The sequence below is a fragment of the Equus przewalskii genome, chromosome 27 (assembly GCF_037783145.1).
Source record: "Equus przewalskii isolate Varuska chromosome 27, EquPr2, whole genome shotgun sequence".
NCBI lineage: Eukaryota > Metazoa > Chordata > Mammalia > Perissodactyla > Equidae > Equus > Equus przewalskii.
Genome location: NC_091857.1, coordinates 30,537,276 through 30,681,454, shown reverse-complemented (window position 1 = coordinate 30,681,454; position 144,179 = coordinate 30,537,276). Strand labels below are relative to the sequence as shown.

Genomic DNA, 144,179 nt, shown 5'->3' with positions numbered 1-144,179 from the left:
AAGATCTTAGCTCTGGGCTAATCTTATTCAAGCAAAAAAAGAGGAAGATTGGCAATAGAGGTTAGCTCAGGGCAAATCTTCCTCACCAAATAAAAAGAAAAAAAAAGTAAAAAAATCTGTATGTGTGCATATAACATTTCTGGAAAGGTTTATGAGAAGCTGTTAGCAGTGGGGACTTACGGGAACAGGAGGGGGAGGGAAGGCTGACGGGTCAGGACTCTTTTTCTTTCCACTTTACAGCCTTTTGTAGTGTTTTAACTTTTCGTCATGAGTAATAATAATTTTTAAAGGATCTGCTTCCTGACATTTTAGGGCAGGCCCAGGCAGAACAAGAGATACAGGCCACTGAGCCAGGCAAGCGCCCTTGAGCTTGGGGCATTCATTCACACGTCAGGGACTTGCCCACAGAGTGATTTCCACAGTGAAGGTTATCTGAGGGCAGCGCTTCTCAAACTTTTCCACAGAAGTACCCCCATGACAAAACCAAACAAACATGTAACCTCAGGGGATGAAGGAAATTGGCCCAAACCTCTGCCCTAAGCAAACTTTCTTTAGTGTCCAGACTATCTTAAAAATTCAGGCAAAGTTTGAAGTGTACTCCACAATAGAGTCATCTTTGACATAGCGTAAAAAGTAATTTTCTCTTCAAATCTTCTTTGTGGAATTCTGCTGGCTAGATTGGTAAATCCCTCACTCCCACTTTAAACGGATAAAAATTCTAGATAAAGCTTAACAAGAAAAAATTTTTATTCATAGTTAAGCCCTAAGGCAAAAAAAAAAAGCGAAAGGGATGATGGGAAGTCAAGACGAGGGACTTATGGAAAACGAGGAGTTGATATAGGCCTGGAGCTGCAGATTCGATGCCCACATGGAAAAACCAGACTGGACCTGACTCTACTGCATGCAGAGTATAAGCTGATCTAAAACATTGGGCTGGGATTCACAGAACACTGCTCTAGACTTGAAATAAGAGACAAGGATTAGAAACATTGTACCCAACACTCTGAGAGGTGATGTGGAAGCCTGCCATCTACTTAGACTGTGGGGAAGAAAAAGAAAAACACTAGAAATCAGAAATGCAGGCCATCACTGTCAGTGAGTCTAAATTCACACGACCTGCCTGGCACAGTGGCCTCAAGCCACAGCAGCAGTGTCAAAAGTAGCTGATCACGAAAGAAATCCATAAGGTCCCTGGGAAAGGAAAACACAAAACTGTTCTGCAGAGGTGGTCCCCAAACTCAGGGAACTGGGGCTTACCCTAAAAATGTGAGCCACATTGAAGAAAAACAGAAATAATCAACAGCATGAAGAAATGAATGGCCGTGAGAGGAAAATCACAGATGCGATAAATGGGGAAAATTGCAAATGAAGAACCAAAGATAATACGAAAAAGATATTTAACATGTTTAAAAATATAAAGGAAGAAACATAAACTGTAAGAACAGAATGAAAATAGAACGAGGATATTGCCAAAGGACCAAACAGAAGTTTGAGAAAGGAAACATAATCTTTCTATAAGAAAATGCAATTGACATGGTACATTTACGATAGATGAGGAGAGAGTGAACTGGAAAATTAGAGGAAATTACCCAATACATCCCGAAAAAATTAAGAGATGGAAAATATGAGAGAGAAGTTAAGAAATATGAACATTTGAGGCACTGGCCTGGTGACGCAGTGGTTAAGTGCGCACCTTCTGCTTTGGCGGCCTGGGGTTCACTGGTTCGGATCCCAGCTGTGGACATGGCACCACTTGGCAAACCATGCTGTGGTAGGCGTCCCACATATAAAGTAGCGGAAGATGGGCATGGATGTGAGTGCAGGGCCAGTCTTCCTCAGCAAAAAAAAGAGGAGGATTGGCAGCAGATGTTAGCTCAGGGCTAATCTTCCTCAAAAAAAAAAAGAAGAAGAAGAAGAAAGAAACATGAACAACTAAATGGGAAAAACCAACATACATCTAAGAGGAATTTCAATATAGAAAAGAAAGAATTGGGCAATATTCAAAGAGATTATAGTTAAGAATTCTTCAATACTGAAGTAACATATGAATTCTCAGTAAAAGAAGCGTACCAAAACCTGAGAAGCATAATTAAAACAAATGCATACCTAGATACATCCCAGTGAAACTACCAAATACCAAAGACAAAGAGAAAAAGAAGTCTTCAAAGATTTACAGGGCAAGCGGGGAAAAAATTAACAAGCCTAAAGCAGAACTAGATTACATAATAAATAAGAAAAATAGAGAACATCTTCATTTCAAGTGACCACAGAACAAACCTCAAAATTCCCAAAAAACAAAAACAGAACAGAAAACATTCTTTAATGACGATGTAGAAATTAAGGTCAAAAACCCAAAAACAAAAAGCCATTACTAGCTGGAAAATTTTAAACACTCTTTAAAACTACTGTTGAGTCAAAGAAAAAATGCAAGCTGGCATCACAGAACAAGAGAAGGTGGTAATAAGGCAGATACCGCCAACAGTACTTATGGCAATACACTTAAGGCAGTGCTGGATGAAAATGCACAGGCTTATATATTTCTACTAGTAAACAGAAAAAAATAAAAACAAACGAAGGAAGCAACATAATAAATAGGTTAGAAAAAAGTCAAATAAACTGAAGGATAGGATGCTGAAGAAATAAATTAATAAAGATAAAGTTAAAATACAATGATTATGAAACAGAAGACTACAGAACTAATTACTAAATTCAAAAGCTGTCTTCGAAAAACAAAATATCAGTATACTAAACTTATGGCTAATAAAATCAAGAGGAAGGAAGAAAGAGCAAATATATAAAATGAGATTAAATGAATTCAAACACTGAAGAAACCATAGAAATTAAACAAATCATATTAAAAATAGTTTGTCCAATGTAATAAAAATAAATTTTCAAATAGATTTAAAAACATGGACGAAAAGGACAGCGTTCTAGAATGGAGCTCTCCAATACAGCAGCTATTAAGAGCACTTAAAATGTGGCTACTCTAAACTGAGATGTGATATATGTGCAAAATGCACACTGGATTTTGGAGACTTATAGAGCAAAAAAGAATATTTCATTAATAACTTTTTTTTGACATTGTGGAGCCATTTTTTGTTTTGAGGAAGATTGGCCCAAGTTAACATCTGTTGCCAATCTTCTTATTTTTTTTTCTTTTTTTCTCCCCAAAGCCCCAGCACACAGTTGTATATCCTAGTTGTAAGTCCTTCTAGTTCTTCTATGTGGGATGCTGCCACAGCATGGCTTGGTAAGCGGTGTGTAGGTCTGTGCCCAGAATTTGAACCAGTGAACCCCGGGCTGCTAAAGCAGAGAGTGTGAACTTAGCCATATGCCACCAGGCTGGGCCCCTCATTAATAATTTTTGATTGCTTACATGTTCATAATATTGTTAAGGATATTTTAGATATATTTGGTTAAATAAAATATTATTTAAAGTAATTTTGTTACCAAGCCAGCTTTATTTTGCCTGCCACACGATTATGTCAATCACCAAGATGATGAGCTTGCAGCAGAGAAAGAGTTTATTCACAAGGCAGTCAAGTGAGGAGACAGGAGAACAGATCTCAAATCCTCCTCCCTGAAAAATGGGGATTGGGGATATTTATGGGATAAAGGGGTGGGTCAGTTTGAAGTGGGACTAGATGATTGGAGGTGAGGAGAAGTGATGTAATCGATGATATGCACAAGCCTAGTCAAGCTTCATGGCTCTTCATAGGACATGTGTTCACAAAATGGCAGCCTTACCATGATCTGAGGGTGGAGTTTTCAGCTCCTTGACAACAAAGGGTAACCTGCTGATCACCTGAGCAGGCCCAGTTGATGAGTCTGTGGTCTTAACCAACCTGAACTGGACAAGGAGTCAACTCTCAGTTCCCAAAAAACTCAAGCACCATGTTACCATGGTGATCCAAGCATCAGAGATGTTATCTATAGGGTGGGTTTTAGTAATGCATTATTGAACTACTTCTGCAAACAGCAAATAGACAACTAACTGAGTATAGTTAAAGCAAGTTGGCCCCCAGTTTCAATTTTACCTGCTTTTGGTTTTTACTATTTAAATATGGCTACTAGAAAATCTTACATTATGTAAGTGGCTTGTTTTATATTTATATTGAACAGTGCCGTAAAAGAAAATATAATTTGTTAAAACTAACTCCAGGAGAGATAAAAATTTAATAAACTGATACCTGCAGAGGAGCAAAGAAATTTGTCCAAATCCCTGCCACCTTTGCCAATAAAAGCTCCAGACCATGATTATTTTCCATCAAAGAAAGTAATTCCAGTGGTATTTAAACCCTGCCAGAGTATTATAAGAGAAAAATCTTCAAGTGTTCTCCATGAAATAAGCATAATACCAAAATCTAACAAGGACTGCATGCAACAACTCACAAATTAACTTCCCTTATGGATATTAAAGCAACAAGCAAATCACAACAACAACAAACACTAAATAAAAGATTGAGAGACAAGATACTTGGGCTTCCAGGTAGAATACAATAGGTCCTAAGCATCTAGACTCTCCCTGTAACAATAACAACAAATGGATAAATTTGAAATAATCATGTTTTAAAGACAATGGAGAACCATGTAAACAACAAGGACTAGATAAACTAAAATTCCAGAGGAAGAAGAGTTCATCCGAGACGACCAAAAATCACCAACTAGATGTTGGCTAATGTCAGCTTGACTCAAACAGAGGGACTCAACATAATGAGAGAAAAATTTTTTTAAAAAAGATAAAAGCTCTATCATAAATCCTCTATCAAAAAAATGATAATGGTATTAAAAAATAACTAGAATCCATGAGGATAATCAAGTAGACATTCTACAACTGAAAATAAAACAGCTGGAATTAAGAACTTATTAGTTTTCAAAGACTATATGCAGCAGAAGACTGGATCTGTAAACTCAAAAATAGATCAATAGAAAGATCCAAAATAAAGCAGAGAGAAAAATTAATGGAAACAGAATAGAGCATAAGTGACATATGGAGCACAATAAAAAGATCTAAAATATGTAAAATTGGAGTCAAGAAACAGGATAAAGAGATCAAGGCAGAAGCAATATTTGAAGAGATAATAGCCAAGAATTTTCTAACACTCATGAAAGATATCAACTCATTAATCCAGGGTCTCAGTGAACCCCAAGGAAGATAAATAAAAAGGGCATTGGGGCTGGCCTGGTGGTGCAGTGGTTAACTTCACACATTCCGCTTTTTGGTGAGCCGGGGTTCACTGCTTCAGATCCTGGGTGCGGACATGGCACTGCTTGGCACGCCATGCTGTGGTAGGCATCCCACATATAAAGTATAGGAAGATGGACATGGATGTTAGCTCAGGGCCAGTCTTCCTCAGCAAAAAGAGGAGGATTGGCAGTAGTTAGCTCAGAGCTAATCTTCCTCAAAAAAAAAGAAAAAGTGCATCAAGACACATTTGAGTTAAACAGTTAAAGATCAAACACAAAGAAAAAAATCTCAAAGGCATCTAGAAAAAAAACGCACACAACCTTCAATGAAGCAATGGTAAAACTGATCATTGCTTTTTCAACAGAAACCACAAAAGCCAGAAGACAATGGAATGATATATTTAAAGCTCAGAAAGAAAAAAAAAGCTATCAAACTAGAATTCTATATCCAGCAAAAGGTCCTTCAGATAGGAAGGCAAAATAAAATTTTTTCAGGCAAAACAAACAAACAAACCTGAAATAATTCATCCCCAGAGAATGAAATACTAAAGGACATTTTTTTAAGCAAAGGAAAATGCTCCCAGATGGAAGCATAGAACTTCAGGAAGGAACAAAGAGCATCGGACAGAATAAATATGTGGGAAAAGAGAAAAGAAAATTTTCTGTTTGAAGCCCAAATAACAACAACGTCTTCTGAGCTTCATAATGTAGGGAGAGGTAAAATGACACAATAATATATCAGAGTGTAGGATGGAATAAATGGACTTAAACTGTTGCAAGTTTATTGCATTATTGAAGGGGTAAAAGTACCAATTTAAGGTCAAAGGTAACAAGCCAGGGATGGATAATGAACTCTTTAGGGCAATCACACAAAAAAGTCTAACTAAAAAGCTAATAGGTAAGAAAATTGAATGGAAAAATACATGATTAATTCTCAGCTATGATTATTGATTTATTTCTTCCTTTAATTCCTCCTTTAATTTCTATTTTGAAAGGATGTTATGAGGTGCATACAAATTTCAGATTCCTGAGTTTTCTTATTGACTTGACATGTGCTTTTCTCTCCAGTAATACTTCTTGCCTTAAAGTGTAGTTTATCTGATATTAAGATAGCCAACCAGATTTCTTTTTGCTAGGATTGCGTGGTATAACTTTTTCCATCCTTTTACTTTCATCCTAACTTTGTCCTTCTATTTAACGTGTGCTCACTGTAAACAGTATACACTTGGGTCTCAATTCCTTTTATTTAGTCTGACCACTTTATTCTCTTAACTGGAGTGCTTTGTGTTTACATTTCAAGTAATTACTTTTATAGTTGCATTAAATCCTACCATGTTGCTATTTATCTTCTATTTGTTCCATCTGTTCTATTCCTTTGTTCCTTGTTTTCTGCCCTCTTGAGGATTAATTGCGTATTTTTCTGTTCTGTTTGTCTCATCTATTAGCTTTTTAATTGCACTTTTTTTGTGTGCAGATTCTTACATATATACCGCATATATATACATATACATGTATAAACTCATCTACTTGTACACTTTAGAGTACACTTTAGATTCCTGCACTTTGTGTCCACTTAAGTTTTGCACACTCCACTGTCAATAAAAATGTTAATATATTAGCAAACAGAATTCACCAGCAGGTGAAAACACTAATGTAAACCACAACCAAATGGGGCTTATCCCAGGAAAGTAAGAATGATTCAGTACTAGGAAAATCCACTTAATTCTAAGGAGAAAATTATGTAGTCACTTCCATATTTGTCCAAACAGAAGTTGACGAAATTTAACAACTCATTCTTGATTTTTCAAAGCCAATAACATAGGAATAGATAGTTACCTTCAAACTAGACATATATGGTTATTTATATATATATATCTCAACCTCAAAACTAAAAGCATCCTTAATCAAAAAATTCTAGAAGCTTTTATCCTTAAGTCAGGAATGAGACAAGCGTTTGCTCACTAGAATGCTATTATTTAACTTTGTACTAGAGGTGTTAGCCAAATTAATTAGAAAAACGATAGATTTAAAGGCATAAAAACTGAGCAAAAAAGGATAAAACTATCAATATTTGCAAGGGATTTGTTTTATACTTTGAAACCCCAAGAGAAATGAGTGAAAATGACTACAACCAATTACAGAACATGTAAAATTAATATACAGAAATCAATAGCTTTTTTAAATATAAACAGCATCAGGCAATATAACGGAAGGAAATACCTTATTTACAATCAAAATGTAAAATAATTAAAAATAAGTTGAATGAGATATGTGCAAGACCTAAATAACCTATTAAACACTCATAAAAAAAAAACAAAAAAAGAGACAGAAAAAGACTTGAATAAATGAAAAGACATACCATGTTCTCAGATAGGAAGACTTAGCCTTATATCAATTTCTCTTAATATATAAATGCTAACTTATAAATATTATCTCAATAGAAATGCAAAAAGAAATTTTTATCCATATAAGGTGATTCTAACTTTCATGTGGAAAAATAAAGAATAGCCCAGGTAATTCTGATAGAGAAAATAAATGAGGGGCTGGCCCAGTGGCATAGTGATTAAGTTCACACGCTCTGCTTCAGGGGCCTGGGACTCACGGGTTTGGATCCAGGCACTGATCTACACATTGCTCATCAAGCCATGCTGTGGCAGTGTCCCACATACAAAATAGAGGAAGACTGGCATGGATGTTAACTCAGGGACAATCTTCCTCAAACGAAAAGAGGGAGTTTGGCAACAGATTTTAACTTAGGGCCAATCTTCCTCACCAAAAATAAAAAATAAAAGAAGATAAACAAGAAGCAATAGCTATACTATATATTGAAATATACTTAATATCTTCAACAATTAAAACATTGTAATAGTGAAATATGATTTATCAGACTGATATCTGGCACAGAATTGAAAATCCTGAAAAATATCCAAATGCATATAGCAATATTGTTTAAGACAAAGGTGTTATCTCGGGGGTCTGGCCCAGTGGAGCAGTGGTTAAGTTCATACATTCTGGTTCGGCAGCCTGTGGTTCACATGTTTGGATCCTAGGTGTGGACCTACACATTGCTTGTCAAGCCATGCTGTGGTAGGCATCCCACATAGAAAGTAGAGGAAGACGGGCACAGATGTTAGCTCAGAGCCAGTCTTCCTCAACAAAAAGAGTAGGATTGGCAGCAGATGTTAGCTCAGGGCTAATCTTCCTCAAAAACAAAAAAAGGTGTCATCTCAAATACATGGGGGAAAGACGGAGTATTCAATAAGTAGTGTTGATAACGAACATTTTGTATATAGACTTCACCTCTATGGTACAATAAATTTTGACTATATCAAAGATTTAAATATAAAAAGAAAACATAAAAATACAAAAACAAAAATAGAAGATAAGGAAAGTCTTGCTAACTATGACTGAAAATCTAAAAGCCACAAAAATCAATGATTGACAATATCAACTACATAAAATTGAAAACTTCTGCATGACAGAAACCATACAAATTCTAAAAACATACAAATTTTTTGAAAAAGTCTATAAGAAAATGACAAAATCAGAAATGTGTGTAACTCATATCACAAACAAAAGGTTCAGTTCCCCAATATATAAAGAGCTCCTGCAAATTGATAAGACAAAAGACCAACAGGTCAACAGAAAAATGGGTATGGATATAGACAGTTTGCAGGAAACATACTTGGGTCTTAAACATATGAAAATATGCTCAATGTCAATCATAATAAAAACATATACAGGGGCTGGCCGGTGGCATAGCAGTTAAGTTTGAGTCCTCTCCTTTGGTGGCCCAGGGTTCATCAGTTTGGATCCTGGATGTGGGCCTACACACTGCTTATCAAGCCATGCTGTGACAGGCGTTCTACATATAAAATAGAGGAAGATGGGCACGGATGTTAGCTCAGAGCTAATCATCCTCAAAAAAAAAAAAAAGAGAGAGAAAGAATTAAATGACAAATTAAATGACAAATTAAACCATACTAATTTTCTTAAAAAATTATCAGAAATGACAAAACCCCAAAGGTCTGAAACTCTGTGGGTGAGCTCTAGAGACATAAGCCCTCTCTCTCCTACATGGCTACTGGGAGTGTCAATTGGCATACCCCCTGCAGAGGGTAATTTAGCAACATCTGCCCACATTAGAGAGGCATTTACCCTTTGACTCAGCAATTTCACTTGTAAGAATTCACCTTCTGTATTCACATAATTACCTGCTACACAAAGAATTACAAAGCTATCCATGGCAGCATTGTTTGAAAGCAACATTGCAAACAACTTGAACGCCCATCTATAGAGAATTGTTTCTGCACATTTTGTATAGCAGGCCTCAGGAAAGAAGAATGATGACATACTTCATGTACCAGGATGGAAAGATCTCTGAGATACACTGTTAACTGAAAACCACAAGGTACAGAACGCTGTGCTGTGTACTACCAAGCGAGTAGAAAAGACTTAGGAAGGAGAGAATATATATTTAATTTGCCTGCATGTGCAAAAAAAAAAAGGAAAAATTCTCTAGAAAGATAAACAACAAATTAATAACAGTGGCTACCTTTTCGTGGTGAGGCATAAGAACTGAGCAGATAGGAAACGATCTTTCCACCGTGTGATGTTCATAATTGTCAGGTTTTTGAACCATATGATATATTATTTACTCAAAACATTAAATAAACAGAACATTTAGCTACAAGAAGGAAGTATAGGACCACGTCCCCTCTCTCCCTCTCTTGCCAGCAGAGCAGCCTGGCTCCCGCTGACTTGAGCTGAGGAATGAGCACGTGTGGTTGTCTTGGTTTCACAAAGCCTGGGGTGGGCGTAGCTGAGTCCTTGAAGGTTACAGGACTTGCTCAGGCCTGTCCGGGGAGGTCAAGGGCGATTCTAGAGCTGGAAGCTGAGAGCAGGGAAACTGCACAGCGATGAGTCCTGTGACTTCAGAATGGAGCCCCTGGCCCCCAGGCACAGAGGCAGGCGCCTGGCTGGCCTTGTGGGGGGCAAGAAGGGGGCACCATTACTACATTCTAGAGCTGCTGGGAGTTCTGCAGCTGGCCAGTCCTGCAAAGACCTCTGAGGGGCAAGGCACTGCAGGGTTTTCAGAACTGACTTCCATAAACTTCTTTATCCCTGATCATCTTCCTTGAAGCCTCAGACAGGATTAGAAAAACAAGGAGAATCAGAGACCTGGAAAGAAGACTGGCCGGTCAGCAGAATGCAGCTACCCCCTGGCCCTGAGCCCAGGACCCTGGACTGGCCTAGTAAAGACGTGAGGCTGCAGCCTGGGCACCTGGTTCCACTTTGTAATTTCCCCGGGGGGAAACATTCCACCGGGCAACCAGATGGTCATTTACTTCTTCAGTAGGCCTCCTATCACCGAGTGGCTTGTCCGCAGCAGCCCTGCTGGGGGCTGGCAACACTGGCCAGAGTGTGAGTGGCTGCCGGAGAGAAGAGGAGCCTTAATTAGCCACAAAGCTTTCTCTGCTTCTCAGCTTCCGGCACTCCCTCAGTTCACAAGCCATCGCTGAGCATCCACTATGATCCTGGCATAATCCTGGGGTGCCCCCGGGTCCCCAAAGCTCCCCGTTTCCTTCTGGGCCTCTCTGCACAATTTAGCAAGTGTTAGAAAACTGTCTTGTATTGGTCAGTAAATTGCTTTTTGTAGTATATTTTATTCCCCACAATACTGTGGCCTCCTCGAAGCATGGACCCGTGTTATTCAGACGGTCTCCGACTTTTGATAGTTTGACTTACAATTTTTCCAATATTACGATGGCATGAAAGCGAGAAGCATTCAGTAGAAACCATACTTTGAATTTTGAATTTTTGTCTCTTCTCTGGCTAGTCACACGTGGTCTGATTCTCTCTTGTGATGCTGGGCAGCGGGAGCGAGCCACAGCTCCCAGTCAGCCATGTGATCAGGAGGGTAAACAACCGATACACTTAACCATTCTGTTTTTCACTTTCAGTCCAGTATTCAATCAATTACATGAGGTAGTCAACACTTGATTATAAAATAGGCGCTGTGTTAGATGATGTTGCCCAACTGTAGGCTGAGGGAAGTGTTCTGAGCACCTTTAAGGTACTCTAGGCTAAGCTGTGATGTTCAGTAAGTCAGGGGGATTAAATTCATTTTCAACTTACGATATGTTCAACTTACAATGAGTTTATCAAGATGTAACCCCATAAGGCGAGGGAGCTCTGTACTTTCTCGTCCTCTCCAGAACCACCAGCACATGCTGGAACACATACATAACAAGGCTTTCAATAAACTCTTTCCAGCGTCCAAGCTAGCAATGGAGTTGCATTACAGCCAGTTAAGGACCAACGTGGAGCCTCAGCAGTGCCATCCAAAGACTGTCCAGGACACTCACGGGAAGGGCCAGTCCCTACCCTATATCCACCCTCAAGGCCTTACAAGCCCTGCCCCACGCCTGCCCACCCCCTCCAGGGACTGCCTTTTCCTCCAGCATGGAAGGCCACAGGCCCACCTCAGGCCCATCACACTGGCTGACACCCCCGACCTCGTATGTACTTCCCCCAGAAATCCCTGGGGCTCACCCCCTGTCAGCTCAAAGGCGGCCTTGTCAATGGGGCCTTTCCTTCTCACGCACTCAGAGCTGCCGCCATCTCCCACCCACGCCCCTCCCCTTCCTTCCTGCTTTCGTTTTCTCCCTATCACCTAGCGTCACAGTTTTCTGACTTATTTTATCACCTGTCTTTCCCGTTGAGAACGTGAGCTTCCCCAGAGAAGGGACTGCTGTTCGGTGCAGAGAACAGGGCCTGGCACGTGGTGGTGCTCCGTAAATATTACTGAATACGTTAATGCGTGTATGGATTGATTAATTCAGCCGTGGCTGTTTGTCAGTCAATGCAACTAAAAAGACATATATATTGTTTATGCATGCAAATACACTTCCGTGTATTTCTTTACAAACAGTTTCTTAGGCATAATTTCATTTTTAGTCTCAGGAATTGTTATGGTCCTGATTTTACAGAGGTGAAATCTAAGACTCAGAGAGGTTAGGAGTTTTCTGGGACCTTCAGCGGGTCGCTGGCGGAAGTCGGGCATCCGGATTTTCTGTCTCCCTGAGCTCGGCTTGGTTCACGATGGCCCTTCTTCCCTTTGGTCCACAGGTTCTTCTTGAAGCTTCATACACTCTCCTTTAAGAAGAAAAGCCTGTATTTTTCCCTTTCCCGCTCTCCCCCTCCCATAGCTGGGGCCCACCGTCCCCTCCCCCTTTCCAATCCCAGAAGAAGCCATCGTGATTGCCTTTTGGCAGAAGCTCTCTTGGGCAAGGTTGCATTCTAATTTTTGGACTGTGTTCACTAGGTTCTTTCACGTTGCGAGGAACAGAAACAGGCCCAGATCCCCTGAAATAATGGGAATTTATTGCAATAATTCACGTGGAGTTAAGAAAGATAGGGATCTCGTAACCCAGCCCAGCTTCGTGGAAACACTGCGGCCTCCCTTCGGGGGCTGGAACACAGGCTCCCGGCGCCTCCCCCTTCTGTCTGGCTGACTCCTTTCCTTCCCCCGCGGACACGCATCCCCCTCCCCCGCAGTGGCGGACTGCGCAAGATGTCCCTCCGTTGTGGCCCTGGAATTTTCTGCGCGTCTTTGGATCCTAGCCCTGATCCTGTTGCGTTGGTTTGCTTGGTGGCTTAGGTCCCCCTCTGCACCTTCATTATATTTACATCTTTGCTGACTCCTAACCCTTCGCTCTCTAGGACCCACCGGCCTCTTCTGGAAGGGCGCCGTAGTTCCCTGGTGGAAGGATCGAGAAAGGTACCCCTTTCATTCATTCTCCCCACACACATTGAGTTGCAAAGCCCGGGGGCTGACCTTGGGGGACAATTCCAGCCAGGACTTATAGCTTGAGTAGGTAAGGCAGAGGTGGGGACGGTGATTTATAACACACACCAAATCGCAGGGGGAACAATGCCACCATAGGTACCCCCTCCCCCCCAATGGCACAGGCATCGCCAGCTTTTCTTTGATTTGCTGAAAGCTTTTGTCGCAGAGAGTTGGGGAGAACGAGAGAAAACCTAGCTTCTCGCAGGGGGACTGGCGGCAAAAGCACCTAGAAACCGGGCGGTTTGATGGACGCCGCGAGCGGACCCGGCTGGGAATGCGGAGCGCGCGTCGCCGCCAGGGGCCGCCGCCGCCGCCGCCGCCGAGCGCATGGAATTTTCCACCGCCCGGCCGAGCTTGCACAACTGCGTCTCATTGGCCCAGCGGGGGTGTCTGTCCCCGCGTGGGGACGCAGATTAGATTAGCCAGGGAGTCCTCCTCAGTGGTCTTGGCAGGGTTCCGATTAGTCAGGTCATCGGGGCCAGGGAGGGAAGGGGAGGGGCGGGGAGGGGAGGGGAGAGGGGGGAGAGAGGGGGGAGGAGGGGGGAGGGGAGGAGATGGGAGAGGGAGGAGGGAGGGAGTCAGGAGGAGCCCACGTCTGTTTTCAAACCCAGCTCAGCTGCAGCCTTTGGATGTCACCTTTCCGCACAGAAAATGCTCCAGTGAGCTGGGAGCAGTGGAGGGTAGACATCAGAATTTGCCTCATCGTAGTAAAATTCCCCTAGAAACCACTGAAAAATAAGATTTCCAATGCCTGAGTCCTGCCGCCTCCCCCGTCTCTCGCCTGACTTTTAACCCTTTGAGCCTGCCCTGCTATCAACAGATTCTCTTTTGACAGTGACTTTCACAGACTCTGCAATCCAATCAGAACTTCAGAACCAAACTGGTCCCCCCCTTCCCAGGGTCAATCAAGAAAGGCAGACAGTAACAGACAATTAGAAATGGGGAGAGTGGACCTTTGCTGTCTGCTGGATCAGCGTGGACTCCTCACACTGACATTAAACTATGCAGCAAGACAGAGAGAACATCATTGTGCTCACATAGATTGTTGCCTTAATGGAATTTATGTCGGAGCTCATCATGTTGACTTATGATTAAAAATACTCCCCTTGTTTTGTTTTCTCCTGAAGTTTCTGGCATTAGGAAGCTCTTTTTCTGAGAGAGATTGTTAAATCTGCCACAAAGGCTGGCTGTGGCCCTCAGTTGGTGTTTGATGAGTGAATGAATGATGTGCCCTGTGGTCAGGGTCCTTAAAATGGCAGCAGGGTCCTAGTGCTGGCTGCATCATTTTCTAGTCATGTGACCTTGGACAACTCATAATTTCTTTAAGCCTCAGATTCCTTACTTTGAAAATGGTGCTAATAGGTTCCTCGAAAAGTTAAATAGAGAATTACCATATGACCCAGCTATTCCACTCCTAAGTATATAACAAAAGGAATGAAAATACGTGCTCAAAACAGATACTTGTACAGGAATGTTCATAGCAGGAATGTTATTCACAATAGCCAAAAGGTGGAAACAACCCAAGTGTCCATCAATAGAGGGATAAACAAAATGTACAGTCTATACAATGGAGTATTACTCTGCCATAGAAAGGAATGAAGCACTGATATGTCCTATGACACGGGTGAGCCTCAAAAACATTATGCTAAGTGAAAGAAGTCAGACACAACGGGCCACATATTGTATGATTTCATCGGTATGAAATATCCAGCATAGGTCAATCCATTGAGACAGAAAGCAGGTGGTGGTTGCCAGGGGCTGGAGCTTAATGAGTCCAGAGTTTTCTTTGGGGAGTGATGAAAATGTTTTGGAACTAGGTAGAGGGGGTGGTTGCACAACGTTGTGAATGCACTAAATGCCACTGAAATGTTCGCTTTCCAATGGTGAATTTTATGTTGTATGAATTTCACATCAATGAAAAAGCTTTAATGGAGCTAATAATAAAAATACCTGCCTGAGGATTAAATGTGACATCTGCATAGAGATGTTTGAGCAAGTTAAACGTCTGTTCTTTGAATCCCTCACCCTATTCCCTGGGCCGTGTGGATCTGTGCGAACATGGACTTTGTGATGTTGCTCTCAGCTCCAGCACCAGATGCTCCACAGTGGTCTGTCTTGCAGGCAGAAGGGCCTTGAGGGACCATGAAAACCACTGAAAATGCCAAATGGTAGGGTTGGAGTATTTAAAATTTTCCATACAGGCTCCCAGAGGAGACAGTTGCAGAACAGGCGCGTGGCCCGCTGCTCAGACTGGGAACCAGGCTCTACCACGTTCCACGCGTGGGACCTGAGCCCGAGGCTCTTGCTGAGAGTCAGTTCTCTCATCTAAACAGTGGGTTTTATTGAGGTACCTGCAGGATAGGGATGTTGTCAGAATTAAGCTAATGAATGTATGTGCTAGAAAGAGCGTATAGGCTTACCAAATGTTAGCTGGCAAAGGTACGCAACCAAGACTAACAGTGGGTGGTTGGTGCTCTGCTGGGGGCTGGTGGGGTGAGGAAGACAAGGGGCCACTTTGAGCAGTTCAAGCAAAAAGGGGAGGCGCTTTGAAGTTGTTTTGAAGTTGCTTTGAGCAGTGTGCAGCACTACAACGTGGGAGGGGAGAAGGGAAATTGGGGGACAGAGGACAATAATAAGAAGAGAGAGAGACGTAGACCGTCCAAGGGGATATTCTGAACATAAAGGAAGGAGGAGCTGTCGGGTACCCAGAGTGGGTCAGAAACAGTCTCCAAAGGGCGTGGGAGGAGCCTTCTTTTGTTGTAACAGCAAAACGAGGACTGAAATTTTGTCCCCTGAACCAGGGCACTTGCCGAGTCCAGCTCTCAGAGCAGAATCCGCTGTGCCAAGTGACTCCCTCAGAGGAAAGCCACTAATGAACTAAACTCAGTAGAGACTCACCCTGCACACGCCCCTGAACCCTCGTCTCCGTCCCACCTGAGTTCCCACCAGGAGAGTGAATCTTTCTGCAAAGCGGCTTGAGGCCGACAGCCTTCAGCAGCAGAAGGGCTGCTGTGCCGTGCAGACCTGAATGGGAATTAGGACGCTTCATGGTTCCCTATGGTGACTCTGACTCAACTTGGGTAATATCAAGCATCGTCCTAATGGTCCCAATCCCCTCATTGTGACTGGAGCCCCCCACTCCCCAGTGATGTGCCAGTGTGAAAACCCAGGGGCGCCACAAACGAAGCGCTGGTCTGCGATACAGCCCCCTGCATGGTCAGTCTGTGTCCCCAGAGCCGTTCCCACCAGCCGCAGGGCGGGGAGCCAGTGAGCTGGCTCTCCAGAAAGAATAGGTCACGGAGCCCCAGAAGGACAGGACGTTTGTCTTTGTTGGAATGCATTGTCCTCAGCCTGTCTTCAGTCTTTCTTAGAGATAGAGATAAAGATAGAGATAACAAGTGTATCAAATCAGTACATTGTACACCTTAAACTTTACGATGCTACGTGTCCATTATATCTCAATAAAGCTGGAAAAAAGACGTATAGATTTAGACACACACACACTAACTGTTAACACTATATTAATACTGAGATTCTGCAAAAAACTGAATATAAAAAAGCAGAGGTGGCTCCTACTAAAAAAAAATTTGAAACCACAGTTCCACATGACTTTTTTTCTGCCTATGGTACGTCTCCCCCTCCTGCCATCCTGCCACCCCGCCCCTCCCCACTCCCACCTCTGCCCCTCTAACATTAACACAGGTAAAATACTTGCCTTGGGTGGCAGGAAACTCACATTTAAGTGAACTAAGCAATTAAGTGTATTTAGTGATTGGAGCCGTAACTGATTTCAGGTGCATCTTAAGTTTTTCAATACAAGTAATACATGTTTATTGTGGAAATTTTAAAAACACAAGTAAGCAAGAAAAACATTTAAAACATTGAAGCACCCCAATCTTGCCATTCAGAAGTTACTACTATTAAAATTTTAAATTCCAGTGGATACTTGCACGTGTATACGTGTACATGTATGGGGGACCAATTGAGAATGATGAACTTGGGGTCCCCACAAGCTCATCTGGGGCTGGAGAGAGCTGGGAGGTTGATGCTGGATGCACGGAGGCATGGGGTCAGGCAGGCCTGTAGAAATGAGGTCAGCAGGACCACTGGCATGGCCTCTGGTCCCCAGCCTGCCCTTGAGCCACAGTTCAGCCCCATGGAACAGCCCCTGTTCATCTTCCTAGTTCTCTGCAGAAACCAGCATGACCCCACGCAGCACAGGACCAAGGCAAGTGTTTGCAGTAAAGTGAGCATGAGGCAGGCATCTGGGGCAGACCTCTCAGAGGCACCCGCGGCAAGAGCGGGGCTGGGATGGTCCTCACGCACCTCTGCAAGTGATGGAAACCTAGAAGCCAGAGCGAGAATTTGAGGGATCCTGGTCCAAACGGGTGGGAAACACCCTCCAGTCCCTTCAGAGATAGCTGGGGGAGATTGAGGAGGAAGGTGCTACCATTTCTCAAATGACGGCCACCAGCCAAGGGATTTTGAACAATTACAATTCATGTGACTTCATTTTTTTCCAAAAACTGGTGAAGCCTGGGAGAGCTAGTGTTTATATATATTTTTAAATATAAAATTGGATCATACCGTAATGTGATTAGTAAACTGGGTTTTTTTTTGCTTAACAAGATCTCATGAATATTTTTTTCACGTAGGTCAAGAGATCACAACAACAATGTTTTTCTAACTGTTTTCTATTGTTTTACCAAATTCTAGAGACCAATGAAGGCATTTCAGGGCCCCTACAGAAGAGAGTAGATTTTGCAGGTGGAAGGAGAAGATTATGAATTCCTACCCCCAGTTCACCAAGAATAGTCTACTTTTGGGGCCGGCCCAGTGGCATAGTGGTTAAGTTCATGTGCTCTGCTTCGGCCACCAGGGGTTCATGGGTTTGGATCCCAAGCACGAACCTACACACCACTCATCAAGCTGTGCTGTGGCGGCGTCCCACATACAAAATAGAGGAAGATTGGTAACAGACGTTAGCTCAGGGCCAGTCTTTCTTACCAAAAAAAGAGAATAGTCTACTGTTAACAGTTCTATATACTAGGATTCTATGAAAGACTGAATATTAAAAAGAGGAAGTGTCCACTGCTAGAAATAATTTGAAACCACAGTTCTGAGTGATTTTTTTAATGCTGTAAAGCATTTCATTGTGCAGATAAATGATAATGTATTAATCAAGCCTCTGTTTTTGGACATTTAGGTTGCATGTAAGTTAGGAGTTGTGTTCAAATCCAAATGTCACACTCCTGAGACACAATCACTTAAACAAATTAGGGTTTTCTTTTTCTCATATAATGAAAAGTCTGGAAGGAGACAGTGCTGACATCGGGTCAGTGGGTAATGGATCTCCAACATCCCATCAGAGTTCCAGGCAGGATACAGGGGAAGAGGGGGCAGAGGTCATAGGTCAGAAGGGGGCTGGTAACTGAGTTGATTGCCCTCATCAAGTTTTCCTGGAGATGCCTCCCAGTGACCTGTGCTTACACCTCACTGTCCATCCTTTTGCCCAGAGTCCAGAAAAGGTTTTTAGCTAAGCACGCTGCTCCCCGTCTCCCCGCCTCCCCACAAAACTGGGATTCTGTTAGCGAGGAAGATTAGAAAAACAGCTAAACCATTGTCTGAAAATCCTTTTCATTGTATCTTTAAAGCTACATCACACCCTACTTTTTAACTTAAGGTCAAGTCATAGAAATGAAATTATTCCTTTGGCTGAGGATCTTTCCAAGACTTCTCAAACAAGTTGCCTTTTAGAAACCTTGTACTAATTGACCTTCCCACCAGCAGCGTCTAATAAAAAAGTATCTCCTTCACATAAACATTGGTATAATCTTTTTATTTCTACTCTTTGCTACCTTGATAAGCAAAAGTTTTCATGATTTTTTCCTTAATTGTTTAAAAATATTTTGTAAATACAGGCTTGTTTTGATTCATTATCAGTGTGAGGGGAATGCGCTCGAGGAGTACTTTGTAAATTTTACCTGTGCACTAATAACCTGGGATTATTAAAATGCAGATTCTGATGCAAGAGGTCTGGGGGCCCCTGAGAATCTGCCTTTCCGAGAAGCTCCCGGATGCCCGGTGCGGTGCTGCTGGTCCGCAGACCTACTTTGAGGAGTGAGCTCCCAGGTGCCCTCTCAGAGCAATTTCATTCTAAGAGAGAGGACCTCTGTACTGCTGAGTGAGAAGTGCTTTCTGCCCTGAAGAGGAGCTCTGCACACGCAGGAGGGTCAGGCTGGCAAACATGCCCAGGGGAGATTGGGTCTTGAAGCCAAGTCTCTGCGCAGATGCTGCTGCAGAGGGAATAACTTAATCCTGCTCCATTCGACATGAGATTCCTGGGTGAGCTGGGAGCCCCCTGCAAAAAGTGAGGGCCGCCTTCAACGGGGTAAAGTCTGGGGTGGGGGACGATAAGAGAGCCAAGCACCTCTGCAGCTATTGTCCAAAAAGACCAAGAGACTGGAAACGTCCAGGGCAGGAACAATGAGTGCCACTTGTGGGCGCCGGGGAAAACGCCAGGGCATTGTAAGGGTCGATTGTTAAAATACTGATTTGAGTTTGGGTCCCTTTATTCGCCACCCACACCAATTTCCAGTGGGTAGCCAAGCTTCACACTTCTTTGCCTCGGGGATGTGGGCCAGCTGGAAAGAGTCTTCCCTGCTTTTGCAAAAGCCAAGTCCCTAGATGAGATTATGCCAAGGGCCTGGAAGAGGAGAGGAGAAGGGGGAACAAGCGAGGAGAACGGGGAACAAGCGAGAAGGAATACAGAGCAGGGCGGCGCAGGAGGAGCTGCCGGGAGCTGGGGAGGCTGGAAGACCTCAGAGGGCACCCCAGCACCCGCACCCAGATTCCTGTCCCGGCGGATGCAGCTGAACCTCAGGGCATGAAGGACCCCATGCTAAGGCAGTGGCGGCAGGGAGAAGGGGGGAGAAGGGGATGGAAGCGGGTGTTTGGAGGGGTGACTTCTGTCTATCCTCCTTCTCTTGAAGCCCACATTGTCTGATCCTGAGAGAGCCACAGCATCTTTCTCTACTTTGAGTTTGCACAGTTCATCTGTTTCCGTCCTTTTACTTTTAGCCTATCTGTGGCCTTCCAGTCAAGCATCTCTTGTAAACCTTTTTGTCATAATTGGACTGGGTCATGGCCTACAAACAATTAGGGGTGTGGCATTTATAGGGCGTTTATCAAAGTCCCCGAGGGTCATAAGATGAAAGAGTTTGTAACACCAGTGACGTAAATTAAGTACCTTTTTCATCAGTGGGCATACAAGGGAGATACATTCCACAGAGTGGAAAGTGAGGTCGTGGGACTGCAGCTCCCATGGTTGCTGGACACCCTGCAAGCCCAGCCCGGTGACCAGTGTGCAGGCCTTTCAACCTACAAAGAGCGTTTGAGAGAGAGTGTGTGTGTCCACCTACCAGGTGGCCTTAGCACATGGCGATGCCTGTTTCCCTAACAACAGGGCCCGTAAACAGTGAAACTGCCTCCCAGGAGCATGAGCACTCTCCCGTGGCGCTTAACCCACACCTATGAATGTCACAGTGCCACCAGCAGAAAGCCATAGAGACCCAGAAATCTCAGAAAACACAGCCAAGAGAGAGAGCTGTCATTTCTCTGGTTCAGGAGTTCTCGGCCCTGGCTGCCCCTTAGAAGCTCCCATCTGAGGAGCTGTTTTAAGTTCTAATGCGCAGGCCCCATTCTAGGGTGATTCTAATTCATTGATCTGGGGTGGGGCTAGGCATCTGTATTTTTTTTAGGAGAGTTCACTTTGAATTAATATTCGTAAAGGCTACTTTAAATCCAATGTGCGATCAGATCCCTTTGCAGGCTGGAAATATCCCAGCAGGGCACCAGGTAGAAAGCCATCAGTTTTACACAGTCAAGTATATGTTATTCTGTGGCGTTACCAATGGCACTGGGGCTGGCTGCTTCGCAAGGACCACTCTGCTGAGATGGAACGTGACCAAGCGGTGCCAGGACCCATCAAATGCACCGGCCTGCTTGGGAACAGCATCTGATACTGAAGCTCCCTGTGGGAGAGGATCATGGCTACAAAACAGCGCACGGGAGCCCTGCTTGCCCCTCAGCAGATAATGAGGCCTGAACCGCAGTGTTACGTGACATCCATCTCCAAGGTCAATGCTAATGAACAGCTCTCTTTGCTTGGTTCCTTCCCTCATAGCAAATGTTTCAACTGTCTCCATTTCCCCCCTCGATTCAGAGTATGTTGTCCGGCATGTCTGAGCCGCTCCGAAAACAAGCCCATGTGTGGGTTTAGTGGAAATGAAATTATTTCCACGAGAAATGGCATTTCTTGTTCAGCCCCGCTTACAGGAGCTTACCCAACCAGCAGAGAGAAGAGCGGCGCCTTGCAAAGTATGAAGCACCCATTCTCCATCAGAGGGAAGCCGGCAGAAGTCAGGAGCTTCTGGCTTCAGGCAGAACGAGTGAGTCTGAGGCTCATTTTTTAAAGGAAAAATGCTCTTTTCTCTTCTGCTGCTCACAGCAACGCGTTCACGCTGTGAAGCCCCAAACCAGACCTTTTGAAAATGATATTGTTCTATGACAAGGAGGTTGGGAGAGACGGAAGGTTCTCAGTCAAAGGATGACAACTCTTTTCTGTCCCCTTGACCACAATGAACCCCATTCACTTATCCAGTCCAAGGATCCCATCCCTGTAGTCACTGTTCCCAGCTGGGGACTTGCCAAATGCCATTAACTAAAACCAAAGCTCCCTGCTGTCCGGCACCAGGTCCCACCTGCTGTCCCCACTTGGCAGCATTAGTCCCAGCCCTTCCTCCCCGGCCACCCTCCTCGGCCACCAGCTTCTTGGCTGCTGCAGAAGCAGAGGTAGTGTGTTGGGGAGCTGCATATCTCAGGTGGATGCGCAAAGCCCCATCCGTTTTCTGCAGACGTTTCAACACACAAAAGCCTGTGGGAGGCTGGAGAAGGGGGAGTTGGGAGGATTATGCGGGGCTCTTGTGGCCCAGAATATGATGCCTCTCTGCTACTTGGGAACAGCGGTAGAAGGCCACAGCCACCTGCTCCTGAACTTCGGGCCACTTGAGAGGAGCAGTCGAAGATGTTCTGTGCAAACGTTCCCTCACCAGTGTTCCCTTCGTTTTCAGTGGACAGTCGGCTTGCATCTTCAGTGGTTAACAGCCCAGCTCTTGCCCTAGATGGCCAGAGTGGACACCGTGAAGGCGAGAGAGATGGGGGGAGAATGCAATTCCTTCTTAACCCCAAGGCAGGCGTGGCTTCATCAAACAGAAAGCCTTGAAAGTAAAAATAGATGGCATACTCACCTAGGATAGTTGTCCATGGTCTTTTTCTTTTTCTTTTTTGAGGAAGATTAGCCCTGACCTAACATCTGCTGCCAATCCTCCTCTTTTTGCTGAGGAAGACTGGCCTTGAGCTAACATCCCTGCCCATCTTCCTCTACTTTATATGTGGGATGCCTGCCACAGCATGGCTTGATAAGCAGTGTGTAGGTCCACACCTGGGATCTGAACCAGCAAACCCCGGGCCACCAAAGCAGAACGTGTGAACTTAATTGCTGCACCACCCAGCCAACCTGTATAATAGTCTTGATACATTGAATGGCCTTGGAGTTTACACCCGCTCACAAGGATCATGAGACGCCCTCGCTCAGACAGAAATTCTACTAACCAGATATTTGTGTGCGCTCGGCAGCCAGTTGTTTGGAGGGCAACATTACTCTCAAGGATCCTTTCCCTGTGTTCGCTGTCTCCAGGTGGGAACTTAAGAGGTTTGATTACTTCCTTGTGGCATTGTTTCCTGGAGCTGGAACTTACAATATGCAATTCAAAGAATAAACAAATCGCAGAGGCTCCTCTATACACCCAATACTCAGAGGCAGATTTTTCTGCGTGAAGAAGGACTTGGAGATAAATGACTCCTTCAAGTGACCCCGCATTGCTCTCCGTGGCTGCTCTGTGGATGCCTTGGGGAAGCAACACCACATGAGGAATGAGCAGACCTGGATTCCGATCTTAGTCCTGAAGTATGTGTGAAGTGTGGTGTGCACGTGTGCATGCATGTGCATGTGCAGGTGTGTTTCCACATGCACACACTCATGGTCATTTTCCAGGTCTTGTTTTCCCTCACCTGGCAAACAGCAATGATGGTACCTGAGCCAGCGACCTCACAGGGTTGCCTGGTAGAGCACATAAGAAATGGGTGTTTTAGGGTTCTCCAGAGAAACAGAATCATTAGGATAAATAGAGCTACAGATAGACTGAGAAATTTATTATAAGGAACAGGCTCTTGCAATTATGGAGGCTGACAAGTCCTGAGATCTGCAGGGTGAGTTGGCCAGCTAGGGCCCCAGGAGAGCCAAGGGTGTAGTTCCAGTTTAAGTCCAAAGGCCTGAGAATGAGGAGAACCAATGGTGAAGTTCTAGCCTGAAGGTCAGCAGGCTCAGGACCCGAGAAGAGCTGATATTTCAGTTCAAGTCCAAAAGCAGGAAAAATCTGATGTCCCAGCTCAATCAGTCAGGCAAGAGGAGTTATTTCTTAATCAGGGGGGAGTCAGCCTTTTTGTTCTATCCATGCCTTCAACTGATTGGATGAGGCCCCCCCACATCGGGGAGGGCAATCTGCTTTACTCAGTCTACTGATTTAAATGTTAATCTCACAGAAACACCCTCACAGAAACACTCAGAATAATGTTTGACCCACTATCTGGGCACCCCGTGGGCCGTTCAAGTTGACACAAAATGAACCGTCACAGTAGAGTGAAAGGCAGCCTCGAGTACTGGAAAGAATGCCATTTCTGGAGTCCAACAGCCCAGGTCAAGTTCTGACTTTCTTACTTACTAGGTGTGTGATCTGTAGCTTACTCAGTCTCTCTGGGGCTGCCCCCATTACCTCTTTGGTAACTCGAGGATAGCAAAAGAATCAGCATATATACATATGCGACCCATAGCAGGCACCAAAGCCTCTGTGGTTTTGGATGCAGAAAGCACTTTCTTCAAGTTCAATTTGCCCTTTGCATTTAATGTACATTATTATTTTAGGCAAAAGAGACTTTTGCACATAGAAAATATAAGAGGAATAAAAGACGAATTAATATCAAGGAAGAAAAATAACAGACCAGACGATGATACAGACCTTGTTGGCACTTCCCTACTCTTAAATTAGGAGAAGAAAATCTGGGGGTTTGGGGGAGCCATCAGAACTACTGAACTGTGTGCCTCCTCTCCTTTAATGAAACTCCTTTATTTCCCCAGGAGGTCTGTGGGCCCGTATTTACCTTGGAGCCTCATGGCGGGGTGGCTGTGGTCTTTGCAGAGTATGGACATGTTTCACATTATATGCACGGCTGTTGGATGAACGTGAAACCTAATACATTTGGGACCTGATACCATCATCCACCATAAAAGAAAAATATTTTCCCGTCTAGAAATCAAGTTGGAAGACCTCTCGCACAGTTGCTTTGGGTTTTAAAGGTCCCGTAATGACTGCAAAGATGGCCTGTTTATCCAGATAAGACTGGAGCCAACCTGACACCTCATTGCAGTACTGGTTCCTCTTCCAAAGTCCTGTTAAGCATGTGGGTGGTGTTAACAGCGTCCTTCTGGCAGCTAAAATGGACCAAGAGAATGGCATAATGGTTGGAGAAAACCTAGATGGTACAGCAAGAAATGCAGAGGCTGGACTGGCCAGTGGAGACTGCTGGGGGCCAGCGTGACGGCTCTAACAGAGTGTGAGGTATTTGGGGTTTGGCAAACCCTAAGCAACCGGCTGCCAAGCCCTGCTACCCCCTTGTCCCCCTAGTGTATTTCAAAGGAAATTAAATCCACATGTTTCTGATTTGCTGACACTTAAAGCTCATCCAGAGGTGGTTTTGCAAGAGTGGTTTGGACACAAGAAGCCTAGAGAAACTTTCATTATTATTATTTTTTCATTTTGAAATGCAGACCTGTACGCTTACATAATAAATGCCATGCCTAAAAAATCAGAGCCTAGTTTTGCCTTCCCAAAACTTTCTGTCCTGGGCCCACAAGAGACAGATAATTGAAGTCAATTAGAGACGGCAAACAGTGACTTTAATATCCAACCTAGAAATGCATCTTGAAAATGGCACCCTTAATGGCCCCTTTTGATTGGGCTGTACCTAAGAACTGCCAAAGCTAGAGTTCAAAAATATATGCCCAGGATGGATTGAGTCTATAGATTTCATTATTTCCTCAGACTCTGGCCAAGGAGAGAAAAACCTAAATTCAAGATGGTGTCCATGGTAGGTCCTGGGAACCCAGGTCCAAGTATTTGGGCGTGGGGCCTCAAGGACAAGAAGCCATCACAAAGGTGTTCTGTAGAATGTTCTGAAACGTCCTGCCATGTCATTGAATGAAAACTAGATAAGCTGCAACTCAAATTCTGCTTCAGAGAAATAGAATCACATTATACACTTAGAAAGAATTAAAGTTTCTGGATGTGACATGTGACCTCTTCAAGTCCAGTCACATGAAAACTATTGGCCAGAGAGATCAGGGACCGAAGGGTCTTTTTCTTCTGACCACAGGTTAACATTTTTGGTTTCCCCGTTTCCCTCCCATAGCCCATGCATGTAGCTTTTCCTCAAGATTCACCTGAGAGTTGGCTTCCTCCGCTGCTCCGAGTTGTCCTGACAGAATTGGTGGCTCTGTTCTCTCCGTCTGCTCCCATCTCTTTTCCCAGCCCTGGGCCATCAGCTGCTTGATGGGCAGTTTACGTGTTGGTCTCCACCACGGGCATCCCCCAGCCCCTAGCTCGGGGGACAGAACATGGTAAGTGTGCTGTAAACCTTTGATGAATGAGAAGATGAAGGCTGAGAAAAAGAACTGGAAGCTACTATGCCGTCCCCAGCTGCTCTGTTCTTGGATTTCTCTGGGTATGTGTGTACGCTCCTTGCTTCCTCTTGCCCTAGAGCCTTCACACCTGCTCCTTCCACAGCCCATTTTTAAAATCCAGATAACCCTTGCTTATGAGGTCTCAGCTTAGACATCCTTTCCTCTGGGAGACTTTTTTTTTTCCAGCCCAGCTTGGGGTGCCTCCCCCAGGATGTGCTTCGTCGGTCCGTCCTCTGCACACTGAATACATATTCATATTTAACTGATTAAGTACAAGATCATCTTCCTTGCCTCCCCTTCCCACCAGACTGCTGGCTGCTGGAGGCCAGGAACCACATCTGTCTCCTTCACCATCTCTCCAGCGCCTGGTGCTGAGAAATCGGTATTGGTTACTGACCGACTTCTCACAGTAGCCCCGCCGGCAGCCTTGGCCAGCAAGATGGCTCATTTCTGTGAACTGTACAAACCCCAAGAGTAATGAGAGCGTTTTTAGACACTTTGAAACCAGTACCCGCTTGAATTAGTTTGCTCAGGCTTCCATAACAAAATACCACACATGGATGGCTTGAAACAACAGATATGTATCGGCTCACAGTTCTGGAGGCCGGAAGTCCGAGATCAAGGTGTGCGTAGGGTTGGTTCCTTCTGAGGGCTGAGACGAAGGATCTGCTCCAGGCCTCTCCCGGAACTCCTAGCGGTTTGCTGACAGTCTTTGGCACCCCTTGGCTTGTAGAAAGATCACCCAATCTTTGCCTCCCTTGTCACATGGCATTCTCCTTATGTGCACGTCTGTCTCTGTGTCCAAGTTTCTCCATTTTATAAGGACATCAGTCATATTGGGTTAGGCCAGTATTGATGACCTCATCTTAACTTGATCATCTGCAAAGACCCTATTTTCCAAATAAGGTCACTTCCACACGTGCTGAGAATTAAGACTTCAGTGTCTTTTGGGGGAACACAATTCAACCTATGACACCACTCTTCTGGTAAAGAGAGAAGAAAAAGGCAGCTTAAAATTGACGTTGAAATACAGTAACTATTTGATTGATAGTCCAAACCGGGGCATTTTTCTAGACTCAAAGGGGGTGCTATTAATAATTTTCCAGGAACAACAGGCATAAACCAGGGCTGTCCCAGGCAGGCAGTCCGGGACACATATAGCCACTCTGCGTGGCAAGGCTCATTGCCCAGCCTTCCTCATGCAAAGATGCGTTGTACTTTCACGTCAAATCCCCCTTTGTTTGTGTTCCCAGCAAGTCTAGTCTGTTTTATACACAGTCGCAGCGAGACCAAGGGATTAGCTGTCTTCCGGCTGTAGTTAATTCATTGTTTCCAGTTACCAAATGCAAAACCAATCTCAGCAATTAATTTGGCCTGATTCAATCTAACCCTCTTACACCTGTTCCTCTGTTTAATTAGGCTCTAATCTCCCCAGGGGAGGTGGAGGCACGGGGGACCATTACCTAAGTCTTAGATTAAGAGGACAGCGTCGGTCACCCCACCATCGCCATCACGCATCAGCAACATCTCTGCAACAGCCCCAGCCCTTCAGTCTAGAAATTCATACTGACCACTGTGGACCCCAGCACGGCTGGGGAAATGATCCCTTTTTCTGTTATGGACTTTCTTTCATGTCCTCCCAAGGGAAGGAAATGTTCCCAGTGGTCCTTCTTTCTGAGGTAATTGTTGGACAGGAGTCAGCCAGTTAAAGCTGCCCATCTAATTAACAGAGTCTGTTATGATTTATCAGGATAATGAAGTGGGGAACAAAGACATCAATTTTTTTTTCTTTCTTGATATTTTGGCCACTTTTTTTCCTTTTCGAAGATGATCCAACGTTAATGAGAAGCGAGTCACTTATTGTTGGGGTGCAAATAGAGAGATAAATGACATCAGTAATTAAGTCTCAAGCCCTCTTTGGTACGCGGAGCCATTTGTCAGGCAATATTATTCACTTAATTAATTCCATTAGGGCTACCACATTTCTCCAAATCCAGCCATTCAACCGTCAGCAATGATAATTTGTATGGTACAAAAATAGAATGGTTAATAAATGCATAGTGAACCCAAAAAGAAAGTACTTTAGCCACCACAGGAAACCTAACTAGAAGCTTTGATTTGAGAACATGTCAAGTGTCCACGGCCAGCCATGCACCTCTTCCCGTCACGGTCGAACAAACGCCTTGGGTATTCCTGAGGTCAAATGCCTGGGAGGGAAAAAGAGGACATCAGATTGGTCCAGCTCACCTTCTTATGCCATATCATTGGTCATTGTCAAGGCCTCTGGTCAGCTGCCCATGTAGCCAGAGAGGGGACAAGGTGACATGGAATGTGACTATGGGCCAATTCTAAGGGCAGTACAATGGGAGGGACGTTTTCCAGAACAGCAGTTCTTAAACTGTATAGTCAGTTTTTGTCTGCTTTCTTTCCTCCCTTTTGTCAGAAGAGAATTCTGACCCTCCTTCTGACGATCCATCCCTCATTGCTCACAACTCAACTTAATTCTGTCTCTGTTGATGCTCGTGTTAATAAAAAAAACAAACCCACATTGTCTTTAATGCCCTTATCCTTTCCGCTCTCCTTTTCAACTCTTGCCAACTTGTCTCAGAATTCTTTCTCTCTTTCTTAGTGAGAAACGTGCCTTCAGAAAAAGAGAAGGTAACAGTCTAGAACCACATTTAAGAAAACCTAACTACAGGAATTTAGTATCATGACATTCTAAAGAGAAAGGCAAGCCACTCCTTCATAATCTTGACAAATCCCCAATTACCTCTCCATCCGCCTGCAGATCAACCTGTCCTTCCAGCATCAATATTAGCATAAACAAAATACTATCTCTGTGTTTCATTTATTGCTTTATTCTGCTTTGATTGGTGACTAATACTACGGGAGCGCTGTGATCTGCTCTATTTCACTGTGCCGCAGCGCTATTTCAGCTGGATTCAGGATTAAATATGCCTTTGTGTGCTGGCGTGGGAACCTATCTACCATTCCTAGGAAAACAGCTCACATTCCAAACAGCTGACTTCCAAAGTCCAGGACGGAATCTGCTTGTCGGCTGGGTAGCACCTACACAGTTCTAGCCTCTTTTCTCACCCCCCACCCAGTTCACCTAGTAATCTTTTGTTCCCTGAGCCCGTTCTCTGGGCAGGAGTGTGAAATCAACATGGGAGGCCACCAAAGCTCACGAGCCAAGTGAGAAGGAAAAGGCCTCGGACAGTCGTTCTCAAACTTGAGCCAGCATCAGAATCATCTGGAAGGCTTGTCAGAACAGATTGTTGAAGATCCGGGTGGGACCCAAGAATTGGCATTTCTAATCTCCCTCCTAGTACAAAATTTGCCTTTGGAAAAAGATGGTCTCATCCAGGAATCACACTTTGAGATCCACTTGCCTAGATCATACAGGTACAGAGAGGGACAGGCAGGTAACTAGATTCTCAGAATCCCGAGAGTCCAGCCAACAACCTGGCTGACGCAAAGGCCACCTTTCCCCGGGATGGATCAGGACAGAAGCAAAAAAGCCCTCCTTGGGTCTCCTCCTCCTTTACCTTTAGGCATGCCCTAGAGTGAGACCAACAGTTTCCTTGGAATAGGCCAACATCACTTGCAGTTTAATAATTTGTAACAGATTTGGACATAATCTATTACTACTATAGAGTGCAGAAGACTCCCAAGATCGTAGGGTTCTGAATGTTTGTGAAAATGTTCTGTTTTGTTTTGTTTTCTGTTTCTCCTGGATGTCACACATACTCATGGATATTCAACAGGTCTGACGAGGCTTGGGGATCTTCTCCTACTGTTCTTCGTGGAAGACCTAGATACTCATAAACCTGTTATAGCTGGATGGGGATGTGAAGGTTCTAATTCTACACGCTGTGATGCCAGTGGTCATCTAGCCCAGTGTTTGCCAAACTTCTCTTTGAACCCTATTCACAGAGATATACAATCCAACCAACCCCTGAGCAATTCACATTCATGTCTTCATTCTATTGTATCATTTTAGTGTCTCAGTCTGGGTTCCGCGCAGGAAACAGAGCCTGTGACAAGGGTTTCTGTAAAGGAAGGTTATTTTGGAGAATGATCCCAGCAGACAGGAGTCCCTAGACTCCTGGAAGGAGTAAAGTGGGGAAGGAGGCAGTGAAGGTGGCCACGTGATCCATCTCATCTTCTGTGAGGACCTTCTAAGAAGCTGGGTAGAATGCGCATAGAATTTTCAGCCTGAGGGAAGAAAAATGGAAGCATTAGCCCATAGACTCCCATTCCCTTTTGGAGGGTTTCCTCATGGGGTGTTGACTTCCTCACAATTTCCAGGTTGTACACACATATACCAAGATACCATCTCAGAGAAGCCCAGGACCGAAAGGGAGCCCTATGGTGCAGCTGAAATGAGGCACCATCTGGTTACACCTGCAAAAAGCTTGTTGCCCCGGCAATGGGTGGCATCAAAGGTGGGCCAGAAAGTGAGAGTCACGTATAGAAGATGTCCAATAAGGTGTATTATGAAAATATAGAAACTGGGAGTAAAAAATATTTTATATTTTATCCACATGTATTATAAACCTCATATTAGTATAATCTTTAATACTCAATATATTTAAAAATTTAAATGAATGTGAAGATCAACATCAAATTTCAGGAGGGTGTGTTTAAAACCCATAAACCTTACAATGTGCCTACATGCTCTATTTCTAGAAACTTCTACCATTTCTGTACCCAAAAGATCCAGGAAACAGTGAATAAAGAATAAATTTCATGATAACCATTTCAAGGCCACCAGATACAGGGAGGAAGTTAATAAAAGAGTTATTTTGGGTTAGTTGTTTGGTGCTTACATTAAAATATAGGCTGAAAGTAATTAGGAGTTGGGGCATCAAAAATTGCCTTCATGACCTCATGTCTGAAATTCTTATATTTTGTGCTTAAAAAAATCAACTAGCTGCTATTTATAATCACTTCTGTACAATCATTTGTTCTTTATAAATGAAAACCCAAATTAGACATAATTGTCACTGTCTTTTCTTTCTGTAACACTAAGTTTCTGAGGTCCAAGGGCATCATCGGAGGAATAGATTTTGATGAGAAAAAGACCATTTTCAGATAAAGTGAAGACTATCATCAGACAATTTACTGAATTATTAACATGAATTTCAGCATCTGTGTTGCTAATGCTTCTAGTCTTTAACAAATGATCCATTGAGGATATGGACCAAAGAACATATGGCTAAGAATAAAGGCCATTTGAAACTGCCCAATGGCTAGAAGCATTGAGAGTTCACCTCACAGAGTAATTGACTGAGGCCAGCTCAGAGCATGCTCAGTTGGGCTGCCTGCCCTGCCTGCCGCGCAAGCTACATGATACCCACTTGGGGGCTCCGGAATCGTTCTGTGATGAAAGAAGTATTTAAATACCTTCTATAAATTTTCTATCATGGAAATATTCAAAAATAGGCGAAAGTGCAGCAACTAGAATAATGAGCCCTCAGCGTCTTCACCCAGCTCAATTATCATGGCCAATCTTAAATACGTTTTAATTTTTTTCTTTTTTTTAAATTTAAACAGGCGTTTTTGCTCCTAAAGACAGGAAACCCGGGAAGATTTTCATGACCCCCTGAGGGTTTGTGACCTGCTGTTTCTTTGGGTCACTGACCTTGTTCAATCCTCTCTTTATACAAGGGAATGCTATGCTTCTCCCATTCTCTCTGGCTATCTCTCAGCTTGCAGCAAATTAAGTGGACTCTGTCTATGATTTCAGCAATGGTGACATATAATCCCAGTGTTAAAGGATGGAATTTTCCAGTGCAAGAAGCAGCAGAAAGCGAACAGAGGAACGTTGCCATGAGCAGAGGCTCCTCAACACAGTATCTCCAACTGTGCTACAAAGCAATCCAGCGTTTGGATGAAAAGTGAAAAAAAGAAATCTGACAATGGAGGGATTGTTCTCCCTCCACAAGCAATCCTACTATTTCTAACCCCTCGACGGGCTGTGCTGGCAACAGGCAGACATCGCCTGGGTCTTCCCTTCAGTGGCCGGCAAGCCCAAGGGCAAAGGGGAAAAGGACCTGCTGTTTTCCAGGAGATCAAGATCACCCCAGGATTGCAGCCACCAGAACCTTTTTTCACAAAACGAAGATGGGGTGAACGGGGCAGCTACTCACCTTGTCTCATTTGTTCACGAAGAACCCAAAGCCAGCAACATGGATCAGCTTCTTGCTTTTTGTCCAACTACTTGCCTACTACTCTAGAAAAACAACCACAGTCTGCCAAGAATCTGCAATCTCCTAAATCTCAAAATAATGACTAGCCTATCCAGTGTTTCCATCCAAGGAATTGTTGGTTCCTATACAAGAAAACCCTTAGGGGTGAGAGTCAGGAATCCAAGAAAAGCATGTGGTTATTTTTGCCACACTTTGGAAAGAAAGGGAAGTCTATTTTTGACATCAGCTATTCAGCTTTCAAATAACATCAACCCATAAAGCATACCTAATTTAAATGTTGATTCCAAATTTTACTTAACTTTGAGGCTTGCTGGTCTCCTTCGATTCTCTTGCTTCAAGCACATGCACACACATTCACACGTACACTCTATTTCCTTGGCATATTTGAGCTAAAGTTGTGGAATAGGTAAAGGAATTAATGCCCCCATTTGCACATGACAACTTTCATCTTTCTTTAAAAAATAATAAACAGGAGTGATCAAGTGGAGAGTTTTGATTGCTTCATTCATATTACAACACTCCTAAGACTGGTCATGGCACTCAATACAATTAGTCATTAAAGAAGGAACTATGTGCTCATGAGATATAAAGGGAAAGTGAAATGCAGAGGGGAAAGGAGAGAGGAAAGGAATCACACAGTAGTTTTGGAGTATTACAGCGGGTACATGAGTCATTGCACATCAACCCTGAACTGGAGGAGAGCTCAGACATGAAGTTCACTGAGGGCTTGTGAAAACTAATAATGACTGTAAGGTCACTGACAACCTAATCACCGCATTTGCACACAGACACGAAAATGACTTCCCCACGTGGGGGCCCATTGCTTGAAGGGAAAGCCAAGAATATGCGTTGCATTGTTTTGAAGAGAAAAAATATATATATATTTCTAGTAGTCATGAAAGCATTTGAAGTCCAGGGTTCAGCTAGTCTTTTAGTGAAAAAACAGAAAGCCACACCATTTTACCAAAATGATTCCTAACATGAAAGAATGGAGTTGTTTTTGGAGATGTTGTTTCCTATTGCTCATCTAAAGTAAAATAAAATGACAAAAAGCAAGCAGCTTCCCCTGCCCTCTTCACCTCTGCTTTATCAGTCTGCCACTTGCTCTGAACTCCTGGAAATGTCGGCAGATCTTTTCTCTCTAGCTGCTTATGGACAGGACTTCTCACTCCTGGTAGCTACCTTGATCTATCATTGTAGCCCGCCCCTGCCAGTACTTTAGTAGGCACTTAAACAGTATTGTTGAATGACCAAATGCATTTAGTAATTGTAAGATTTTAGTCATATCTATCAAATTACCCTCTTTTTATGAAAATAGGAGACATGGAAGTGAAAGAAAATAAAAGTCACAGGTGTAGGTTTTGTATCAAACTTCTCCAGATATAGAAAGTAATACAAACATTAAACTAAAAGGAAACTGAATTAGAACCCCAATAGAATGACCAGTCATGCTGGTGCACCCATTGGCGCCCATTGGCACCCGTGGGACTTCCCATTTCAGGACTGAAACTCCCACATCCTGGGAAACCCCTCAGTCCTGAGCAAACCTTAAGACTGTTGATCACCCTGCAGGCTATCAAGGACTCTCAGAGACCAAAATCCAAACGTTGACTTAGTTGGAAATCAGCAGGATTTGAGAGGGCTCATTACACATGCACCTTACATCCTATACCCACCTCCCTATAAAGCTCCATCTCAGCCACCTGTTTATTGCCCTCATTGCACTAAAATAGTGTGATTATTTTTGTTTATTAATTTACCTTCTGGTCTTCCTACTCAATGTGAGGTCCATGTGGTCAAGGCAGTCATCCAGCTTGTTTCCCACTGAATCCCTGGAACATTCCTCAGTAAACTGAAGACATTGGAGGAACTTGGCCTTGGGCTAGAACTCTCTCCCAATCACAGAATCCGACAGAATTACTGTATTCTACTAATTCTAAGATGCACAATTTTTTCACAGTTTAACATCTCTGGAATCCGGATGCATCTCAATCAATGGTGCCTTTCAAAAGCCATCAGCCAAGTGGCAGTCCTAACATTGCTGCCATTGCCTTTGCATGTGCATCCACTTGGTCATAGCTGTTCACATTGTCCTCACTTCAATGAGGTATGTGCATCTGTTACATTAACCTGCGAGCTTAACTGCCATTTAGAAATGTCCTCAAAAAAATTCCACTATGATTCAACATCGAAATAACAAGCTATTTTGTACTCAGAAAGGCACAGAAGCCAAGCAGTAGGATGTAAATGCGATATTAGTGAAGAGTATTTGTCACAGAGGAATGATCCTACGTCCACGTTTTCTTGCAAAGGAACAACCAAGTGCCTTAGAAACCTCAGAAGGGAAGATATCCACAAAGTCAGGCAAGCTGTGCTAGTTTCTATTACTGAAATATTTGTTTCATTGCCAAATCCCTCAGAAGAGATGAAGATTAATTTGAAAGGAATCTGATGTGATTGATTCGTATGTCACTCAGGACTGCTGTTAAAGGCACCCATCATGGTCTATTGGCAGTGCTTTTCCTTATTGGTGCAGAAAATAATGGAGGATCTTACAGTGAAGGGTATCTTAGAGTTGATTTAATGAAATAAGTATTCCATAGACCAGTCAGGTCTATGGAACAGCCCTCCCAGGGACCACCAAGGAAATTGCTGGTACATAACAGGGTCAGTAAAGTGTGGCAACTCATTCGGTCCGTACAGCTTTTCCAGAACACTCTGGTGATTGAGTTCTTTATCAGCCCCTACTACTGGCTGAGCATGAGAAGGGCTCTCTGATTCTAATACCACCTTTAGTTGTGAGGTCCCTGTGAATTTCTCATTGGTGCCATCTCATGAAAAGTACGTTGTTGTGATTGCCCAGTTTTGTCCTTCAGCCCAGACACCTTGCTAAGCCTGAACGATGCTCATTTGTACAATCTTATTATTGTCTCAGCACTGTACCTACCAAGCCCTGTCTTACAGGACCTGAGAAATCTCAAAGCCTAATTCCAATGTGTCCTTTTTGGGACAGTTATCTACCGTCTTTGGTGACAACAGCTGCATAATTCTGGAGAAAGGATTTGTGTATTTAATTGTGTCCCCTGTATAGGATGGAAGCAAGAGATGCTCAGAAACACTGCAGGTACCACAGCATAAGTCAACAAGTAGAAAAGTAGAGTTAGGAGAGTCATTAGAGAGAGTCCAGTTCATAATTATCAACAGTGATCATATGTTGGGTTAAACAAAATGTGTCCATTTCTTAAAGTCTTTAGAGTCTCTCAATGCATTGTTATATATTTAAGTCATTTCATAGTGTGTTCATTCATTTATTCATGAAATAATTGAGTGCCTACTACATGTCAGTCCACTCTATTAGGCTCAGGGTATGGAAGGAGAAAGAAAAAAGACACAATTTCTACACAGTATATAGCATAGAATGGATTTTTAACCTGGGCCTCACAGACCCTCTCCCAAAGTGTTTCATGAACTTGGTTGGGAAAAAAATTACAACAATGCCTTCACTGACCTCTCACCCCTGAAAATCATTGATTTGTCTCTGTCACTACAGTTTTATTTTCTCTAGAATTTCATATAAACGAATCATACAATATGCAGAACTTTTGAGATTGGCTTCTCTCACTCAGCATAACGCCTTCGAGATTCATCCAAGTTGTGTGTGTCAATAGTTCATCCCTTTTCATTGCTAAATTGAGTAGCATTCCATAGGGATGTACCACAGTTTATTTAACCATTCACCCACTAAAGGACATTTGGATTGCTTCCAGTCATTGAGGATTATGAATAGAGCTGCTATAAACATTCATGTCCAGGTTTTTGTGTGAACATAAGTTTTCCATTCACTTGGGAAAATACCTGGGAGTGGGATTGCTGGGTCATACGTTAAGTGGGTGTTTAGATTTATAAGAAACAGCCAAGTGGTTTTCCAGAGTGGCTGTGCAATTTGGCATTCCCAACTGGCAATGTATGAGAGTTCCAATTGCTTTGCTTTGTCATAAGCACTTGGTATTTTCGGTATTTTTTATTTTCGCCATTCTATTTCACCATTCTCGGTATGTTGTTATTTCTGATCAGGGTTTAATTTGCATTTCTCTAATGGTCAATGATGTTGAACATCCCTTCATGTGTTTACGTATTGCTGGATATTCGCTGGTCTTTTGTTGAGGATTTTTGTTTCTGTGTTCATGAGGGATATTGTTCTGTCCTTTTCTTTTATTGTACCATCTTTGTCTGGTTTTGGCATCACAGTAATGCTGGCCTCATAAAAAGAGTTGGGAAGTGTTCCCTTCTATTCTGTTTTCTAAAAGAGACTGTGTAGAATTCATTGCATTTCTTCTTTAAATATTTGGTAGAATTTGCTAGTGAAACCGTCTGGGCCCATAGATTTCTTTTACAGAAGATTTTTAAATACAAATTCAACTTTTAAAATAGTTATAGGGCTACTCAACTTATCTATATTTCATCTTGAGTGAGTTTTGGTAGTTTGCGTTTTTTTGCATAATTTGTTCATTTTATCTAAATTGTTGCATTTATGACAGAGTCTATAGTGATAAGCCCTCTTTCGTTCTTGATATTGGTAATTTGTGCTCTCTCTCTCTCTTTCGCTGCTGGTCTCATTAGAGATTTATCCATTTTATTGAACTTCCTAAAAAGTCAAGTTTTGGTTTCATCAATTTTTCTCAATTGTTTTTGAAATGATTTTTAATTTCATTGATTTATACTCTTCTATTACTCCATTTCTTTTGCTTGTTTTGGGTTTATTTTGTTCTTTGTCTAATTTCTTAAGGTAGCAGCTTGGACTATTGGTCTGATACCTTTCTCTCTTCTGAAATGAGCATTTTAATTCTATACATTTCCCTCTAAGCACTGCTTTACCTGCACCCTATAAAGTTTGATGTGTTACACTTTGATATTCGTTCAGTCCAAAATATTTTATAATTTCCCTGAGACTTCCTCTTTGACTCACAGATTATTTAGAAGTGTGTTTAATTTCTAAGGGTTTGGAATTTTTCCAATCCTTCAGTTATTGATTTGTAGTCTAATTCCATTACAGTCAGAGAACATACTTTGTATGATTTCAACTCTTTAAATTTGTTAAAAATTGGTCTTATGAACTAAGATCTGGTTTATCTTGGTGCAGGTTCCACGTACACTTGAGAAGAATGTGAATCCTGCCGTTTTTGGGTGGAGTGTTCTATAAATGTCAGTTAGAACCAGTTGTTTATAGTATTATTCATTTTTCTATACTTTACACTTGCAGGTTTTCTGTCTGCTAGTCCTATTGATTACTGAGAGAGGAACGTCAAAGTCTCCAATTAATATTGTGGATTTGCCTATTTCTTATTTCAGTCCTGTTAGTTTTAACTTTACGTATTTACAAGGTCTTTTATTTGGCACATACTTATTTAGGATTGTATGTCTTCTTGATGAGTTGATCTTTTTATTATTATGTATTGTCCCTTTTTATCCGTGGTAATTTTCTTTGCTCTGAAGTCTGCTTTGCCTGATATTACTCCAGCCACTTCAGCCTGCTTCTGATTAGTGATATATATTTTCCGTCTTTTGCTTCTAGCCTACCTAGATCATTATATTTGCAATGAGTTTCTTGTAAGCAGTATATAACTGAGTCATTTAAAAACCTTGGTTCTGACAACCTGACTTGTAATCAGAGTGTTGAGTCCATTTATATTTAATGTAATTACTGGTATTTAGTCCATTTTGTTATTTGTTTTCTGTTTGTCTCTTTATTTTTAGTTTCTGTATTTTCCCTTTTCTTGCTTTCTTTTAGGTTATTTAAACATTTTTTAGTTTTCTATTCTAATTTAATTATTGCATTTTTACTATATATCTCTTTGTGTAACTTTTAAGTGGTTGTTCTAAGGATTAAAATATACATACTTAACTTTTCATAGTCTATGTAGAATCACTTTTTACCACTGAAAGTGATATATTAACACCATGTAGCTTCCATTACCCTCCCTCCTTTATGTTGTAGTTATTGTATTTGTTACATCAGCATACACTGAAAATCCCACTAGACTACATAGCACTATAAATGTTATAAATTTTGTTTTTAACCATCAACATATGCTATAGAAGTCAAGAGGAGAAGAATAGTCTATTAGATTTACCCATGTATTTACCATTTCTGTCGTTCCTCCTTCATTTTCGATGTTCTAACTTTCCTCCTGTTGTCACTTCTCATTTGTCTGAAGAACTGTCCTTTAGCAGTAGAGCTGGTGACAATGAAGTGTCTCAGTTTTCTTTCACCTGAGAATGTCTTTATTTCATCTTCATTCCTGCAGGATATTTTTTACTGGATATAGAATTGTGGGTTGGCAGTTCTTTTAAAGTATTCTTTAAGAATGTTCCATTTCCTTCTGGAGAAATCTGTGGCTATTTGAATCACATTCCCCCCATAAGTAATGTATTGGTTTCTTCTGGCTGCTTTCAATATTTTTTCCTTTAGTTTTAAGCAGTTTGATAACAATGTGTCTGGGCATGGATCTCTTTGGGGTTATCTTGTTTGAGATTTCCTAGACTTTTTGAGTCTGTAGGTTTATGTCTTCCAGACTTGGCAAGTTTTCAGCCATTGTTTCTTCAAACATTTTCTATGCACCGTATCCTTTCTTTCCAGGACTCCAAGGACAAGATTGTTAAGAATTTTTGGTATATTCCCACAGGTTGATGAAGCTCTGCTCTTTTTTATTTTTAATCTTCCTATTCTGTATTGTTCGGACTTTATAGTTTCTATTGATCTATGTGGAAATTCACAGATTCTTCTATCATCTCCATTTTGCTATTGAGCCCATCCAATGAGATTTTTATTTTGGTTATAGTATTTCTCCATTCTAAAGTTTCCTTTTGGTTCTTCTTTATGTCTTATATTTCTTCTCTGAGACTTTTTATCTTTGCATTCATTTTAAGAATGTTTGCTCTTACATGTTGGAGTATTTTTATAATAGCTGTTTTAAATTCTGTGTTATCTGAGTATTGGCTTCTGTTAATTGTCTTTTCCAATACAAATTGACATTTCTTCAATTCTCCATACGTGCTGAGTAATTTTTAATTGTATCCTTGACATTTTGATGATCATGTTACAAGATCTAGATTTTGTCTAAATCCTATGGAGAATGTTGATTTTTTTTTTTTTAACAGATTCTACCAGGTTGAGTTCAGGTCACAAGTTCCAACCAGTCTTCTATGGGTTGTGGTCCTAATATAAGTTCTGTTTCCCAAGACTTCGGATCTGTCCCTGTGTACACAAACCAGTGGCCAGTCTGAAACCTGGACAATGGTCTACTTTGCAGTTTAGTTCTCAAAGTCTATAATATGCTATTTAGGGTCAGGTCTATTCTTGTGCATCTCAGGGTCGAGCCCAGAAGTTCATAAACAACTTCATGGGGTTGCTTTCCCTAGCTCTTCCCTCTCTCTGGTACTTTCCAGTTCCCAGGGGCTCAACTTTTTGGTCCTCTGGCCAAAAAGCTGGGGCTTTACTTAGCCTGCCCTTCTATTCACTTCCCACAACTGCATCTGTGTCCAGGGACAAGGAGTGGGAAGACTGAAAGAAAAAAAGCATTGAGAGTTAGCCCCACACTCTTGGGACCACAGCTCTTCTGATCAGAGGGAAGATTCTCCTCCTTCAGTTTTAGGATCCTGTCAGCTCTCATGCCCCTGACACCACAGGATTGCTTGGGGGCTGGGGCACAAGAGAATGAAGAAAAGAAAAAACAAAACAAAACAGGGGATTTCTTCACCACTTCTAAGTATTAGGAGACCTCCTTCCTGCTCCCTAGGGCACAACCTGAGGCTCTCTCTATGGGCACCATTGCCCACTTCTGGGTTTCAGGCTGTGCTGAATCCAGGCTGGGTGGTTCCAGAGGGGGAAAAAGGTAACTCACCATCAGTTCAGGGGTACTTCAGATTCTGCCTTCTTCACCAGTCGGCCAGCTACCACTTGCTTTTCAGAGTCTTCAAGTAGCTACTCCATGCCTTCTGGGCTGGTTTTATAGCAGCATTCACTGAGAGACAGTGTGGAATGTGCTTACTCCATTTTGCCCTGAACCAGAACCCAATGTGTTTCATTTCACGCATTTAAAAACATGATTTTGAGATAAGATCCATAGGCCACATCAGCTTCCAAAGAGGTCCACAGCACAGAAAGGACCCTTAGTCCAAAGGGAGAGACAGACATATCAACAATCACTTGCAAATCAGCATTGTACCTGCTCAGGAGGGGCAGCTATGATCTTTGGAAGCCGTTGGAGAGCACCTAGCCTAGTTTGGGATGAGGGAAGTCTTCCTAGTGAGCAGGGGAGGAAGAGTGTTCTCAGCAGATGGAAAGTCACGCTCATGAGCCAGAAAAGAACCAGAGCGTGGAAAGTGTGGGTCATGGCAAGCAGTTCAGAATGGCCAAGACGTGAACTTCTCTTGGCTCCTGAGACCATGCCCAGAAGAGAATCACATTGTTTCCTTAGATAGCACTGGTGGACTATTAAATTCAATGAAACGCTAAGTCCATTGGAAGCTGTCATCTTGATGATATCCATCAAAGAATCCAGTTCCAGATCTCCATCGCAGTTCTATACATAGACTCTGCTATGTAGGCATTTAACATTTGAATAAGGAATCCATTCATTTTGTATGCTTGGCAACAAACCCTGTTGTGGATACATATACCATTGGATAGCTATTTTAAATCGCTGTTTCAGAGATCAAGAATCCAATGAGGAGACTGAAAGCAAAATACAAAGATGAAGAACGCAAAAGAATAAAATAACCAAAGGGAAAAATGTTAATTCCTTCTTTTCATTATTATAAACGAGAAGAACAACCACAGATAACTGACATAATCAGTATAATGCATTTCTTTGTGCTTTCTGACAAATTCAAATTTGTAGGAGCTTGGGGCAGGGCACAGAAATAAATAGGAGGAAACAGAGAAAGTGTGCTAATAAATAAAAAAGGAACTAAATTCCCAAGGCAGGTAAATCCAGCATGCAATAACACAGATTCAGATCTCTGGAGACAAACACACAGGCCTGCCGTGAGAAATCTAGTGGCTTTGCCACAGAGACTATGGGCTGAATCTGACCTCAGGCACAGACCTTATTTCCTCACCAGGCAATAGAGGGATATTTTGAAAAAAAGAAAAAAGAAAGAAAAGACTGTGTATTCACACCACTATAGAGTTTTTTACGTAAAATATGACTGGCTAAGGATAAAATAGACAACAAAGAGATAGTTCATTTAATTTACCTTAAGAAAGCATTTGGTGCCATCCTGTGCAACACAACTTGCTTGAAAATCAAAATGGCAAAAGAGAACAAATTGAAAGACTTTTACTCAGGCGCTCGACTAACCTTCATTGAGCATCTACTATAGACCAAGCCTGCACTAGGGGTGTGTTATGCACTGAATTGTGTCCCCCAAGTTCATATGTTGAAGGCTTAACCTTCAGTATCTCAGAATGTGACTGTATTTGGAGATAGGGCCTTTAAAAAGGTCATTAAGGTTAAATGAAGTCATTAGGGTGGGCCCTAATCCAATGTGACTGGTGTCTTTAAACTAAGAGGAAATTTGGAGACACAAAGAGACGCTAGGAATGTGTGCAGAGGAAGGACCATATGAGCACACAGCAAGAAGGCAGCCATCTGCAGTCCAAGGAGAGAGGCCTCAAAAGAAATCAAACCTGCCAACACCTTGATCTTGGACTTCCGGCTTCCAGAACTGTGGAAAGTAAATTTCTGTTGTTTAAGCCCCCAGGCTGTGGTACTCTGTTACAACAGCCCGAGCTGACTAAATACAAGTGAGAAGGTGAATGGAGCTCACACGCTCAGCAGGAAGCTGACCCAGAGACAAATGGTAACAGTACCCACAACACTGGTGGGGTGATGAGCAAGCCTGCAGGCCTGTAAACAGAGCACAAAGGGAAAAGGAAGTGATTGTGGGAAACATCAAGAGACTCAAAGGATAAACTCAACTTCAAAACCGTCAACATTGCTAGTCCTCTAGAAACTGGATTCATCCTGGGATTGGTCAGACTGAAAATGTCATCGAAAGTCAGCCTCTGAATCTGAAGCTTCCCCCTTACCCAATCAAGGTGTTTGAGATCCTCTTGCCTTCCAGGAACAAACTACCCCCAAGCAATTAGCTGAAAAGTGCAGCATGCTAACAGTTTATATCCATCCCTCAGCCTTGAACTTTCTCATGATGTTACCAGTAAACAAGAGGATCTGAATGATCAATGATATGATTGATCTCAGAGCATAGAGCAAAAATTCAATAAAATGAATGAATTCAGTTCAATTAAAAAAATTCAATTCAATAGAAAATCATCAATAAAATATAAGAGCTAGGGAGTATAGATTCAAGAATATTGCATAGTGGGAGAATATTGGCTGTTGAATATTAGGAGTTGCAGAAAAAGAGAAAAAAACAATATGGAGAAGCAAACTTGAAAAACAAAGAGAAGAAAACACTCTTTAACTGAATAAACACCAATTTTTGGACCAGAATGTAAACTCTAAGTATCGAGCAAGATTAATAATAATAATGTGAAAAGCAACAAAAGAATCACACCTGGACATAATCTGCTGAATGCCCAAACACCAGCTACTAGAGAATGAAAACAAATTCTTGACATAGAGAAGAGAATTCAAATGGCACCAGATTCCTCACTGGAAACCCTTGGAACGCTGAGGCTGTGGAGCCAGGCTTAAGGCTTTTGAGAGATAAGGCTCTGATCCAACATCCCTCTGCTTGGACAATATATCATGCATATGGGAGGCGAGGGAAAGACACTTTGAGATTTGCAAGGACTTAAACAAGCATACTATCCACATTCCATTTTTGAGAAAAGACTTAGGACTCTTCTGGATTAAGGAAAATCAAATCAAAAAAAAAAGATACACGGGTGAACTTCCAATTACCAATGAGGATGGGGACAAGATGAGTAGGAAGAATTTAAGAGAAAAACAAAACTTGATCAGGAAAAATAAGGAAAGTAAAAACTAAAAGGTAAGAAGAAACTGATAAATAGTAAAAGAAGAGACAAGATGAAAAAGTAAGACCAAAGATATCAGACATCTCAATAAATGTGACTAGATTAAATTCCTCCATTGAACAACAAATATTCTGAAACAGAGTTTTACAGCACTATTTGTTATGTGCTATTTATTAGAAGCAGCCAAACGAAATTACGAAGAAAGCTGGAAGAGAAAGAGATGGCAAAATATATCAGGCAAAGGTAAACAAAAGGAGAGTAGAGGGAATGTGAAGACCAGATACAGTGGGAGTTAAGAGCAATAGCTTCAAATGGGACAAAAAGGAATATTTTATAATGATAATAGGTACAACTCTAAAGAGAAGATGAGTCAGGAGCCATTCTATATTCCTTAATGACATTGTTTCCAAATATATAGGGCAAAATTTTTCAAAAACAAAAGAAATGGGTGAAACCACAGTCACCGTAGGATACTTTGAAATTGACAGATCAAGTTATCAAACAAGAAGTGAAGATCTGGAGAAAATGAGTAACAGATAAGCTGAATGTCATAGATCTGTGTACACCTCTAGACTAAACTTAGGAAACAAATTATCTTCAAATACTCATAAACGATTTTACAACAATTGACTGTGATAAGTGTCTTAGTTGAGGCTGCCATAACAGCATACCATACACTGGGCAGCTTAAATAACAAACATTTATTGCTCACAGTTCTGGAGGCTGAAATCCAAGATCAGAGTGCCAGAATGGTCCAGTTCTTGGTGGGGGCCCTGGTCCTGGTTTACAGATGGCCATCTTCTTCTTGTATTCTCATCTGGTAGAGAGAGAGAGGAAGCAAGTGCTTGTGTCTTTTCTTAGAAGGACACTAATCCCATTCATGAGGGCTCTACTCTAATCACCTCCCAAAGGCCCCACCCCCTAATACCATCACATTGGCGGTTAAGGATTAGAGCTTCAATCTATGAATTTGAGGGGGACGCAAACATTCAGTCCATAACAATCAGGCCACAAAAGAAACCGTAAAGATAGAGGCATTCTGGTCAATGTGGAAGACTGGATGATGAGAAAGGATGTCCTGTTCCCAATGAATGGAAATATTGAGTAAAATACAAAAACAGAATATTGTTACATAGCTGAGCTCAAAACCAAACAGAGAGAAACCAGGAAAAAAAGAGGTGACACAAAGCAGTGAGCAGTAGCTAAAATATCAGTAACAGTCAAGGCCTCACAGCATCAAACAATGGTCTGGACATCTGGGCAGAGATTGGGGGAGCATACTGGATGAGGAGCCAGGCTGCTGAGCCAAGGGTGGCTGGAGCTGGAAGGAGCCACGTGATAAAACCAGGAGTTATCAAGGGCAATTTGTCTCCTGAAACCACACTAGAAGAATTCTAGCCGTGGACCCAGGAAGCTTGCCTCAGACCCAGACCAAGCCACAGATGGGGAAAGAACTACCCATGAGTGATTGGAATGAATGAATGAATGAATATATTACAAAGTTTTCTCCTGTTCATGAATCCAGAACCGCCCCCACATTCATTATTGGGATTCAACTGCAAAACTACTTCTGGGTGCCTGAATCTTTTACCTGATTACCAACTAGAAGTGTTACCAGTAAGGACCACAGACAACGGCATGTGTCGGTGCACCCTGCTTCTTCACCTGAAGAAACATTTGTTGGAAAACACAAAACCACACTCTGCAGCTCGTTCTTTTTACCATTCCTCCCACCCTGCTCTGCCAGCCTGAGGTCAAGTGCATCCTGCCAGAGATGGTACACTTCTGGAAATGTCACCATAGTGCCAGCTATGTGGCAGGCATCGCACATTTCAGAAACTGGAAGAAGGTCAGGCTTTGGAGACACGGAAGCTGGGGACTTCAGAAAGTATTGCACTTCTCTTAACCTCAGTTTCCCTGTCTGAAAATGGGAATGATAACTATTTTTGAAGGCTATCATGAGAATCAATGTAGGATAGTAACTATAGTAAACAAATGAGTATTATTATTATTAGGTGTTTAGATATAAATAGTTTCCTTGATTTAAGTAAAAAATTGCCCCAATGATTTATTTTTATTTTTGGTTTAAGCATTTTGCTAGAGTTCTTTTTTACTGCCAAATAATATTCCATTGTATGGATATACTCATTATTTATTCATTCGCCAGTTGATGGACATTTGGGTTCTTTCTACTTTTTGGCTATTATGCATAATGCTGCCATGAACATTTGCGTACAAGTGTTTTGTGTGGACACACGTTCTTCAGTTCTGCTGGGTATATACCCAGCAGGGGGTTGCTGGGTTATATGGGAACCCTGTGGCTAATTTTTTAAGGAGCTACCAGACTGTTTTCCAACGCAGTTGCACCATTTTACATTCCCACCAGCAGTATGTGAGGGATCTGATTTCTCCACATCAGTAAAATGCTTTTTAAAGCAACTGATGAGCAACTGACTACACAAAAATGGGACATTCAGCATCCCCACCGCTTCCCTGGAGAGCATCACAAGTTGGCAAAGTTCCGCTTCAGTTTTATTTGTACAAATTGAAACAGAAGCAATAGGGTTTGATCAAAGTCCTTCTGCTAAATTGTGGGGACTTCAGGCACAGCAAGCACCCTCGCTTGTGATTCCATTTTCCCTCCTAGAAATGAAGACAGAGGCAGAAGCGTCTCATTAAAGTACCTACTTAGTCCAACAAGGTAGAAAACAAGGTAAGACAGCAGTAGAAAACACGGTCAAAAACAGTAAGAAATGTGGATTCAAACCTAAGAATTTAGAACATGTCAAAAAGCTTCACATGAAATACAATGAGATCTTTTGCAAGCCTGCTTGAGCGATTAAGGAACCTCCGTGCTTCCAAGGAGAGAGGTTTTCCTTGTGCTCTTTCCAGGCCTAAGAAAGCAAAGACCAAGGTGATGGAGAAGTGGTTTGGGGAGCCAAGGTGTCTGTAACCAAAGGCTGTACGAAAATGCCTAGAGGTAAGCAATGTTTTCAACTGATTTGAATAGAAAGACAGAAGAGCAAAATGAATAGCATGCTCAAACTTCTCTTCGGAAGCCCAAACCATCGTATTCTGCAGCATATTGCATCCTTGGAGAGAATCATCAACAGTGGATGAAAGACATTGGATGTGATGCATGGGGTGGCCATACTTTGAATCTTATGTCTACCTACATTGAATTGCAAGGGTTCATAAGGAGAGTTCTTTCGAGCGGTCAGAGGCAAAAAATCATCATGGTACAGAATGACTAATAGGATGCTACATCTGTTTTCCACAATCAACTACAGGAGGGAAAAAAACACAACGGAGTATTCTTTTATGCTTCCCCTACGCAATTCAAAGCACAAGGCAGTAGGTAGAGTAATAAAATTAAATATGCTATAATGGAAAAAAACAATTCCACTATAAATAAGCTTTATTACTCCATCTGAGAAAGAAAACAGGCAGCTGGATAGTGTGTGTCTCTTCCCTTTCAAAACCAAACCATAATCAAAAGCAAACAGGTTCAAAAACACAACAGAGATAAAAGCGGAATTTGCAGCTGTGCTAGAGACAACCACGGAGGGAAACAGCCCCCACACAGTGAGTGCACAGAAATGTGCTGGCTTGTTTTATTTGGGTGATGCCTATGAAGGATCAGACCCTTTCAGTGGGGGCCCCAAACACTCTACAGTGGGGACCAGCAGTCAGGGGCCTGCAGCGGCTTGTGGCATCTGAGCCTTGGCCAGGAGCCATATTAGCAGCCCCAGGGTGGGAGGCAGGAGTGGGGTTTGATAATCTGCAGATTGTCATCCAAGAGTGAAATCCAGCCCTGCAGCTCCAAAGGCCTCTGGTGCTGTATGTTGCTGTCTGTTGCTTAAAAGGTGGGTCAGTGCCTCCACAGCTTCCTCATCTGCGGCCTCTTGTGAGACAGAAGAGGCTGTGTTCTGGGAAAGGCCTAGAATGAGGCATCTAAACCATATAGGTTGGCATCTGAGGTTTGCCTGTGTCTCTGTGCCTTCGGGCAGGTCAAGCTGTGACCTTAGTCAGACACTCTGCTAGTTGCATCACCCAAATAATTCTTATGACCTCTCATGGCTGACTTCCTCCATTCATGCCTCTCATCCTGGGAATTGTCGGGCATGGCACAAAATGTTGGCTCCTCTGCTCACCAGGCATCACCAGGTAGGTGGTCCTGTTGCCACCGCCAGGAGTTATCACCGTCAGGGAGGGGTTCAACATCCCCACAGGTGCCTCCTTTGGCTCCTGGCCACTCTCTGCCTTGACTCCTCTACTCCAATGAGCTTTAGCCCCGACTTCTCCCACAATCGCGCCAGCATCTTGATTTCCGCTGAATCCATCCCCCTCTGAAATCTTATTCTCTAACGTGAAATTTTCATCCATCAGGTTCTCATTTCAGAATCCTAATTGTTCTATCACTCAGAATTCCCTCCTTTCCATTCTGGCAGCACTGGTTGGACCCACACCCAATCCTCTCAGCTAGCTGTTAGGGTTGGAAAAAATCCAATTACCTTTTGCTTACCAAGGGGTTGGCTAATCATGGATTACATGAAAACTGACGAATCCTTCCCCTTCAAAGAATAACCATAAAAACATCTCCCCAGATGAGAATCAACGCCATGCTCTTAAAGCTACTGTCCTGATATCACTTCTCCTCCTGCTTGCCAAAAATTTATTTAACTCATTAATGAGCAAATCAGCAGGATAAGAAAGATGGTTCACAATGCATTTGCAGAATTTACTGGCATTTATAAACAAAACAGAATATTAAAATGACTGCTAGGTTAGATACAAAACTAGTTAAAGCCCTACACAGGAATAAAACCATAACCTCTGTGGGTATCTTTTCTAAGGAAGAGAAATTGACAAGTTAACATATAACTTTACCATGTCTGGGCTTATCAACTAGTAAATAGTAAAGTCAAACACAGGTATATTCTCCTCAAGAATTAAATAGTCCTTGGGTAAGTCTGTCAAACCATGCCTCAGTGTGATATCGAGAGGACACACCCCTTTGCCTTATTTCTGAGTTTTGGATCATTTTTCTTAACAATCCCTAAAGAGAGAAAATTTTAAACTAGTTATCCCAAAATATCCACACTTATTTCTTCCTGAACTTAGAAAAGAAAAGAAAAAAAAAAAAAACATAAGCACATCACTCATACTCTGTTGGGCTCTTGATGACCAAAGAATGATTGTCACCAGGTAGAATTTCAGACAGCACGACTCGGCGGTAGGAATGGTAATTTGGCAGCCCTCCCATCGCACAGATGGCCACCAGCTCTGTCAAGACCAGTCCCGGCCAAGAATACAAACACTTCGAGTTCCAGGATAGGTTGTTCAGGAATGGATTCGGTGAGTTTATACTTTCATCGAGACATCAGATTGGAACTTCAAGGAACCTTCTGGAAAGTCTCCCTGGATCTTTTAGGACAGATGGTGTTTCTTATCTTCAGTCCTCCCAGGACTGAGGGAGCCCACTGTCAGCCCTTGCCAGGCTCTCATCAGCCTCCCTGGCAAGGATCTCTTCTTCAAGCTCTCTCTTAATCAATTTAAGGTCATTTCTTCTTCTATCCACAATTGATCAGTCTTCATCTAAAATCTCTTTACTTACTTAAGACAATTTTTAAGCCATAAGTTCTTTTAGGCTAAATAATCCAAGCTGTTATCATCTTCTTAATTCTTTCTTTTTTTTCTTCTTCTTCTTCCCAAAGCCCTCCCAGTACATGGTTGTATATTCTGTGAGTGCCTCTGGTTGTGCTATCTTCTTAATTCTATTTTTAGTTGTGCTTCCCTGAGCCTTCTTGGGTCTCTCATAAGACCACGAAGAGCATAATAAAGCCCCCAGGGACCATGACTTCACAAACCACGTCTACTATCCTCCCCACCATCAGAGCTTTCTCTAAACAAAAGCCTGGCCTCACTCACACATTCGCTGTGATGACCCGTTAGGTTGTTTCTCATGTTTTTTTTGCTCACTCAGTCTTTCTTCATTATTATTGGAAATATTTCTACTATATTCTTCAGCACATAGTCATTGTTTTAAAAAAATAGCAATTATAGTTAACAAGAAGAGGAAAATAAAAAAATACCCATCATCACATTTCTCAGAGACAATTCTGCTCATATGTTGGCGCCTAATATTTCCGGGTTTTTCCTGATTATTTTTTTTTTTAAAGAAGAGATCAGGCTGTATCATACTGCCCTTAAGCTATTTTATTCATCCAATAACAACTGGGGTCCCACACTCTCCTGCTTCCCCGGCTGTTGGGTCACAGCATTAGGCTGTCACCATTGCTGCAACCCAATTCAACACAAAAGCAGCTGCTAGTCTCAGAAGCAGTCCTAGTAGCAGTTCAGATCAGTTTAGGAGGCAAAATAAAATGATTTTTTACTACTACTAACGCTGATTTATTTGGACCTAAGAGAAACAAGCCTAATAGGTGGAAGAATGACACACTGGCAAGCACACAAGAGGTGCTCAGACGGGAAGGCTGGGCTGAGATATTCATTCAAACCAGAACCTCTGCTTTGCTCTGTCTTCTGAGTCCACTCAGGTTTATACCAGGGACCTTCTCCAGGACACTCTGGGCCCCAGTGAGCTGACCAGGCTGCTACGTAAATGCCCTAACATAAGGACCTGCCTACTTTGTCACTGTAGGAGTGGCTGTCATCCTAGGTTGGCTTGCTTAATGCCTACCCAAGTCCTTCCTTGTGGATGACCCTGACGCTGCTTGGTTTTCTTCCAAATTGGTGCGAACCTAATGATGCTTCTGTGCTCAAAATTATGCCAAGATCCAGTCACTGATTTTCTAGTCTATGTTATGGACTCCTGTTCGTATTATACTGACCCTTCTCTATTTTTTACCATCTTTATAAAGCTGGTTCTCTTTTATTGATGCAAATCTGTTTTATTTTCCTATGCAGTTTATGCATCTAAAATACCATCAGGCGTTATTTAAATTTCATTTTATTCCCACTGATACGTCATAAATATTTTCTTATGCTATTATATGTTGATTTCTAATGGTGGCATGGTAAATCCACACATAATTTATTTCAATAGTCTCCTACTGTAGAGCATTTAGGTGATTTTCAACTTTTTGCTTTTATTTAAGAACAATTTGGTGAACATCCTGGTACCTTAACTCTGAGTGCATCATGATTCAAGGTAAATGGCCAAGAGTGGAACTGCTGGGCCCCAGGGCATGGATTTTTTATGGCTTTTCTACCCACTGCCAACTCACCCTTGTTAGTTTGTGATTTTACATCTACAGGTATTTTGCTTTACTTTTTCGTACTAATCTTTATCCAGTTTTTGACCAATCCATTCTCCATGTGAGACGTATGGAAGACAAGGCTGCTGGAGCCAGCTGACAGAGGACGAGAGGTTTCACAGCCCAGGACACTTTCACTTTAAATCTACCATTTTCTCTTGGAAAATTCCTCTTCACTCATCCAACTGCAATGTGTCAGGCACCATCCTAGCCTGAGGATGCATCAATGAACCAGCCAGATAAAATTCATATCCCAAGGGAGCTTACATTCCACCTGGGGGGAGACATACGCTATAGATATAGGTAAATAAAAACCTATATCAGATGGCAAAATAAGTGCAGTGGTGAAAAATTCAGCAGGGTAAGGGAGTGGGGAAAGCAGGGTGTGGGCTGTGATTCTAAGCAGGGTGGTCAGGAAAGGCCCCACTGGGAAGGTGATACTGGACCAAGCCCTGAAGGAGAGGTGGGACCATGCCCCCGTTAAGATCCCGCACTCTGGGCCAGACTGCATCTGATCCAGTAACTAGCTGTGCCACCTTGAGCTAGTCTCTTAACTCCTCTGTACCTGGGTTTCCTCTGCTGCAAAACGAGGAGTGTTAGTACCCACGGCATAGGGTTGTTAAGAGAACCACATGAATTAGTAAGTTAATGTTCATAAATTACTTGGAACTGTGCCTGGTGTATAATAAACATTATGTGTGTGTCTATTAAATATGAAGATGCAAGGAAGCGTTCAGGCAGAAAGTGCTGCTGGAACAAAAGGCATGGGAGCCAGTGTACCTAAAGCAGAGTTGGGGGAAGGAGGTGCAGTGGGAGATAAGGTGGGAGGGAATGAGGAGACCAGATGAATCAGGTTTTATAGGCCATTAGAAGGACTTGTGCCTTTCCTTCCGATGAAATAGGAGCCTGGGGAGAGGGTTTAAGCAGAGGAGTGATTGCTCGAGCTGCTGGGTTGAGGTCAGACCAGAGGGCACCCAGAGTAGAAGCAGGGAGTCCCACAAGGAGGTGGAGTGGGTTGAATATTGTCTTCCAAAATGCCTGTCCACCTGGAGCCTCAGAATGTGGCCTTATTTGGAAATAGCATCTTTGTGGATTTAATCAGTTAAGGATCCGGAGGTGAAATCATCCTGGACTTATGGTGGGCTCTCATCAAAATCTGATATCCTAAGAAGAGGAACAGACACAGACACACACAGGGAGGAAGGCCATGTGAAGACAGAGGCAGAATTGGGGCGATGCTGCCACGAGCGAAGGACCATCTGGAGCTGCTCGAAGCTGGAAGAGGCAAGGAAGCATCCTCCTCTAGAGCCTTTGGAGGGAGTGCACCCTGCTGACAGTTTGATTTCATACTTCCAGGCTCCAGAACTATGCGAGAATAAATTTCTGTTGTTTAAGTCACCCAGTTTGTGGTACTTTGTTACAGCAGCCCCAAGAAACTAATACAGGAGGTTGTTGCAGTCTAGGAGAGAGATGATATGGTTTGGACCCCGATGGTGGCAGTGGAGGTGATGAGAAGTGGTTAGATTCAGGTAAGTTTTGAAGGTGAGAAAACAGGATTTGCCGAGGGGACTGGATTGGGGATGTGAAAGAAAGAGAGGAGCCCAGGATGATTCTAAGACTTTTGACGTAAGCCAATGGACGGTGGGAAAACTCTCTTGAGAGTGGGCTTGGGAGGGAAGCAGGAGCTCAATTTTGAATATGCAAAGTCTGAGATGTCTGTTAGGCTTTCAAGGGAAGACGTGGTGAAGACCACTGGAGATTCCCATGTGGAGCCGAGGAGAGACATCTGTGCTGGAGACAAAAATTGGGGAGTTTTAAGGTCTGTATATATATACTTAAAACCAGAAGAGTGGATGAGATTACCCAGAGAGTGAGAGCAGACAGAGAAGAGGTCGAGGGCTGAGCCTGGAACACTCCAACACTGAAAGTCAGGGAAACGCAGAGGAACCAGCAAAGCAGCCCACGGAGGATTCCAGAGTCAGGAAGAGCAGAGCCTGTGATGCCCTAGAAACTGAGCAAAGAAGGCCTTTCAAGGGGGAGGGTGTGAGCACCTGTGAGCTGCTGATGGGAGTGAACTGAGGACTGAGGGGGCAGTGGATTTACAGACTTCAACACAAGTCGGGTAGAGGCAAAAGCCTCATGTGGGTGAGTTCAAGAGGGAGTGGGGAATGCACTTCAACACAAAAGGTTGGGCTTCTTTTTGTTTCTTCTGCCATTATTTTCATTAAAGAGACTGAGAAGAGAAGAAAGGACGAGCATACATAACTCTCTTGAGAAGTTTTTTCAGAGAGAATTAACAGTGTGTTTTCACCGACGGGAATGACCAGAGACGGGGGAAATTCGATGATGCAGGAGCGAGGAGGAAATGCGCTGGAGCCGTGACCCAGCATGTGCTGGGCACAGGGGAGACGTGAGCCCTCTGTAGCATCACGGGCAGTCCCTCCAGGAGGGGAGCTAGAGGATGTGGTTACAGATGCGAGGGGGACAGCAGGTGTGGTTTGAGCATTTGTGGAACTTTCATTCTGATTGCCTTAATTTTTTCAGTAAAATAGCGAGCTAAGTCATCAGCTGAGAAGTGGGGGCACAAAGGTTCTGGAAGACTGGGGAGAAGGGAAGGAAGGAATATTTATCTGGGAAGGTTGGGAGTCAACGGACTAGGGAGATACTGCTGTGCCGGGAGTGCCAAAGGCCCACATGTGGTAAGTGCTGGTGAACTTATAGAGACCAGGCAGCAGAGATTCGTCTTTCTCCAGCCACATTCAACCGCCCTGGGGCAGGCACCGAGTGGGTTAAGCATTTGAATGTAACAAGTGAGAGGGGATCTAGAGAGTTGATGAGTGATTGCAGTGATGGGATTTAAGCTGGGTTAGGGAGGGAAGTGATGGCATGAGGGAGGTGAGACACAAAGAAGATGGTAGGATTGGTAGGTCCCATTGGTGTTGAGAGAGTGGATTGTTTGAGCTAGGGTACAAGTGGGAGGGAGCTGGAAAGATAGGGGTGGGATGCCTGAAATTGAGATGTTGGATGATATAGCTATTGGTAATGAATAGTATAACCCTGGAGCAGGTGAGTAAGGGAAGATGGGTGGCAAGATCATTGGAGGAGAGGCCAGGGTATTAGAAAGAATCATCTAAGTGGATACTGAAATCACCCAGAATCATATGAGATTGGGTTGAAAGAGTAGCAGTGAGCCAGGAGCCAAAGTCTTCAAGGAATGAGAGGATGTGGCCTGGGGTCCTTAGATGACCAGCTGGACCCAGTGGTTTAGTCTGATGGTATGAGAATCAAGTCTAGGAGGTTTAGAAGGACTGGAGAGACAATAGTCGGGATGGGGTAGAGGACGCCTGCACTGCCTCTAGGCCTAGTAGGAAAAGGGTCATGGAGCGAAAGGAGCCACCACTGAGAGGGCTCCAAGGGAAGCAGCGGCTCCAGGGGCAATCCCAGAAGCAAGAAGAGGAAGGAAATGTTTCAGAATAGGTTGAGGAAATCAGAGCTTTGGCTGGTGACTGTGAGTTCAAGGGGCACAGAGAACAAGTTTCAGGACCGGAGGGGGAGATGGGTCAAAAGATGGAATATCCTGAGCTATATGGGATTGGCTTGCCGAGGGTGAGGGATGACCTGGAAATCCTGGCCTTCTCGTGGTGACTCTCACAAACAGGAATAAAGGGCATCGTAATATTAGTCCCAAAGTTCCCAAGGCAGATAGCAGAACCAGGCTGTGTGTGTGTATGGCAAGAGGGAGGTGTCGAGTTTGGGGAGGCAAAAGTGAAAGGGAGTGTTGCCAGAAGCATGTAGCATCTGGGGCCCCCTCTTCTCTTGCTGTCCGTGGCAGGGTGAGGCCAGGGTGGTGGTCTTAGACCCTCCTGAACTGCACTCGTATAGTAAGCATTGCCTTTCTGTTTTCTTAGGTTAGAAAAATGACAATTAATCAAAGAAAGAAACTAGCAAAATATATAAAAAGGCAACAGGGGAAAAAACCCAGAATGACCATTACCACGAAAATAAGCTCACGTTTATTATTAAGAGAGAAAATACAAGTTTAAAAAAGAGGTATCTCTTTGACACTCATTAGATCAGCAAAATTTCTTTTTAAGAAAAAAAGCACGATATTACCATTTATTGGGAGGTATTTGAAAACAGGAACTCTCAAATCTTGCTGCTGGGTGTGTAAATTGGTAAAGACTCACAAGAGAAATTTGTCAAGAACTAGGAAAGATGAAAATGAAAATACCCAATGAGCCAGCAATTCAACGTCTGGTGAAATACTCACATGTATGCCCCAGGAGATATTGGCCAGGAAGTTCACTGCAGGGTCACTCAAAACACTGTAAACTTGGACTTGCCCATTAAGAGGCAAGTGGACAAGGCAATGTAGTCATCGCTGGCACCCTATAGGCAGCGGAGATCAATGTACTAGATCTACATGAGAGAGCTCAAATGATAGTGTTGAATGAAAAAAGCCACGTGGCTGAGGCCTCCAGACCATGAATCTGTTTAGTTCATTAAAAATCCACAAAGCAGTATGATAAATTACAGCTGCTTCTATATAATGAAACATAAAATGGACATAAATGATACACACTGACTTCAGAATGATGGCCTCCTCTTGGGAAGGAAGGAATAGGATAAGAAGTAGTACAAAAGAGAACTTCAACTATATCTAACATTTTATTTCTTTAAAAGATCTGAAGGGAATAGAGAAAAACACAGTATCTGTTAAAGCTGAGTGCTGAATACCTCATTATATTATAGTATCTCCTGGACTTTTATGTGGGTTAGAACTTCTTAAAAAGTAGAATGTTTCTAGTTTATCTATCCACGTGCAAGTTTTAGGAAAGCAAGCAGAGTATGAACGGTGCTGTAAGGACAGGGAGAATCATTGCATAGCTTCCCATTTCACCAGAATAGAGATTTAACCCCAAACCGTTGCATTCTGATTAGGAGGAATAAGGGAGTACTGAGCAAACAGGGATGTCTTCAACATTTGCTTAACCACCATAACTAACTAATTCCATATTACTATATTTAGATCTGGTAAGAGGCATATGGAAGAAGAACAAGTTTTCAAAACATTGGTCATAACTGCTAACTTTGTAAAATCAGCGCCTTTAAAATTCCTTGTGATCTTGCTTTGTGAACAACCTTTTGCTGTTGCTTTAAAGGTAATTAAAATGTATCTGATTTGGAGAGTGTTAGGAAAACCCTTGAGATACCACAGGCCCTGAGGGGGGGCTGCTATACTCCTTATTTCATTACCCGCTTCCTTCCATGGCCTTAAATAAACCCCACCGCATCTGCCCTCTCCTAATGCTGGGAGATCAACGGAGCACTGTGTCCAAGTTCTTCTCTCACAGTCTGGCTTTTTCTGGCCACCTCGCCAAACCCTTCTGCGGAGGCACTAAGCGCTCCTTTCAGAGAGAGGGGCCCTGGCTCGTGCAGATGTACAGCTCCCTAGTGGACAGGAGCCAGGGCGGAGGATGAAACTAAGTGTGGATGGGGAGGGAAGGCATGGTGGCGGGAGACAAACCAGGCAAGCAGAATAAGAACAATGGTGGGAATAAAAATCTCCTTTATTGCAGATAAAAGTCAGAGAATTAGAGAAAGATGTCAAAGAGGTCCTTAGCAGGAAAACAAAGCACAAACCCCAGAGTCAAACACAGTTGATTCTAGCGATAGGTATGTCCTATAAAGTTGCCGGGAACACTGAATTAGAGAACACCATTGCTCCTAGAGGAAATGCAGGGTTAGGTTCCTGCAAGCTTCTGATCATAACATTTATGTCAACCCATCAATATCCAATCTTGCCTTATGTGTGTTTCTTTGTAAAGACACCTTATTTAATGTATATTGTTGAGTCATTAACGTTGAAGAAGGCCAAGAGCACTATAACTCACATGTGAACAAAGCTCATGTAACACAGTTACTTTCTCCATAAGGCACATCACTGCCTTCTCATGCTTAGGGACACTGCACAGCACTGCAGCACGACACTTGGGGGCTGTTTTAAACAGCAAAATAACCAACAAAAAGCACACAAATGCAAAAACATGACACGAAATACACCACAAAAAAGGCACATTTGCAATATGACAGCTGAAACAAGAAGGTAGAGTGTTTCCTTGTTCAACCTAGGCTGGGAACGGACTTGTCAGAAGACTCAAATTTTTGCCACTCTTATCAGTCAATGACCTTGAAAAGACTATGCGTGTTGATTTGGGGGTTACCAATAAATTTTTGCGAGTGGGCAAATTGGCAAACACACAATCTTCAAATAATGAGAATTGAATGTACCAGTTAACAGAATTTGACATCTCTGTCAAAAAAGTATCTAGTCTTCCACAGAGGTGCTTACACTTTCGGATTCACTTGGACAAAGGGTGCCACATGCATGTCACACCATTTAGCTCAATACAAGCTTTACGGAAACAGTGGAGTCTCCCACTCATTTGGAATGGCGAGGTCAAGAGTCCATTTTGCATAATCCCTACTTCTGATGGTGACCACTGAACAACGCATACTTCTCTTTTCTGCTCGCAATGGAATCCTCTCGGGGCAAATCTTCCCTGGGAAACAGGATGAAATCACACTTCCTTCCCCAGAGAAGTCACAGCTTGGTACAGGTGTTCTGGGGAAAAGGGTTCAGATGTGATACCCAGACAGCCATTCTTCCCCCTTGCAGCGACTCAAGGGTCTTGAGCACTTTGGTGACGTGGTCCGGTTTCAGGAGTCTGACTTTTGCTAATTTCCCCGTTGGGCTGGCGGGGGCTGGGAGTGTGCAGAGTTATCTTGGTATTGCTGCTGTTGCTATAAATGGAGTGGTTAATTTTGAGGGTCTTGGTGCCCCTCTCCAAAAAGCAGGCTTTGTCACCCCCAAAGGACTTCTTGGTTGCCACACTGTTTTCCTTCTGTGGACTAATAATGCCTCGTGCCTGTGTTTGGCTCTAAGTCCACATCCCTTAAAGCTTTGTTCTCAGCAGAAAGAACGCTGGCAATTAGAACCCAGCAAATGACTGTGTTGGCCTCTGGGACTCCCTTTGCTGTTTTCTTGTGATCAAGTAGAGCGCCTATTCTCTTTAGAGTCAGCCCCTCAGAACCGAAATAACAGCTATGCTTATGAGAAGCTGAAAAGAAGTGTGCACATAAGCCCCTGAGAAATTCTTTTAACCCTTCTCCATCTCCCCACCCCACCAGCCAGCAGGTTCCTGACTTACTGATGGAATAACCCTTCGGCAAACCGGGCAGTGAGACTCGGTCCAGAGCCTCATACACTTGGAAGGCTCTTCAAGACCAGCTGGCTCCCCGGCCACATTTTCCATGTGAAGACACTGAAGCCTGAGGCTGAGGGAAGATAAAGAATTGTCCAAGATCACGTGGCTCCTGAGTGGCAATGCAGGGCCACTGAGGAGGTCTCTGACCCGAAGTTCTATGCTCATTCCATTACTACGTTTTTCTTCTGGGTGACCAAGAATCCCACAAATTACTCTGGAAACTTCCCAACATCAACACCATAATGGCCCACGCCCAGGGGCAGAAGACAGGGCAGGGACTGGCAAATGGTTCTTCAGGGCGATTCCAGGTTCAGTAGTCTCTCGCTGAGCCCTCCTGACACAAATGACAGCAGCCCAGACCCCAACAACGAAAGAGTGATGTGTACTTTTCAAATGCGCCCCGACACGGCATTTCAGAGCACACCCACTGCCGTTAGGGAGCACTGTGTGCAAGCCCTTCCACCGTCCAGTCCACTGTGCCTGCAGGTGAACATGGGAAAACCTTGCCTCCACCCTCCTTGTCCCAATCCATGGTGAATTTGTAAAATCATATTTCTCTCACAAATATGTGAACAGCATGGGGGGTTGGTCAATTAGGAGGCACATTTCATTGCAAGTTAATATGCCCAGTGCTCATTCTTGGCTCTTTGAAAAGACCCCTTAGTAGTTATGAAATGTCCTCATCAGTAGACAGCGACCTGGACCCTCCCCTGAGAGAATTCCCAACCTCTCCCACCCTCCAAGCCCTTTCCCACCATCACAGCCCATTTACCCACTCCCAGGTATTCCCGTATCACACCGTGCAGTTCTGTCACCTCCCATCTCCCATCAGCCATGCTCCACACTAGCCATTCTCACGCTGGCTTAAATGCCATCTCTGCTGGAAAGCCACGCCTCCTCCCATTCCAAGTAGTAACGAATCCAGTTGTCCGTTTCCACAGCACTCGCTTCGAATCTCAATTATTATTTGTATTAGGGCCTGTTTTCTGATACTATTTCCACCTATCTCTGAGAGCCCTGAGATCAGGCACACTGCCCATTCAACTTTGCATCCTGCCCAGGGCAGGACCTGCCATGTGTGCGCTCTATAAATACATCCCTGGAGTAGTGTGGAGAGAAAAAAAGCTCTGTGGGAAATTACACAGCAGGGAAAAACATGCAAAAAGCAGGCCTGGTCTCCAGGGTGCACTCACGGTTTTTTCTGTTGTTCTCAGGAGAAGACCTGAAATTAAAAAGACTCCCAAGGAGCCCCAGATCCTCTCTTCCCCTCCTCCAGTGCTGAAGCCTGGGGCCCCGGGCTGGGTGTGAGGTAGGGAGGGCGCAGGGGCGTAGGTGGCTCAGAGCAGGCCCCTCAGAGCACGGCCTGGGCTGCTGGGAGGGATCCGCCTCCAGAGGGCGCAGTGGATCACAGGGAGACTTTTGAATCAACACTCCCAACTCCTCCCTTTGTAGCCTTGGACGAGTCACTTATTTTCTCTGAGCTCCAGGTGCCTCATCTGTACAATGGGTGTAATTCCTGCCTTGTGGAATTCTGAGGAGGGTAAAGGAAGATGATCCATTTGAGCTCTTGCTAAAAGCATCCTCAGGTGTGTTGGGTTGTGTACCTCAGGTGGGTTGAGGTAGACAACTGCTGGTCCAGATCAACTAGAAGTATGGAAACGCAACTCATGCTTTCAACACTCCTGTAACCCTTTCATCAAATATTTCATCTCCATCAACAGGAACCTGGTCTTCCGGCAAAAATCTAAAAGGCTCATCTGGGCTTAACGGTCCTTCCTTGTTGACACTCATGGTACAGCACTAATCGTCTCCGAGGCAGACGCTTGCTGAATGCCTCCACTTCAAGTGTCTCCAGGAAGCAGCTTTCGAGGCGCATCTGAGACTAGCTTCTTGGGTGCACAGCCTCCGTCTCTCTCTCCACCTCCCTGAGCCCACACCTCAGGCAAAAACGAAGTACTTCTGGAAGCTCGATCCTGTCCAAAGTGGACCACAAATAGTCAAGGTGACAAATCCGAGGAAGAAGCCTTTTTGTGGGGACGTGAGCCCAGAGGGAGCACTCTGGGGTAGCTGCTTCGCCTTGAGACCCGCCTCTTGCGCTTCTGCGGCTCACCTCACTTCAGCAGACTCCCACCCTTGCATGCGTATTCCTCGGGGGTCTTGTCTCCCAGATCTGACCCCTCGATTCCTTGCCATGTCTCCTCTCTTGCCCTCTGTTCTCCGTCCTCCAGCTCGGGGGCTCAGGGCCTCTGCATGCACTGTGTCCTCCTCACATCACAGGACGGGCTCCTCATCCTCCGGCTCTCAGCCCGACCACGTCCCTGCCCTTCCCTTGGCAGCAGGCCCCCATTTAGCTCCACCACACTTTTCTGCCTCCCCAGCTGTCAGCCCACCAGGACAGGGACTCTTCGCTCACTGAAGGAGTGGACCACCAAACTGCTCCCCTGACCACCAGCCCGGGCAGGAGGACCCCATACTCTCGGCTCTGCCAGTAAATATGCAGCCTGGAAATGACCTGCATACATGCCCCGCTCAGGCACCGCACACTCTAACAGCCTGCAAAGGGGCAACGGCCCTTTAGCGTCTGAGGGTCCAGCTATGAATCAGTGGCTCAGGGGGAAGGGACAGTGGCTTCATTTTGGAACTTCCAAGGAGAGGAACTGGCACACAGCACAGCTGTCCTACTTAGCCAGCCTCCTTGCTAACACTCTCTAAACTGTGCCACAGGATTCTGAACACTTGTGTGACCTGGAATGCCCAATGGCGTCAATCGTCCTCCCAGGGACTAGCAAATGCAGGAAAAGAAAGTGCCAGCACCACACTCAGGCCATAAGGACAACTGCTACTACCTGAGTGGCAACAATTCACCCCAGACAAGCAAGGGCCTTGTTTAACCTGAGAGGACAAAGACATCCTCGATGTTGTTGGATGGAAAAGACCACGTGGTGACAGCGTCCCCAGATCAGGAACCCAGCTCTCAGTTGGTAGCTGTGGGGTCAAGGTCAAATCATTTTGCGCCTGTTTCCTCATCCCAAACACAGGCGTGACAACACTCCCTCAAAGGACTGCTGGAAGGACCGAGGTCAGAGAGAACACGTGTGCAGCACAGCACATATAGCACATGGCATGCAGTGTGCACGCAGTAACCTTAAAGGTTGCTATGGAAAGTTACCTCCAACAGCACCTGAGTGAACGCACATCGAGGTGCAAACCGTGTGGTAGAGGAGTTGGTGCTCTCGAGCCCTGGCTGACAGCCCGCGCTTTCAGGAAATACCTAATGGAACAGGAAGTGGCATATTTTCCCAGATAATCTTCATTTCATCCCTTTTATTTCCAGTCTATCGTTCTTAATAGCCCTCTTTACTGAACCATTGCTCTTCAAAAGACTTTTTATAGCTTTTTGCCCTTGGAGGAAGTTGAAGCTGGATGCTGTCTGAGCTCTTAAGTGATGAATCTGGTTAGGAGCCAGGCTCCTCCTGGCTCCTGGGGCATCTCTCTTGCACATCTCTCTGTGCTTCAGTCCCACTGTGGTTCAAAGGGAGGCAGAGGCCAGATCTCTGGGCCCCCTCCTGCTTTAACAGGATCTGATTGTACAAATTAACATAACCAGAGAGTCCACCTCGTCTCTGGCACTTCCTCCAACATTTTATGCATAGCTTTGTCAGCTGGGTTGCTGAGAGAACAAGAGAAAAGTCGGAAAGGCTCATCAGTTTCTTCTAACTCACCGGCTCTGAGGAGACGCCAGAGACTGTTCCAGAAGAAAGCCTCACCATCACCCACCACAGAAGCCACCCCGCTCCCAGGGACCCCGGGTCCTCGGCTTCCCAGGCCTGTGGTGGAGACCACGTGTGGAACTTTTTAAAGAAGTTTTTTAAAAGGCAGGTAGCACTTACTGATTCTAAGACTGTGGCGTAAATTCAGGCTTACGAAACAGATTATCTGGAACTGACCAGGAATGAAATTTCAGTTAGTTTCTCAGTGGGTTTTCTGGTGGGTTGAGGGAGTTAAGAGTTGGAGGCAAATTAGAGCCCGCCAGCTGTGTTCTCTTCTGTAACTCCTGATCCTCTTCAAACTCACCTCACTGCTGATAGAGCCAGTTGCAAAGCCAGGATGCTGGATGCTGGCTTCATTTCCTTCTTAAGAGCTGTGCCGGGCAGAGCAGACCGTCTCTGCCTAGACAGTGCTCATTCCTTTACGTGAGTTAAACTAAGGTTACCACAGAAAATACAGGACACCCAGGTAAATTTGCATTTCAAATAAACAACGCATCAGTTGTTGCTATAAGTATGTTCTAGGCAGTATTTGGAGCATACTTATGCGAAAGAATGACATATTTATCTGAAATTCAAATTTAACTGACTATCCTGCATTTTTATTTGCTAAATTTGGTAACCCTAATTATAAGCATTTCAAGCAAAGACTAGTTGGTTCTTAGTCTCAAAGAACAGTCATGCGTCGCTTAATGACAGGGATCCGTTCTGAGAAATGTGTTGTTAGGTGATTTCATCGTTGTGTGAACATCAAGAGTGTACTTAGACAAACCTAGATGGGAGAGCCTACCACACAGCTAGGCTACATGGTACTAAACTTATGGGACCACCCTGTATTTGCAGCCCGTCGTTGACTGAGATGTCATTATGCGGAGCACGACCATATAACAACATGCCGAACCCAACCTCTCCCCTGCAAAAAAAATCCTCGAAATAAAACTTGTCTTTTTATTTCCAGGACATCTTTTTAAAAAACAGATTTTTATGAGTATCAAATAAAAAACAAAAAAAGGAGAGCTGTATCTTCATACAAGTCCCCCTAAATTAAGAGCTCAGTATGTCACCAGCCACAGGCTCTGTGCCAGCTACTCTTTGGGCCTCCCCAACTCAAAAGCACTTGGCTTTCAACTCATCAGAGGAGTGGGCAGAAGGGAGGAGGAGCAGAACTCAGAGGCGGCTACCTCCCAAAAGGGGCGTGCCAGGGCCGAGGGACAGCGGAGGAGGCAGGTGCTCATGGCAAAGGAACGAGAGGGAGCAGTGTGAGACCTCATGTAGACGTGTCTCTCCACAAAAAGCAGCACCCACCACAACAAGTTAACTGTGAGATACAAAGTTCCTGATTTTATAGAATACACAATGCCCATTAGTCAAGAGACAGACACCCCCCCACTCGGCCCTAACCCCTGCTTCTCCCCGTCTCTGCAATCGGGCTGGAAAGCGGGTCACCCTTCCCACACACGGCCAGCCTTCTGGGCAGATGGGCGCTGCGAGGCCTGGGGTAGTGCACTGTGCCGGGTAGGGGAAGACACAAAACACTTCCTGCAGTTTTTTAAAATCATGTTTTACTCTGGTAAGAAGTTACTCACATAATGCAGCGGCCTTAAAATTTTATTTTGCATGGTTATACAGCCTGAACGACTGGCTCGCGATCCAAGGCAGTTTTCCTGAGTTTTGCTGTTCAAGATGATATTGGTGTCGTTGCAGGGCACAAAGTCCTCACTGACAAAGAAATCACACTAATGAAACAAAATCAAAACCAGTGTACTGGGACCACAGATGACAAAGTGGCTCTAAGCAAGCCATTCCCACACCTCTCAGAGCAAAGGGAATCAAGAGCCAAAAAATACCTTTTAAAAATCAAATGGCACCTGGAACACACTCTTGTATAAAGGTCAAGCTTGTAAATTATTAATCCACGATGCTCAAAAGTGAGAGACTTAAACATAAGGCTAAAATCTGGTGAATCTTCTCACTTCCTCTTCTTCATGGAATAGAGTTTCTCTTCAAGTGGGACCGGGACAATCCCTCCACACTCTTTTACTTCCTGGGTCAGAGGGTGTTTTACAACATTCGGTCTAATCACATCAATGTCTCGAGACAAGTACTCCATTATGCTTTCAACAGCTGTTGGTGGTGCATAAAAATCCACCAAGAAATACCTGCAATAAAATAAAAATTTGTGAATTCCTGCTTTCTGAAATACAACAATTCCGCTAATTTGGTCAATGTTTTCATTTTACTCCTTCCCCAGATAAAGACATCAGCCACACACACACACTCTTTGTCAAGATAGAAATGCCAGCTGACCAGCAAAACAGAAGTGTAGTGTATACCCAATATCCCTTTTCCTACGACCTTTTCCCGTTACACTCGCGTAAAAATCTGAATCCAAACAAACTTTGTGGTAGCAAAAAAGCAGTGTGACACTACATACAGCGGGAAACACAAGAAGTATGGTAAACTTAGGGGTGCGAGGACCGAACTTGCTGTTCAACAAGACTCAATTTTTCAAACCATTAGTTGACGTTTTTTGTGAAAACATGTATTAGTCTTCTAATTTTCCAAAGGAGTTTTCAAGTGACTCAATGTACCTAAGAGATACAGTAAGTACAATCAGCCACACTTTACAAATGAGGAAAAAGATTAAGAAAGGTCTGGGACTTGTCCAAGACTATCTTGCACATTCAAGAACTGACAAGGAACGAAAAGAAAATGACTTGAATCTTGGATGAGAGAAAGAATTTAACATTCCTCTACTCCGAACAGGCATCTCATAGAGCTCACTGGTCTTAAAGATCGACAACTGCATCAGCACTCAGCTGGGCAACAACACAAAGGAAGAAGCCTCTTTATTCCCGCCCGCCGCTCCTCTCAGTTCTGAACGTGCGAGCCTCCCTTGTATTGTGTGGTTTGGACCACAGCGTTGGTAAAGGACAGTTTCAATGCAGTGTTTCAGGATTCTGCGATGTTCCGGCTGGTTAAGATGACCTTTTGACATCACATCACTTACTTTGTTCTGGTACATTCTTCTCCCAAAGATATTCCCATCCTAGGTCTTTGCACTCAATGTTCCTTCTGCCAGAAATGTTCTGTGCCCATAACTCATCCCTCACTTCCATCATGTTTCTGTCCAAATGTCACCGTGTCAGAGAGGCCTTCTCTGACCACTTCTAAAGCAATATCGTCCTTGCCCCCACCCCCCTAGCCTCGTTACTCTATTTCACTTACTCAATGCTTTATTTTTTTTCCCACAGCACTTTATCACCACTGAAAGAGTATGTATATGTTTACTTTCTGTCTCACTCCACTAAGACATAACTGCTCTAGAAAGACGGATTTTGTTGCTCTATCCCCAGCACCCTGAACAGAGGCAAACATACAACAGATCCACAGTAAATACTTGACAGTGGTGGTGTTAGCACGAAAGGTGGGAGTCTCATAGAAAGCAGGAAAGACCAAATTGAACATGGACAAATTCAGCAAGGAAGGAAGTGATGAGAAAAAGGATGGAATTTTGTGTAATTCCACACAAACAGGGTTCAAAACTCATAAGAAAATTTCCCAAGCAACCATTCACTCTTAGCCAAGCCTAGTGGGAAAGTCATCCAAGTAAACAATAATTAAAAGTAAAAGGACAGAAAAACATTTATCATGTAAAAACATTAATCAAAAGAAAGCTCAAGTGGCTACAGTAATATCAGACAAAGTAGATTTCAGAACAAAGAAAATTACCAGGGGAAAAAAGACAATACATAATGCTGGGTTCACCAAGAAGGCACAACAGTCCTAAATGTGTCTGTAGCAGATAACAGAGCTTCAGCACAGAGGAAGCAAAAATTAACAGAACTGAAAAGACAAACAGACAAACCCACCACAATAGTTGGAGACTTTTAACGTTCCTCCCTCAGTAATGGATGGAACTAGCATACAGAAAATCAGCAAAGATAGAGAAAAAGTGAACACCACCATCAACCAATTTATCTGACATTTATAGAACCCTCCACCAGACAACAGCAGGATACGCACTGTTCTCAAGCACACGGAACATTTACCAAGGTCGACCACATTCTGGGCCATGAAGCAAGTCTCAACAAATCTAAAGGGATTCGAGTCACACAGAAAAATCTTGGAAAAAATCCCAAAATACTTGGAAACTAAACATATATCTATGGGTCAAATAACCTACAGATCAAAGAAGAAATCAAAAGGGAAAACATAAACTACTTTGAAATGAACAAAAATGAAAACAACATTAAAAAACTGGGGGGATGCCACGAAAGCAGTACTTAAGAGGACATTTATAGCACTAAACACCTTCGTAGCAAAAGAAAAAGGCCTCAAGTCAATGATCTCAGCTTCCACCTTAAGAAACTGAAAAAAGAGGAGCAAATTAAATGTAAAGTAAGACAATACTATTAATGCTAATAACAAAGATCAGAGCAGAAACCTCTGAAATCAGGAAACAGAAAAACCATAGAGCAAATCAATGAAACCAAATACTAGTTCACTGAGAAGATCAATAAAACCGATATACCTCTAGTGAGACTGATCAATAAAAAGAGATAAGACACAAATTACCAATATTCGAGAATGAGAGAGGTGAAATGACTACTATTAAAAGGATGGTAAGGGAATATCATAAACAATTTCTGCAATAAATTTGACAACTTAGCCAAAAGTCCCTGAAAAATACCAACTACCAAAACTCACTCAAGAATAAACAGATAACCTGAATAGCCCTATATTTACTAAAGAAATTAAATTTGTAGTTACAAACCCTCCCGCAAAGAAAACTACAGACCCAAATGGCTTCACTGGTAAATTCTACCAAATGTTTAAGGGAAAAATACCAATTTTGATACAAACTGATCCAGAAAATAGGAAAACAATTCTGAACTTGTTTTATGAGGCCAGCATTACCCTGATACCAAGACAGACAAAGATGTTACAAGAAAAGAAAAAAACAGACCAATGTCCCTCACGAACATAAATGAAAAAATCCTAAACAAAATTTTAGCAAATTGACTACTATAATATATAAAAAGGACAATACAGGATGACCAAGTAGGGTTTAGCCCAAGAATGCAAGATTGGCTTAACATCTGAAAACCAATCAATGCAAATCACCATATTAGCAAATGAGAAAAAGAAAAATCACGTGATCAGTTCACTAGACACACACAAAAAAGCACTTAAATTCTCATGCCCATTTTTTATTACACTCGCAGCAAACTAGGGATAGAAAGGACCCTCTTCAACCTTATAAAGAGTATCTTTGAAAAACCTGCAACTAACATCATCCTAGCTGGTGATCTGGATGCTTTCCCCCTAAGATATGGAACAAACGAAAATATCTGCTTTCACCACTTCTATTCAACATTTTACTGCAGGTTCTTGTCAGTGCAAATAAGGCAAAATAAATATATGAATAAATAAAAGGCATCCAGCATGGGAAGGAAGAAGTAAAGACTGTCTTTATACATAAGTCATGATTGTGTATATGGAAAAATGTGAAAAAATTTATCAAAAAAAAAGCTACTTGAACTAGTAAGTTTAGCAAGGTTACAAGATACAAGATCAATATACAAAAACTCAACTATATTTCTATATACTAGCAACAAATAATCAGACCTTAAATTAAATATAAAAATACTTAGGGATAATTCTGACAAAAGATGTGCAAGACCTGTACACTAAAAACCACAAAACGTTGCTGAAAGAATTTAGAGAAAACCTACACAAATGCAGAGGGATGTCTTGTCCATCGATAGAAAGATTCAAATTTATTTAGACATCAATTCTCCCAAAGTGACTTACAGATCCAAAAGAATCGCAATCAAAATCCTAGCAGACTTTTTTATTAGAAATTGACAAACTGATTCTAAAGTTCATATGAAAATTCAAAGAATGAGAACAGTCAAAACAACGCTGATAAAGCATAAAGTTGAAGGACTAACACTATCTGATTTCAAGACTTATTATAAAGCGACAGTAATCAAGACAGTGTGGTATTCATATAAAGACACACAAATAGATCAAGAGAACAGAGAGTCCTGAAATAGACCTATACATTTATGCACAACTGATTTTTGACAAAGCTGCAAACGCAATTCAGTGGAGAACGGACAGACTTTTCAACAAATGGTGCTGGAACAATTCAATATCTAGGTGCAAAAAAATGAAGTTTGATACATATCTGTACCATATACAAAAATGAACTCAAAATGCAGCACAGATCTAAACATAAAACATAAACCTATACAACTAGAAGAAAACACAGGAGAAAACCTTCGTGACCTTGGGTTAAGCAGGGACACCTTAGACACAATCCATAAAAGAAAAATTTGATAAATTAGACATCAAAATTAAAAAGTGCTCTTTCAAAGAGACTGTTAAGATAATAAAAAGACAAGCTACAGGCTAGGATTTGTAAATCACACGTCTGATAAAGAACTTGATTCTAGAATACAAAGAACTCACAAAATTTAATTTTTAATAAAAGCCATTTTTAAAAAATGGGCATAAGATCTGAAGAGCATTTCACCGAAGATATACAATGGTGAAGAAGCACATGAAAAGATGCTCAATACAATTAGTCATTAGAGAAATGCAAATGAAAACGACAGAGAGAAACCTACTAGAACGGCTATAATTAAAAACACTGACCATACCAAGTGCTGCTGAGGACGCAGAAGAACAGGCATTCTCATGCACTGCTAGGGGGAAGCAAAAATGATACAACCACTTCGGAAAACAGCTTGGCATTTTCTTAAAGACAAACATATCCCCGCTATTATGATCAAGCCATTTCACTCCTAGGTATTTACCCAAGAAAATTAAAGAATGTGCCCATACAACAACTTGTACATGAATGTTTATAGCAGTTTTATTTATAAACAACACTAATATCCATCAATATGTAAACTGATAAGCAAACTGTGGTATATCCATACAATGGCATACTATTTGGCAATAAAAAGAAATAAACTATTGATACAGACTATTGACGAATGTCATCACAATTTTGCTGAGTGAAAGAAACTAGAGTAAAAAAGAGTACATACTGTCTGATTCTACCTAAATAAGATTCTAGAAAATGTAAACTAATCTATAGTGAAAGAAAGCAGATCAGTGGTTTCTAGGGATGGGGGTACAAGCAGAGGGGAGGATCACAAGAGGCAGGAGGAAACTTTTGGGGCGACCAATTTGTTTATTGATTGATTGTGGTGATTTCATGGGTATATACACACATCAACCTTATTCAATTGCACACTTTAAATATGTGCAGTTTAATGTTTGTCAATTATATCTTTATAAAGCTGTTGACATAAAAGAGGAATGTAGGAAATTGAAGTGGCAGGACTCAGTGAATGATTTGATATGGGGGGGTGGTGAGGGAGCAATTACAGCTAACGAAGACTCGCAGGGTTTCTCGAGAAATGAAATAAAAACAGCGTAAACTCCTCCAATACCTGGCAAACTTCTTGAGGCATGACTTGCACACTTGCTCGCTCATGAAACCACCATTTGGGCTCACTCTGAAAATTCCACACCAGCTTGGCCAAATTTTCCAAGGTTTAATTCCACTTATTTCTACTCCACATAGCAGACAGCAGGATTGCAACCATCCAACTTAAGAACCGCTCATTTGTTCCACATTTAATTATGGTCATGCATCACGTAACAATGGGGACACGTTCTAAGAAACGCATCTTTAGGCAAATTCATCTTTGTGTGACCATCACAGAGTGTACTTACACAAACCTAGACAGTACAGCCTACTACACACCTAGGTGTATGGTAGAGCCTACTGCTCCTAGGCGACAAACCTGTACAGCACGTTACTGTGCTGCATACTGTAGGCGAGTGTAATACAGTGGTAAGTATTTGTGCATCTAAACATATCTAAACATAGAAAAGGTAAAATCAAAATATAGTACACCTGTATAGGGCACTTACCATGAAGGGAGCTTGCTGGACTGGACATTGCTCTGGGGGAGTGAGTGAGTGGTGAGTGAACATGAAGGCTAGGGCGTTACTGGACACTCCTGTGGACTGTGTTAACACTGTACACGTGGGCTACATTAAATTTATTAATAATAATAAATTAACCTTGGCATACTGTAACTTTGTTACTTGATAAACTTTAATTTTTTTTAGCTTTTTGACTCTTGTAATAATGCTTGGCTTAAACACACATTTTACAGCTGTACAAAAATTTCCTTTCTTTATAACCTTATTCTATAAGCTTTTTTCTATTTAAAAATTTTTCTTTATTAAAGTTTTCTGTTAAAAACTAAGACACAAACACACACATTAGCCTAGGCCTACACAGCGTCAGGATGATCAATATCACCGTCTTCACCTTCACATCTTGACCCACTGGAAAGTCTGCAGGGGCAGTAACATGCATGGAGCTGTCACCTCCTATGATAACAGTGCCTTCTTCTTGAACACCTCCTGAAGGACCTGCCTGAGGCTCTTCTTGAGGAGGTGCCACTCTTTGCAGAAACATGTCCATGGTGGTTTGCTTGGTTTTGTTTATCACAGATTTTCTTGTAAGCAGATAATCCACCACGAACATTCCTGTCTATTAATGAAAGCTTTTCAGTGTTATGTTCCATGTTTTCACACTTTTCAAAGAACTTGTTGAAGTCTGCAAATGCTTCTGCTAAATCCTTCACTGAAAATTTTTCTTGAGTGTCCCTCTTTTCCTTCTCCTGCAGTTTCCTTTTCTCTTGCCTCTTCTTCAGCTATGTGTGCCTGTTCCAGTTCCAACAAGTCCTCAGTAGTCAGTTCCTCAGGAACCACCTCTAGGAGCTCCTCCATGTCATCCTCATCCACACCTGAGTTAAAGTCGTTTGCCATCTCAACACAGCCTTGTTGATTTCTGCAACCTCCTCATCCTTGGCAAATCCTTTGATGTCACGGACAAACCTCCTGAGTGTCTTCTTCCAGATTCCATTCATACACTCCTTTGTGACATCACCCCAAGCCTAAGCAAGGTTCTTGGTGTAGTCATAGTGTAATCCTTCCAGAATGGTCTCAATGTCTTCCTCAGTTGCAGCAAATAGCCTGGGCAAATGTCCTCCTCAGGGGGTAGGCCTTAAAAGCTGCTAAAACTCCTTGATCCATTGGTTGGATCAAAGAGGTGGTGTCTGGAGGCAGAAACACCACTTTGATATTGGGATGAAGATCACCAATAAAAGGAGGATGTCCAGGACATCAACAATAAACAAAATCTTGAAAGGTATGTTATTCTCCAAATAGCACCTCTCCATTTTGCTGGCATAGCAATTCAGGAGGGCATCTTGGAAGAGGAGTTGGGTCATCCATGACCTCTTATTGCTCCTGTAGTGCACTGGCAGTGTATGCTTATTGATATGCTTGAAGATCCTGGGGTTCCCACTGTGCCAGGTCACAAAGTTTCAATTTGTAGCCTGCAATACTGCCCGCAAGTCAGACTGTTATCCTGTCCTTAAAAGCCTTGAAACCTTTTGTTGACTTGGCCTCCTTATGGATAAAAGTACTTTCAAGCATCTGTTTCCAGCATAGGGAGGTTCATCCATATTGACTATCTTCTCTGGCAAGTAATTTTCCTCCACAGTCAGCTCATCCAGTTTCCAAAAATTCCTCAGCTGCCTTCACATCAGCACTCGCAGACTCACCACTTTCACATTATGTGACGAACAACATTCTTTAATCATTTAAACCACCCACACCTAGCAGCAAATTCAACATCACAATCGGATCCAGCCTTTTCTTTCATCAATTGCAAACCAACTTTTTGCTTTGGCCATTATCGTCACAGTGCTGAGGACATGCTTCTGTGCCTGGTCTTCAATCCAGGTCATTAGAAGTTTCTCCAGGCCCTTCTTGAATTTTTGTTAGTCTCATTGCCTTCAATGAAGCAGATCCTTTAACAGCCTTCATCACTTTGTTCTTGTTCTTCAAGATTGTGGCTATGGCAGAATGGGACATGCCTGCCTAGGGAGTAATAACCATCACTGATTTTCCACCTTCATAGTCCTTGATCACTTTTAATTTTGTTTCCAGATCAATCGCTCAACATGGCCTCTTTTTTTTTGAGGAAGATTAGCCCTGAGCTAACATCTGCCACCAATCCTCCTCTTTTTGCTGAGGAAGACTGGCCCTGAGCTACACTCTGTGCCAATCTTCCTCTATTTTATATGTGGGATGCCCGCCACAGCATGGCTTGATAAGCGGTGTGCAGGTCTGCACCCGAGATCCAAACTGGGCCACCAAAGTGGAACGTGTGAACTTAACCACTGCACCACCAGGCTGGCCCCTCAATATGGCCTCTTATTAGCAACATGAGCAGTGGATAGTGTGTGCTTAGGAGCCATGATGAACAAAGTGACACAAGATTAAATCAAGCACAAGAGAGAATGATGCAATCAAGAGATGAGATGTTTGAAGCTGCTGCTGGTGAAACACAGCATAAGGTTTTACAGCAAATTTTTTTTTATAAGTAGAAAGAGTATACTCTAAACTAATGATAAAAAGTATACAGTACAGTAAATACACAAACCAGTAACACAGCTGTCTTTTATCACTATCAAGGATTATACACTGTACTGATAATTGAACATGCTACACTTTTATGTAACTGGCAGCACAGGTTTGTTTACCACACCACATCACCACATACACACGAGTAAAGTGTGGCACTATGACGTTACGACAGCTATGACATCACAAAGGTTAGGACAACACCAGGAGATAGGAATTCTTCAGGTCCATTATAATCTTATGGGACAACCATCATACATGTAGTCCACTGTTGACCAAAATGTGGTATATGACTGTATTGATTACTTACCTTGAGCAAGGATCTGGATTGGAGCCTAAAATATAAGTGTGATTAACCTTAAATTTCCTTTTCCTTGCCACTCCCCAGCCCTTAACCCACTCCCCCAACCCCCAAATAACTTTGGCTGCCTGGGGGCCAGGGCATGGACAGCTGTCACTCAACATAGCACCCAGCACCTCTTTCTTCCCTTTTTACCCATTTGTTCTTTCATTCAGCACTCATCAAAATGTCCTTCCAAACTACCATGGACAAGTCATGACCTCACCCTTTGACTGCCAACATTCCCACTGTACTTAATTCTATGAAGGGCATTTTTTCTTTAAACACATATGCATCCTCTCTGAGCTCCTTCCTCTTTCCTTGACTTCTGTCCAGTTTTCCTGGAAGACTCTTCCTCTTCTGCTTTATCACACTTAAAGCCCTGTGCTTACAGCCTGAGGGAGTGTGCTGGTGAAATGCCACATACTACCTAGGGTAACACGGAGGGAAGTGCTCAGCAAGGGCCTGACATGCTCTGGGCACTCAGTAACCCAAGCAATCCCCACTGCCAGTCCTGGACATGCTCCAAGTCCCCTCCCTCCAGAAAGTCCACAAGCGTCTCCTCTCCTGAGTTAAGCCTGCCTTTCGTTACAGTCAAGTATTAAAGTTAGTCAGATACCATATCTGGGTTCAGCAAGCATTGTTTTCATCCATTCTCCATTCAACTGCACCACAGAGGCCTTTCTGTGGGCTAGCCTTCGAGTCTAAACCTGTTTCTAAGAGAAAGTGTGTTTACAGTTGCCAACAACCAACTCAGCTGCCCACAAATCAATTCTCTTGCAGTCTTCCTGAACGGTGTTCTCCATACACTGGTCCTCACCAAACAATCCTAAGAAATATACTCAAAGCTTTTGGATACCATTTTGCAATAAGGGTAAAAAGGATACCCAAGGATGGAGACTAGATGCCAGATACATCAGAAGCCTCTTACTTCAGAAATTAAAGGGAATGTCTTACTAGAACTTTCTAATTTTCAAATTGCTCTCACATCTTTTAAAGAGCTTCTGAGGAAGAGGATGAAAGGGAAGTGGAAGTTCCACTCCATGTGGCAATTCAGGAAATGGAGGAAGAGGAAGTGGTGTTGGCACTGGTTTGGGTTCAGCAGCCCTCTCCCCAGCAACAACTACTACTCTAGCAGTTTTCAAACTGGTTTCCTACACTTGCCTCCTCTGAGTTTTATAACAGTCAAGTCATGAGCTCAAGGTCACTCAGCTACTAAGGGGCCACAACCAGGATTGTAACAGAGAAGGCCTTTTGACTCCAGGACACAAGAAGCCACAGGTAACTTCAGGGACCAAGGGGTTACAGAACCACAGAATGTGAAGTGTGGGAGAGGACCATGAAGACACTGCATCCAACCCTTTCAGGTTTCTTATGAGGAAACTGATCTGCTCCACGTCACGAAGTGAGAGGCAGGAACCAAGCAGAAGCCCTGGACAAACTCAATCTCCACCTGCCTTAGTGATCCAAGCACACAGGTCCAGTCTCCAGACCCCATGGTTCTCTACTCTGTCAACATCTCTTGCTACCTAGCAGCCAGCATTTTGGAGGTTTCTCAAGGACAAAATGAAGCCCTAGAAAAAGGGCCTGAAAATCCTAAGCTTGGCTTCTGGAGGCTCCCCACTACGACCAAACCCCTCGAGCCTTTGCCTTCTTTGACCTACTCTGCCCTCCCTCTACCCGTCATGACACTCCTCTAGCAACCAAACCCAAACAAGAGCAGTGGCCAAAATGCAAATGGGTTTGTGCCCACAACCACAGCTGTGACAGTCACTTCATGCTTATCACCCTGCTGATCTGTGCCTGGAGCTCATGTGGGCAAAGACTGCTTCTACTCCCATGCTCCTTATTACACCATGGAAATTTCCACAAAAAGGAACCACCACCAAAACAGAGAAGGGGGGAATGGCTCAGAGCTGGGCAGATCTTCCTGTATTCATCACTCCCAGTGGAAAGCTGAACCTCTTACCTCCCCACCTCCCTCCCAGGGAACCAAGAAGTCCCTCCCCATCACGAGGGAACCAAGCAGAAGCCCTGGACAAACTCAATCTCCACCTGCCTTAGTGACCCAAGCACACGGGTCAACAGTCCATTATGGCTTCCCACACAGGAAAGAACGTGACCAATTCCTGGTTGCTGCCAGTATATATTCTTTTTTCTCACCTAGTTATCTTGGGCAAACTTAACTGATCAACGAATATCTACTAAGGGCAAACCTCAGAAGGAGGCTAACAAGATGAGGTACACACGGCCTCAACCTCCTGAACATTTAGGCCAGCTGGGGAGAGAAGTCACAGGGCCGCTGTGCTAGCAGAAACCCAGGCTTCCACTACTTCCACAAGATGCCCAGTTCTGCAGGAGAGAGTGGAAATGACGCGGGGTCAGCGACACCTGACTCCCAGCGGCTGGGTTTTCTAACTACAGACGACCTGAGCCATGACAATAAGACTTTTTTCAGATATGAAAGACGCACCAAGTGCAGCCCGGCATTTGCATTTTTATACATGAAGGAAGTGAGGCCCAGGAACAACCTCCTTGGAGCTGTAGTTCTGGGCGGCTTCTGAGGCCTCTAAGGAGCCCTTCCGCAGGACAGTACTGGGCCCTAACAGACCTGTAAAAATGGGAGTTAGGTTGCAAAAATGACCTTGGAACTCCCCTGACACCCACTCCCTCCATCTTGCTGAAGGCTGCCATGGAGAAGCCATTCTGAAATCCAGATGAGCTGCTGTTAGGGGCCCAAAGAGGGGCTCAGTGTCTCCAGAGGCATCTGAGAGCCATGTGCCCCACCTTCCTCCTGGCCCTATGAGAGGGGAGGATCAAGAGGACTCAATAACCGCAATGAGATATCAATGTCTGCCTCTCCCCCTAACCAAGCTGGCAGAACCAAAACACAAGACCACAAGTCACAACACATGTGGACTCTTTCTTATCTCCAGCTTCATGATAAGCTCCTCAGTCAAGGTAGAATAGTTCAGAATTATGACTACAGTCGCAACTGCCTAAATAAACGCAAAAGTTGAGATTCCAATATGAAAAAAATATATTAGTTCCCCAAATAGTTTTCCATTCTCTACTCTGACTCTAATCAATGATTAATAGATGGGCAGAGCGTTTTGAAAAACCCCAGCTTAGCAATCTAAAATCTAATTATGTTATACGTTTCCAGGACCTTCAGCCATGTGCTCAGCGGCGCCAGTGAAATGGTTCTGCACACCAGGCAGCCAGGGTGGACGGAAGCATCACCATCGCCTTAGACACAAAGCCCAACAGTGTTTACATTTAAAGGTGTGTTTTCCCACGTGTGGTTATCTACAAGGTAGACACCAGCTTTAGCCAAGCAGCTCTCTTTTCTTTAGAAAAGCACTTAACTTTTATCAGCACCAACTCTGCACAAGTGGAAGTAAGATGACTGATACTGGCCGAGGAGAGAAAGTACAAAAAAAGGTGCAGTCCACTAACGCGTTTCTCCTCCCAGATTCTGAGGTTCAAAAGCCGGAGGAACAGCGAACTATTCTGTAGGTTGAACCTGCCCACACGGTCTTCAAGGTGAAAATTTACCCTCCTTTGTAGTTCTTAAGACACTCACACTACAAAACTCTCCACTACCATGACAAACTCCAGAGAGATCCGGGAAGACCCGGAGAAATGGCTTCCCCAGGACAGACTGAGCCCAATGCTGGAAAACGAAGCCAGCAAGAAGACTCCACCCAGAGCAGCAGCACGAGGGAGCCAGCAGCTCTCACTGTTCTTTCTGCTCCTCCTCCCTAGGGTCCTAGCGCTGAGCACCACTCAGTCACCTTCTGACACAAGTCTATGTAGACAGCCCAGGGCTGCCAGCCCCCAGCTCCGCAACCCCCCATGTTCAGGGAGGAAACGTGTCTTCTTGCAATGCTCCTAAATGTAAAGGTTCTATTTGTTTTTTATTTCACGTTTGTCTTAACCCTGTATTTACAAGTTTCCCATAAAAAGTGCTTGCTTGAACTTGAGTTATATTCTTTGTCTTTGTCTCTCTCAGCCACACACTCACAGCCTCCCATTCCCCCTGGCAGACAAGTGGAAATTTCCACTGAAGCGCTCAGTGGTTCACAGTGGGTGGGAGGTGGAGGAGGGGGATGGGAGGGATCTGAAGCCATGAAGCATCTTCGAGCTTTTTTGAAAATAGAAAACAGATCTGTCTGAATGCCAGTTTCTAGACTGTATCGGTTAAACCTTGCTGGATTCAGGCTTCACTGAGGCAGTGAATTATTCACCTTAAAACCAAGATACCCTCTGCATGGAAAAGCCCCATTCTTTTTTATCTGTTTATTCTCATACATTTTAAAAACCACCAAACCTGCTGCAGAATCCTTACAAATCTTGGGGCGCTGCCACTAAAAAGAAACCTCCAAGGCCACAGCAGCCCTGCCTTGAAACCCCGTCATGGAGCAGCTACACACAAGAATGGGGTCAGGATGCTGGCCTGGACTCAATGCTGGCAGAAGAGCACGAGAACATGGAAATGTTAGCTAACGGGAAAACTACAGAGGAGAATCAATCTCCTCTAGAGAGGGTGCCAGCTCTCTTGGAGTAAGCTGCAGACACATTTGGGGAACAAGTCAGTAAAATTCCACTGGTTCACCATACAGCCTGCTATTTTTATCCTTCTGCTTACCCGTAAATAGAAGGGCATCTTATATGTAGGCCAGCAGATCTTTGCTATAAGCACCTATTCACACTTTAAAGCGGATGAGAACAGAGAAAGAAGGGAGAAAACAGGCAAGAAAAACCTCCTTCACTACTTAAGAGTTCTTACACAGACGCATTCTGCCGTCACCCCAATCTCACTGCAGTAAAATGAGACCCGGTAGAAACAGACAAAGCCAATCTGGGGCACGCTGTTACAAACAGGCACAAGCCCGGCACTAAATACGGACCCCGATTTCTTCTATAGTTCCCTCTCATGCACCAGCAGGCACTCACGAGTCTCAGTCCAGCCCCATCTAGTGGGAAGACAGCCTTCAACTAGTACGTGCAGCCCTGGAGTACGATGCTGAAGTGGTTCTGGCAGAGGGTGACGGACACTGTGATGCAGTAAAATGCCTGCCCCTTTCTAGCAAGGGTCTGAATGAGCATCTGCTCCCACTGCTCCCCGCTGCATGTGTGACATCTTCCCCTTTCTGACTGCGAGGAACACTACGATTTTTCCACAACACCAACCCTGCCCTTCCCACAGAGTCGATGACGCTATGAAAGGTACAAAGGAGAGAGGAGCTAGGGGGCCTCCAAGAGACCAAAGCAAATCCAGAACAGAGAATGAACCGTAAGCCTTCTAAGACCTCTCAGCTCTGAATCATGCTCCAGGGGTTTCCAGACACCGCTTGGCAACAACGGGGCGGGGGAGTGGGGGGACAGTGAGCGAGGCCAGAAGCCCCCATCTGGAAAGCTGGAAGAAGACCCAAACTTCCCAACCACCCCAACCTGGTCCAAACAGCAACAGGAGGATCTGGTCAACTCCTCCCTGTTCCTAAATTCACATCACGTGGGGGACAACTAATGCCGGACGCGGCTTCCCTAGAAGAACAGTCTTACTTATAGCTGAAATATCAACCGCATCCCCGACAAAGGGGACGTGACCCAGGATCCACTCTGCGGCCAGGTGCAACGCAGAGCAGCATTTTTAAAAACAAGTTTTCAAATGGTGTTCAGCTGTACGTAAATGACTATCCCATTTCTACTGAGCCTCAGAGATTTTGAGTTAAGTAACTTTCCGTGGATCAGCCTAGGAACTTAACCATCAAATTGTTCCAATGGGAAAATAGGTTGCTAGCTATAAACCAAAGACTTTCAGACAAATTTCTGGAATGGAACCTCTTTCTAAAGGGGGGACTGACCAAATTAGTATTTGGAATATAATGATTGTATTTTGGGGGCATAAACCGCATAAAAAGGCTTGACACAATAATAAACACCAGCTACAACTTTCAAGGTACTACCTCTTCCTCCTTCACAAATACTCCTGAAGTAGCAGGATCTCTCTGAGCAAAGCACTTTTGCACTCTCATTTCTCTCTCAGGTCCACTTGGCATGTGTGCAACAGGGTGTGGATCCGGGGGAAGGAGGTGAGCATGGGAGAACAGGAGAGGCAATCACCCCACATGATGGGACGTAACTGCAACAGAGACGCCTGGCTGTCGGCCTGGGCTGGTGACCCTGCTGTGCTGGGCCTCTGCTTACACCTCCTTGCTGGCGCCTAGGTTAGCCATATGCAGGCAAGCCCCTGATTCAGCTGAAAACTCCTTGAGATCAGGAACCACAACAATCACAAGAACCATCCTGAGACCCGGGAATACCACTACGACATATTGTTTGTTCTCATAAAACGTAAAAGCAACATACACATAATACCAAGAGCACCACTGTGCAATGTGGATTCTCAGAGGACATCTAGGCTCACTCATTAGCCAGCTATAAAACTGGCTCTCGCACACCAGCCTTGGGATTCGAATCAGTGCCCCACCAAAATCACAGATCCATGTAATGGCCTCCAGGACTGTTCAAAAAGAGCAAAAAACTTCTGAATGCTGATAAATGTGCAACAGACAAGACTGCTCTGTTTCTCCTTAGAGCACTTCCTAAGAGCGAGCCTGCCCAGCACCCAGCACACCCTGGCACGTAATCTGCTTACTACATGTTTGTAACATCTCCTGTGGCTACATGCAACACACATAAACAACTTGTCAAACGAACAAAATGCCTGCTACAAATGTCGCTGAGGTTAGTGATACGGAAGAACCGGCTAAAGCCAGAAGAATTTCCGACTACGCTGAAGCTCCACCCTGCAGACACCTGACATACCACTCAACTCTACCCTCACATCCAGGGAATTCCAAACCACAGCCTCATTTACGAGAAGTCACTGAGAAGGGTATCCGTGAGCGTTACAAAAATAAAAGAAAACATGGTCAAATAAAATCGATAAATGAAGGCATCTTACCGAAGGGCTTCTGACCATTTACGTGCTAACATGTGCTGTGAATCTCTAGAAGGGATCAGATCAGGCAAGTCTTCCCAAGTGAACTGATCACACACACACACCCCCCATTTTTCGGTGGAGCATACCTGTATAACTAGTGTAGCAGAGACCACACTTCAGAAAACATCACCGTAAACAAATAAATACCAGACAGTGATTTATCCCAGAAAAACAAGCTTAAAACATGACATGAGTGACTGGGGCTGGTCACCACCTTTCTGTGTCTATATATAACACACCTTAAGAATGTTGCTTCCCTAGGGGTCGGCCCCGTGGCCGAGTGGTTAAGTTCGTGCACTCCGCTGCAGCGGCCTGGGCCGCCAGTTTAGATCCTGGGTGTGGACATGGCACCACCTGTCAGGCCACGCTGAGGCGGCGTCCCACAAGCCACAACTAAAAGGACCTGCAACTAAGATACACAACTATGTACGGGGGGGAATTGGGGAGATAAAGCACTAAAGAAAAAGAAAAAGAATGAATGTTGCTTCTGCTTTGCTGAAGAATCTGAAAGTAAAAGAACCAGAATAAAACCCTTAAATGTAAATGAACTACGTGAGAGCAACCCAGTCCTTGGTGGGGCACGTATACCTTGTCAGGAATCTGGAACGTGGGGCTAATGCTGTTAGCAGTTCTGGCGTAGTTCCAGGTGAGTTCTTCCAGGATCTGAACTTATCCAGCCATAAAAGAGAAACAGCACCACCCCACCCCACCACTGCACACAGAGGCCTGAAAACTGAGTTAGTACAACGGCTCTCAAAGTGTGGTCCTGGGACAGCAGCAGGAGCACGACCCAGACGCTTATGAGAAGTGCAAATTCTAGGATGCTGGTCATACCAGTCCTCAACAAAGTCAAATCCTCCACTTGGAAAAATGGCAGAAGCAGCACTCCTACCGCACATCCCTGAAAATGCACAAATGAGAAACTGACTTCCCCCCGTTCAGTGCGTACCATCAGAGAACCGAGCTAAGAAGTCTTGGCTAAATTTTATGAGCTTCTCTTTAAACCAAAAGGCAAAAGGATTCATAGCCTTGCTCTTAAGTCCTTTGTGGTTAAGTTAAGGAAAAAACGTTACCCACAACCTCCATCCCTCACTGTTGTTATGATTGTGGAAGAGGAACAGCCACTGTGCATTTCACGTTGCCTAGCAACACCTCAGGCACTCTTCAGAGGTGTTCTTACGATGCTGAACACCAGCACAAAACAAGGTGAAGCAATCAAAAGACGAAATGTGCAGGATGTGCCACGTCTCGGCAGAAGGTTTAAATGCAGTCAGAAAGCCTCGGTGGGAGGCAGGACTCCACTCAGGCCTGTCCTGCACCCACCCAAGACCGCGAGCTCCACGTGACTGAAAGCAGCACTCACACAAGAGCCAGGACTGTCCACAGAGCACATCCTCAGAGATGATCTCATTCAATCCCCTGACGACGTGGGTGGCTTCGGTATCCAAGGAAGAAGGGATGAGAGAAGCTAAACGACTTGCTCTAGGCCACAGCTGGCGAGTACCAGAGAGCTGATCTACTCCTGGACTTTTTCCACCATGCTAAAACCAGATTCCCATCTTCTCTATCACCGACTTCTAGGAAACCCAACACTATGAGGAGATTCTTCCTCCAAACCAGAACCACGGGTGTGAAAAAGACACCCTTAGGACCTAGAGAAGCTTCAAATCAATTCAATACACAAGCTGATCTCAAAGGATTTCTACAAAGATAGTTATTACTACAGAATCAAATCTTTGACATACGTTTGAGGAAGTTGGTATACCCCACATGAGAAAAAATTCCATTACAGAAAATTGTGATTATTAGTTAGAGCAGGTAAAAACACTTTTCTACTGTGGGTTAGGCTCTGGTTATATACGTTAGTCATAAGAAGTACATTCTGCTTGTTATTTGCAACCTGCATATTTACAAAGGACGCATTATGTATTGTTCACTGAGGTGTTTTAAAGGCAAAAGTTAAAGAAATGCCAGGGGGAAACAGTGCTTACGTTGATGAGAAAAGTTTCCCATAATCAAAAGCTTATAAACCTGTTGCTCCTAGCGTGACCTGTCATCGTACTCTGATCATAGTTTATTACGGGCCAGCATAACGGCATCCCATTCACAACACAACATTGCTAGGGTGTGTACCTGGATACCACCTGGCACAACGGGAGTGACTGTGAAATCACAATGATTCCTAAGATTAATTGAACAGTATTCTTTACTGAGCGCATCAAAGACATTTTCAAGTGGTTCCTGAAGACACTTACCCTCCTCGACTGTGCTGCCGGCTGTGGGCCGAGATCCGGTAAGGAAGTGCTCGCTCCCCCAGGTTCTCCAGGTCCCTCACTATCGCCCCTCTGTCCAACAGGGCTTCTATCGTGCGTTTCAAAGCAGCAGCAGTCTCTGGCTGTTTTTTCATTTTTGTTTTTAAAAAGAAGAAAAAACACATCAAAATCAATATAAGAACTAAAAGGATTAAGTCTGGTCAGTTCCAATCATAACAGCTCTATTGGTAGGGGTCTTTGGGTAAAAGCAATAGAAACTGTCTTTGGCTAACTTAAAATTTAAAAAAAAGAGAGAGAGAGAGAACGCCACATTTATTGTAAGGATATGAGATAGCTCACAGATACGAAGGAAAATCTGAAGAACCAGGCCTCGGAGAGTTGAGGGACCAGAGCAGCTCCAGGGATGTGCGAGGCAGGAACTAATGAGTGGCTTCTTCAGAGCACCTTGGCCAGGATCAATCAGCGCCAGTCACGGTCAGTCCTTGTATCCCATGACTCAGAATTCAAACTCCAGGGGAAGAGCATCCTCTTGGCAGGACACTTTGATTGACCATCCCACCAAAACCATAACCAGTAGGAAAAGGGATCGTCCCCCAAAGACAAATTGAGAGAGTATAACCAGCAGGGGGAAAGGATGAGTAAGACTCAATCTCTGCCCTCGTGGAGCTTACAATCTAACAAAGGGATTAACACGAACACCCATGAAAAAGACTGGGAAGCAGAACACAGGAAGTGACACAGGGAGCAGAGAGCTCAGGGAAGGAGAAAGCACATTCGCTGAGAGATGGGTTTCATTAAGGAAACTTTACTTGAGAGGAGCCCAGAAAAACAGCAACAGGAGATGCAAAGAACAAATGCACCAGGCACCGGGTAAAGCAGCAAAGTCAAGAAAGCAGGAGCACATGGAGGAAACAGCCAGGAGTCCCACCGGAGGAAGCTCAGGACAAGGGCAAGCTGAGAAGTGAGATTAAAGGTTGGGTACAAGTATATAAGTAAGAATTACCTGACATAAAAAATAAAATTCAAACAATATAAAATCCCATCATCCAGAGATAACAGACTTTAAACGTTTTGGAGAATTTCTTTTGAGATATCTCTCTATGCATATGTATACACAAAAACTTTTGGAAGAAAAGATACTTTACAAGGGTAAATCTAAGAAGATGCAACTAACGTAATGTGGAGAATGAGGGAGAGATGAGGCGAAAGAGGGGCACTCACATATAGAGGCTGGGAGAATGGTATTATTATTAACAGCTAAAGGAAATCTAGAGAAGCTGATCGGGGACAAGAACAGATGCATCTGGCTTAGGACATGCTGAGTCTGAGATGCCCAAAGCTCCTCTAGGTTGACCTCTCCAGATGTAGAAGAAAATAAGCTCAAAAGAGGGTGCATGAGAATTACACATTTAATAGTCATCTGCATAGAAGGGCTACCTGAAGGCCCAGGGGTAGGTGAGGTCAATGAGGGAAGGGGGTAGAGGGAGGAGAAAAGACATCAACAACAGAACCTTGGGGAACACAAACATTTGCGGGCTAAAAAGAAGACTCGAATCAGAGAAGCAAATAGAAAAGGTATAGTCAAACAGTACAAGGAAACTCAGGCCTGCCTTATCACAGAAATGAAGGAAAAAGGCAGTCTCCAGGATGACAGGGTAGAGGATGGAGAAGAAGAAAGAGCCACAGTATGGTGGCTGCACGGTCACTTGGCAAGGTGGAGCTGGAAGCCAGATTGCAACGGTAGAGGTGTGACAGCAATGAAGAGAAAGAAACAGCACCAACGCCAGCGCTAGAGGGGCAAACAAGCGTGAGCAAAGTGTTACAGGAGAGAAGAAACACGAGCAAGTCAGTAGTGAAAGGGGGATGAGCCAGGCAAAGGATAAAATGTAGGATTTTAAAACAACCATTACAACGACGGCAGCTATGATTTATGGCGTAACTCTCTATGCCCAACATTGGTCTAGCGCTTTACTGTTACATATTTAATCTTCACCAAAAAAAAGAGCAAAGAAGGTTCACAGATTTGGAAATTGGGGCTCTGAGAGATGCCATGACTTTGACATTACAGGGCAGCCAATAAGTGTAAAAGCCTGACGCAAGGACAAGGAACCGTACAAAGCAGAGTCAGGGGAGGCGGCCAGAGGACTCCTTGGCAAGGAAAAGGGAGCTCCTCCTCAAAGACATAGTGAAGGGACGCAGGCAAAGAGATATTGAAGTGCAGGAGGGAACTTAAGAAAAGACTACCTTCCGGTGACTCATTCTGGATCAAATGGAAGAAAACTGCACAACAAGTTTAAGAGTGCATTCCGGTACTCAGAGAAAATCCACTATATGCCTGCACATCTTCCTTCTGACGCACACTGCTAAAGTGCGGTGAATGCACTAAGAATTAGTTTAAGGTTTAGAAATAAAATTTTCACTTTCATTTCTATTGTAGCCCACCAGGGACTTTAAAAATTCCTACTGAAATTATATTTATTTATGTATTTAACCAACCTTATGATAAAAGAGAAATTTCCTGGAAACAATAAAAATAGGGGCCAAAACCTCTTCACATTAATACTAACTAGGTAAAAAGTCCATGGCAATCTCTCCGTATGACTGTATACAAACATATTTTTATACAGTTCTAATCGACATGGAGACTAAGTTCTTCTCGCATTTCATTAGTTCAGAGACATTTCCAAATTTCTGCAGAAGCCTCATTACTAACAGCAGGGCAATATTTCATTTCATTAAAAATGCTATTTCTTGACCTGGTATTGCATCAATTATAAGGTGGATGAATAGTCTCGCCAAAGAATGAATGGATAAGGCTTAAAAAAAAAAAAACCTGAATTGAGTCTTCTGATTAGCTATCCAAATCATAAATTTTAATTTCAGTTTTGCCTGGTTAAAAAGGAATATATCTCAATACCTCATCTTGTTTAAATTCCAACTGAAGTGTTTACAGTATAAAACACAGAGCACCCTCTTCTGAAAGTAAGAGCTTGTGAAATAAAGATTTTCTTCTGTCCAGAAAAGGGGAAGGGCTACCCAACAAGAAGGTAACTTAGAAAATATCACAACGTGTCTTCTTTGACTTTGGTACGTCAAGGTCAAATGGGAGACTGCTTGGATGGCCACAACCATTTCACTGTAATTTCAAATTACACAAAAGATTAAAAAGAAAGATGAGGAGGGGCAAAAATATTTCTTTTACGTTAGGGGAGCTAGACTTGTCCCATAAATGTTACCTCATCACTCTAAACCAGGGGTCAGCAAACCAGAGCCTGTGGGCCCAATTCTTGGACTCACTACTTGTTTTTGCAAATAAAGTTTCATGGGAACACAGACAGCTCATGCATTTATATACTGTCCACGGCTGCTTTCATGCTAAAGGCACAGCTGTAATTAAGCAGAGACTGTATGGCCCACAAAGCCTGAACTATGTACTATCTGGCCGACCTCTGCTCTACATTGGAATAGGTCGAGGGCAGCCGGCAAGGCCTTAATCCACTCATCCTAAAATGCACCACAAACAAAACCATGAGCCTGGGTCACTGCGGTGCAGACAGTGAACTCCCCATGGGACGGGTCGTCAGGCAGACACGCAGGGCACCAACCCAGCTGGAGAACATCAGCCTGGTGGATCAAGTCACCGCGGGATGCAGAAGTGATTCTACGAATCTGCACCACGCCACCCACCAAGCTCCTAATCTCCTCACCAACCCAAGTTGCCATCTTCAACTGTCCTCATTTGGTGAAACTCACAGATCTACTAAAATACAATTCTTAGACTTCAAAAAAAACAAAGTTCTGCTCGATCCAGCACAATGTTCAGTTTGTGAAAACATATGGTCTACAGGAAGCCAAGCACGTCACTGCCGTAATTCTCACTTACGAGGCCTCTGAACCATAGAATTCCAACTACTCCAAGACAGGCTGTGCGTGCTCCTTATGGACTCCCCCACCCAGTCTGAATGCAACTCCCTAAGACGCTCCTCCCATCCACCATATGTTAATGAAACACAATTTTGGCAAGGCACAGACTGGGGGGCTGAAAACGTTCACTTGAAGAAAATACAGAAAAGCAACTGAATGAATGTGAATGGAAACTAGGAAACCTGGATTCCAGTCCCAGCTCATTCACTAAGGAGTTATACAATCCTGGGTAAATTATTAAAATTTATCAATTTTAAACTTGTGTCTGTCTCCTCATGTCCTAAATTGAGGGTTCTCAGCAAATTTTCTGTCTCTACAAGCTTCGCATGAACAGCACTCATTTCTCAAAATATCCTGGGAGTATACAAAGTCTGAGCAAAGTGTCTTTGCTTTTCACCTCCTCATTCCGACATCCTTGTCACTCAAAAGTGCCCCCGCGCCCCGCGCTCTCCACGTCCTTCCCGTTACTGTTACACAGCACTGAGGCGTCTACGAAGGTTCTTTCATCACTAGAACCTACATTCAGGAGAGCAAGGACTTGGTCTGTCTTGGCTACAACTGCAGTCGCAAAGTCTGAAACAGTCTGTATTACGGAGCAGGCACTAGAAATGGCTGTCAAGGAAACGAACATAGCAATTAGGCCTCCCTAAGCGGGTCTCTTGCTTGCTTCCTCCCATTTTTTCTCGAGGAATCCTAGGTTTCCTCATATCTCTACTATGACTTGAAGCCACTTTTCATATACAACATAGCTTGCTATCAGGGTAGTGACTGTAACACAGGAGCAAAATTACAATATGACTGTTTTTCTATTTATTTCATGTAGTGCCAGAATGCTGCTGTTAACACTGATACTGTAGTTTAAAAGAATTCAGAATTCATCTAATAGACGTGAAACTAAGTATTTCATGTATTTAAAAAATATCAAGTTCAAATATATATACAAATATAAATGTTAAACTTAGATTGTTCTAATTATTTGCTGATAAGATAAAAGTACTATCCAAAACATTTACACTAAACAATACTTTAAAAAATTCATCCTAGGAGCCGCCCAGTGGCTGAGTTCCCACACTCCGCTTCAGCAGCCCAGGGTTTCCTGGTTCAGATCCCAGGCATAGACCTACACACAGCTCATCAAGCCATGCTGTGGCGGCATCCCACATACAAAATAGAGGAAGACTGGCACAGATGTTAGCTCAACAACACTCTTCCTCAAGCAAAAAGAGGAAATTGGCAATATGTTATCTCAGGGCCAATCTTCCTCATAAAAAAAATCATTCTAGACAAAATTAAATACAATTTTTGATCTTAGTATTATTAATTACTGAAAGTACTCATGTTCAAGCTACAAAAGAAGACTTAGGGAAAACCCAACAGCTAACCTCAAAGATTTGCAGGGCTACCGTGCAAAAGACAGATATGTTTTATTTTGGTTGGACCCTCAAAGTTAGTCAGGAATCAAAGGTAAAAACTACAGAGAAACAGAGCCTTGTGCATAAACAAGGACACATTTCTAAAAATTACAGCTATATGAAAGTGAAACAGGCTGCCCTGTGAAGCAGTGGCCTTCCCATCACTAGGAGAGCACAGACACAGGATGACTATTCCATTAGTCTTTGCACTGGGCAGGAGGCTGGACTCACTAACTTTTTCTAAAGCCCCTGCCAAGATTATACTATTCTGGCGCCACTCATCGTTCTGAAGGACACTCTGAAGGGCAAACGGCTTTTCAAAAAAATCGACAGTTGCATGATGGTGAGGAATACCTTGACCACTAGTAAAATTTGGTGCTGCTGCCTGGATTTATGTGACGGCACCCGCTGTCTCACCCACTCCTGCTTCTGCAATGATCCCCTGGAAGGGTCCCTGGGAAGCCCAAGTCCACATTTTGAAAAGTGCAGTTCTACACAGTCTACTGGGCAACGTCTCTACAACAAAGACAAGAGGAAAAAGATGGGAAAATAAAAGGAAAGACATCTCTACTTGCCCCCAAAATAACATCCCCATCCAGTAAGGTTATTCAAACTAAGAATTCATGGGAGTACCATACACAGCACCATTTGGCCAATGACCAATGTTTAATGTAATTAAACATATTGTCACTCCAGAAGAGAGGCTTGTCAACAAAATTATCTCCTAAATTAGACTCTCTGGGAAAATCAGTTTCAAGCCAGAGGCCCGTGGGTGCACCCAGCTATCACTACAACACCCTTACACTTGACCAGGAAATAAACAGCACACAGAATTCACAACATTTAATGGCGTGTGGCATCTACCCACATCCTACTGTTCTCACTTTACAAAGAGTTGTACAACTCCCAGGAGCAAGAAGACGTAGGGAAGGCGAAGTCAGGTCAGAAAACCATCCAAATCTGTGAAAATCTAAGTGTAAAAGCCTTTCCCATTCTTTGCTGCATCCTGCTTTTGGGGTTTATCTCCTTAAAAGTTTTTCCTTGAAATTTACATTTTCAAATAGAGAGGACATCCCTGGCAATTCTGCATTGAGATTTTCACTGCAATTTGAAACAGAAAATGTGTGAGCAACTTTCAACAGCCGAACAGGCTTCAGGGAAGTTCTGTCAGTAGCAGACCTCGGAATAACAGCACAGATAACCATCCACCTCAAACGTGTGCAGCGCCAGCCCTGCCCAGGACATCTGCGGAGCCCACCTCCGGAAACGGTCCCCCCAGAACTGCTCTATCAAATATTTTCATGACTCATGAGAACCCCTCTTGCCCCACAAGTGGTTGAATCAAGAGCTCCAGTCCTGTAGGTAATTAAGGGCTAAAAATTATTAAGCGCAGAAGCTATTTAAAAAATTCAATAAAGACAAGTCTAGAACACTAAAAAAGTAAAGATACACAAACACAGCTCGAACGTGACTATCCTTACCTACACGGACTATGTTATACTCTGTATAACTTGTAGGTAAGTGAGTAGGAGAGTTCACTTTTATGGGCTTTTTAAAAGTCAAAGATAGAAAATGCTTTTGACAACTTAACTGCTCTACTACTTTGCTCATGAATCCTATCCAATAAAAGAGATGGGAACCAATACACATCAAGTGTACGAGGCAAGTGGCAAATACTGTAATGCAGTGAAAAACTGTTTCTTTTTACAAGCCACTGTTGTGTGCTCTGAAAACACAAAAACAACTCAAATCTTTAAAGTAACGTGAGATTAAATAGTGTAGATTCACAGTGTAGACGTATCAAGTGGTCATTTAACTATGAACACTCCGGAGCCCTGAGAGATGCTGAAGTGCGTATTAAATGAACAGCCCTCGTGACTATGACATTTAATTTACACGATCACCTTTATGAGAAACAGTTATGGGGGGCCACCTAGAAATTTTTATTGGAGAACAAGTGTAAAGTAATTTTAACGTCACAAATCAGCTGTAAGAGTAGGGCTCTACATCTGTGTCTGGAAATGAGTGAGAGCAAACTGCACGACTGCATAAGCACGCCCAGCTCTGCGGGCAGCAGGAATCAGAGTGGACCTCACGAAACTGCCGTCGGGGGGCATCGAGAACAGTCCGACACCGACCCTCTTTTAAGGCTCAACCTCGCATTCATCTGGAAACGTTCCTCTCAAGAGTCTTCCTCAAGACAAGCATTTCCAAGTTGCTCACTGTGAAATTGGCCTCCAAAAGGACAGCCACAGGGATGTGACACACAGAGTCCCAGCCCTTTAGAGTCTATGATGTAGTTATGAAGACAGACACATGTAAGCAACCAATAAGAGGGAGGGTGAAACACAAGCAAGAGCAACACAAAAAACAACAATGCTACAAGAGCCGAGAAGGAGCAATGACTGCTGACTGGGGGGCTGGAGAGGGCGGACTTCAGCCAGACCCTGAGGCTGAACGCCTCTGAGAGGCGGAGACGGTGCTCTCAGAGGGGGTCTGGACTGAGAGCAGGACAGAAGGCCAGGAAGCAGGTTCTGATGGAATTCTTATTTGGGGTATAATCAATGTGGGCACTGTGTCTGGTATAGGTAGAAGCCATTGCTTTTTTCCACTCATGGCAATTTTTTGCCTAGAATATTAACATTTCAGTTTCTTCAAACACTCAGCTACACTGTTGGGAAAAATATAAACTTCCTGGAGGACAATTTGGCAATATTATATTAGTTTAAAATGTGTATACCTCCAATCCCTCAGCCACTTCTAGGAACTTACTCTACAACAACTGCCACACCCACGCACAAGGATTTAGCTATGAAAACCTCACTGCAAAGTTATTAGGACAGTGAACAAAAGGGAATACAGTTGTCCACTAATAGGAGACCGGTTCAACAAATTATTTTCATTGATTGAACAAGTATTATGCAACTATTAAAAAATGAGATGTTGGTGCCAGCCTGGTGGCCCAGTGGTTAAGTTTGCACACACTCCTTTGGAGGCCTGGGGTTTGCCAGTTCGGATCCTGGGCATGGACCTACACACCACTCATCAAGCCATACTTGTGGTGGCATCCCATATACAAGTTAGAGGAAGATCGGCACAGGTGTTAGAAGATCGGCTCAGGGCCAATCTTCCTCACCAAAACAAAACAAAAAACGGGATGTGGATCCTTATATACTGACATGAAAATATTTTAATAATAAAGGAAAAAAATCAGCATGTAGGGTAAATACGTTTTTTTCAAAAGAAAAAAAGTACTTATACACACATACATGGAAAAAAGTCCAGAGGAACATACAGTAAAATTTTACTATTTTCCCCTAGGCAGTAATATGGGAGGGGTATTCTGTTTTCTTTTTTCCACACTTTGCTTTATTATCTGTGTTTTGGTTTTGTTTTTACAATGAACCATTAAAAGGTGTTTTACAAACTTCTTTTTGGACAATTCAATTTTGTTTCGTCTTAAGAAGAATTTCTTCCTCTAAGTCTATGCCAACTGCTATCTAAATATAGATGCCATCATGTGTGAAATCTGTGTTAAAAGCCCTAAGTCTATGCCTCAAAATTGAGAACTCATTCACTGACTCTCTATCCACACAGATCCACATATTTTAATGATATAACGGTCAGAGAGGTATAGATGGCCAGCTCTCGGTAGTTACTGAAAGAGCCTTGCAAGCTGTACTTCCAGCATCAGGAGCGGTTACAACTGGCTGCTCTGCCTCTTGTGAATCGGAGGGAAAACTGGAATCCAGAAGTCAGGAGCCCAGAGATCACTGGTCCTAGAATCAGAGGAGACCAGAGATGTGACGGGACACAGTCAAGTCTGGCCCTGAGAACACAGTGGCCAATAAAACCAAGGTGATGAGAAAAGTAAGAGGAACTTTCCCATTCTACACCACGCAGCCAGGACTGAGATTCTTGAGACCTGAGAATCTAACATGAAAATGTATTCTTCGGGGTATGTGATGAAAATAAAAAGAACCCAGGGAAGAATGGAGGAAAAAAATCAGAAGCGGAGGGGTCCAATGACAGCTGAGTTCAGCAGAGATTAATCTGTGTCAATAACAAAGTGCAAATAATAAAGCAGAGAGTCACGGTTCATAATGCATGGCTGAATTTGCAAATGTAAAGGCAGTAGGATGACCAGTAGAGTAACTTTGCCTGCAAAGTAGGCAGAATGCTATTAAGTCATAAACCAGACTTGCATGAAGTGCAGTGGCTGTCCAACAGACATCTGCAGCCAGCCCACACTGAGACATCAATACCAGTACTGGTATCAAAAAGCTATAAGCAAATGTAAAGAACTAACCCAGAGAGCAAGAAGGAAGTCACGGGAACATGAGATCCAACTTTGAATTTACCAGTTGTCAATTACTTATGTGCCTAGGTTAACAGTTAATCTGTGCGGTTTTGTAATACACATATGCAGTACAAACCATAATGCAGTTTTGTACCTTAATTAATCCACTTCTTCCCAAGGTCTCAAGTCAAAAGAATATCATTAAGATGTCATCTATAGCCAAATTTCGGGGCTCCCTTGCATATGACCAAGCATTCCTTTCATGATTTGAGTAAGTCAAAGGAAAATGGCAGAATCCCCAGGGCATTCTAGAGCATGTGGCATCATCCTGGGAGCTTTAAAAGGAGATGCCTGTGTCTCACCCTCAGATATTTCCATTCCACTGACCTGGGGACTCAAAAATCTTGGGGACCAGCATTTTTTAAAGCTGGACAAAGGTGAGAACCACATTCTAGTAGGAAGCTGGCTAGCTTCTCATCACCCCACAAAGATGAATGATTCTGGCTGAAATGCAGTTTATAAAGGACTTTCAGCAATGATCTTCTCCAATTCTAATTCAAAAAACATAAAAGCTCCACTTTCCTCACAGTAATAAAGGAGCCCTCCTTGAATGTGAAATGGAGAAATGACAATCCCAAGTGACGACTACTTGTGGTTAACACTACTTTGACAGCTGGAAACAATGCCAAAATTAAGGTACCCATGCTTGCTATTCTGCGGACATTCCAAAATCCACAATCTTTTTACTGGGAGATTTCCGTTTCTATCCTCCCCATCCCCCCTCCAGATGCACTTACAGATGAATAAAAGATGGGAACCAGGGAGACTGGCAGGAGTCCTGGTTACTATGGCAGCAAGCAAATGAAATGCCAAAGCTCAGGAAACTGATAGTGAGAGCAGGAATCAGGTAGACATCATCGAGCTACGCCGGTCTTGTTGATTGCTCTCCTTCATGCACAATTCAGTTCCCTGCCTTCGCCTTGTATTTCAGCCTCTATAGAGAGTAGAAGTGGGACAGCACAGGAATGACAGGGAGACCAGAGGAGGTAAGAATCAGCAAAGGATTTTGATACTAGAGACAACAGAGTTACAAGAAAATTCTGTTTAGATCCTGTGAATCTTCGAAGTGTCAGTAGATGGGCTTTAGCAAAAGTACTAGTTAGCTGACTGCTTTAAGAGAAATTTTTTTAAATGTGCACTGACAGGATCAGAAACTTGGCCTTTGGTGAGAGAGACAGATTTGCATACCTTGCTAAATAACAGACCAAACATGTGTCCACCAACCAGGCCACTGCAGTAGTGCTTAACTTAAGTGATGGGAGGAAGGTACTTAAGGCATTGCACTACTCTGAAGAGCAGGGAAGGGAAAGGGTATAAAAAGCACAGAGGGATTAAAAGAAGAAAAACATTCTTCAAGATCCGGCTACTTCCTAGAAGTGTGCCTTCCCTCCATAATTCCACGTGTCTCTCTCTCATTCCACAGAGTCATCCCTTGGCATCTGAGGGGGGTTGGTTACAGGGCCCCCGTGGATACCAAAATCCGCAGATGCTCAAGTCGCTTAGTCAGCCCCTTAGTTGGACGTGGAGCTCACAGATTTGGAGGGCTGACGGTACATCTTGCAAGTGTAACCACTTACAAGCACATCTCCTTCCCTAACTAAGCCCCTTCAATTTGCTTCTTGCTCCTCTTTACTAGACGCTGGGGTTGCAAAGAACCTGGCACACAGGATGTGCTCCATAAATGTGTGATGACTACATAAGTTAAAGAACAAATGGAAACATGAGAGATGAAAATTGCTAACTGTACTTAATTCAACTAGAAAGGAGGAAAGGATTAAACCAAGCCATAAAATTCAAGGAGAAATAAGATCTTTGCTGCAAAGAGGAAAACAGCACCATTTCTTTTTTTCTATTTTTTTTGAAATGAGAGATGCATAATAAAGCTCCTGTTAGTCAAAAAAAAAAAAAAAAAAAGAGGCAGTCAAGCAACTAGGAATAAACACGCGAAAGATGGAAACGAAAACAAAGATACAGTCAGAGACTCACAAAGGTACCTCCAAACTTCTAAAGATTCTTGGGATGTAACCAAAAAACTTGGACGTTCTGCTATTAGAGTGTACAGGGAATATTACAAGACCCAGACCCTGAAGAGCTAAGAAAACTTGTGGAATCTGAGTCAGGCAGCCTCATGTAGAGATAACATGGTTTTACAGGGAATTTGCCATAAGGTAGGACAACGAAATCTCAAAAGAAAAGTTGGAAGGAGAGTAAAACCCAATGGAACGGCAGTCCTCATTTTATTTCTCATCCTTACAGTCTAACGTCGGCAGGGTCTACCCTGCAGTACTTGTTCAGTCTGGAGGCCACATAGAAAAGGGACAGCAATTGCCTCAAAGGTGTCCAGAAAAAAAAAAGACCAGGATGGTAAAGAGTTTGAAATTCGTGTCCTGTGCTGCACACATCAGAGAATGGAAGCGGTCTGATTTTGAGACTTAACAGGATACTTATCCTGAATATTTATCTTCAAATACTTAAAGGGAAGAAAAGATAACACTCCAGAGGCAGAACTTAGACTACTGAATGAAAGTCAGAGGTAGGGGCTGGCCCAGTGGCATAGTGGTTAAGTTCACATGCTCTGCTTCAGCTGCCCGGGGTTCGAGGGTTTGGATCCCGGGCACAGACCTACACAGTGCTCATCAAGCCATGCTGTGGTGGCGTCCCACACACAAAATAGAGGAAGACTGGCACAATCTTCCTCAAGCAAAAAGAGGAAGATTAGCAACAAACGCTAGTTCAGGACAAAAGCAAGTCAGAGGTGGATTTGAGGTCAATAAGAAAACCCTTTAAAATCAGAACTCTCTGAAAATGAAATGAACATTCTAGGAGGGGAGACTGGTATAGTTCTTGTGGGTGGTGGCTACACAGGTTTCTGCCTCAAAACTACAGTTGATTCTCATTACTTGTGGAATCTATGTATGCCAACTCACCTACCAGCTAAAATTTGCTTTCTACACCCAAATCAACATTCCCATCACTTTTAGTCATTTGCAGACAAGCGCATGCACTGAGTGGTGGAAACTTCCAGTCACTCAATACACACATTCCCAGCTAAGGTCCAACGACGTCACTCTCTGCCTTCTTGTTTCAGCTCTCCTACCACAAACAAGTGTCCTTTCACACAGTGTCATGTTCTTTGCATTTTTGTGTTCTTTGTTGGTGATTTCTCTGTTGAAAATGGCCCCTGAGTAGCGATGAAGTGCTGTCTAGTGTTCCTAAGTGCAAGAAGGAAGTGATGCACCTTACGAAGAAAAGATGTGTATTAGATAAGCTTCCTTCTGGCACGAGTTACAGTGCTGTTGGCCTTGAGCTCAATGTTTACAAATCAAAAATATATCCTAAATATGATGTCTTTAAACAGAAACACATATAAAACAAGGTTATGGACTGATCACTCAACAAAAATGTGGTGACCAGCCAGAGGCTCACAAGAACCTGACCATGTACTTCCCCAAGGGGGAATGACTTAGGGGCCATGACTCAGTATTCACCCACTCAGTGTGAGACAACTTTACAGAGACAGAACTACCACAGCCATATCCACTACACTGTACATCTGCTCATGTTTCATGGACTGAGCACGGGTGTTAAATTTCACAATAGAAAGGTCTGGATGGCTGGGATGCATGCATTGTACAGCTTCTAAGGCCCCTTCAAAATGTGAACAATCACTAATTTTGCACTCAAAGAGATGAGCAGAATTTTAAAACTCCAACTGTGCTTCTGGTCATCAACACGTTCTTTTAGCGGAGAAATGGGCAAGAGACTCTGAAATTTCAACTTTCAAATGCTAAGTGAAGAGTGGATTCCAGGACTTCCTAGTAAGTTGGAAGATTCAACACAAGTATCTAATTATGCTGTCTCCTGAAAACATATGAGAACCACTGTAAAGGGATTTTTTTTTTTAATGGACAACTCGGCAAGAATGAGGGAGAAAAGAGGGGAAAACATCAATAAAACGTTAGAAGCAAGCAAGCAGATGGAGAAAAGCAGCAATGGGGAAAACCAAGTCAACCATATTTACACTGTAGAATTCCTCAAAAGATCTGGGAGTTGGCTCCATTGGGTAACTCTGAAAGTGGGGGTGAAATGGGAGACTAAAAAATGAAGAAAGTTGGCCCAAACTTTAAAAAGTGGTTGAAGCCCTAGATGCGTGTTTGGAGGTTTATTCCCAGGATTGGATAAAGCAGAGGGAAGTCTCTGGACTGGAGGACACAGGCACAGCTCTAAGTGAGAGTATCACACTAAAAAGGGATTGAGAAAAAAATGCTCACTGAATGCTGACACCCCTGTGCTCTTTCCCCACTTAGCTTCCAAAATAATGGTCCTTTCATCCTTCAATCAAAACTCTAAGAATCTTCTTTGGGGAATGTGACCCGCTCTAAAGATACTGCAGGAGTCATCCAACAAAGAGGCAGGCCGTGAAGGCCAGACAATGAAGTCGAAAAGCTCCACCCATGCGTTCAGAGAATTTTTAGTCCACCCTATTAAATAAGCAGACGACCAACACCAGCACACATTTGCAAAACGCCTTTAACATGAAGCCAATACAAAAAGAAAAACTAGAGCGAACAAACAATGCAGGAGGAGAAAACTTCAGCATCTTCACAGATGAGAAGATACAGCATCCACGAACCAAGAACAAGAGGCTATAAAGAAGATTTGAGGAACAAAGAAGCACTTAAAAATTAAAAACCTGGGAGAGATTTAAAAGAAATTCTCTTTCAACAGAAGGGGTGGAAGACAAAGTTTAGAAATACCCCTATAAAGAGCAAAAAGAGAGATGAAAATTAAAAGACAAAAGACTCTATGAAACCAACTGGACCAGTCCAGAAGGTCTGAGAGCTGACCAAAAAGGGGTTCCAAAAAGGAGAAAACAGCAGAACTGTTTCATTATCCCAGAACTGACGGACACTGAGTTGCCAAACTGGAAGAGCCCACTGAGGGCCAGTACAATGAAAGAAAAGCTTTCATCAAGGTGCCTAATTGTGCAATTTCAGAACACAGGGGCTAGAAAAAAATGGTCTTACGCTCACAAATTTCCAAAGGAAAATACTTTCCAACCTAGAATTCTATATTCAGCCAAACTTTCCAACAAATATAAGAATAAAGACATTTTTAGACATGCAAGAACTTTTTTTAATTCTAAGGAACTGTAGGATTGAAAAAAATACGTAAATGCGTCATTATCAGATTTCTTGCTGTTGTAGAAGGGAGATGCAAACATAGAATGGAAGAAGGCTAAAAGGAAACTTCTGGTGCTGGTTGAGAATCGGAGGCATCAAGAGATGTGTACATGAATTTCCCAGCCCTGTACACTGAGAAGGACCCATAAGCGATGACGGTGTTCACTCCCCTAAGAATGAGCACACCAGTCCTGGGTCCTAAACACCATTCTCTAGCGAATGCCTGACACCCTGACTGGGGCAGGGAAGGACAAGACGAGCCCAAAACACCTTGTGCTGGAAATAAGAAAGCACTCAAAAAATGACAGAAACATGTCACAAAGGACACAAAAATTAGCCTAAAGGGTATCCCGCTAGCTAAATCTGGAAACATTTGAGCAAAATAATGACAGTAAAAATAATCCATGAGTTCAAACTGATAAATACATGTGGAAAAGTGGAAGCTCTTGATTTCAGTATAGCCAAAAAAAGTTAGAAAAATTGTTTTACATCATCATCATAACGTAGGCAAGAATTATCAACGGATGCTAAAACTAGGGGTTCAAGTTTGATGAGGAATAAGTTATTTACACAGTCTCCGACTATCTTCCCATAAATTACTTTATTACCAAAGGGAAAATCAGTAACTAGACAATGCAGAAACCTGGTTACACCACCTTAACCAAGTACGAAAGTTAACGTCAACAATAATGGGAGAACACATCACACGCCTCCAAATGGGAAGCTCTGAGGACATATTCTGGCTTATGTTGTACTCTTCCCACAAACACACAGTGTGAATCTAATGAGGAAACAGATAAATCCAAATTGAGGAGGGGCCTTCACAAAATGACTGCCTTCTAAACTTCAAAAATGTGAATACCGTGAAAGACGAAGACAAGCTGAGGAGCTGTTCCAGATTAAAGGAGACAGACATAAAAGCTAAATGTGATGGACTGGCTTCTGAACTTAAAAGAAAAGTTCCTATAAAAGGACACTATTGGAACAGCAATATTTGAATTAAAAACCTAGATTAAAATATTGTATCACTGTTATTTTCCAGATTATGATAATTACTTTGTGAGTATACGAGTGAGTGTCCTTAGGAAACATATCCCTAAGTACTTAGGGGGTAGAAGGGAATGATGTCTGCTTGAATGGTTCAGAAAAGCATGTATGATTGGGGAGAATGACAAAACAAATGTGGCAAAATGTTAACTACTAGTGAATCTGGATGACGATGATGCCTGGGTTCTTCATACTATTCTTACAACTCTCCTATAATTTGAAATTATTTCAAAATTACAAGTGAAAAAACTAAGACTATTTTGATTTACTCAATGGCTGACTGACATATAACTCAATTCTCAGTCGATACCTGTGAGTCCATGCTTACCGAGGTAAAGAAAAGAAGTCACTGATGGGGGAAACTCATTGGATCCATTCAGGAGCCAAGGGAAAAGGACCCGGGGTGTAACCTCTTCAACTCTGAGACACAGATCACTGTATATTTTTGAGGGTAGACGTGCTCATACTGAAAAAACTCAGTCACAGAAATGTAAATTTTTAATTTTATTCAAAGTTGGTACAGAAGTGCTAACATTTCCATAAAATAATTACTATACTTCAGTTACAGGACAAAATACCACAGAAAAGAATATACTTTGCAAGAAATGTAGTTCATCTTAAGTTTCCAAATACTTCTGAAGGCTAATGCAGCAGCTGGCAAAATAACACACAGTACACAAAGAACAGTGTATTGTACAGAGTCAGTAATGAAAACTGACAGCTCTTTAGCAGATCTGCTTCCTTTTTTTTTTTATTTTTTAAACAATAACACTTTTAAAAACACATTAAACCAAGATCATACATGTCTACAATTTTAAAAATCAGATTGTATACAGTAGGTTAGAATTGTCAAGTTAGAATTGTCGTGTATGGTTAACAATCCTAAATCTACAATTTCAATTGTATTCCTTTCAATATGGAAGTAACCTGGTTTATACCAAATTCTACTTTCTGCTTGCAACTAAAACATTGTACAATGAGACAGACTCGATGAGTCAAACCTTAAAAAAAAAAAAGCTATGGACAATGAAGGGTACACTGGAAATCAGTTTACAATTCAAAAAACACCAATAACTCAACAATTTCATTTATAATCACATTTGGCCTACAATGCATAACTGAGGAAATGATACATGTACACAATATACACCCCCAGTGCACAGACTGGTCTCTTACAGAAAATCTGAACAAAGCATAAAAGGCAGGACACTGGGAAAACATTTTTCAATGGAGACATCTTTTAAAAATGCATTAATACTTACATATCAAAATTACTAGATAAAAGCAGCAGTATTCTGCTGACATTTGGCTTAAAAATAAAGAAATGAATGAAGCAATTTCACAGGATATTAGAAAAGGAATTGGTTTTCTTCTTGAAGAAGACTACTATCTTTTGCACAGCAACTATTTTTGATATCCACCTTATCAAAAAAAAAGCACTGAGAAGCGTAACATAGTTCATAGGTGACTGCCAACACAGGTCTGCGCAACAGAAAACAGATGTCCAAGCAAAGAATGGATGAACCCCTGCTCTATTTCTGCACTCTGCTGGCAATCTATAAACCGAAGCAATATTGGTGGGAGAAAGCAGGGGAACAGATTCCATACCATATCTGACACTCATGTAATATGTCATTATTAAAAAAAATAAAGCTTTTGCATTTTAGCAACCCCACAGAAAAGTCCATGAGCAAGACTTGTTGATCTGTTTGCCACTCAAAAGTTAGAGATCTCACAGTGAAATTAGAAAATTCTAATTATACATATTTACACCGCTAGAACTTTCACCTAGACTAATTAAAGCAATTTCCCATGGAATTATAAATGAAAGGATATCCCACCAAAGGAATCTTCAAAAGCATTCTTTAAGTACTTACAAGCTATCTTAAATTTAAAAACAACATTTAAAGGTACGGAACACATACTACAGTCATGCACTGCAGAACGACATTTCTGTCAACCACGGACCACATATCCAACGGTGGTCCACAAGCTTAGTACCAGAGCCTAGTGTGCAGAGGCTATCCCATCTAGGTCTGTGTAAGCAACTCTGCGATGTTCACACGAGGACGTGCTTCTCAGCGCATATCCCAGTCATTCAGCGATGCATGACTGTATCCAGGACCAACAGGTTCTAACTGCTCTGCCTTATCACATATTGCTAAACCAAAGATGTTCCTCAAATCGCTCCTTTTTCCTACATTTCTGGCACTCCTCTCCCCTCACCCCCTCAAAGCCTGTGGTTTTACATTCTAAAATGCTGCTGCAGGTTCACACCCAGCTACTTTTTGCTAGAGGGGGAAATCTCTCCCTCAGAGTGTTCAGTTACCTCTTCTAAAACACACCACGTTACTCTACACCAGCTTTCATCTTCATTCCACGTATTACGAGAGCTGACCAGGTCTTTCCCTCAGAAGATAAATATACAAAATGGAGGTGAGTGGAAACAAAGGTAGTCACTTCTCTCCTGTTTTGAGAGTTGTATCTTTTAACATAGGGGCAAAATCCAGGACAAACACGTATCGGACTATTCAGATGAAGAAAGTGAGGGGTGACACAAGGGCAATGCCAAGTGGAAGAAAGCACATGATCTTCTTTCACACACACAGTCACGGACTTCATCTAATCTATTCTTGAAGCGGGTGATGGAACAAGCACGGATTCTAACGGATCCTTGAGACTCTTACAACCACTGTGCAAAGCAAAGCAGTCCACTTGGCAGATCTGTCTCAGAATCAGTTTGATGCCCAGAACAGATCAAATTCTGCTCTTTTAAAATGAAGTGCAGTCAAGCATAAGAAAAAAGAAAGATAATTTCATCTCTTACATACAAACCTACACAAAGATTAAAGACAAGGAGTATTTGCCCTGGAGAGTGTGAAATTTCTCCATGTTTTTAGGGTACTATATTCATGGGAAGTAAAATTTTATAAAAATTTAAGATTTAAAAAAAAAAACAACTCCAATGGCTCTACAGCTTAAAGCAGAAGTCTGTCAAACTGTTCCACACCCCCAGAAGTCTGTCCCCGTTCCTTCAGTTCCAGATCACAGGAAGAGCCCACAGACCCCATCTGAGCCAGTGACCCCCAAATTTAACCACAGCATTCTTGACATTTGTATTCTCTCCCTCCACCAAAGGAGCACAACTTACTCAGATTACTACACTGAATCGCTTACCACTTAAGATCCATAACTTGGACATCTCACCATCTAGGGCTTTCGTGGTCCTCATCCTAACAGCTCCCGAGCCAAACACCCGGTGGGCTTTAGGACTGGCACTTGTGGGCTACTGAGAGTACCGTTAGTCTTGTGCTTTCTACACGTGGAGATACACACACGTGTGAACAGGATTTTGTGCTTTCTATGGACCTTTACTTTAAGCTCTTTCCCTACCATGGAATGTGAACTGCTGTCACATACTTGCTCTTAGATATGCCTACGAAATGTACACTGGAAAAACCATAAAGTTAAATATACTCACAGAATTAATAAGTAACCTTATATTTTTAATTAAGGATATAAAAGAAACAAATACAGATGAATAAATAACATTTAAGCTGCAACATGAATTAGAGCTACTTACTTTCCTGGAACCTAAATAAAGGCTGCATATAAAGTATGTAAATATAAATGTATTTTTTCTATTTCCTTCACTAGTTGTAACAAACTTTAAAAAGAGGAATTGTAACAAATTAGAATTCTCAATCAAGAAAGGGAAAGGTATAAACTAGCAGAGTCAATATTGGCAACCAGAAGGCACTAATCAAAACACATAAACCTCAGGAGCTATTATATTATGGAACACCCTATACATTAGCCTTTGCCAATTTGAGATTTCAATAATAGCCTAATTTCAGTTTCCAACTATTAGAACAAAAAGTGAGTTACTAAGGAATACTTTACTTATGGAAGTCTGGGTATCCCGATAAAGTGAAAAATGATCTAGACCGGTTTGTCTAGAGGCAATAAAAAAGGTAAACACTCCTTATTCAGGAATACTAGGGTACAAGGTGAATTTACCAAGTTAAATCTAAGTCTCCACTAAGGCTGTGGTTATCTACTGTCAACTTGTGCTGTTGCCGAAATCACTGCAATAGGTATTTCCCTCACTGACAGAGTTCACTGCAGCTTACAGTGTCTTGACCTGCGGGTGGGGCTTCATCGCCAGGGGCAACAATCACTGCATAGTGCTTTTTTTCCAAGGAGAGCAAAGCCACGGCTCCTGCACTGAGGAGAATCTGAGACCACTGTGCTTTGTCTTGACTTGCTCTTCAGCTGCTTGTTCATTCTAGCATCCCTCTCTTCAAACATGCCATCCATCCAGGTAAGCAAATCAAACTTAAAAGTTGTTACGTAAAGGAAGGTCACTGGTTTAAGTCTACAGCCTCAGATAACGGTCCTCTCCTAAAAAGTAAAGGATGTGATCAGTAATGATACAGAAACATCAAACCTTTTTTGTCTATTTCTGAGTAAAAGACTATATGCCAATGGTTACCGGCTGTTAGGTACCAGATAAACGGGCTGCTTAACCCAAAACAAAAAACTAAATCCTATCTTTTATAAAGGATTTGAGATGGAAACAAAAACATAAATTACATCAATTCTCACAACATTCCTTTAAAGGTGAATCAGTAGTTTAAAGGCTTACTCCCAGCACTGGAGAGAGAAGTTTGGGGGAAAAAAACATTTCTGAGACTATGGGAATAACGGTGCGGGACTCAGCGCTGGCAAAGCCTACTAATTATTTTGAACCTTAGCTAAATTCTGCTGTAGAAGTCAAACCAGCTGAAGACCTCATCTTCCAACAGAGGGGAGGGGCGGACAAAAAGCACACCAAGTTAAGAGAATTAATGGAGAAAACGGGGTTTGCAGCCCTGAGGTAAGTCAACCAAGTCCAACCACGTGTAGTAATCCAAAGACGACTTCTTACGTGATCCAACTTCACACCTAACCAGTACAAAAGGGTTTCTCTATACGCCAACTGACCAGTTCCAATGTCTTCCTTTAACTACTGCATGAACAGGGCTTTTTGGCATTAAAACAAACTCCATTTCTCTGCACTGTCATACCACCATTTTAAAGAAAGCTGCATGAATTTTAACTACTGCTGCCTCCCTAATTTTTGAGAAAATACTGATTATTATTAGTGAATGCACAGGCTGAGAAAATTATTCTTGAGAATTAAGTTTAAGCTAATAGAAATTTAGTATATTTTAAAATAACTGTATTTAATTGTGTGGATCCAAGTCTTCAAAACTGGAGCAAAGCAGCACTTTTGCCACGAATGGCAGTAAGCCTGAAAGGGAATTAAGCTGACAAAAGGTCAAAACAGGAATTTCCTAAGTGCTGAAAGAATTGGTGAAGAGTTAAAGCAATGAGAGGAAAGACAAATAAAGGGGAAGACCAGTCTCTCTGAGCGGTAGGTGGGTCTACACACAAATAGGAACACAGCCTACCTGTGAAGGCTACTGAGGCTAACGTCAACGCTGAAATGACTTAAGCAATTTAACGCCTGGCTAATCAGGAATCTGACAAATCCTCAAGCTTAAAAGTATTTTTTCTACTAAAGTATCACTATCAAATATCATTCATTTAATCTCAAATATGTTAATAAACTCCTATTTCACAATAATTGACAAGAAACCAGGGTTTAACAGGCTGGATCTCATTCATTGGTACCTAATCTATGTGGGGAGGGATGTACACCACCTGACAGCCAAGATGCCTCAAGTTCTAGAATTCAATGAACATGATTCTATGTCTGCACATCTTAAGCTAATGTGTATCCTTCACTAACTTAAGTCTGTACCACCCAGGTACTCCCCAGCATTTTAATAGTTGTTCTAACTTCTTAGGAAAACCTTGTCCTGGCAAGTCTCTGAAGTCACATAATTTAACAGAAACGGTCTTTACACATCTCTCAACCCAAACCTGGAGAACAGGGAGGTGTCACTACGAGATACCCATGTGCTCCTTTCCAGCCATTATACCTCAGGTGAAAATGACACAGGAAAAGTATAAGGAAAGCAAGTAAGCTGTATACTGTCAAGTGCCAACACTGACGGGTCTAACCTTTTAACAGCTAATACAGCCAGTTTATAGTGCAGTAAAGAACGAGAAGAACCCACAGACTACATTAAACGCTATTCAAAGAAAGGGGAAGAGCCACGCACCCAGTATAGGAGAGAAAGGAATGGACTGAGAAATGCAGATGCTTAAAAGACTTTAATCACCCTGGACAAGATTTTTCAACCACACCCCCATAGGCGCTTAGCCTCAGGTTAGAGAACTGAATGACAACCTTCCCACCCAATTCTTAAAACGTGAAGTTTCACAGAGCCATGGGTCTCTGCCAATTACTTGAGGTGCCATCCCTAAAAGCTATGCCTATGTGACCCTGGTCAGCCTCTTTGTGCAAAAAGACAATGGATCCTTTGAGCCACGTGAAAAGGAAGCCTTGAGAGATCAGATCTGCTGAATTAAGGCCAAAGGACACAGCACCATTGTCACTGCTTGATGCTTCTCTGACCTAAGGGTAAGAGTGATAAACTCACCAGGAAAGAATGGCTGGGGAAAAAGACTGGCTCAGCTGTTTCAAAAGCTGCTTACTATCTTGGGGTGGCAGGACAAATTAGAGGTCCCACAAAGGAGCCAATAATGAATTGGCATACCACAGTAATAACCTCTTCTCATCAGATCTTGAGACTAAGACTGTCTGAAAGTTCAAAAGTTTAAGAACTAGGGATACCATTAACAGCAGATAGGACAGTATTTGTCTCCACCTTTGAAGACAAGTGTCCTCACTTCTTTCTGACTCTTAGCTAACTATTTTAGTCAATATCACTTGATCAATTCTGAACGTCAGTCTAAGCCAATATAAAAATACATACATGTTAATGTCCAGACATCAGTGTCACCACTTAGGACCCATTTAAAGTATGAACGTTTTGCTAGCTTAAAACAGACCACGTATCATTCCAAGAACAATCTAATGAAATACAGACTGAAGAATGGTCTGCTGAAATGAAGCTGCAATCAGCAATTCACATACTTATTCAAGCACATTATCTATTACTGGGAAGCAATAAGAAGGGCAAGCTTCAGGGACTTCAGTCTAAATAAAGTGATGTTTATACTGGCAAGAATAAACAATCCTAATGGATAAGCTAAAGTCATTCCTTATTTACAGACGCTAATACTCTAAACTTGACCTACTGCTATGTACACACAGACAGACACAAGATGATGTATTTTATGTATTGTACTACACCGACAACAGAGAGAAGGTAGGGGGACCCTAATACTCCAAACTGTTAGGACTCAACATTAAATAAAGAGGAAAAAATCCACATAAACACCACCTATTCATTAATGCTGTAAATAGAAGGGTTAAGAAGGCTGCCCAGCCAGTATGTCAGTCCTCACTGCTGAGTTACACAGCAATGTGTTCAGAGTCAAAGAAAATTTTAATTCCTACAACTTAATGCCAATTTGAAAAATCTAAGATCCTATTATTTCCCTAAATACCAAATGGCTGTCTCGAAGAACGTCATTTCCTTTGAGAAAAGAGGACAAACCATGAACCCAGATTTAGACACCTGGTTTTCTGTTCTTCCCAACAGACTGTAACCTTGGACATGTCACAGCCTCAGCCTCCACACAAGAAAAGGATGGTCCCTATTTATTTGGCCCCCATTTATAAACCCTAAGAATGAAATTGAGAAAAAAATTCTACAAGGCACTCTAAGCTCTCAGAAATCATGCTATTCATACATGAATTATTTTTTCATCAACAGACTCAGTCCATCAGAAAGCCCCCTGGAGATGGGAAGACATTATGCTACCTGATAATTTCTAAAATCAACTTTGGACTAATCAAGTCCATCATAATGAACTAGTTTACAGAATACAAAAAATTTAAAGTCATTAGGACTGAGTTTTGATTCAAAATCTATAAAAGTATCTAAAAAAGTAATAATTTTCCCTAAAGAATATAAGCTTAATAAAATCATGCAATTTAAAAAGTATCAGAGATTACAGGAAAGTCAAACAAAGTAGATACACAATTAGTTTCCTTCATCTGTCATGGAGGAAAAAGGACAGTGTTGAGTACACACAGACACAGAACTACATAATCTGCAAGAGCTTTAACATCTTTCGTAACCTGTCCTCACAAAGGGGAATTACAGTCTGTGAAAAACAGATTCCCATCCATGAAAGTTGCAACTGGGTACCGAGCCATGTCAAGATAGAAGGTCCTACAACTATACAAGTCCCGTAATATCCATGAGACACACCATTAAATCCAGAAGCTGTTGTTCATGGCACCTCTTGAACATGCTATCCATTCTACAGAAAAACTAAAGTGACAATCTACCAATGGCAAAGCATGCACTCTTCAGTTTTCTGTTACTGATAACCAGTTTGCAATCGAACATCCTCATGCTCTAAGTCACCGTAACTTTCTAAACGGAAATGTAGACGACATGTACAGATGGCAAGTCTTTTGAAAAAAAGTAAATCAGGAAAAAAAAATTACCAAGGATACAATGTGATTTCAGAATTAAATTTTCCCTCTGAAAACTCAAGCTCAAAATATGATCTAATCAAGTAGGGCAACCCAACACAAAGGCAGTGTCAATTTTTCTTCAAAGTTCTGAACATATCTTCCAAGTGGATCCACTTGGGAGGGCATCTGGCTAATAAAGAATGTTACCAAACGACAAGAACAAAGCTAGAGAACTAGCGGAGTATGAGTAACCAGCTGTTCAGCTTACAGTGATTGAACACTGCTTGGCGGCTGCCAATTCCCAAACTAGAAAAACAATCTTAATTTTGGTCAATAAATTTGGGGATCATCAGCAATGTTTACTTCATTTTCTCCCCGATAATCAATTTAAAAATACAATCATGACATATAACTTTATAAAGACAGACCTGGTGATCACTTGAGTATGGTTCACTTAAACATCAAAGAAGGAGAAAAAGAAATGGAATAAATTTTCCCAAAACTCCATATATTGGTGGTTCAAGAATAGCTACAGGAAAACATTCTTCTTCCTTTCTTTTGGTAATCAGAATCCAAATACTCATGCTAATGGCAAACTAACTAACAAACTAACTTGTCCCGAAACAAGTACCCCACAAGCACATCAGTCAGATTTTCGGTACATGATTGATTATACAATGTCTACAAATTCAGGTTTTTTAATGGTGGTAGGGATTACAGAGACAGAGGAAAAAACTTTTAAATGCGCAAGTCTTCCACTCCAGGTTAAGGAGGTCTAACCGAGATGTGGCAGTGCACACAGTATACCTTATCGTCATATCTTAGCATATATTCTGCCCTAAGTGTGCTATGAGAATAATTGGTCTCTCCTTACTTTGGTATGGAAAATTTTAAACCACATTTGCACAATTCAATCTGTTAAACAAGTTTTACTTCATTTAGGTTGAAAATTTACTTTCATCCATCTCTGGGAAAATAAAGTCTTGCAAATAGATGATTTTCTGCTAAGTAAAATTTGGCTAAAACCTACAGCGTAAACAATGCCTGAGAGATGCAACAGTTACATAAGTTTTTTTTCAAAGACCAGTATTTTCTTAAGTTAATGTCTCATCATATCCTTAAAAGTTCACAAGGAGAAATAAACAAACATGAAAATTCCAAGTGAACACACAGCAACAAGTCCAATATTTAGTATTAGTTTAACTTGCGGAGGCTCTTCCAGCATCTGTAAACAAACAGCCTCCTCCTCCATCAGGTCTCTGAGACTCCTCTTGCTGAGGCTCTTACTTTTAAAGCCACAGAACCAATCTATGAACTTCCAGTACCGGCTTCCATCCTCTGTTTCTTTCTTTCTCTCTTTCTCACCCATGAGAGCTGCTTGCCCATTGGAATAAGCATCTACTGGTGTTTCTGCTTCTGAATGACCTAAGGAAGCCACTGGGTTGCCCTCCTCTCTGCAGGTCACCAACAGATTAACATCTTCCGGCTGAAGGCCCTTAATGCTATCTTCAGATTTCCCATTGGGAATGATGTGGTTGATGGACTCACTATTCTCACTGCATCTCAGAATGCTCTTCTCTTGCATCTTGTACGGTTCGTCTTTTGGGGAGCAGCTCTCCTTCACCACCACGCTCTTCTTAGACCAAAAGGTGGTGGTACGAATCTGTTCCTTCGTGGGAGGTGGCGTGAGAAGGCTAACAATTACAGTAATGAGTCCTGTGACCCAAAACAATGCTGTGGCCACATACATGTAATGGATGTCTTTGATGAAGCCTGGCCTGTTATCAGGTTGGTCACATTCTGGGGCACGGTAGGCAAAGGCTAGTGTCAAACGGACTGCTCCAAGAATAAAGCCGGCCATTCCACCATAGAAAGCCCCTTGTTCATTGCAGCGCTTCCAGAAAATGGACAGAAGGAACAGGGCCGCAACCGGGGGCGTCAGGTAATCTGCTACCTCCTGAATGTAAAGGTACATCTGGCCTCCTTGCATCTCCACGATGATTGGCACCCATGCAATGCTGATCACCACCATAAAAGCCACAAATATCCTCCCCACAATCATGAGTTCCCGGGAGCTTGCACTCTTGCGGATGAGTTTGTATACATCGAGGGTGAATATGGTACTGGCACTGTTAAAGATAGAGTCCAAGTCACTCATCAGAGCCGCAATCATCACTGCCATCATTAAGCCCCGGAGGCCCACGGGAACCAGCTTCATCACCAGGCGTGGGTAAGCAATATTAGAGCACCCAGCTCTGCTTCCACACACTTGCATGCAGTGCTCTGGGTTGATGCAAGCTATATCATCAGCAAACAGTATCCTGGAAATCATTCCTGGGACAACTATGATAAACATTGGTAGAAGCTTTAAGAAGCCAGCCATAAGAGTAGAGCCTTTGGCATGAGCAATGTTTTTAGCCGCTAGGACCCTCTGCACGATGACTTGGTCAGCACACCAGTACCATACTGAAGCTGGGGTCTGCCCAAGAACGAATCCAGGCCAAGGAACATCTTCATCTGTTGGATTCCGCAACATTTTCAGTGCATCTGTCTTAGGGTGGACATTACAAGAATTTGTGTTGGAAAGGTTGTATGTCAACAAGATGGAAGTGACATTGGGTGAGGCCAACATGTACCTTCTCTTAACTTCCTCAAACCCGCCAATCTCCATCATGCTAATAATCATAAGCGTGAGTGCCCCAACGATCATGAGTAGAGCCTGTAGAGTGTCTGTGTAGATCACTGCAACAAGGCCTCCGGTGACAGTCAGCAAAGCAGTCATGCCAATGAGCAGGATAACAGACACATAAAGGTTCCAACCCAAAGACTCTTGGATAAAGAGGGCACCTGAATACAAATCCACTGAGAGCTTGGTGAAGATATAGAGAATCAGAGACAAGGCTGCAAAATAGACCTGAATCCTATGGCCACCAAATCGCTTGGACAAGTATTCAGGCATGGTGTATACCCCTGACCGGATGTAAATCGGGATGAACACCCATCCCAGAAGTTGCAAAAGCAGTAAGGCATTGAATTCCCATGCGCCCACTGCAAATCCACTTGCAGCTCCAGATCCTGCCAGCCCAATGAAGTGCTCACTCCCAATATTGCTCACAAACAGAGAGGCACCAATCGCTACCCAGGTCATAGAGCGCCCCGCCAGGAAGTATCCACTCACGGTGCTTCTATTAGATTTCCACATGGCAAAAAAACCAATGCACATGACCAGGATAAAATACAGGGCCACTATGGCAATGTCTGCTGTCTCCAGTACAGCCCTCATTTTGGTAACTTTGAGAATAAAAGTGTCCAACGACAGAAGTGTCCGACTTTTTATTTACACATTAGTAACCCCAGCCAAGTCTGTAAACCATACGTGAACTGGACTACACAGAGCAACAAAGCAGGTCAAAGTCTTTGTCCTTTGGTTTGCTGTCTTGATGGTGGTGGTTGTGATAAACTTTGAAGGAGACAGTTTAAATTTTCCTCCGCTTCTTAATTGGGATTGAGAACTTAGCTCGTACTCTTAATCCACTCTCCACAAGACCATCAGCATTTACTCAGGTGCTGGAGGAGAAATTCTGAGTTGCAGCTAAGTCTAGTGAAGCCTACTGTACCAACCCTGCAAGGCAGCAAAGACAAAAGACAAAGATTGAATTAGAGGAGGGTCTCACCAAGTGATGAGGAAACTTTCAGTCTAGCAAAACGGCGCAACAAGACATTCTTTATAAAAAGGAAAAAACTTTTAAAATACACTTCGGTTCCACGGGAAAGAGCAGTCTATACTATCACATCTGATAAAGTCAGTGAGAACATTCATCATTTTGAACTGAGAACAAAAATTCATCAAGCTCATAACTAACTGGCCTAAATTCTCTAGCAACTAGGAACTGCCTACGATGACACTGCCCTTTCTTCTCTTATTGTGGTAGTTTCAGATCGGAACAGGTACCAAGATCTTAAGCACCTAGGGGGCAGGAGTGGGGAGAGGGGCGGGAGGACGCTAATTATTCATAATAAGGGCACCAACGAATCTTCAAATACTACGAATCCTAAGAGTAATGCACTTTATAGTGAGTTAGGGTCCTGGATGGAACACACAAGTGGTGTTTACTAGGTGTTATCATCTACCCCCCGCCCCGAACACAAAACCAAATATCATCGCTTAGTCTGTGCAAATCTATTGTTATAAAGTTTTCCTAAATTCGTACTACAAGTGTCCATCTATGCTAGTTATCATACAGTAACCTAGAAATTGTGAGATGACTCCTGCCCTAAAGGGAAATAAGACATTCCACACAAAAAAACTAGGAACATACAACTTACAAAACCACCCTAAAATTTTATTCTTTTCATTAGCTAGAAGGAAGACATTGGAAGAAAAAAAAAATTCAAAAAGGTAATTTGCTTCCCTTCCTTTTCATGAGGCAATTATTTCCAAGAGAATCTCTCAGAGGATAAAGGCATTGACTCAGGTTTGATTTTACTGAATATTTTTTCCTTTTAATGCTTTCTTGTTGAAGGGTTTAGAAAGCAAGGAGAGAAGGGAGAAGGAGAAAAGTTTTCTGAAAGACTGAAAAATAATTTGATTATTGTATCTTCCAAACCTCAACAAAACAGACATTTCACAACCATTAGATAATAAATTATCTTCAATAAGTCAATCAGATATTTTTCAGTCCTAGTTGAAGAAAATTGTTCTGCACAACAGATATTTAAATTTACCTAAAATCGAGTTTATGAATTTGATGGTTTTTTCCTGGAAAAGAGAAATTCTGAATCTTCAAAGTCAATTATAATTGTAGCTGAAAGATCAATCCGTAATACACTTTGTCATTCAACCTAATGCCTTGCACACATTAACTTCTAGAGTGATTTCTCCTTTTGTGATAAGGCAAACTCAGAGTGAAGTCTATGCTTGACAATGCAGATACTTTTTGATGAATCCAGGCATTTTCCTTTAAAATTCAGTAGCAAACTTAAGTCCTACAAATGACACTAAAGAGACTTCTTTTCAAAACTGTTCGAAATACACCACAGTACTAAAAACTAAAAAACACACCTCTCACTGGCAAAGGAAGGAGCTGGAAAACCTGCCTACAGATAACCGCCCTACAGAATTAGGTTATTGGGTCTAATTCATAAAGCTGCCTAGATAGAAACATCTTCACCCCATCACTATGTCTTTTGTTCAGTATAAAACACTACAATAATTATACTAAGAAAACTGAGTAAAATCCTTCCTCCTAAAAGCCAGTGGCATAAGTAAAACTGCCGCAGACAACAGCATAAAATACACTAAAAGCTGGAAGTTGTGTCACTTCATACTTGCCAAATCCTGAAGCTGGTCATATTTCTAAGACCACTTCCCCACCCCAAAGACTTTCCAGTTTTTAAAAAAATACTTGGACATTATTTAGGAAAAATCATCTAAATTTCAACAAAATCTAATCAAATGACCAATAAACACTAATTATTTAAAGGGTACCTTTAATGTTCCAGTATCAGGGTCAAGTCCTTAATTACAAGGACAAGTGTCGCTGGCAGTTCTAAGGCCTGCCTTCGACAGCGCTCTCCCTGCCACCCCACATCCAGGCCACAGCCTCGCCACTGGTTTCGACTCACACAGAAGCCTAGCTCACTGGTCCGAAGGGCCCTTTCGGGAGTGGCTCTTCTTGATGGCAGTAGTTGACCATGTGTTTCCCCAAGAAGGGACACACACCCGAGTGCTTTGTTTTTGTCTGGGGGGGAGGGGTGCGTGCTGTAGTAGCCACTGTAGAAACTTATGTGTTGAGAGAACCAAGTGCTCAGAAACAAAGCAAGCACTTCCCTCCTGGATCACCAGGAAGCCCTGCTGGGATCAGTAACAGTGCTTTTCACTGTCAAATACGATTTATCCACGTCAGAAATCTACGCCATACTCTGCTCCCTGATGTATGCTCAGACCGGCTAAAATTCTTTTTTTCATTTTTTTGAAGATCGGCACCTGAGCTAACATCTGCTGCTAATCTTTTTTTTTTTTTCCTTTTTCTCCCCAAAGCTCCCAGTACACAGTTGTATATTCTAGTTGCAGGTCCTTCTAGTTGTGGCATGTGGGATGCCGCCTCAGTGTGGCCTGATGAGTGGTGCCATGTCCATGCCCGGGATCGGAACCGGAGAAACCCTGGGCCACCGAAGCGGAGCGCGCGAACTTAACCACTCGGCCACAGGGCGGCCCCTGAAATTCTCATGCTACATCTAACCTCTGACTTCTCTAGAACAGCAGGGAAACTAGAGAGAAAAGGTGCTCTGCCCACAGGCGAGGTAGCAGGGAGCGGTCAAACACTAGCTCAAGCTGAGTCCTCAGCTCTCTCTGCCTTCGAAAGCCACTGCCCACAGTCCCCGTCTCACTGGGTACCATACCAGTCTGTGGGCAGGTTTAAGATTTTTCCAATTTAAACAAAAAACATCCAGAGACCAGCACCTGGTAAAAGACTGAAAAAGGAAAAACAAAACCAAAAATAGGTCAATTTAGTTTGTAGAAAAATATAAGATACTATAACACATTGCAGCTAAATTTCACATTCTAGTCACGAACTGTCAGAGCCTTGAACTTCAGTCTTTTAGGAGATAAATTGTGCATACCTTAAAAATGATTCCAAATAAAATAGGCAACATGAGTTTCACATATTTTTTCTCTTTTAAAGAAGTAAACATCTTTACAACAAAAATACAATGAACACTATCCAGAGTTCCTTTATTTTTAGGAAGAATATATACATGGAAAATTTTTTTCTTCAGCTAAAATAAAATTTTTTATATTTTTGTATTTCTAGGACTAAGCTGGTTTACAATTCAAGGAAATCTCTTCAGTGAGAAACATGAGACAAGTAATAAAATAGGTATAGTAAATATGGGAGTTGGTTCCTTGGTAGTACATTTTTAAGACAATTATTTCTAGAATGAGAGTAATATCCATAGAATGTATAAAGAAATGGTCCCCTAGTGGCAACAGGCAAAATAGATTTCACCAAATCCCAACACAAGGATGTTTTGAAACAGAGCAGATTCCCCTCCAAAGGAGGGAGCTTTCTTCTCAGAAAGCAATTATTTTCTTGAAAGTTTTCTACAAAATTAGAATACAGTTTTGGTACTGTTTCATGTTTCTGGGTGAATTAAATTAAAACTGATTAATCCAAATAGAGAAGGACACATAGATATTTGCTGTATGTGAACTAGTCCAGACCAAATTTAAACCAGTCGTTAAACTCCTTCAGGTAATAGAACCAAAATATGATTAGTTACAATGACCAAATCCAACATCTTTCTTCTAATATCTTGCGAGACTACATAATTTATCTTTCAAACTAGGAAATTATTAGTAGGAAATTATTCTGGGACAATCTGTAAAATCCAGGATGTATGGTCACTTTATCTAAAAAGAAAGTTACCTGTCATAAAAACCAAATAGAGAACAAGAAAAACAGTCCCTTAAGCCACCAGGGCCCCAAATCATAATAAATTCAATGAGGCACAGGGGCTAAACAAAGGTTAGAATACAGTGACCTTAAAAGTGACCAAACAACAATATTTTTAGCTTTGGAGTCATTTAAAAACCACACACTCAAAGGACAATCCGAACAGGCCCAACCCAGCACTGTCAACAGTAGGCTTGCCAAGTCTCGCTCATATTCTGATCCAAAGAAAAATACTCACTTTACCAGTAATTCAAGGGGTATAGAACAGACACCTCTGGAAACTTACATGAGTAGGTGGCATGGTCAAGAAAGCAGACAAGCTTTGAAGGGCTGGGGTCCAAGCTCTGTCACTCCTAACTGCAGGATTTTAGGCAAATTAATCTCTAGAAGCCTCAACTGTCTTGTTTGTAAAATGCAACCATCATCCAGCTCCTAATGATTTAAGAAGGAATGAGTAACATATAGAAAGCACGCAATATTGCTGAGTGCAACAGGCAGGTGCTCAGGAAATGTCACTTTACCTTCCACAACTCACAGACTGGAAGTGACGAGGTCGGCTCCTTTCAGAGTAAACTGTCCACCATCCGCCAGGCATATTAGGATCCTCATCATAGATAAAATAACGATTTAAATCAGTTCTCTCACAAATATTTTAAAGAGTCTCCCAATGACCTCATCAACTGTTAGCTCCTATTTACATCACTTCATTCGAATACAAAAAAATAAGTAAATTTATATGAAATTCTACTTAGGGACTTTCATACCTGTTTTCACTTTTGTCATCGTGGTCTAGTAAAGGCTTCAAGGTCTCGTAAAGCAAATTCCACCAGTGGAATGGATTGATAGCGCTTGGTACAGAGTACATACGTACTCATCCAGGACCTTCCTCAACCCTCCCTTACTTTACAAACGTAGAGCATGGATCCGGTAGTGGTTTATTAGGGACACTTCAAAGCCAAAACGCGTGTTCCAGATACAACTGACATGAAGTCCAGCCAATGTTAAATTACAGGTGGAGCTGAAGACAACAATGTATTTAATTGTATGATGTAACAGCCCCCAAAACATTTAAGGAGTCTGCCCTTAAATTTCTCTGACAGAACATTTCCATTATACCTACAACCCTGGCTATTCGAAATCTACGAAATGTATGAAACCAACTGAACTCAAGTGACATTCAAATTGTACTCTGATGATCTCTCCTCCCTCTGAACCATGGGGTTGGGGGCAGGCGAAGCAGGGCCTGAAGCCCCTCAGCAGCCCTTCACCAAACGAAACAGCTCTTTCAGCAACCTCAAAGACTGGGGAGGGAGCGTTAGGAGGGGTGGCCCCATCTAAGTAAAGCATTCTTCAAATCAAAGCTTCTTCACCTAGGAGAGTTCATAAACCACCAGGTTTATCATTTCATCCACACACAGACATCCCCCAAGATATACTCACTTCTTAAGCTGCTTCTGTCAACATATAGGTCTGGCTCACAATGTTTTTGTTTTTTTTTAAAAAAAGTCTCAGAGAATGAAGACTGTTTGGTATGGGGCCAACTGTGAAACTACCACTGGTTTCACCTCTTCTGTGGATGATACTAGATCAGGTATATGGAGCAAACTCCAACAACCTTCTTGAGAGAAACGGAAATACGAAGTAACAGGGCCGCAGCGCCCATGATGCATTAGGTCATGGAATCTCAACGGCTACACACGTGTGTTCACTCTCACTGGGAAGAATTCAAGAGACCGGGCACTACTCACTTGTGAAAGACTGGTGGTCAAAGATAAGTGAGTGAGAGAATGGAGAGAAATTAAACCTGCCACTTACTGACCTGAGTCCTCACACCTCGTGCCTCGCATGTTGTGCACATTACTTTAATCCTCACGACAATCGTGGGGTAAGGACAATTACTATAATCATTTTACAGATGAGAAAACTGAGACCCCGGAGGGCGTGTGGCCTGCCCCAGGCTGCGGTTATCTGTGTTTACATCAGGATTTGCATGTGTCTGTCCAAAGACCGTCTGATCCTAATCACTAAGCAGCATCACCTTCAATGAAAAGGACATTTCTTTATTGATAGAAACAAACAGTATTAACTAATAAGAGATCAGTCAACATCATCCATGTTTAAAAATCTGTGCTTGCAGAGAAAATACCTGAGATGTATACATAACAAATGTTAACAAAATAGACTGCAAACAGCACAGAGGATAAAATCCAACTGAAGTATTCATGTACGATCATACCTGAATGGATATATGGATGGAGAAAATGAAGAGACTCAAAACAGAGAAGTCCCAGGGACAGGCTTCTTAGGTGAGTGTAAACACAGCGGTGAGGCCAGGGCTCACCCAGGTTCTCAGCAGCAAGTGCAAGGCTTTCGCCTTGTGCCCTTCCTCAGTATTAATTAACCCTTCCACCTGAGAATAAAAAACTAAGTCTCCATGTCTCGTCTACACCTGACTTTGCTACCGTGGACTGGACGAAGCTATCCAAGCCAAGCTGCCTTCACCTGCTCACGCCCACATCTTTAACACGTCAGGTGAAAAGAATCGGCTATGCAGGCTCTACAGACCGAAGAGTTCTCACAGTGGAGTCCACAGACCCCTGTTCTTACTGAAGGAAGTGTCTGTGACTGCGTACCATCTTGCCTGGCAGTGTGCAGAACTCGGCTAGTACCTCTGAACCTGTGCTACTCCATCTTCCTCATCCCTGAGAATGGCGACTTTGTCCTCACTAGCGCTCAAGCCCCAAAGTACCAATCATCCTGGACTGCTTGCTCACTTTCCCTCTCAACCCACACAAAGTCAATCCATTAGCCTGTTGGCTCTACCTCAAAAATATATCCAGAATCAGACTACTTATTTCAACTGCTAGCCCCCTGGTCCCAATCACCGTCCCATTTCATCCGGTTAACTAACTGCCCTAAGCCTCTTAACCGGTCTCCAAGCTTCGGCCCTTGGCCCACCAAGAGGGCCTTAATTAACACAACAAACAGCCGTCCATTTACTCACAATGTACCAAACACGCCTCTGGGCCTTGACAGCGGCTGCTCCCGGCGCAGGGTACACTCTGCATCCAGATTTTCACAAGACTTGCTCTCCTCTCATTTATGTCTTTGCTCAAAAGTAATTTCCCTAACCATGTCAGCCCCTCCTGAATCCTGCTTCATTTTTTTTCATAGCACTCAACACCTTAATAAAACTTGCTTATTGTCTCCTGGCTACCCAAATGTAAACTCCACGAGGGCAGAGATTGCCTGTGTTGTTCACTGACGTGGTCTGTGTCTAGAACACTGACTTGCACACTGCAAGTGCTCAAATGTTCATTAAATAAGTGAATCAAATATCAACGACCAAGTACCTGATCGAGTGCTAAATTCCCAATATCCTACACAATCATCAATACCGGCTTTAAGCAATAAGAGATGGCAGATTAAAAGGCCAAGAAGAGAGCATTTCCTCCCCCACTGAAGTGCTCAGCAATCTCCAACAGCTCTAACTGAGGGTGTGTGGAATGACAAGGAAATCAAACTAGGCAAGAATGCCCTTTGTGCAGATAAAAATCTCAATGGGCCATGACGTAGTAAGAATCCGTATCTGGAGTCACCATCTCATCCTACCTACACCGCAGGGTGACCCACTTCCCTTCATTGTACCAACTCCGCTTCAGAATGTGGTCCAGATTTTACCCCTGCAGTTACCAACACCCACTTCACAGTGTGCGGTGACATGTGCAGGCCCCCCCCCCCGCGCAAGCACCTCTTGTATGAGTCCTGTCCATGCGGTCAAGCAGCACTTCCCTTCAGCTCACTCTACACAAGTCCAAGCTCTTGTTGATGTCAACTTACTAAAAACCTCTCCCTTCTCCCCTCTCCATTATACTTGATGAGTTAAATGTTCCAGCAAAATTCAAAAGGTTATTTTAATAACTACCATTTACCAACATTAGTTAGTGCTAATTAGTTAGGGCAACATGTTTACACTACACCCCTAATGCAGCTCCTCTAAGCCCCACAAAAGCCCCAAGAGGTAAGCACGGCAATTATCCCCAACTTACAGATGAGGAAACTGAGGACATGCCAGAGGATCACTAAGACAGTCCACAAACAGCTGCTGTGAAGTGAAGATGAACAATGTGTCCTTTTACAACTCTCCCCAGGAAGATATACATAAAAAAGGAGAAATGAAGCCAGGTCAGGAAAAATCTAGCTAATCATTACAGAAGGAATGACGCAGACAGGAAATCACCCTTCACAGCCCCTAAAGAAATGATGGACCTGGGCAATGATTACAATGGACGCTGGAAGCTTAGGTGAGAGGCTGACAGGGGCTTTAGAATGGATGGATGAGGCCGCCAACACCTGCAAGAACAAGAATTAATCTTATCGCTAAAAGGCAGACGTGTGTGCTTCCTGATGTGATGCTACACCCAGGAACACTTCTGCACTCTCGCAAAACAAAACAACCTGAAGCTGGTCAAATTTCTAAATACCAGTTTACAGAAAATACCCGGAATAGAAGAACCCATAAAACACCAGGAAATGATCAACCTAGTTCAGAAAGGGAGGAAGGGTGGGGAAGCTCTTACAGAGTAAAAACTTCAGAGGCCATCACGTAAATGTAACTTGGGGACCTTGTTTGGACTCCAATTCAAGCAAGCCAACTGTGGAGAAACATCTGAGACAGTTCTAGAAAAGGGACCAAGGATATCAGAGGTTAAGGAACTGTAGTTCAGCGTCATAAATGCACTGCGGTGGTTTTTTTAAAAGCCCCTATCTTTTAGACACACGCTAAATATTTACAGGCGAAATTTTATATCTGCATTTGCTTTAAAGCACTCCAGCAATACCTGACTCAGAATCATCAATAGATGCTAAAACCAGGGGAAGACTGTTGTCACTCCATAAATCACTAACTACAAAAGGAAAACAGATACATGTACAATGGAGCAATCTTGTGGCTATCACCTAAACCCAGTGATGGCTTAACATCAACAGTTGGACACCGACATGCCTCCTGATATGATGCACTGACATCCCTATGGAATACTCCTGCCAGTAACATTGAACTCATCTCTGATCAAGAGAAAGGAACCAGACAAATCCAAACTGAGGGACTCTGCAGACCAACGGGCCACTGTCATTTATGACAAAGGCTCAAGAACTGTTCTAGATCAAGGAAACCAAGGAACAACTAAATGCATGATCCTTGACTGAATACTATATTAAAAACTAACGGACAGGGGTGGGCCCCATGGCGTAGTGTTTAAGTTCATGCACGCCGCTCCAGTGGCCTGGGCTTCTCCAGTTTGGATCCCGGCTGCGGACCTACACACCACTCATCAAGCCATGCTGTGGCAGCATCCCACATACAAAACAGAGGAACACTGACATGGACGTTAGCTCAGGGACAATCTTCCTCAAGCAAAAAGAGGAAGACTGGCAACAGATGCTAGCTCAGGGCCAATATTCCTCACCAAACAATAAATAAACAAACCTAAAGGATATTACTGGAGTAACAGTAAATTTGAACATGAGTTGAACTTTTTATAACAGTACTGTATCAATGTCAAATTTGAGTGTAATGGTTATGTTGTGGTTAGGACGAAGGCCCTTATTCCTAAAAAACACAGGTCAAGATGCCTGCAACTCTCAAATGGTGCAGATACAAAAACAGCAAATGTGGCAAGTTCTAACAACTGGTGATCTAGGCGAGAAGCAGACAGGTGTTAATTCAACTTTCTTGTAACTCTTTTAAAAGCTTAAAATTTTAAGATAAAGAAACTATAAAATACTCCAGCAAAAGAAAAGGGGGAGGGGAGGACTGGAGATGAAGCAAGAATGGTAAATGCTGATTAACTGCTGAAACTGGGTGATGGGTACAATATGGAGATTCGTTCAACTATTTAACTTTCATGCGTGCCCGAGTTTGTCTTAATTCTCACTTCGATAAAATGAGAAAAACATGTACTTCAAGGCAGCAGCATCAAGACAGATTACTAGATAAAAAAGTCCTGTGGAAAAAAATTAAGTATGAAAACAACTGTTACACACTGTCATTTCTTCCAGTAAAGGCTTGACGAGAACCTGAAACAAAAGCCTGCTGAGTGGAACACAAGCTGACGCAACCACTCCCCGCCCTCCGCACCTGTCCCCCCACCCTCCCACTTCCACCCCCAGGTACCGGCCAGGCCCGCTCCCTGCGCCAGGTAAGGCTCTGCTGCACCCGAGCACTCGCACAAAAGGGAATGTGCACACTTTGTCCTCTAACCTCCTTTGTCTTTCCTCATAGCACTTGCTCGTTTGCCTCCCTTCCTAGGATGTAAGCCCGTGAAGGCTGGGACCTCGTCCTACAGTCTATACTCCCCAAACACACGGGGGTGCTGGCACCTAAGCGGCACTCAAGACAGATGCGAAGGATCTCCTCCAACCTGAAGGGCCTTCAACTCGACTTCTGCTGTGGTGTACACTCTGTTACCGATGTGGCCATCAAAGGTGGAGCTCCTGGTTTGAGACTGCCTTCAGAATCCTGGCTTCGCCACTCACTGAGCTGTGTGACCCTGGGCACATTTCTGCTTCAGTTTTTTCATGTGTAAAATGCAGATCACACTATCTTACGCCTAAGATGGCCAAGTATTCAAGGGGGGGAAACTTATCCATATATAAAACAATCCATACACACATGCCCCTGTTTAATGAGCCACCACGGATTGGGTATTATAAACCATAAGGTTTACAGAGGGAGCACATCCAACCGGGTCAACTCTGTGGTTCACCCTCATGTTTTCTGTTATCCTACTTGGTTCCAATTTCATGTTCCTAGAAAAACCATTCCTAGAACAACAGATGCCAAAAAGTTTCTCATTTTTCCGTGCGACTGAGGCCAGAAAATGTAAACCCAAGTCTCCCTGGTAGACCAGACCCTGATGCTCCCAGCAGGCCAAGTCACAAACAGAAGATCCTGAAATTACCATGATTCCTCAAGCAGATACTTTTGCTCGAAAAATTTAAAAACTTCCTAATTTTCCCCAAGGTTTGGAGAATACTGTTAAGATTTTCAAGTAGTAAAACATAAGACCACAAACAGGATAACCCTGAGAGCATCTGGAAGGACTGTGAGAAACTGTGGCCCAAACGGAACCAAAGTGAACAGGAAACTGAGGCACGGTGTGTGGACTACGACTGCAACTCAACGTTTATCTCGTATTTCAAAGACAGGACAAGAAGTAGACTGGCATAAAAATTCAGAGAAATCGGATCAGAACTGCTTTCCTTGGATGTCAGAAGGTAGGAGATCTTGAAATTACAAATTCCAATTATTTCATTCTAATCAGACAAAACAGTTAACAAAGAAAATAGTATTAGGAGGAATTCCTTCTCTTCACTTTAATCTTCTTAAACTGAGTTTGCAAAAACTCCTGGCCCTCAGTCCACATGTGACAATGGCATTCCTGAGAGCAACAGTGCTCCCAGAGTCTGCTGGACTTAAGATATCCCCGATGGAAACTTGGTGTCTAAGGGTTTCAAGACAGTATGCTTCACACAACAGCTTTCTCAGGTCCCTGCTGACAAACAGTAGTAATATACCAGCAAAAAGATGACAAAACCACCTACTATTGGGTCGCATATTTACCTAACAGGCTCGAGCAATTTTAAAATAGGAGACTTAAGTACACCTTTCCTGAAACATATGCCTGGCAAAGATCCTACCCCCAAATGTAGCTTTTCTTTTTTCTTTTTTTTTTTTTTTGAGGAAGATTAGCCCTGAGCTAACTACTGCCAATCCTCCTCTTTTTGCTGAGGAAGACTGGCCCTGAGCTAACATCCATGCCCATCTTCCTCCACTTTATTCGTGGGACGCCTACCACAGCGTGGCTTGCCAAGCGGGGCCATGTCCGCACCCGGAATCCGAACAGGCAAACCCCAGGCTGCCGAAGCGGAACACGCAAACTTAACCGCTTAGCCACCAGGCTGGCCCCCTAAATTTAGCTTTTCATTCAGCAAGACAAACTCATCCGAAATCTGAATCAAAACCAGTTTTGAACGATGTTCTGTATTCATAATTTGCACACAGGACATCTGAACACAAACTCAAAACAGGGCAGATATCCAGGACTTGAACTGGTTCTCCACCCTTCTAACAGCAGCAAAGGCTGCACGTGGGCTCCCACACAAGGATCCTCCCAGCACTGGAAATCCAAGCGCAGCTCAGGTCTGAGCACCACAATGCGTGTTTTCTTGCTCTGGACTGCAACCACAACCACCTGCCTCTTAGAGCTGCATTTGGGTTTCTTCACCTGACAGAATGAAAGCATCTTCACAGCCAGGGTAGGTGTCAAGGAGAATGTTTTAAAAACCAAAGTCTAAACAAAGACAGACGGGGAATTCTTGATTCTGGGGCAGAAGCAGGCAAATGCCAGTTCATGAGCATTGAGCGCTCGAGGCCGAGGTTTTGTTAAGCCCATGCTTTCACTTGCAATTCCATTTTTAAGCTCTCATCCACACCAAGCTCTACTGAAGCATTCCCAAAGTGGGCAGCGATTCCCTTAACTAGGGCACTGTAATCACAGTAAAAAGGATAGGGGGGCCAAGGGACAGAACAAATCAACTGTACCCTGGACTTGAAAGGTAGGGAAGAACAAACTGGACCTGAGATTTTTATCTGCAATCTGCTGTTATGTAGCTGGGGTGAGAGTGGGGAAGTGAAAACGACAGAAAGGGAAAGCAAGTCAGGTAATATACCTTGGCTTCCATTCCATGGAAACATGAAGGCCCGTCGAAAACAAAAATATTGTATCTTCCCCCTTGTTCAACACTATGACTAGAGGAGCACCTAAACGTTTTCATGCTAATACTATCTTCCAAGGATCACGGGTCATATAAGTTAACGTAACCTTCAGAGACACATCCTGAGAAAAAAACGGTACTTTCTAGACAGAGCAGTCTTTGCCCAGAAGCAGTATTTCAAACCCCTAAGTTTAGGGGTTTGTTAGGACTCATTGTTGGTACGAGTGTAAACCAAATTGTACTAATGCATGCTTAAAATAGGCAATCACCCAGACATCCAAAGAAAAAGCGGACTGAGTACCAGTTTGACAGTTTACACTGTCACACTTCAGTCCTGGTGCGCCTCTCCAAAGCCCGTAAGTCTACTTTAGCCTAAACGGGCAAACATAATCCAACAGTCCAAAACTGAAATTGATACTACTGTTAAGAACTGAACATGTTTGCCCTTCACTCTGTAACTATTAGTCCTATTGTAAACCAATGACCAATTAACAAGGTGGGTTTTGTCAGCATGTGAGCAGCAATTTCTGAAACCTAAATACTAAAAGAGGTCTAAGGCAATTAAGGACGTATTTAAGGAACATCTAAAGCCAATTATCTAAATCAGAAATTACAGTACGGTAGCCATATCTGACCAACAGATACATTTCATTTAGGCCACGGTGCTTAAATATTTTTGAGTTAGTTGCCAACATCTTAAAAATCAGATTTCCTGTAAAATCTGGATTTCTGGCTAGGAATAGGATGGAAAAGGACAAGCCGGCTGATCCAGGCCCACACTCCCCATGGCCATAACAGACGGGAGTGTAAGCACCAGCACCACCAGCACCCACTCCCCTCCTCCAGCAGCTCTTCCATTTTGCCACAGGCCAACGCAACCCGGTTCAGTCCTGAATTAAACCACTCCAGGGGCCAGCTTCATGGTCAAGTGGTTAAGTTTGCATACTCTGCTTCAGTGGCGCTGGGCTCACCAGTTTGGATCCTGGGTGCAGACCTACACACCACTCATCAAACCATGCTGTGGTGGCATCCCACACAGAGGAACTAGAAAGCCTTACAACTAGGTATATCCTACGTACTGAGTAGGTACATATTACCAACTATGTACTAAGCCTTTGGGGAGAAAAAAAAAGGGGGGGGACTGGCAACAGATTTTAACTCCGGGCCAATCTTCCTCACACACAAAAAAAATAAAAAGTGGAAACAATAGCATTTAAAAAAATGAAACACTTCAAATTATGACAAAGTAATCTAAAGCTGAGGATAACCATTCATACTTACCCAGTTTAGAAACACAATAGCTAAAAGAATTCAACACACAACCTGTCTATTCCTCAGGCAACTTTGTCAAATAGCTTTTATTAACTCATGAATACATTTACACTTCACATTGCCATCTCCCAAACAGAATGAAAATAATTTAGAAGTTACCAGCATTCCTATTCTTCTTGGTCACATTCTTGTTTCTTCATCTGTTATACACACACACATTTCTCAAGCCTGTTTCATTTGGTATCCAACACCCTATCCTATGCAATATCCCATTATGCAGCTTCAGAGTAAAATAAAATAATCAGGTACCAAAAAAGTCACAAATTAAGTCTGAAATAAAGTTAGATTTAAAAGACTGACAGTTAATTTCACATAAAAAATGCATATTCTCTTGTAAAAGGTCTTATTTTGGACTTGGATTGCAGGTACTCCCGGCTTACAAGACAATTACTAAAATCAATTACGTGTGTTAATGCAAGATACACATTCCAGCAACATGTGCCATAATGTAAAATAATACTTCTAATTCCTTTATAAAAATAAAATCTGTACCAATAGGAATGGAACAAATCTCTTAAAATCACCAATTAAAAGGAAAAATGAGAACCACCATTCTATTTACTAGATGGGATGCTGCTAGATTCATGAAATCTTTGACTACAGCCAATTAGATCTTTAAATTTACTTGTTTGAATTTTTGTGTTCATTAACAGTAGTAAACTTATATATAATGAAATGCACCACATATCTTATATCATTATACAACAAAAAAAATATAAAACCAATCCCTTAAAAAAAAGGAAAAATGTAATTTTATAATACATTGCTGCATCAAAAAGGAAAAAGGAAAACACCGACTGAAAATACCATACAGAAGGAGAAATCGACTGGGCTATCATCTGCTCCACCTGTGGATTCTACTGAAAAGGGGGCCATCCTTACAGCTTTAGCACTTTGGCAATTAGCAATCAAATATTTACTAAATCAATTAAAATACTAAGTTTTTCCCCCTGCATCTGCCTTAAATCACCTTAACGCTTAGCAGTCTACCTAAAATAATTTTTTAGATTTTCCCTATTCTTCACTTTTCCCAACCTTCTCACCTGAAAGACACATTAAGTCTTACTAAGTACTAGTTATATAAAGTCTGATGGGCGAAATGAACACAAAGCCCAGATGCATGTTATTTTACTTGTTGATGAGGAGTCCCAGGGCACACAGTGCCTGGCAAAGGCCAGTAGCTGCTGAGTAAATGATATACATCTGTCTGACAAAAAGGTTGTTCGGAGCTGGCAGAGTTCACAGGATCCCTCACACATGCTACATCTCACAGATGCATCTCATAAGCTTGCCCTTGCTTAATTAGCATGCGAGCTATTATGTAGCATGGCTCATGTTCACTAATTCAAATATTTATTGAACAGGTGCTATATTCCAAGTCTGACTCGGTCTCAGATTCTGATAACCTACATATAAGAAATTTATCTTTTGGAGTCTCTTCATCCATAAAGTGGGAATAATGGAAAACTAGGCAGTGAAGTCTAATAAACTCGCCTGAGATCACAAAGTCACTTTAATGACATACCAAATAGCTACCACCTCCAAAGTCATGTTACCACTTTATCTTCAAAGACTCTCCAACTTAGGGATCACTCCCATGTTACAGATGAGGATCCAAGAGGGTTAAGATGCTAGGAGGCAGGTGCCAGGAAGCAAAGCCAGGTTGATCCATCTCTAAAGCTCTTTCTAGTTCCCAGTGCCAGTTCTTTGTTTACTCCGACGTAACACAACCAGTATCTTCATTCGGGATCTTATGTTCTTCTATTCGTTTAGAAAACAAAAATCAGGGCACTTACTGAAGCGAAGCCTTCGTATCCAAAACAATCATATCCAAAAGTAATAGGTTAAAAAACAAATTAAGGCTAAAGCAGGAAATCAAAAAATCATACATACATACCTTAAACATTTTATTTAACACAAACGTAAATTCCCCTGCCAATGTTAACATGGGGTCAAAGCGCTGGGAGAATAAGATCGACGATGATGAGTTCCTTGCTGCTTGAAGTTCCTTCCGCTTGATCTCAACCACATCTATAAATGCAGCATCTACAATTTCCATTTTCCATTTCATTAAAGTGGAAAGCTTTAAGAAATCCTCATAAAGCAGTCTACATACAGAATCCTCGTGGGCGATTGTTACTCTTCCTCTCAAACTTTCAGATGTTGCAGCCACATCTAGTTCTACAGCCATTATTTTAGTGACTCACCTGTAAGTCTTTCCAAAGAATCCAACTTGGTTTTCGGGGAAAAAAATTAGTTTGCACTCACTTCATCAGTTTAGATGATATTTAAACTATTTTTATTATTATGAAAACAACATTACCTGCCCTGAAATAGTCTTGGAAACCAACACAATTTCTGGTAAGGATACAACTCGCCCAGCACAAGCAAAGGGCACTGACTTGAAAGCAACTTACTAGCACAAGAGGTGAGCAGGCTATCTCACATCCAAGAACTGTTTTAAAGCGATGAGAGCAGTAATCCCAGTAAAGCAGCTAAGTGAGCATCAACCTATGTGCAAAGCAGAGCAGAAGACAGAAATCAAACAGACTTGGACCTCAAGAATTTGTAATCTAGCAAAGAAAATAAGAAACATCCACCAATTAACTGTAATATAAAGTAGAAAATGATCCATGTGATGAAACACACAACACTACCATGCAAGTCCGAAGGAACGATTATACTAGTCTGTAATTCCTAACAGCACAGGTCCCCAGTGTCTGTTTAACCTACCAAATGAGTTAAAATGAACTTGAAGCAGGTTTTCAGGGCGATGATGGGGTAATGTGGAAAGAGAGGGCATTCCAAGAAAAGCAGAGTGACACGGGCACGAAAGAAAAGGGAATGGTATTTCCAGGGTCTGCAGGAGCTCTGTTTACCTGGTACATGGAATGAAGAATGAAAAGGATGACGTTTAAAAAAAAAAAGGGCTGGAGAACTATCAGAGGTGGCCTTGGATGCCAGACTCACTCTGAATGTCTTGAAGAAGAGAGGTGCCCTGTACTTTGGCAATGCACCCAATCAACTCGAATGGGAAAGTAACGAGGTCAGGAGAAAGGCATCACTATACAATGCTTTGTATCATTTCCTTGTGAAAAATGCATCTCAACTTAATTCTTTTAAAGCATCTCAAGAACATATATTTTTGCACTCCAAGAAGCATATTTACAGGCATTAACTATCCTCCCCTCAGCAGTAGGTCAGAGAGACCAGCTAAGAAACTGCAGGAATCTAGTGAGAAATACGAGTGGTTCAATGAGGGGAGAGAAAGACCACATGGGACCAAGATGGCAGGGATACAAAGAGTTGAACTTGTTCAGCCCCAGGTGACAGAAGACAGAGAAGCCATAAACAGAAAGAAGTCAGACAAGTTTTGGGGTAGGCACTCATTAAGTCTGAGCCACACGAAAGAGTACAAAATGCCAGTTCTTAGCTTACTACCAAAAAAAGGCAAATTACCCAGATGAAAGTCAAAGGCGTAGTATATAAAGAGGAGGAAAAGGAAGGAATCAAAGCAGAAATGTCAGAAAATACCATGAGAAGCTGAGAGAAATGCTGAACCTAGGAAATTATGACTCTGGATACCCTAAGTCAGGGTCAGCAAATTTCTCCCGTAAAGGACCAGACAGCAAACATAAACAAATGAACAGGTTTTGTTCCAATACACCATACTTATGGACTCTGAAATTTGAATTTCATCTAATTTCCATGTCACGGAATATTCTTTAGATTTTTTCCCCAACTATTTAAAAATGCAAACTCCTTGCTTAGCTCACAGGCCATACAGATACAGGAGCAGCATGGCTCTGCCTGTGAGCCAGTGTGCCAACTCCTGCTCTAAGTCAGAGCAAGGATAAGACATCTGGATTAACCGTCCCTCTCCTAACTTTTGAGGGTAGTTTTTCCTTTATAAATTGATCACTTACCAGATATTCATTAAATTTGAATGGTTTCCTTAAATTTGACTAATTCCTTAAATTTGATTCCCCTAAGAGGTAACTACACGTGTTGATAATAATCCCTGTTGGTTAAGAATATTGTCTTCTACTAAAGACGACTGGCCTGGGGCCAGCCTGGTGGCACAGGGCTTAAGCTCAAGTGCTCTGCTTCAGCAGCCCAGGGTTCACAGGTTCGCATCCTGGGCGCCGACATGGCACCGCTTGTCAAGCCACGCTGCACCAGCATCCCATGTAAAACAGAGGAAAACTGGCACAGAAGTTAGCTTAGGACCAATCTTCCTCACAAAAATAAAAAAAAAAGAGGTACTCCTTACCTTGAACAAAAAAAGTATACCTGTGCTACAAACACAGCAGAGGCTCTAGATGGGAAGTATTACTTCAGAATTTGTCTCTCATTACCTCCAAACTCTTAGTTTTCTTTAAAGTGATTTTATAACCTAAAGGTGAGAAGATTCAATAGCAGTCTGCATCTAAATACCTAAATTTTAAAAACCTACTAAACATTAGTATTGAATGTGTGAGTCATGAACGACAGGAAAAAAATATAAGTGCCAAACGTTGACTTCCAACAAGCAGTCTTCAACAATACAAACCATGCGGCGTGGTGAGGAAGGACTCCTGACCCCCAAGCCACTCCTTGCGCCTTAGCTGTAGCTCAGGGGCAGGAACATGACTCCTTCTTCCATCACTGGCTGTGGCAATAAGCTGTAACCCAAGGAAACTTTAACACCAAATGAAAGTACAACACTGCCCACGAGGCTCCCGTATTTCATTACTGGATAAGTCCTTTAAGTTGTCTGGTTTCAAGCAGACAAAACACAAAGGGTAATTATTAAAAGATACAAGCTAAGATGTTCAGGAAGGGCCCAGGAGAAGAAAAAAAGACTAACTTAGCCACTTGACAGCTTAGAACAAAGATGCTTCCGTGTGAACTTCTGTCTGCCGCCACCTGAGAGCAGAAATACTGCTACTGCCTAGTTACCAAGTGTTGCCAAGCACGCCAAGCTACACGACCTACGGTTGGCCAGTCCCATGCTCGAGTTCGCTAGCACCCTATGCCTCCAAAAGGTATCTAAAATGCAAACATTTTGTAGATATTACTTTCAGAAGAACCTAACTCAGATACAACTCTAGAACAAATACAAAACTTTTACCAGGTTTTCCAACTAAGATGCTCTTCACTGTACAGTCAGAAAACCTACCACTTCCTACGTTTTATGAAGTGGAATATCACTACACTTCTATTTCTCAACGTACAAAACCCAGGTCGTAAATTAAACTCGCATTACATCATAAAACTCTTTACCTACAAAGAGCTATTTCAATGAGTTATCTTAAAATTTAAACTATAATCTGCTTTTCGATGAATTTAAGAATGAGGGGTATTAAACATACAGTAACTCATGAAATCTGTTTTAACGAAAAAGAACTTAAAATTTCCAAAGTATTTTTCTATTCTTTTATTTCTCTAAGAAAATATATATATGCAGGAAGATATATAAATGCTATTTTATTGTACATATATGCATTCATTTAGCAATTAAGCTACTTACTGCTTAAACCATTAACCTTTAATTCTTCATGTAAAAATCTCAGAGTAGCAATGAGAAGATTTCAAGAAAAAATATTTTCCCAGGGCTTTCACAACTCCAAATATGCAAACTCTGGGCAAATGTAATAAGACGTGATAACTAAAGTGTTCCTCAACTAAGTAATAAAAGAATATATATGTTCTGCATAAATCTTTTTTTCACCTCAAAATTCCTCTTCCAGAACCCATCCCAAAATTTTCTACAGTTTACGGTTTTTCCCAGGCTTCTCCACACAGTATGCAGCTTTATCACTCATGCATTGGCAATTCAGTCTTTTACTAACTGAAATTAAATGCCAATCTTTAAAATCTAATTTCAAAGTACAATCAAAGGACCTCAGCCATCTTCTCAGACTCTCAAGAGAAGGGACCTCAGAAATCAGTGTCAGGCCTCACCCACGAAATGCATGACCCGTCCTCCATCTACCTGCACATTCCCACTGCACGAGGTCAGGGTGGAGGTCACCAGCTCACAAGCAGTCTGTTTCTTTTTCAGCTGTTGGAAAAGGTCACAGGCTGAGTTGACACTGCCTGGAAACCTGCAGCCTGTGGTCTTCCCTCTGTAGCTTTGTCCTTCCCTACTACTGCCTTGAATACTGTGTCTTCCAGAAGTGAATACAACTCTCTGATGCTATCTGATATAGGTATAGCAAGACTTTCAAACTCTTTTTATTCTGGAGAGTCTTCTACAAATATGGTCTGACTCTGGCCTAAGCAACTATCTTTTCAAACAGCTTTAACCATCACCTTTGAAGGCCTGGTCTCACAACATGCATTATTTTACTGTGTCCATTTCAGAACTTGCCCACACTTTTGCCTACTTCTCATGCTAAATTAAAAATTGGGGGAAAATAGAAATTAGACAACTTTTTATGTACACACACGAAAATAAAATTCAAGCTAAAGGCACCTGCAAATAAATTTCCTCTCACGAGGCCTGGTATCTACATTCGTGAATACACAAACTTGAAAGTGCAACAAAAGCAGAGACTCACTATAATTAGCTTCCAATTAGTAAACTGAGAAAAAGCACTGGAACTTCCAAGTGACCGATTAACACACAATTGTATAGCTCAATAAGGACTCATTTTATATCCTACACCCTGAAATCTTTCAATGGGGACTCCCACAGGTGACTCTGCTACAATGAATGGGTCTCCAAGAGACGCTCTGAGAGCCTCAACACAGTATCTGCATTTTAAATTTAAAAATTCTTGTCTGCAGGATTTTAAGGAGCCCAGCCAGGGGTCAAAGGAAGTAAAACAATGGGCGAGGGGGGAATAATACACTCCAAAGAGACTAGGAATGCTCTTCAGACTTACAGAGCACCAGAGAAAAGAACAGACAGGAAAATGCCTCTGGGAATCCAAGCAAAGGCTGGAAAACTACAGCCTCTCAACTTCTGGGTCTGCGGTAAGAGTTGTTTAACATAGCATATTTCCTCAATTCCAAGACACACAAATTATTTGGGGGGTAGGGGGAAGCTGTCACATTAAAGGGGCACACTAAGACACATACAGTTCAGAAGGGAAAAATATGCAACTTAGAATTGAGGAGTTCCAAGAGGTTTCCTGCAGCAGCAGCAGCAGCAACTGCTGACTGGAACTGCATTTTCCCAGGGCTGCCAAAGGTGGACAAGCTCACAGTGGCCTTTTGCATTAAATAAATCTAGTGTTAACTTTTTCGTTTTTTCCCAATATTGACCCTATCTTAGAATCCCATTGTCCTATAATGAAAGCAAGCAAAACTGTTCAAAATCAGAAAGTCTTTGTGTTGGCTACACCTTTACAACTACTCAAAAATAAGTTTTATGAACCAAAAAGAGCAGAAGCTTTTTTTTCTTGTTTAATCTCACTTTACTTAGCTCAAAGAACTCTTCAACACATCTTCCCCATTGTTACAACGTCCTATCTGTAGTGATGGCACCTCCGCCTCCAGAGAAGGTTCACCTTGATTTATCCGCTAAGGTGTTTTTTCCCCCCACCCTGCTCTCCTGTGAGGATTTCAAGTAAACTACTGAATTATTATTTTAACCAAACTGTACTATGTGGTTTATGTGAACTAGAGTAAAAAAATACATGTTCCACATACAGGAGCAAACAAAAAAACAGCAGCAAAAAAAAAAAACCAAGTAACATGGTAAAGGAAATATATTTAATATACTTGCAGCCATGTTAACCAAGGTACTTGGCAGCTGTGCTAAAGACAAAGAAGAGTTCACAGTTTTCATTTCACAGGTTTATGGAACACACAAATATTATGCCTCTACTCTGACTCTTCAGGGATCACCTACTTTCTCCCTAAAACAAGGTAAGACAAAAGAAATTTCAATAAACGCATTTTCCCAGGTTCTCTGGTTATCTCCTAAAAAGTACAGATTAAAGGGACAGCCTAAACAATTTCCACGTAATTAAAAATGTTTCCTTTTTAATCAGTGCTTTCTGTCTTTGATTGTTTCTATTCTCTTTAAGCAGTGTATCTTACTACGGAGGGAGGCCCCAGAAAGGGGGAGTGCATACTCCAGAGATTACCAATACAATCTTTATCTTCTCCCAAATTCTGGAAGCACCAGCTTGGGGACACAATGGCATGCCTGACCAGCCTCTCTAGACCTGATCCAGAGACACTGGTGTCCCTTCCCACTTTATGGTGTGCAAAGAATGTAACATTTTCCTAAAGCTCCGTGAGGGTCAGTTTTTCTATAGAAGCTGGACCATGACCCCAGGCTTCAATTCAACCAAACTTCCTAAGAGCCACTCCTCCAAATTGACCCAAAGCATGATTCAAACATAAAACGTGCTCAGGCCTCCAGCGCTGTTTAACAAGCTACGCTTCCAAAGTTCAGACACAGCACGGTTTTTATCTTTTTATTATACCTGGGGTTGGGGGAGGAAAAAAAAAAAAGCATACACCACACTCTACGTTACCGACTTCATGGAAGGATGGGGATTTCGGCGACGGCTGGAGGAGTACCTGACCCAGAGCCGGGGACGAAGAGCTGCCTCCGGGCCGCGGGCCCCTGTCCTCGGCCACACCATCACCTGAAGGGAACGGGCTGCAGGGTCGCTTATCATCCCTCCGAACCTGAAATCCCCGAGCGCGAGATCGAGCGAAAGCAGGGGGAGCCAAGTTTCTTCCGGGAGGCGCAAAAAAAAAGGCCACAACTTGGATGAATGAGACGGGGCTAAGGGCACCCGGAGCAGGAGTTTCGCTGACGTCGGAAAGAGAGAAGTCAAAGCCGTCGGCAGGTGAGCGCGGGGAGGAGCGGCCGTGGTCCAGACAACTGCACACACACGCTTGGGAGGAGGCTGCACGGAGCGCGGACGGTTCCGGGGCGGCCGGAGGGCGGAGCGGGGCTGGGGTGGGCGGCGGCGGCGGCGGGGCCGGCGACGAGGCAGCTTCGCGACGGCGGGAGCGGGGCCGGGGCCCGCCGGGGGCTCGCGTGGCCCTCCCGCGGGGGGACCTTCCCGGGACTCCGCGGGCCGCCCCGCCCCCCGCCCGGCCGCCCGCCCGCGTGCGGAGCACACCCTCCCGCAGCCGCGCGCCCGCGCCGGCACACCCCCGCCTCCCGCGCGCACGCGGCCCCGCCGCGCCGGCCGGCCCACGCGCGCCCCCTCGGCGCGGACGCCCGCCCGCAGCCCCGGCCTCCTCCCGGCCGCGCGCGGAGGGCGGGGGGCGGCGGCCTAGCGGCTGCATGGGCACCCGCGCGGGAAGGCGGGCTCGGAGGGGAAGGTCACTTACCCGCTGCATGGCTTTTAGGATCAAAGCCAGCTCGTAGCGGGGCATGCCCGTACGCACCGCACGCGGCTCCGGACCGAGCGGGCTCCTGGGACACCGGAGGGGCGGGGACCGCGGGACCTCACGGACTGCTGGGCCGGAAGACTCCCGGGCAGCGAAAGCACGCTGTAGCCGCGCGAGCCCGGGCTTAAAGGCTCTGGCAGCTGCGCAGACGCTCCGCCACGCCCCCGGCAGGCCACGCCCCCCGCGCGCCACGCCCCGCCCCCTCCTTAAGGCGGCCGCGCCGCGCCCCCTCGACAGCCCCGCTCCCCGCGGCGCACCGCCCCGGCCGGGACCCCCTGCCCGGCCGCCGGTGCGAGGGGGCGGCTCTCGGGCTCCGCCGGCATTGGCCAGCGGGGGCCGCCCGCCCCCTCCGACCCTGCCGCCGCCGCCTCCGCGCCTGCTACCTAGGGTTCTCGAACCAGCTGGAACTTTCCATGCCTTCCGTCTCATACTGGGCGGCGGGCGAGCGTGCGCCCCGTGTGCGCGTGCGCCACGGTGCGGTTTCGTCCGTGCGCGCGCCCCCCTCACCCGCGGCTCCTCGCCGCCGAGGACCCTTTCTGCAGCCGCGCCGCTCCGGGCGGGGTGGCGGCCGCGCCCGGGGCTCTGCCGGCCCACGTTCCCCCCTAGGAGTGTGCGGGCTGCACGGGGCGCACGGGGTGCTCCGGGCGGGTGGGGGGGCCCGGGGAGGTTTCCCCCCTCCGCCAGCGCCCACTTCCCGAGGCCCCTTCCCCGGCGAGGAGGGCGCAGGCTGTGGGCCGCCGTGCGCGAGTCCGGGTCGGGCCCCCTCCCTGGCCAGCTGCCTGACCTTGGGCCGGCTCCTGCGGAAAGGGGACGTGAAGGGCACCTACTTCCCAGGGCTGTCGTGCCTTTGAGTGATTTGCTGCACGTAAACGGCTGAGAACGATGCCTGCCTGCACAGACGCAGGGAGGCGCGACGCGGGCATTTGTTGTTGTGCGAGCTCGGCCTGAACCACGTGTTGTTGCCATAGGCAGGCTGATACTTTGGCTCAATTCAATATTCTTTAAATGTTTGCTTGGCGTTCGTTTAGAGGACCAGCTGAGTACTTAGAAAGCCGTTTAGTGACCATCTGGGATCGTGAGTGTGCCCTGGAGGGAGGGGAATCTCAACCTGCATTCCCATTACCCCCCCAAATGCATACAGGGCTCACCTCTTCCTTCAGCCATTGTCTGTCCTCTCCCTGGTAGGAGTTGTACCAAATGCATTTTTCTCCAGCGCCACTCCTCAGAGATTGAGCCCCCTGCAACTGCCCATGCTTCCCCCATTAAAAGGGTCTGTATGTGAAAAGTTTAACTTTAAAGCGATTTAATGATAATAGATGAAACTTACTGAGCAATTACTATGTATCAGGCACCATGCTGAGGCATTTACTCGTAAAATTCACACAACAGCGCTATGAGGCAAGTACTGTTACTGACTCCGTATTAGGGATTCAGAAATATAAGCAATATAACCGCGCAAAGGATATCTAACTAGCCCCAGGTCAAACAGGTAATAATAGAGACAAACTTTGGATCCAGACTATATGAAGGCTGAGCCCATACCCCTAGTCTGGCCCCTGGTTCTCCTACCACATAGATTAAGGTGCTGTTATTAGTAGACTTACCAGGTACTCCATGTAAGCCAAGAATAAAGAGTCCCTTTGTCACATTATCCAGAGAGCTTACTGTTTCTCATCTCCTACCTCCCATCCCCCACCACAGATAAGGATGGCTGGAACACAATCTTTTCTGTGATATCTGGGTTTTAACATTTTATATTCCTGGACTTCACAGTCCATGTTCTTCCAAAGAGAAATGACACACGTATTAATACAAATTACCTGGTTAGTATAGACTGACTTCACCTTTGGTTAAAAGAGTAGAATATTATAAATAAATAACAGCAGGACCTTCAGAAATGAGTTACAGGTTTTCCAGGATGGTCCCTATTTCAGCTGTCCCTTCTGTTATCAACCACATGGCCCCCTTGGGAATGAGAAAATAGGGCCCCCAAAGCAACATGCCGGGCCTAGACCAGGGCAATACCATGAGCTGACTTCAACTTTTAGTATTTCCTTTTGGAAGCTCCACAGTTTTTCCCTAGTGCCCAGGGGTGAGTAAGGATGTGGCTTCTTCCTCTCCTCCTTCCTTTAACCTGACAAGTGTATAAGGAAATTAGCCTGATTGCATAATGCCTCAACACAGGGAGCACCCGCCAGCCCTCCCAGTCTGGCGGCTGCCCGTCGGCTCATTCTGTTTCTTCTGAAAGAAAGGACAGCTACCTTGATTTTCCCCCTTCAACTTTTTTTAAAAAGCACAGCACCAGAATGCTGGTTGGTTCATTAAAAAATAATAATAAAATCACAAGGAATGCTGCTGCGAATTTAGTGTCTCCCTGCTATAACCGCAAATTTTAATTCACCAAAAAGACTTTTTGAATTTTGTGCTATGTATAGTCAGCCTCTAGAATTATAAAGCATTTTTTGTTATTAGTGCCTTGGAGTTGATTCTAACCCCTAGAGACTCTGTGCACGGAAGAGCGGAACCCTGCCTGCCCTGTCTGCACCATCCTCTCATCTTCTAGCGCTGTATCAGACGATGCTCTGCTGCTGTTCATGGAATTTTCATGGCCAGTTTTGTCAGAAGTGGGTGGCCAGGTCCTTCTTCCTAGTCTGTCTAGTCTGGAAGCTCCACTGAAACTCCGCCATGGGTGACCCTGCCGGTATTTGAAATACTGATGGCCTAGCTTTCAGCATCACAGCAACACACAGCTGCCACAGTATGACAACCAACAGACAGGTGGTGTGGTTCCCTGACCAGGAAATGAACCTGGGCCATCATGGTAAGAGCACCGAATCTTAACCACTAGGCCACCAGGACTGGCTTATAAGACATTACTGCAGTATTAAATGTATTAATTGAAAAATTATTCCGATACTTAGGAATAAGCTTAACCAAGGAGGTGAAATATCTGTACATTGAAGACTATAAAATGCTGATGAAAAATTAAACCAGACACAAATAATGGAAAAATATCCATGTTCATGGATGGGAAGAATTAATATTGTTAAAAGTCCATACTACCCAAAGCGATCTACAGTTTCAATGCGATCTCTATCAAAATCCCAATGATGCTTTTTAGAGAAATAGAAAAAAGCAATCCTAAAATTCATATGGAACCACAAAAGACTCTGAATAGCCAAAGCAATTTTGAGGGAAAAGAACAAAGCTGGAGGGGTCGGCCCAATAGCACAGCAGTTAAATGCTCACATTCCACTTCAGCGGCCCAGGAGGGTTCACCAGTTCGGATCCCGGGTGCGGACATAGCACAGCTTGGCAAGCCATGCTCTGGTAGGCATCCCACGTATAAAGTAGAGGAAGATGGGCACGGATGTTAGCTCAGGGTCAGTCTTGCTCAGCAAAAAGAGGAGGATTGGCAGCAGATGCTGGCTCAGGGCTAATCTTCCTAAAAAAAAAAAAAAAAAAAAAGAACAAAGTTGGAGGTGTCATACTTTCTGATTTGAAAGTACATTCCGAAGCTATAGTAATCAAAACAGTACGGTACTGGCATAAAAACAGACCTATAGACCAAGGGAACAGAATAGAGAGGCCAGAAAGAAACCCATGTGTATGTGGTCAACTGATCTTCAGTAAGGGTCCAAGAATACATAATAGGGAAGGGAGTCACTTCAATTTATAGTGTTGGGAAAACTGGATATCCACATGCAAAAGAATGAAATTGGATGCTTATCTTACACCACAAACAAAAAATCAACTCAAAATGGATTAAAGGCTTAAATATAAAACCTGAAACCATAAAACTCCTAGAAGAAAACATAGGGGAAAACTTCTTGACATTTGCCTTGGTATTGATTTCTTGGATATGACACCAAGAGCACAGGCAGCAAAAGCAAAAATAGACAAGTGGGATTGCATCAAATTAGAAAGCTGCTACACAGCAAAGGAAGTAAACAGTAAAATGAAAAGGCAACCTACAAAATGGGAGCAAATATTTGCAAATTATGTATCTGATAAGGGGTTAAAATACAAAATATAGGGGCTGCCTGGTGGCATGGTGGTAAAGTTCGAATGCTCCGCTTCAGCAGCCCAGGGTTCACCAACTGGGATCCTGGGCTCGGACCTACACCCTGCTTGTCAAGCCATGCTGTGTCAGTGCCCCACATACAAAATAAAGGAAGATTAGCACAGATGTTAGCTCAGTGATAACCTTCCTCAAGCAAAAAGAGAAAGATTGGCAACAGATGTTAGCTCAGGGCCAATCTTCCTAACAATAACAACAACAACAAAAATCCAAAATATAGAAGGAATTCATACAACTAAATAGAAAAAAAAGAAACCTGATTAAAAAATGGGCAGAGGAACTGAATAGACATTTTTCCAAAGAAGGCATACAAATGAGCAACAGGTATGTGAAAAGGTGCTCAACATCACTAAGCATCAGGGAAATGCAAATCAATACCACAATGAGATAGCACCTCACACCTGTTAGAATGGCTATGATCAAAAAGGCAAGAGATAACAAGTGCTGGCAAGGGTGTGGAGAGAGGGAACCCTTGTGCACTGTTGGTGCAAATGTACATTGTCACAGCGACTATGGAAAACAGTCTGGAGGTTCCTCAAAAAGTTAAAGATAGAACTTCCGTGTGATCCAGCAATCTTTCTTCTGGTTATATAGCTAAAGGAGTTGAAATCGAGATCTCGAAGAAATATCTGCACTCCCATGTTCATCGCAGCATCATTCACAGTAGCCAAGACGTAAAAGCAGTCTAAATGTCCATGGGCAGATAAAGAAAATGAGTAAAGAAAATGTGGTACGATGAAATATTATTCAGCCTTTAAAAAGAAGGAAATCTTGCTATTTGTGACAACATGGATGAAGCTGGAGGACATTATGTAAGTGAAATAAGCCAGACACAGAAGGACAAATACTATGTGACACCACTTATAAAAGGTATCCAAAATAGTCAAACTGCTAGAAGCAGAGAGAACAGTGGTTCACGGGAGCTGGGAGACGGGGAAATGGGGAGATATTACTCAGAATACAAAGTTTCAGTTATACAAGAAAAAAGTTACTCTGTAACTTACAGTTTCCAAAACATTTAATATGGTGTCTGTTTAAGATTTGATTATCCACAAATCTTGGTTCATTTTCAAGTAAGTTATTATGAAGGGGAATAGGAAAGAAAACATAAGAACGGAAGTCAAAATCTGGTCCTATTTCAAAAAAGTAACCTCAGTGTATGCGCTGGGTCAGTTTAATCACCATTACCTTCTTATTTTACGTTACTGGACAGTGAGTCTTGACCTTGAGCTCACACTGGATCAGTAATTCTCAAAGATATCTCAAAGATAGACCTTGTGTCTCTAAATACAATCCTCAGAAAATGAAGAAATGTGGATCTTTTCGATTAACAAAGAAAATAATCCCACAGTCGACCCAGGTCATGTTTTAAGCTGTCAGTCATCACTCCCGTCAGCCTGTCATCTTCTCCCTGATGAGAGTGATCTCCATTTCTGGTGGACGGATACTCCCCCTCCTGAATCCCACTTTCCTAAGACCTGGAGTTGTTCCATAGCTAATTGCTCCCAGGACCTGGACCTATAAAATCCAGTTTCTCTTAGAATTTATCTTCTGCTGCTCAGAATGTATCTTTGTTCCTCAGCCGAAGGCACAGACCCAAGTCACAACATTTCAAATTTATTTTGTTTTTAAATGTTTTACCAGTGAACCCGCTAGTATTTCCTAAACCTCCTCCACACACCCTCGCCCACCCTTCCAGACCCTTTTGGCCACGTTACTTGCCTTGGATTCCTTTTGTCTTCTCAGTAAGCCTCTAGGAAATACCTAGACTAGCTTTTACCTATCTCACTCCGTCAGCTTGCCTGTTGTGAGCTTTGCAGAATAAAATACTGTGTGCAACTTCTGTTATTAGGTCAGGCATTTGGGGAGCTCCTTAAACATTTCCTCTCTTTTAATTCACCAATTTCTAAATTATTTTTCAAATTTTGATCAAGTAAGGTTTTGGTGGGGAGGCACTCAAATTTGGGCACCACTTACATGAAAAAATAAGATAAAGCAAAGGTTGTCTAAACGTTGGTTTCCCTTTCTTTCACCCCTGCCTACCCTCCCCTGCAAAAAAATTATGGGATGTTTGTGGGAGATCTTTTCCTTACCACAATATCTTTTTTTAGGAAAGAAATGTTTAATATAGTTTTTCACTTTATGACTTTAAAAAGACAGAATTCTTCCTGCATCTCCACTTCCTGGAGTTAGTTTTTCTTAAAACGTTATTATCTAACATTATTTTAAAGTGTCCCCAACAGCCTATTACAGCCCCACAAGTGTTCTTAATGTTAAATGTCAATAATGTTGCAGGTATCAAACAGTTTTAAGTTCTTTCACCACAGGTGCAAAATCCAGAAGAACGCACGTGGAAGGATTTTAGATTTAGCAAAAGTAGCAAAGGCCATGAGCTGGAGAGGGTTGTGGGAAGGTGAAACAGCATCTGCAGGAGTCTTCAGGGGGCGAGGCACTGACAAAGGCTGGTGGGAGCACCGGGTCAAATAAACTAGGGGGCGGTCACTCAGGCTGAGGCTAGAGAGCTGTGCAAGCCAGGCCTGCTCAGTACGTAGGAGTTTTAAGGCTAGAGGTGAAAGGACAGACTGTGATCAAGGCCAAATGGATTCAAAGGGGACATGTGTGCAAGCAGGGACGAACCCAGAGGGCACTGCACAGGCCAAAGGGGGGAGGGGGCTAATGCAGGTTGAAGGAATCTGTAGGATTTGGCAGCTGACTGGATGTTTGAGGGGCAACTATCGAGGCAACTGTCAACATTGGTTCCTAGATTTCTTCTCAAGAAACGTTCTGGACCGACTCCTTTGTTCTGGCCAAGCCTATATGTGGTATCTCCTCAGCTCCTAATTCATAAAGCTTATATTACAATTTAATGTGTTAGTCTTTTTTCTCCAGATATCTTATCTTCGTAAATCTTCAGAGCAAGATTATAATCTTCTGAAGAACTGAGGCGATATCTTTTATTGCTCTAAATCATCTCCCTATTCAGGGCTTTACTCAAAAGCCTAAAGTCCTAAAGCTTGCACGGGATCCACCACCTAAAGGGCCACCCAAGGGCTGTTGAAAGGTGGGTGTCATGACACCGCCAGTCAACACTTCCTGATAAGAAGGTCAATATACACGTATCATCTCAAAGTCCAGCCCTCTGTGAGACCAGGTTACTGGGGCTCTGTTGATCCATGTGGGGAGTATGCCCTCATTATAACCCGACAGGGCTAGGCAGAGATTTCATCAAAGGAGCAAAATCCATAGGTGCTAGATTATGCCCCATGGTTACACAGCCCCCATTGAGTCAGCGTCAAGTTCGCCTCGACAAAAAAAGAGTTGTGCCCTTGATCTGACCTTCGTTGGACTTTGCTTTTACTAAGAAAGAAAATGACAGGTACGTAAGAGTGTGTGGGAGGCAGAAGGGATTGCAACAGACAACACATTCAGGAAGTAAATGATCGTTTGCAATGGGAAAGGTACCTGCTAGAAAACAAGCCCCTCAAAAGCCACTATGAGGAAGATTTTATACTTTAGAATGTATCAAATCAGGATAGAACAGTTTAGTATTAGTATCTATTTTTTTCAAATTCCCATATTTTTAAAAAAATAAACATAATGGCAATAATAGCAGCAGCTATCTAAATGCCAAAAGAAAAATCTCCTTACATGCAATTAAAATGACAAGCTAATTGGGAGCTATCAGGTGATGCTTCGCAAATAAATCATCTTGAGCTTTCAGCCTAGGTTTACTGAGCCCATAGAATACGCAGGAAGTATCTTGGCATTTTAGATCCCAACTTGAATAAAGAAATCCACAACTGACCCTAATATTAAATATATAATCCCTAAGAAAACTTTAAATAACCGTGTTTACCAAATGCTCATTGATAATACTATTGCAAAGGGAACAAGTCGTTTTAGTGATAATCATTACATGTAGCCTTTTTACTAAGTGATTGCTACACAGGGTTAACTGTTGCAATGATCAGTTACTTACAAAAGCTTTTGTGTTTTTCTTTTCCCCTCTGCTCCAAAATGTTCAGAATCTAAATGAGACGGCCTTTGGGACCAAGAATGACACCTTCTCCTCAATCAATGCTGTGCCTAGTCGACATTAGAGAGCACCCAGAGTGGAGACTCTCCTCCTGTTGCTAATGATTCCGTGATTAAGAAATGACGGGTCTCTGGATGCAGCTTAGCAGGGAGCTTGGTCTGGTGATGAGGAAGACCAACGTCAGGCCTTGAGAGCAGCGCTGTTAAACTTCACTCCAGCTGTGGACCCATGGCTGCTTCGAGCCCTGGGTAATTGCCGCAGGCAACAGGCCAGGTCCAGGAACCTTTCTTCCCTCGCCTCACCGCCACTCACTTGGGGCCTGTGAAGGACATCCTCACACTGTGGCCAAAGGATCTTTCTGAAAAATCTGAGTCTCTCCACAGCTGAAGTACTTCAGTAGCTCCCCATTGCCTTCAGGGTAAAGTCCAAACTCCTCCACAGGGGTTTATGAGGCCCTTCCTTCTGTAGGTGCCACCTGTCTACCTCAGCCCTCCCGCCACTCCTCACCATGTCACTCCATTCTGTTTGCAAGTCCCTGAGCCCTGCACCTACTTTCCCTGCTGCCCTTTGCCATCTGTCTGGAACACGTTGCACTCCCTTCGCCTAATCTACTCCTATTACCCTCCCCACCCTTTCTTAAAACCATGAGACATGCAGACAGAGATTGCACAAAACACATATGCAGAACTTAAAGAATAATTAGTTAACAAGCATCCCACATCCCAGAACCCTCTTCTGTGCCTCTCTAGAAACATAACCCCTCCCCTCCCCACTTTCCTTTTTTTTTTTTATGGTCTTACCATCTGTGTATGCACTTCCTAAGCAGTAGCTTATATCTGCCTGCTTTTTTTTTTTGGTGAGGAAGATTGGCCCTGAGCTGACATCTGTTGCCAATCCTTCTCTTTTTGCTTTGTGGGACACCACCGCAGCATGACTTATTGAGCGGTATGTAGGTCCACAACTGGGATCTGAACCTGTGAACCGTGGGCTGCCAAGCAGAGTGTGCAAACTTAACCGCTACATCACCAGGCTGGCCCCTTGCCTGCTTTTTGAATGTTGTATGAGTGTCTTGCTTATTCCCCCTCAACACTGTGTTTATGAGATTCATCCAAGTTATTGAGTGTAGCTGTAGTTTGTTATTTTCATTGCGGATATTATTCCATTGTACAACTAAACCACTATTTATCTGTTCTGCTGATGGATGTTTCCTTTGTGGATGTCTGTTACAAATAACACTCCTGGGAACATTCTTGTACACGTAGACCAGTGCACCTGTGAACAATTGCAAAGAGTTCCTTTAAAGGCTGTGCCTAGGACTGCAATGCTGTCTCCCAGGGTATGCAAAACTTCAACTTTGCTACACAATGCCAGACAGCTTCCAAAGCGATGCTAACCAATTTGCACTTCTGTCAGCAGTATATGTGAATTTGCTAATTCCCCTTCTCTGCTCAGGTCTCAGTTTTGGCCACTGTCCTGCAGAAAGCCAACCCCAACCTTGAAAGTCTGGACCAGGTGCACTCCGTTTATATTCCTCTAGCACCTGTGCTTACTCCGTCATCACACTAATCATACCTTGTTGCATGCACGCGACAGATGTGACAAGATGCTGCTCTGATCCTAGCTGCTGTCCCTCTGAGTCCACCGCTCCATTAGTGCTGAGGCCGCACTAACGGCCGCCCCTCGGGCTGCTCCCAGTCAAGGACTGAGCTCAGTGGAGGCATGAATCCAGGACACACACGGGACTCCTCTGACAGGTGACTTGGGCTCAAGGGCTTCTAGTGACCTGGCCAAACCTTTCCTGGAACTGCCCTGCACTCCCTTTGTCCTTCACAGGCATTTCCTCCAAGAAAGCTCTTACGAATCTTATCCTATCTTGGTATCTGCTTCTGAGAGAACCTGAACTAGCACAATGTAATTTCCTCTTTACTTTGTGGCCTTAGCAATGAATGCATAAACTCTGAGAAGAGAAGCTCTTGTGCCTTCAGTGCCAAAGAGGGACTGGCGCATGGTAGGTGCTGAGTAAATATTGGAGAATGAATGAATGCATAATGAAATGAGATGCCCACTCGGTATGAACGTGTTTCTCACGTCATCCCAAAAGCAGAAGAAAACTGCTTGGCTCAACTCGGACACCTGCCTTCTTTCCATGGGTCTGGCCACAGGCTGTACTTCCTACTTAAAAGGTGTGGCCAGTATGCAATGGTGGACAAAGGAGCTAAGATTTCACTTTCCTTCCATGAGGGAAAAGCAAAGTCTCCCACTAGGTCATTGGCTTAGGAAACCTTCACTTCTCCTCATTCCGTAGTTCAGAAGTCTCTGACCACAACCCCACCTCCCAGACTTGCGAGAATCCTAGTCATCTTTGCTGAGTGGCAAAGAGAGGGGGCCTGTGGTAGGTAACCTCTAAGATGGTATCCTATGACCCCCACATACTGGTATTATACTTTATGTAGTTCCTTGTCCTTGAGTGTGAGCCAGATTTAAAGACTTCAAAAGAACTGAATACAGCTGAAAGGATAAGATATAACTTCTGAGTTTAGGTTATAAAAGACCAGGGCTTCCATTTTATAGTCTCAGTGGTAAAGTGCAGAAGACAGTGGATTTAGAAACAGAAGACCTAAGTGTAGTCTTTATCTCTGTGGCCCTGGTCGAGTCATTTAATCTCTTTACATTGTACGTTCCTTATCTGTTAAAAGGGAGTGGTGACACCTAACTCATTCGTATGATTGTTTTATGCAGGAAATTATATGAGCCAACTTTTATTAAGTGTTGCTCATAGCAATACTTAATACTTAATACACTTAATACTCGTAGTAATCCTATGGGTGGATACTGTTATCATCCTCATTTTATAGATGAGCAAACTGAGGCACAAAGATATTTAAAACTTGCCCAAAGTAGTACAGCTAGTAAGTGATGGAGCCAGGATTTGCACACAGCAATCTGGCTCCAAAGCCCACACCAGGAACACAACTCTATCTATGGGTGAAAGCACTTTCTCTAAAATGTTATAGGATATAAATCACACAGTGGTGTACCAGTGTGAAGATAGATACAACAATCATCAGAGCAGAATAGGTTCATAAATAGACCCACACACATATGCTCAACTGGTTTTCAA

At 43.0% G+C, this 144,179-nt stretch overlaps 2 protein-coding genes and 2 long non-coding RNA genes across 6 annotated transcripts; all 4 read right to left on the bottom strand.

The window, feature by feature from the left end:
- Window positions 1–16,845: 16,845 nt before the first annotated feature.
- On the bottom strand, window positions 16,846–27,274 carry LOC103549194 (uncharacterized). 2 transcript variants are annotated; one of them, XR_011533738.1, is made up of 4 exons: window positions 26,489–27,274; window positions 25,656–25,810; window positions 22,712–22,846; window positions 16,846–17,384 (listed from the first exon to the last, which is right to left on the bottom strand). It is a non-coding gene; the product is annotated as an uncharacterized lncRNA (long non-coding RNA). The 2 variants fall into 2 exon arrangements; XR_011533737.1 differs by lacking the exons at window positions 16,846–17,384; window positions 22,712–22,846; window positions 26,489–27,274 and adding an exon at window positions 24,251–24,647 and having other exon boundaries at window positions 25,656–26,390.
- Window positions 27,275–28,733: 1,459 nt separating this feature from the next.
- Window positions 28,734–32,163, bottom strand: LOC103548981 (uncharacterized). The gene is made up of 2 exons (XR_011533739.1): window positions 32,051–32,163; window positions 28,734–30,113 (listed from the first exon to the last, which is right to left on the bottom strand). It is a non-coding gene; the product is annotated as an uncharacterized lncRNA (long non-coding RNA).
- Window positions 32,164–55,947: 23,784 nt separating this feature from the next.
- On the bottom strand, window positions 55,948–133,070 carry MRPS6 (mitochondrial ribosomal protein S6). The gene is made up of 3 exons (XM_070597213.1): window positions 132,882–133,070; window positions 81,571–81,710; window positions 55,948–63,589 (listed from the first exon to the last, which is right to left on the bottom strand). Exons 1-3 carry the CDS (start codon window positions 132,924–132,926, stop codon window positions 63,400–63,402), a joined length of 375 nt encoding a protein of 124 aa, XP_070453314.1. The 5' UTR covers window positions 132,927–133,070; the 3' UTR covers window positions 55,948–63,399.
- Window positions 98,006–133,381, bottom strand: SLC5A3 (solute carrier family 5 member 3). Of its 2 annotated transcripts, none has more exons than XM_070597208.1 (2): window positions 133,325–133,381; window positions 98,006–109,645 (listed from the first exon to the last, which is right to left on the bottom strand). In XM_070597208.1, exon 2 carries the CDS (start codon window positions 109,304–109,306, stop codon window positions 107,150–107,152), a length of 2,157 nt encoding a protein of 718 aa, XP_070453309.1. In that variant the 5' UTR covers window positions 109,307–109,645; window positions 133,325–133,381; the 3' UTR covers window positions 98,006–107,149. The 2 variants fall into 2 exon arrangements, with proteins under 2 accessions (XP_070453309.1, XP_070453308.1); XM_070597207.1 differs by lacking the exon at window positions 133,325–133,381 and adding an exon at window positions 132,882–133,023.
- Between the last annotated feature and the right edge of the window lie 10,798 nt (window positions 133,382–144,179).

Coding starts and splice junctions, on each gene's coding strand:
- MRPS6 (XM_070597213.1), bottom strand. CDS start 132,926: ATGCCCCGCTACGAGCTGGCTTTGATCCTAAAAGCCATGCAGCGG. Junction 81,711..132,881: donor TCCTAAAAGCCATGCAGCGG/GTAAGTGACCTT, acceptor ATGAAAAAACAG/CCAGAGACTGCTGCTGCTTT. Junction 63,590..81,570: donor CGGCAGCACAGTCGAGGAGG/GTAAGTGTCTTC, acceptor ATTTTATTGCAG/GTATTTCTTGGTGGATTTTT.
- SLC5A3 (XM_070597208.1), bottom strand. CDS start 109,306: ATGAGGGCTGTACTGGAGACAGCAGACATTGCCATAGTGGCCCTGTAT.